The sequence below is a fragment of the Antechinus flavipes genome, chromosome 3 (assembly GCF_016432865.1).
Source record: "Antechinus flavipes isolate AdamAnt ecotype Samford, QLD, Australia chromosome 3, AdamAnt_v2, whole genome shotgun sequence".
Lineage (NCBI taxonomy): Eukaryota > Metazoa > Chordata > Mammalia > Dasyuromorphia > Dasyuridae > Antechinus > Antechinus flavipes.
The window spans coordinates 596,038,039-596,182,217 of record NC_067400.1 but is presented as its reverse complement, the minus strand read 5'-3'; the positions used below and the strand labels follow the sequence as shown (position 1 = coordinate 596,182,217).

Sequence of the window (144,179 nt, the reverse complement as noted above, 5' to 3'; positions counted from 1 at the left end):
GAGCTGGGACTTGAACCCAGACCCTTTGACTGAATCCAATGCTCTTCCTGCTGTATTCCATTCATAAAAATACTATGAAAATCACAGATGGAAACAAATAGAAAAGGGCTTCTAAGAGTATAAACCACTGTATCCACAAAGGGGATGGTGACATGGCCTGTCTCTGGAGCTCATCCATCCATTAATAAGCAATTATTAAACACCTATGGGTGCCAGTCACTGTGCTTGGAGCTGCATGTAAAAGAACTAAAAATAAAACAAAAGACCTTGCTGCTTTCTACCTACTGTGACAGCTCCTTCTGATCTTCAGCTTAGCCCGGAGCCCCACTTCCTCAACTATCAGGTAAGGGGCAGGCTCTCTGGCCTCTAAGGCCCTGGCCGCTGGGCACTGAGATCCAGGGCAGGCCCCACAGCCCAGCCAACCAGACCTTTCCCCGGTGCATAAACCCACTGTTCTCACAGCAGATTAATTCTCTCTGTCCCACATGTGCAGAACACAGCCAACACAGCCTCTTTCCTGCTTCAGGCAAGGCAGAAGCAGGCGAGAGGAAGCACCCGAAGTCAGCATGAGGAACTCACTTCCAAGCCCACTACCATGGCTGGGCCCTGGGCAGAGCTAGGAGACCTGTAATGATGGGAAATCTTCCCTTATACCAGATCTCAACGTGACCCCTGGCACCTTCCGCCTACTTCTCCTGGCTCTGCCCTCCGGGGCCAGCAAAGCAAGTGCAGCTTCTATTCCGTGTGACAGCCCTTCAACTAGCGGGCTTGGCAATGACAATCATGCTTCCCAGAAGCCCTGCTTCTCCAGGTTAAGCAGCCCCATTTCTTCACGTAGTCTCCACAAAACTCATCCGTCTCTCCCGACTACAAGACAAATCCCTCCCCTCGTGACCCAGCTTGAAGTCTCCATCTCTCCCTACACTCTGGGCTAAGTGTCCCTGCAATGCAGAGCTGCAGACTGATGTGCAGGCAGTCCGTGCTCCTGTGTTCTGCTGTCAAGCATCCTAGTCTTGGAATGAATCTGCCTAATGCTTTGTTCTCAGTCACATGGACTGGGAATGGCTTTCTTCCCTAAGCAATTTCAGGAAGGACCGGTTGGGAGGGGCTAGAGTTCTGGCTCTGGCTTGCTAGCTGTGAGACTCCAAAGAAGCCATTTGATGTCTCTGAGACCTCAGTTTCCTCATCCATACAATGAGGATCCTTGCCCTCTTTTAGGAGGTGAGGAAAGAGCTAGATAAACTGAAATGGGAGCCATTATCATGTGGGTGCCCCAAGACCTTTCAGCTGCTGATCCTCAGACCTAGACAAGAGCCTACATTACCAAAGCTAAGAAGGTCTGAGGCTCTTGCCCATTCCCATGAAGCCAGTCTCAGGGCCAGAACACTGACCTGGAACCACTTTGCCTTCTATACAGAACATTCTTTGCCCTTTCTTTAGATTGTTTTTCCCTCAAAAGACTGCTTGTGTGGGTGCCTCAAACCAAGCTTAGCTCAGCTAATGTCTCAGTTTGTGTGTGTGTGTGTGTGTGTGTGCGCGTGCTCGCGCGGGTGCATGCACACACATGTATGTACAAGTACATTAGGTTGCACAATTTTTATTATTGGGTTACCGGTAATTCTTGGGTAAGTGTTGATTAAAGTCAGAGAAGATTAATTTCCTTTCCCAGAGTCCCTGCAATCCTCCCTGGGCCTGTCCTCACTGATTTACCCAGGCAGAAATTCAAACCTCTGAGATATTTTTCTTGGGAATCACCTTCCTGTTTATGAGAGGGGACCTGAGCTCCCTCCTTCTCCAGCCCAGCCCCCAGAGTGCAGGCAATACAGCTGGGCTGTGCATGTTGCAAAGCCCTCTGGGAAGCAGCACTGGCTCCAGTGTGGCTACCTGAATGAGAGCCACCGCTATTTCAAATCTGGAGACCGCCACCTCCCTTTGCTCCTGCTGCCCCCAAACCCAGTGGCTCCCTCAGCTTTCTATGAAGGAAGGCAACATGGCCCCAGGAAACCATTTGTGAGCAATCAACCAAGTCCAGAGCTGGAGGCTTCACAAATCAGTCCTGGAAACCCTCTGGAGGACAGGGTGGGGAGCTGCAAGTTCCTTGTGCCCACAGTTCTGGCTCTGAGGGAGGACTGAGAGGGCCTGCATCAGAGGTACGGCAGGGATGTCTGTCAGACACGTCCCGGGCGGGGATCAGTCTGGGCTACAAGGAAGGCCCTTCCTCCGCGGCTCAAACAGAGCCTGTACCATTCACTGCCCACATCAGGGAAGGCACAGTGAGGCCTAAGGTTTGGCTGAGAGGCCTACAATTTACAGCCACTGACTTCCACCAGTGACCTTGATTCTGTCTTAAGTAGAGAGAACTTACGGAGGCAAAAGGAAGCCAGAAGGCCTTGTCAACCCATCAGCAAGCATTTAGTAAGGTCCTCCATGGGTACTGTGCCCAGGGCTGGTGACACAAAGGTAAAGAGCAGGCCCCCTCCGCAAGGAGTTCCCGGTCTAATGGGGAGGACAAGCCCCAAACATCGTCTGCCGTGTTTAGCAGTGACAATAAATGCAGCTTTAACCTTTGTAGGGAAGTCTGCGGAAAGGTGAGCCCAGAGAAGTTTTCCAACGCGGGCCTGGCCACACAAAGGAGAACCGCCCTGCCCCACAAGAAACAATCAGAGCGGCCACTGGCCCTGGCTTTGGACCTTCTGGGAAGCAACCCAAGCGTCCTGCTCAGCCCCTCTCTCCCAGCCTGCCAGCCAAAGGCAGCATGGCTCCGGCCAGTTCTGCAGTGACCAAGCCTCCTCTCTGCCCTAGCAAGCCCCCTGCAGGCGCCGGCAGCTGCTGCTGGGACTGCCTGAGCCTGGGGCCCTTCCTCCCTCTCAGACTTCCAGCCTTCCCCCCGACACACTTGACAAGAGCCCCATGGCGGCCTCCCTATGAGCCTCCAGTCTAAGGGATGGGTGGAGAGCAGCAGCCGAGCCTCTCTGCCCTGGCCTCCGGCCGGGAGACCCAGGCCCCCCCAAGGGAACCGGGGGGACGGGAGGGAGGGGAGAAGGAGCCCAATGGGGCTGGTTGGAGAGCAGGGCGAGGAAAGAACAGTCCTGGGAGGGGGCAGGCAGGAGGGGCAGGGAGGTGGTCAGGCGGGGGGGAGGCACCCCTGGCTGAGGCAGCCTGCCACCTAGTTGACAGCAAGCTTCCACACCTCTGCCTAAATCCATCTGTCTCTCCTCCCTGCGCCCTCCGCCAGCCCCCCAAGTTCCAGTGACTGTGCCAGTGGGGCAAGTCCCAGGTACCCCTGCACTCTTAGGGAAGCCCCAAAGTCCTTCTAAAATATGACCAAGGGGAGGGGGCAGAGGGGAGGACCTCCCCCGGGCCACGGCCCCAGAGCCGGTCCAGGAAGAGCAGCCAGTCTTTCTTTCTCCAGAGCAGGGAACAATGGGGCCTGTGTGACTTTCAGCTGGCCGGTGTGAGGTCTCCTGGGCTGCGAGCTCAGCTGCTTGGCGGGGCCTGCCCCCCACCTCCTGTGCCTGAGCCCCCGGGCTCCGGCTTGTCCGCCACCCCACACACTTTGGGGGCCACCCGGACGGAGCCAGCTCTAGGTGACCAAGGCCCGGGGCCCTCGGGCGGCTTGCTGAGTGGGCTCCTCGTGCCCGCCCAAGGCATGGCAAGGCTGGCGGCCTGTCCGCCCAAGGGCACCATGCAGAGGCCCCCGGGGCTCCCTTCTCCCTGTTCGGGCAGGGAAGCGGCGGCTTGAGGATGTTGCCACCCCTTCTCCCTCTGTCCCCGCCCTCCACCCAGCGGGGGAGGCGGAGCTCTGGCTTTTCCGGGCTCAGACACAGGCTCACCCAGAGTCCTAGCACATCTGCAGGGAAATGGCGGGGCTGGCAGGGAAAGAAATGCCTGCCTGTGACAGGGAACGAGGGCAAAGAATAGGCTGGAGCAACAAGTAAGCAGAGCCTGGGCAGGACCCCAGTTTTCCCCAGGATGGCTCGACCCCTTGGAAAGACAGCTGAGTGCCCTGCTGCCCACTCTGAGCTGAAGGGCCTGGCCACGGATGCCCGAGGGGAGCACATACCAGAGGAACCCTCCAGAGGGCACAAAAGAACGCCGAAGAGCGACCCCTCAGCTGTCCCCAGACCCAGCTGGCCCACTGAGAGCGATCTCTCTCCCCGGCCTCCAGCAGCGTGTATCAGGCTGCCCAGGCTAGTCTGCACAGTATGTAGGGGGTTGGGGTGGGCACGACAGGCAGCTGCCCGAGCCAATTCCACCGGGGGAGGGGGAGGGTTTCTGCTAAGCTGGGCCATATGGATCCTGTCACACCCCAGCTTCAATATTTATCCACCAGTCCATAAAAGAGGCAGAGTCCCGAAACAGGAGACTCCTACTTGGTTATGGATCTAGGTCAGACTTGCAGAGAAGTTGTGTCGCTCAAGCCCCTGGCGTTTACCAGCCCTGCCCACCTCGAGCTCAGATGACACAGATAAACTAATACAGGAATCAGCAGTCCTGGCTCAGGATCCTGGGAACCCTCTCCATACTTGCCCATGAGGCAGAAGAACCATCTTTGACCAGAACAAAAGCCTGAAAATCTCTCTATACTTTATTAATCCCACTAAGCCCTCCAAAGAGGAGAGAATCTGGAGGTTGGCCAAATCATGGGCTGCAGGCAAACTACGTACAGGGAGGGCAGGCCCTGAGGAGGGAGCGAGGAGGACAGGAGAGAATCAGACCCTGAAACAAGGAAGCCTGTCAGCACTTTACTTGCTTGCAAAGCTGAGCCCCAGCTCTCCCCAAACCATGAAGATGTGCAGGAACTAGAAGTCTGTCAGCCTCAGCATTAAACAGGCTGCTCCGTCAAGCCCTCTGAAAGCAGTCCCCCAGGCCAGGCCAGAAAGGCCACCTGGTCCCCGGCTCCACAGGACATTGCGTGGCCAAGCACCAAACTTGAAGGCCGAGGCCACAGAGACAAAGTCCAAAGCCTTGTCAGGTAAACAGGGCCGCAGCAGTCGCTGCACCGAGCGTCCCGAGTGATTGGGAGAGGGCTCAGGAACAGCCTGGTGCTACATGCAGCTCTCACCCAGGAAAGGGAACATTTGTCTACGTGCACGTCTCCTCATGGGCTGAGGCTCTCTGCTAAGTGCTGACAGGCCAGTCAGTGCTTGTTCTCAGTCTGGGGAGGGAGGGACGGGAAAAGTGGGGACCAGACACAACACAAAGTGTGAGCCCCTTTAGGGTAAGGACTGTTCAGGGTTTTGTTTTCTTATCTCCTGCCTTGAGGCACAGATTCTGGCACAGAGTTGGAGCTTAATATCCATTGGATGTGGCTCTTTTCAACAATCAGGTAATTCAGGCCAATTCCAATGGACTTGTGATGGAGGCCACCTGACCCCAGAGAAAGGATTATGGGAACTGAGTGTGGATCAAAGTATAGTATTTTCACCTTTTTTTTTGTTGTATGTTTGCTTTTTTATTTCTTTCTCATTTTTTTCCTTTTTGATCTGATTTTTCTTTTGTTAATATTATTATAGCTTTTTATTTAGAAGTTATATAAATGGGTAATTTTTCAGCATTGACAATTGCCAAACCTTTTGTTCCAATTTTCCCCTCCCCCTCCCCCCCTCTTCCAGATGGCAGGTAGACCAATACATGTTAAATATGTTAAAGTATATGTTAAATACAATATATGTATACATATTTGATCTGATTTTTCTTATGCAACAGGATAATTGTGGAAATATGTGTAGAACTACATATGTTTAAGATATATTGGATTGCTTGCTGTCTAGGGAAGGGGGTGGAGAAAAGGGAAGGAAAAAAATGGAACATAAGGTTTAACAAGAGTGAATGTTGGAAACTATCTTTGCACATATTTTGAAAATCAAAAATTTTAAGTTTAAGGATGCTGAATAATATAAGATACTAAGAAAAAAAAAGAAATAAACGTTTGTTGGTTGACTGAACAGCAGGAGTTGGAGGCACTAATTGACTTACTGATGTTTGAAACAGAAACACAAATGAAAATCACCCACTGCTAAAGTACAGGATTCCATGTTTGGTGGGCTGGAGGCAGAAGCAGGCAGAGGCAGGCTGGATTCCTGTCATCTTCTCTCCTCTATCTCCTTGTCAATCACTGGGGTCTCACACAAATGCCCAAATGTCTCCCCTTTCATTCCCAATTGTCATTTTCCAAAGCCCCCTTCATTATCACAAGAAAGGCCTTTAGAGGAGCCTGCAGAAACACTGCTGTCTCTGCAGCACCATCTTGCTTCCTGCATCTCTGCCCCAACTCACCCTGGTCGATGGAGTGTGATGGGAGCTGGCTCAGCTGGCTGCTTACTACCCCTGCATACGTCCGCAGGAATTCTTCCTCACTGGCTGTCAGCTGCAAGGGGAAGAGAGAGACAAGTGACTGGGTGAAGGACAGAAAGCATTCCTGCCTGCAAAAGCACAGGTCTTCTCTGTCACCCCCAAAACCAAGGTGCACTGCTCCTCTCAGCTCCTGTCTAGAGCTCCTGATGATGAGGAGCCTCCCCCCCGCACTGCCCCCACAAGGGGCATCCTCCATAGGGATGTAGGTTAGTTTGGCTCTTCCACTGAGCACCTCTCACCCCTAACCCAGGGTGACAATATTTTCTGCCCTGACCCAGGGCCCTTAGCATGACAGGAAACTTACATTTGATCCCATCTTCCTCAGCATGAGCAAGACCCGAACTTTCTGCTGAATGTACATCTCCTCCGGACTCTTCCCGGGAGCTCCCTCACGGTTCATTCCCCTCAGTCCAACTCCACAGATTCCTGTGGATCAAGGGACAAAGTCCAGGGGTGAAACTGAAAGGCACATCTAGAGGCAGAGCTGTGGAACTGGGCCCCACGGGGGAACTCAAACCACCTTTTCTCCCCCAGAGGCCGGGCTTTGTTAGGAGATTGACAGCTGGCCTGGGATGCCTGGGAATCTCATTACTGACAGCTTGGAGACATCATCAGGTCCTCTCTTTCTCCTTACTACCAGCTTTGGCCAGCCTGGATTTAGCAGCTATGTCCTGCAATAGATGCCAAGGACTGGAAAGGGATATGGAAAAGGGTGCCAAACACATGCCCGTTGCCCTTCTTAGCAATGCCAGGACTGCCTCCCCAGGGACACTCCCTGATCCACAGCCCTCCCCCAAGTCAACAGAGGCCCTCTCTTCTCTCTCCGGATCAGGGTGCTGTCTGGGACTAGGCTGCTTCGTTCCTTGGGGGTGGGCGTGCAGGAAATACGTACTTTAAGGGCCCTGGGTTTCCAACCCAAAAGTACCAGAACTAGAGAAAGTTATGCACATGTGGGCTTTGGGCTCCAGAAACTGGGAGGTTCATTATTGTGGAAAGAGGCAGCCCATTAAATGATCTCACACACATACATGGCCCTTCAAACCAAAACCAACTCAACACAACACACACTGTGTGCCACCATCATGTCCAAAGTCAGTTTTGCTTATTGATTTTTTTTATTACACAGGAGCCAAGGTGGGGGAGAAGTATGTTAGGATATGACTGAGGTGAGAAAGATAAAAAGCATAGTCCTTAAAAAAAACAAGCCTGAACAATACTCGGCTCTAAAAATTGAGGCCCATTCCCAGGCCAACCAAAATGGACTGACAAGCGAACCAATTGTTTTCAATAATCCCCAGGCTAGGATAGGCTGAGAAAATAGTCTGAAGAACAGATGACATGAGGGGTCAAGCAGCAGGAGGCCCTGTCCTCATTAGAAAAATGATTTGGGAACTAGGATAAGCCCTTGGGGGTCTGGTGGTCTTGATATCTGATGCCAGCAGCTAATCTGTCTGTGGCTAGCAATTGGGGAGGAACCCTCCCTCTCAATTTCAGTGCCTGGGCCATAGGATCGTAGATTCAGAGAGGAAGGGGTCTCGGAGGTCATTTAAGATCCAACCCCATCATTTAGAGATTGTCTCATCCTATTTCCACAATGGCGGATTGACAGTGATCTTTGAAGAAGTACTCCTAATGGGAGAAGACTTTTTAGGGCTGGAGAAGGACTAATGTCAACCTGATTTCCAATTGCAGGAAGAAAGTAAATAGCATGAACAAATTAGAGGTCTGTGGGCTTGATTTCAGTCCTGAAAAAATTCATATTATAAAAGGGATGGATGGTAAACATCTAGAAAAGGAAGCAGTGATCCCAAAGAGCAGATGGCAGGGCTTCACGTGATCATGCCAAACTGATGTCATTTCCTTTTTTGACAAGGTTATAGATTTTACCTATATTTTAGTAAAGCATTTGACAAATCTCATTTTTGTCAAAGAATGGTCAAATGACAAAATGGTCAGATACAGAGCTAGAGCATCATACAATTAATTGGATTCAGAAATGAGCAAGTAGCCAAATGCAAAGAGACGATCATTACCCACCACTATGCTGATGACCCCCAAATCTACCTTTTCTGCTCAAAGCTCCCCCAACGTCCAATCTCACATCTCCAAAAGCCTTTCACACATCTCAAACTGGATGTCTGGTAGACATTTTAAAGCAACATGTCCAAAACTCCTCCCCAACTTCTCTAAAGGACAACGACATCCTCCTAGTGCCTCGGGCCCATAGCCTAGCAGTCATCCCAGACATCTCTCTCATGCCCCCACGTCCACACTGTTGTCAAGGCCTACAAAAGTTCCTCTTTGCAACATCTCTTGCATGCTCTCCCTTCCCTCTCCTGGCACTGCCGTTACTCAGGTGCAGAACATTCATCACTGTCCACATTGATTTCTGCCATCCTTTGCTCAAGTCTCTCCCCACTCCAATCTACCTTCCCATCAGCCATAAATGCACCAGCCCAGCTATGTGACCTCGACTTTCTCCTCTCTCTCCTCCCCCACAGCAAGCTTCCCATCCTTGAGCCCTTTATAACTTGGCCCCTCCTACCTTTCCAGACTTCTTATACCTTATTCCCTGACACATAATTTTCCACCCAGTGACACTGGTATCCTGACTATTCCACAAACAAGGTTCCTCTCAGTTCCAGGCATTTTCTCTGGCTCTATATCAAATCTGGAACTATCTCCCTTCTCCACTCTGCCCACTGGCATCCCTGGCTTAAAGTCCCAACCTAAATTCCATTTTCCACAGCAATCCTTTTCTAAATCCTTTTCATTCCAGTGCCCTCATTCTGCTAGTTAGTGCCTATTTATCCTGTATATAGCTGGTTTTGTCTACATTTGTCTGCACTGTAAGATTATAAGCTCCTTGAGGGCCAAGACTTGCTTTTTCCTCTTATTTGTATCCCTAGCTTCAGGCATACAGTAAGTGCTTCATGTTTATTGATTGTTCTGATGTCAACTGGCACAAAGGTCTCTCGGAGGTAGAGTTCTAGGAGTCAGCCCCAGGCCATTTTAAGCAATGCCTTGGATGATGGCCCAGGGGTCCATTTATAAAATTTACAAATGACACGTAACTTGGGAGGGATGGCTGCTAACACATCAGCTAAGAGAGTCAAGGCCCCAAAAGATCTGGATAGACTGGAACATTGAGCTAAATCTAATAAACTGACATCTAATGGGGATAAAAGGATAGTCTTATGCTTGGGCTCCAAATAGCAAATTCATCATTTCAAGAGAGGGAGGCTGTGGCCGGTCTAAAAACGATCTGGCTCCACGTGATTCAATAGTATGACAAAAGGCTTCCCCACCCCCCGAAAAGCTAATGCCCTCTCACACTGCCTTACAAGGCAGCATATCTGAGGCTCGAGAAGAGGCAGCTCATCTGTATTCTGCCCTGGCCAGACCACCTGGGGAGTCAGACTAGGCTGAGTTCTCACAACCCCGCGTATTTGGAAAGACAATGATAACCTAGCACGTCCAATAGGAGGGTGAGGAGTTTGGGACCAGCCAGTCACATGCACCAAATGGAAAACTAGGCAGGTTTGACCTAGAAAAGAAATGGCTCAGTGCCAACCAGAGAACCCACCCCACTCCAATGTTGGAAGGGCTGTCCCATGGAACCTTCTGCTCAGCCCTGGGGGCAGAAGCAATAGTAATAGGTGAAGCTGCCAAAGAGGCAACTAAAACTGAAGCCGTCCCAGAATGGAGAGGCTGCCCCGCGAGCTGTGACGTTCCCTTCCCTCCAGGTCTGTTAGCAGAGGCCAGCTGGTCACGCAGCAGTGACCCTTTTTCAGGAACAGCTGGATTCAATGGTCCAGGAGGTCCTTTCTGAGATGATCCCATCAAGGGGTCAGGCTGCCCTGGGGCAGCCCTTTACAGAGAGGGGAGGCCCTGTTCACTCGCACATGGACTTCCTTGCAGCTTCTAGCCTGTCCAGCTTTGAAGCGCTTCATTTCTCTCTATTCTACCCTCGATCTTCCCTTCGCCTCGCATTTGGAAGAGAAAGGGGCCCTGGATAGCCTTCTCAATGAGTGGCAAACCAGAGCATTTCTCCTGCAGAGTCCTTCCTATGGGAGGAGACCACAATCACCAGGCAGGTTGGGGAAAGCAGCCCGTGAGAAAGCTGAAGGAAGCCTTTTAATGCAGCTCAGAGACAGGTAAAAAGATGACCCAGCCCCTACATGCTTTATTTCCTGATCTCCTAGGTCCCCTATTAAATATGCCAGTACATTAAAACCTATACTTCAAGGCAATTATAGTCTTGAGCCCCATTTAGTTCCTTCATGTGAAATCCGCAGTTCTTCAGCTTTATATTAAAACATTAAATTGTATGAGCTTTTAGGAGGCTTAAAATAGTCACATGTGGCTCTTTTGGTTACCAGTGCCTGCAAAGATGGCTCCAGGGCCTTTGAAGCTTAAAGCATCTTAAAGACCTGGGCTTCCATGTGCCTCTCCAATGGTAATAAGAAGGTGGATAACCAGAGCCCATTAAGCCCATACTAGACACATGGGCGCTATGCTAAGTATTGAGGATATAACAAGAAGCCTTTTAAGGCTTGTTATGAGAATGCTTGTTAGAAAGCACAGTTAGTCCATTCAAAATAACTGTTAATAGCATAAAATATTTGGGAATCTACCTACCAAAGGAAAGTCAGGAATTATATGAGCAAAATTACAAAAAAATTTCCACACAAATAAAGTCAGACTTAAATAATTGGAAAAATATTAAGTGCTCTTGGATAGGCCGGGCGAATATAATAAAGATGACAATATTCCCTAAACTAATCTATTTATTTAGTGCTATACCAATCAGACTTCCAAGAAAATATTTTAATGATCTAGAAAAAATAACAACAAAATTCATATGGAACAATAAAAAGTCAAGAATCTCAAGGGAATTAATGAAAAAAAAATCAAATGAAAGTGGTCTAGCTGTACCTGATCTAAAATTATATTATAAAGCAGCAGTCACCAAAACCATTTGGTATTGGCTAAGAAATAGATTAGTTGATAGATTAGTAGATTAGTTGAAAAGGTTAGGTTCACAAGACAGAATAGTCAACTATAGCAATCTAGTGTTTGACAAACCCAAAGATCCTAACTTTTGGGATAAGAATTCATTATTTGATAAAAACTGGGATAACTGGAAATTAGTATGGCAGAAATTAGGCAAGGACCCACACTTAACACCATATACCAAGATAAGATCAAAATAGGTCCATGACCCTAGGCATAAAAAACGAGATTATAAATAAATTAGAGGAACATAGGATAGTTTATCTCTCAGACTTGTGGAGGAGAAAGAAATTTGTGACCAAAGATGAACTAGAGATCATTACTGATCACAAAATAGAAAATTTGGATTATATCAAATTAAAAAGCCTTTGTACAAACAGAACTAATGCAAACAAGATTAGAAGGGAAGCAACAAACTGGGAAAACATCTTTATAGTTAAAAGTTCTGATAAAGGCCTCATTTCCAAAATATATAGAGAACTGACTCAAATTTATAAGAAATCAAGCCATTCTCCAATTGATAAATGGTCAAAGGATATGAACAGACAATTTTCTGATGATGAAATTGAAACTATTACCACTCATATGAAAGAGTGTTCCAATCACTACTGATCAGAGAAATGCAAATTAAGACAACTCTGAGATACCACTACACACCTGTCAGATTGGCTAAGATGACAGGAAAAAATAATGATGAATATTGGAAGGGATGTGGGAAAACTGGGACACTGATGCATTGTTGGTGGAGTTGTGAACGAATCCAACCATTCTGGAGAGCAATCTGGAATTATGCCCAAAAAGTTATCAAAATGTGCATATCCTTTGATCCAGCAGTGCTACTACTGGGCTTATACCCCAAAGAGATACTAAAGAAGGGAAAGGGACCTGTATGTGCCAAAATGTTTGTGGCAGCCCTGTTTGTAGTGGCTAGAAACTGGAAAATGAATGGATGCCCATCAATTGGAGAATGGCTGGGTAAATTGTGGTATATGAATGTTATGGAATATTATTGTTCTGTAAGGAATGACCAGCAGGATGAATACAGAGAGGACTGGCGAGACTTACATGAACTGATGCTAAGTGAAATGAGCAGAACCAGGAGATCATTATACACTTCGACAACGATATTGTATGAGGATGTATTCTGATGGAAGTGGATTTCTCTGACAAAGAGACCTAATTGAGTTTCAATGGATAAATGATGGACAGAAGCAGCTACACCCAAAGAAAGAACACTGGGAAACGAATATGAACTATTTGCATTTTTGATTTTCTTCCCGGGTTATTTTTACCTCCTGAATCCAATTCTCCCTGTGCAACAAGAGAACTGGTCGGTTCTGCAAACATATATTGTATCTAGGATATACTGCAACATATCTAACATATCTAGGACTGCTTGCCATCTAGGGGAGGGAGTGGAGGGAAGGAGGGGAAAAATCCAAACAGAAGCGAGTGCAAGGGATAATGTTGTAAAAAAAATTACCCTGGCATGGATTCTGTCAATATAAAGTTATTATTAAATAAAATAAAATTTAAAAAAAAAAAAGAAAGCACTGTTAGGTCTACTTTAAAAAAAGGATGAATGTTTGAGTGGGAATGTTAAGGTCATGTTAGTTTGTAGGACGCTTAAATTTACCCTTCTATCATTTCAGCCACTCTGATAGGTATAAGATGACATTTCAAGATGTTTTAATTTGCATTTCTTTGATCAAAAATAATTTAGAACATTTCCCCCCATGATTATATATAGCTTTAATTTCTTCACTGAAACAGTTCCTGTTCTTATAGTTTGACCATTTATCAATTAGGGAATGACTTCTATTCTAATCCGTTTGGCAAAGTTTTCCATATACTTGAGATATGAGACCTTTGTCTGAGATAATTTTGTAAACAGTTTCCTCAATCTTCTATTTTCCTTTTAACCTTTGTTCCACTGATTTTATTTGTACAAACCCTTCTTAACGTGATCCAAACTATCCATTTTACACCTCACAATACAATCTCATGTTTATTCCTCAACTCGTCTCCTTATCCTCAATCTGATAGATAAAAGGTTCCAAGTAGCTCACAATTTCAAACCAATCCAAAACCAAGTTTTGTTTTGGTTTCTTCAAACATAGAACAGCAATTGAGTGCTGGCCACTAGGTGTCAGCCCTGACCAGAGCACCAGAGGCTCAATGCCCAGATTTTGCTGGAAATGTGCCATAAGGCTACGTGGGGAATAGAACCCATGCAGGCCCACGTCTGACCCAAGATGAGCCGTTCCTTTCCCCAAATGTAAACCAGGAAAATTAACGTCATCGAGCAGCTCTCTCTTTGTTTTCTTTTATGCATTTCAGCTCTGCTTCCTTCATGGGGCTCAAAGTGAAAGGTAAACTTCCTAGAGGGCACCAAAAGACCATTCTAAGTGGGATCTTTTCACAGGAGCTGTGATGTCACTGCAGACTGATTAGACAGCTACTCAGTACCATATCTCCTGGAGGACTCTGGTCTTGGAATCAGGAAATCATGATTCAGCGGTGTGACTCTTCAAGATCCCATGGACCACAGAGCACACCAATATTGTCCAGGGATTTTCTTGACAAAGATTCTGGAGTAGTGTCCCATTTCCTTCTCCAAGTGATTAGGACAAATACAGGTTAAGTGACTTGTCCAGGGTCACAAACTCATACATGCCTAAGATAAGTGTACCTTCTATCTACTGACCTACCATGTTACCTCTCTAGTCAGGAGCCCAAAAGACCTGAGTGCAAATTCTGCCCCATTCAGCTCCTGGTTGGTCTATAAAATGAGGAGGGCTGTACCCAATCCTTTCTACAACTACTCTAACTCTACATCTGTGCTCCTACAATCTTTTTGTGTGTGTGTGTGTGTGGTTTTTTAAAGTTTATTTTTAATTCTTTAACTTACAAAAGGTAGTTGAGCATTGCTCAACAGGCTAATCTGGTAAGCTTTATTTTATTTTATTTTTAATAACTTTTTATTGACAGAACCCATGCCAGGGTAATTTTTTACATTATTCCTTTCACTTACTTCTATTCTGATTTTTCCCCTCCCTCCCTCCACCCTTCCCCAGATGGCAAGAAGTCCTATACATGTTAAGTAGGTTACAGTATATCCTAGATACACTATATGTGTGCAAAACCGAACAGTTCTCTTGTTGCACAGGGAGAATTGGATTCAGAAGGTATAAATAACCCGGGAAGAAAAACAAAAATGCAAGCAGTTTACATTCATTTCCCAGTGTTCTTTCTTTGGGTGTGTGCTCCTACAATCTTAAGGCCATCATGTGTCTTTCTTTCTACTTCCTATGGCCCTCAGCCATTTCACAGGATCCTCAGTTCTGTACAAGAAATTTTAGATCCAGACCTACCAAAAAGCTTCAGATATGGCTCCTGGCTTCATTAATTCCCATCAGTCCCAGCACCTGGATTTTTGATTTAACATGCATTTATCTGATGCTCTACCACATATGGAACTCTTTTGCTCTCTCCTAACTTGATCCTTATTTAGGAGGCAGGAACTATTCTTTTTTTTTTTTTTTGGGGGGGGGGGAGTAAAGTGACTTGCCCAGGGTCACATGACTAGGAAGTGTTAAGTGTCTGAACCCAGATTTGAACTCAGGTCCTCCTGACTTTAGGGCCGGTGCTCTATCTACTGTGCCACCTAGCTGCCCTGAGGCAGGCACTATTCTTAACTTTATTTTACAGATAAGGAAAGGAGGCAGATAGAGATGCAATAACTTGCCCTGAGTCACCCAGCCAAAGTCTGAAGCAAGATCAGCACTCTAACGACTGTGTTACATCTAAAGTCATATTATCACACAGTAAACTGTTTCTATTGGAAAAACTATTTAAACTGCTAATAATTTGCTTCTTATAAACAAACAAAAAACAAAAAACAAAAACCAACATTGTCCTCAGGATTTGGCCTCTGATCTAGCTTTCCTAAACTTCATTCTGCATTTCTGCTTTCTTCCCATACTTGGCTACAAAAAAGTTCATCTTCTCTCCCAGGGTATAAAGAGTTTAACTGACAGAGAGCAGAAAAGTATGAGGGGTAGAGTCCGGGACTTGAAGACAGAAGCGCTTGGGTCCTATTTGCATCATCTGCTTCTTCAAAAGGGTGACTATGGGCATTTAAGTTTCCCCATCTTTAAAATTGGGATAATAATAATAATTATTATTATAAGCATTTATCTAGTACTTTGCAAAATGCTTTATAAATATTACCCTAGAGGCTGTTTTGAGACTCTAATATATGTCAAGTTCTTTGCAAATTCACTGTTAAATGGATAGAGATCTGGTCTAAAGGTAATACATTTTTTTTTCTTTCATCCAAATACAAATAGCCTTTAAAAATGATGCCTCAGCTACCAGAAGAATGGGCAGAGCCATGAGTGTGACAGTAAGTCAAAAAAGAAAACATGAGGATGTGAAGATGAGTCTACAAAGGACATCCTTTCAGGATCACTGGCTATTTGGTCAGACAGCCTATGGAATTTTAGTCACATCACTCCAGGCCACATTGGCAACTTTTATTCTCCTAGGAATAGGTAACTATTTCATTAGTTTAAAGTTCTAGGACTGTCACTTACTTGCCCTGATTCATTCAGTCTTTTGCTTTCAACTGGATAGAGATGAGGAAAGGTTTCATCAAGAGGTAGTGCTGGGGCTGAATTTTGGAGGAGAGGAAGGGATAAACTGCAGACACGCAAAGGCATGGAGATGGGAAATGGGACAACAAGAAAGCCAGTTTGACTAGATCTGAGGGCACAGAAAAGGATGTGGTATGTGATAAGGCTGGAAAGCTGGTCCCTGGATGTAAACAACCTTAAAAGCCAAACAGAGGAGGTTCTATTTGATGCTAAGGGCAAAGCCATTGAATTTACTAAGCAGGGAGTGAAAGGAGAAGGTCTGTGGTTTGCTATAGTTTAGGACAATTACTCTGTCGGGAGTGAAAAGATCTTTTAAACAGGGACCAATTAGAAGGCCATTGTAACAGAACCATCAAGAAGGTGGACCTCACCCAGTGTTTGGGCTATGAAATTAGAGAGAAGGAGATGAATATGAAAGATGTTATAAAAGACACAAGACTTGAGTAAAAAGGATGAAAAAGTTGAGGAAGGAAAAAAAAAGAAATAGGCATTCATTGAGTACTTACTATTCACCAGGACCTGGGCTGTTTTATAGAAAGATTCTCACAACTCTGGAAGGCAAGGACTCTTTTACCCCCATTTTATAAATAAGAAAACCAAGGCAGTCAGAGATTAAATGAGTTGCCCAGATCACACAGCTAGGAATATCTGAGGCCGACGAACTTAGGCCTTCCTGACTTTAGGCCCAACCCTCTATCTATTGTCCACCTAGCTAACTAGGGAGGACATCCTCCAATCTACCCACTGAGGATATCCCTCATCCTGAATCAGGGTGGCTGGCATATAACAGGATGTTCAGAAGAGGGAAAGGCTTAGGAGGAAAGTCAATGAGACTCAGAGAAGTCGAGTACCTTGGCAAGGGTCTTAGAACTAGTTAGGTACAGAGCCAGGCCTGGAAGTCAGAGGTCTTATCTCCACTAATCCAGGCATCCTTCCACTATACCTTAGCCAGCATACAGTGAGCCTGATCTCAGATAAATAAGCTACTTACTGAGAGTTTTCTGTACTCTAGCCGGCTATTTGCCCTCTGGATCTCTACCCTAGAAATGTCACTCATTTGGGGGAAAAGACTACAAAGCTAACCTTTCTTCTGCAGCCACAACTAGCCATGAATACAAATGTACTGTTTTTACTAGTTTATCTTAATTTACTTACTGGAAGTTCATTCTCTCTCTCACTTTTTTTTTTAATGAAACATAATAGGCACACTGATGAATACATTAATGAAAGAGAATGCATTCTTGGGTTTGCTGAAAAATTATTTCAGGAAAAGTCCAACAACAGAGTGATTCCTTCAGAAAAAATATGCCACCAAAGCCTAAGAAAGTCTGTAGTTGTCTCACACATTATAGCTTTCACCTTGAAAACTTAATAAAATACAGATGATATCTTTAAAAAAATAAAAACTGAAAATCAGGGTAAGAAACAAAAATGTCATCACTTAACCTTGCTTGACTCACAGTACAACATCCTTGACATTCCCACCCTCCAGGTTCCCCTCTGTCACAACTCCCAAGCCCTCTTACCTGCTTTTGGAAATCAGCTTCGGCCAAATGGATGCTGAGTCGTGATCAGAAGAATCACAGGCTAGGAGCTGTGGAAGTGCTGCCCTGTGGGAAAATATAACACGATCAGAGTGGAAGAAGGGTGGGAAAAGAGGGTGGCACCCTCTGACAACTTCAAATCCTGAGAAAGCTCATCCCTCACAGTGCTCTCACAGAGCCAAGAACCACTGGCTCCCCATTGGTTCAGAAATACCTGTGTTTCTGGCAAGCCCAAAGGGACCAGCACCTGAGGGGAAGAGGACAGCAAAGGCAGTAATGCTTACTTGGCATTTCCGGCTGAATCAGGTCAGCCAGCCTGCTATCACACACCCAGCCCAGCGGAGGCCCAGGCCCAGGATGAATCACTCTACAGCAGCTGATTGACAGATTCCCAGGTTAAAGGAGATTTAGTCCCACCCCACACATGTTCAAGCCCAAACCAAAACGCCAGTGAACAAAGAAGCTAAGAATCAGTACACAATCTCTCTGTGTGCTCATGATATTTTATATCTATGTAATTTTATCTACATGTGCACCATGTGGTTTACATATTAAACACCCTTGCTGCAAGATGTGCAAAACCTATCAACCACACCAAACTTCTGCTAGCCCATCAAAATTTACTTTCTCATAAGCTTACCCAAACATAACCATAATAAAGTTTTCTAATGCATCTCCATTTCCCTTCTTTATCCAGATGGAGAATTATGGGTATGGAATACCCTGTACACTTTCAGACTTTCCATGTCTCTTAGGTTGATTTTGTTAAACTTCTTTTTCTCTTTTTTGATATTTTCTTACAAGAGAGAGCTCTTTGGAAGGGAAGGGTAAAGATCAAAAATTAAGGTGACATAAAGGCCCAAAACAATAAAGATTTTTTTTAAAGCAACATTTTCTGAGTGGATGCCCATCAATTGGGGTATGACTGAATAAGTTATGGTATATCAATGTAATGTAATACTATTGTTCTCTAAGAAATGATGAACAGGTTAATTTCAGAAAAGCCTGGAAAGATTTAACATAAACTGAAGCTGAGTAAGTGAATAGAACTAAGAGAATCCTGTACACAGTAACAGTGAGATTATGTGATGATCAACTGTGAGGGATTTGGCTCTTCTCAGCAATTCAGTAATTCAAGGCAATTCCAATAAACTTTGGATGGAAAATTTGATGACATCCAGAGAGAGAATGATGGATGGGGACCTAAGCATACTATTTTCACTTTTTTTCCTTCTGTTTATTTTTTTTCTTTCTTTTGGTTTTTCCCTTTTGTTCCGATTTTCTCTCCTAATATGACTCACAATGTATATATGTTACCTAAATTTTTTAAAATAACCTTTTCTGTCTGTTATGTATACTCTCAGTCTTCTCTCACCTTTCTAAAGCCATCACTGGATCACAGAACCATAGATTTGGAGCAAGAGTGGACCTTAGAAACCATCTAATTCAACCCTCTCATTTTACAGATGAGAAAGTCGAGGCTCAAAGCAGTGAAGTCACTTGGTCATGGCAATACAACTAGTAAAAGCCAGAGTCAAGATTTGAACCTGGTCTTCCTAATTCCCAGGCCAGCATCCCATCTATCCACTGTGCCTCCTCTCATACTAGTAATGATTAAAATAAACCCCCAAAACCCTATATTCTAGGAACCACACAGAGACATAGCTATACAGTGTCTATATTCTCTCCTGAGCAACTGGGGAGGTGAGGGAGGAGAGACAGACCACTAAAACACAAGTAGAAAGGGATAAAATTAAAGTTCTTGCTCCCCTACTATTCTTTCTTTTGTCCTACTATGAGCAAGGGAGTCATAATCAACCTACAATACATTCTAAATGGCAGTCACTGGAATAACAGGTGTTGAATGCTCCCCTTCACACCTGGCTACTATGGGCAAGGCATCCTGGCTGTGATCTATAGACTCCACCCAGCATTGCATCTATACAAAAGACTGGCTCTATTCAAGTCTACAATCAATGGCTAAGAAAGATGTTCTGTCCTGAGGAGAGGAAGTGACCTAGACCTTCACTAAGATAGATCCCATTCCCCCTTCTTGCTGCTCACTCTGTTTTAATGAATTCTCAAGCTATAGAACCCTGAAATGAGACCTGCCCCCATAACTGATTCTTCACCAGCAGCATCAAACATACCACTTTCAGGACAGCCCCACAGATAATAACAACTAATTGCTCTTTTTATTCCCTTCGATGTCAAAGCTCTAAAATCCCGAGGAACCCTTAGGAATCTGACCCCTACCCTCCACCAAAGACCTGGAATCCTTTTTGAGATTAAAAGAATTAGTCTTCTTCCACTTCTGAAGTGCTTTAATTTCTGCCAACATAACCAATTCTTCTCTCCTGTTTCTGTGGTGCAAAACCAATTCAAAAGAAACATTTGTATTTATGGCCAAAGGAACAAATGGATCTTTCCATGTTTTTCAAAGCCCCTGGCATCTTTTTTTCTTGTCTCAATCCATCAAGCCAATGTCTCCTGTCTACCTTTACCCAAATTTAAAGAAAAGGAAACTGACATCAGCCAGGAAAGTCTTCCAAAACTGGAAGTGGGTGAAAGGAAAAAACTAAGGAATAATCCCAGAATATTTCTGCCTCTGATTCCTGGTAGGTAATGTCTGAGTATACACAAACTAACCTATTTAAACCATTCTAACAAGTGGCCCACTTTGATACTTGATTCACGTTTACACATCCTGAAGTCATCCAGGTCTCCACCTAGCCATCTTACCACCAACTTGCTCAAGGCCTAGATCTCCATCCTGGGATTTTCCAGAATCCAGGTCTCAGTCATTTAAGAAACTAATTCATTTGTTGTTGGGGTGCCTACTCCAGGGCCCAGCCCAGAAGAATGGAGAATGAGTGTATACAAAACAGGCCAGTTAGCCTAGTACATCTTTTGACTGATTATACTTCCTCTCTTGGTCTCCTTTTCCCTATAAGTGTTTTCTTCTCTATGAAAATATAAAGTCCTTAATCATTCCCAATGCTTAGCATAGCACTTGGCACATTGGAAACATTTAATGCTATTTTCTTTCATTTATTCCACATAAGTTCATTAAAATAATATTTACTGAAAATCTTTTCTTAACATTTAACATGTCACTTGACACTGTGAGGGGTATAAGTAAAAGGTATAATTCCTGGCAATCAAAGAAATTACCATCTGGATGGAGAGACAAAACACACATGTGAAAGATATGTATACTTTTGATATTATTTATGTGCTAAATTGAGTGTCGCAGGCATTCTGAAGAGGGAAGAATAAATGCAGATGGAAATTTTAGGAGTAAACCTTCTAGAGAAAGTGGGTGTAAACCTGACCCTTGAAAGAAAAGAAGAAAAGTAATAGTTGGTAAAGAAAGGTCAAGGAAAAGATAGTTAACAGGTGTCAAATGCTCTAAAAGGAGAAAATGAAGGCTCAGGGGAAATTCTGGTATGTGATAAAGATGATGGTGATAATCTGAAGAACTGGGGGGGGGGTAAGAAGTGAGGCTGCAAAGGGTTGGGGTAGAATTGATGGTCCTTACACATACATCTGATCTGAGTAATGGGTGCATGCTCTGCACCAACTATCCTAAGTCCTAATGTCTCCTGTGTGAGATGCCCAGAAGGTTACCAGGATCATTCAGGGCTCTCAGCAGTTACCCCTTCCCTCATGATAATGACATCTGATGTCAATCACTCAGATTCAATGGACCTTAGAAAGAGTAGTTAAGTTGGTACAAAAAAATCCCCCTAAAAGCCTGTGGCAGGCATTCTATCCATTACTTAACAGGCCAGGGGAAAGTAGGATCTGGCAAATTGGGTAACTCACAGCTCTTGAAAAATCTTCCTACTAGGGGCAACTAATTGGTGTAGTGGATAGAGCACCAGCCCTGAAATCAGGAGGACCTGGGTTCAAATCTAGCCTCAGACCCTTAACACTTCCTGACCAAGTCCCTCTATCTACAGAGAATTTTTGGCACCTGAGGGGAGGTGTCCAAGCTAAGTTAGCACTCAGTACTTTCACTGGCTGATCACTGGATCAAGTTTGTAGCAGACGTTTTATTTCTTGCTTTAAGTGAACTAGGAGTGGACAATCTAGGCTGACTTCACCTTTACAGCTGAAGAAGAGAGCCAAAGTGCTAGTAAAGGCATGGGAGAGCTGAGAGAAGGGCTCTTAAAGTGGCTTCCATCTTGAGCTCTGTAGGGACATGTGTATAAACATTTTTTTTTCCTTTTATATTCAATTCCAAATTCTCTCCTCTCTACTCCCTCCTGGTGACTACTGAGAAGGAAAGAATACCATTATACATATAAAGTTATGCAAAACATATTTCATATTAGCCATGTTGGGGGGAAAGCAATCAAAATAAAAGTGGAAAAAAAAAACCAACATGCTTCAATCTGAACTCGGTCCAAAAATTTTCTCTAGAGGTGGAAATTTTTATCATGGGTCCTTTGGAATTGCCAGGGATCACTGTACTATTGATCTGTGTGTATTTGAAGGAAAGGAAGAAGCTAGAAGATAAGGATCAGAAAGAGGATAACTAGAGAAATGAGATCCTCAAGAATTCAGGAAAGGAAGACCTCTAAGACTCAAATCATAGAGAAATCTGAATGTTAGTCTTGAAAGGACATAAGACTGAAAGTACCTCCTCCTTTGGGAATGGGATGAGGAAAAGCTCAAAGTAAACAGAGCTATACTGAGGTGAAGGGAAGGTAAATGAGGTGGTTCTCATCAATATAGAACTGGGGTATGGGGGTGGTAGAAAGGCACCAATGGAAGCTTGATGACAACAGAAAACATTTGAAGAAGCTCCTGTGAGCAATGGTGCAAGGAATTCGATGGCGTGATAAAACCAGATGGCATGAATTTATAGGGAACTAGGACTTCTAACTGTCTATCTTTCCCCAAGTATACACGGTATAACCTAGGAGCTATATAGACTCCTTAACTTCTGGGGAAATATCCAGGGGGGCACACATGGGAGTATTCATCAAATCATAGCTCATCAAAAAACCACCAAGATATCTTCGGGTGCCCTTTCTTGGTATTACGGCCCCACAGGTCTGTGCTTTCTATAGGAGGCACTCTATCAATCAATAAGCATGTGCCATGCTCTGCACTAAGTGTGCTGGAGATATGAAGAAAGCCAAAAGGCAGTCTCTTGCCTTCAAGGAGCTTATAGTCTAACAAATGACACAACCTGCAAACGACTATGTCCAAACATGTTACATATGAGATAAACTGGCAATAATCAACAGAGGGAGATACTGGCATTAGGAGGAACTGAAAAAAGGCTTTTTATAGACTGTGGGACTAGTTGGGACTTAAAGGAAGCCAGAGAAACTAAAAGGTGGAGAAGAGGAGGAAGAGAATTCCAAGCATGAGGGAATGTCCGGAGCCAGGAGATGAAGTGTCTAGCACCAAATATCATTAACCATTGGTGTGAAGCAAGAATGGGAAAAGGCCGTGACTATGGGAGAAGAACACACGCTTTGATCAAGGACCCTCTTGCTGAGGAATTCACTGCTCCCACAGTGAACTCTCATTTACTCACTATCAGGAGGTAATCCAAGAGGCTCAGCTTCTGTTGTCTTCTAATCCTTCCTGGAAGAACACTTCCCAAGGAGTAGGCCACCATACTTAGAGCCACCACCACTCACTAAAATAAACCTCTTGAGCAGGAAGGATCAAGGGAGAAATTGATCCCCTTCCCACACAGATTTTTTTTTTGTCTTATCCCAGAGGATATTCAGGCTGAGTGACCAGGTTGTATAATAGTAAATGAAGCCACTTCAATTCACACACTTCCCTCCTGTTAACAGCACTCATGTACATATAGACCTTTGCCATATGATCCCTGACCACAGAACTGATGTGATTTCATTACACTCTTAAAGAAACAAGAGCTAAAGAGCATCATGGAACAAGGTGTCAGGAGGAACAAGGAGAGGGGAAATAAACCCAAAGGGGAAAGGGACTTGGTCAGGGAAGAAGTTCTTTACCTGGCTACCAGGGTTAGAGTGCCAAAGAAATAAGAATTAGAAAGCTGAAGAAAAGTTCAGTGGAAGTGCTCAAAATCCTGCTAATTCTTCCCTATCAGTGCCAAAGAGACCAGGTCAAAAGGGAGCAGACAAATGCTGGGCCCAAAAGAGAGACAAATTTTGAAAATTAAACAGGCTTAATTGGACCAAATGACTTTACATTCTCTTTCCCTTCCCCCACATCCTATAAAGACCTCAGATCAAGAATTCAAAGAACAAAAAAAATGAAACAGAAAATGGAAATGTGGCCTCCTGCTGGGATCTTACCCACTAGGTGGACAGCACCTTAAGACCTCCAAGGTGGCTCTGATACTGTCACATCAATCATCACAAGGCCTGAGAAGACTGATGATTGGAGTTTAATTACTGAAAGCAAGATAACTGGCCATTCTGACTGATTTTCTGGTTTTGATGTTGTGACAGTATCAGAGCCACCTCCCTCCAACTCTCCATGATAATTTCATATTTTTTATACATATTAATTTTGGCACACAAAAGTTGGGAATGAACTGCACTCAGCACCATGCAATATTTTTAGTGGGTTATTAATATTTCTTACAAAATAGTAGCACATACAAGCAGCAGTAGCCCAATCTGAGGGAATGGACTTGGGAGTATAAAATGCACTCTGTACCATTGGGAGTTGGGCAATGGCATGAGGTGACTTTTTTTCCCCCCAACAGTTGCATGGAGTAAGATCATAAAAGAGAGGGTGGGGTGATTTAAAACAATTATTTAGGATCACAGAATATATCCTAGACCTGTGAGTTCAATGGTATAAGGAGTTCCTGGTGACAAGCTTTGTCAACCAATACAGAACAACACCTTCTTTGCAATTTAAACTCTTACCTGCATAGAGCATTGAAAAATTAAATGACCTATCCAGAGTCTTAAAGCCAGTATGTGCCAGAGGTGAGTTTTGATCCCAGGTCTTCCCATCTTGAGGGTAACTCTATCCACTAGGACTTATCGCCACTCGTGTATAAAACAGATACGATCATTTGACAATAAACATGGACATGGACTAACCAAAAGGTTGGGAAAGGATTACAAAAGGCTTGATGTGTACAGAAGGGGGCACCTGGAAGGCAGAACCTCTTACCCGCAAAGGGGGGACAAGAAGCCCTCTGATGCCTCACTCACAGGGCCATAGTTGAGAAACTCCAATATGCATAAAGCACTTTGCCATCTTAAAGCAACCTCTAACTGTCAGCTGCTATTCTATCCAGTGCCTCTGCTCATGGCAAAGCACATGGTGCCATGGGCAGGGCAGAGTCTAAATCAAAGGGACTGAGGAGGCAGCCCTGACAAAAGGAGCTACAACAGAACATATACATTCATTCCACACAGGATACTGAACAGGAAGAAAAGCAATGAACAGCTGTCATTTCCCCACGTCCATGGAGATTAAGCTGTCCAACACACTTCCTCAAGGCTCCCTGGAAGGAAGACCAATCAGGGTCAATTTCACTTAAGAGTCACGAAGGACAGATCCCCACTATAGGACCATCTTGCTTTAGGTCAGTTTAAAATGTCAGAGGTTTTAAGGGTCTGTGTGTGTATCTATGCATGAAGACATGCATGTATATGAATAAATCTACATGAGATCTCTGTGAAGGGCTGAAGATGAGTCATAGTCCTAATACTGTGGTCCTGTTCACATGCTATGAATCTCTGCCTCCAAAGCTTGGTTGCCATAACCTTGGCTGAAATTACAATGAAAACATTGTTTACAAAGAAATTAAAGCCATTTCTAGTCATATGAAAAATGCTCTAAATCACTATTGAGCAGAGAAATGCACATTAAGACAACTCTGAGGTTCCACTATAAACCTCTTAGACTGGCTAAATTGACAGGAAAAAATAATGATGAATGTTGGAGGGGATGTGGGAAAACTGAGACAACAATTGTTGGTGGAGTTGTGAACAGATCCAGCCATTCTGGAGAGCAGTTTGGAACTATGCCCAAAGGGCTATGAAACGGTGCATACTCTTTGATCCAGCAGTGTCTCTACTAGGTCTGTATCCCAAAGAGACCATCAAAAAGGGAGAAGAATTCACTTGTGCAAAAAAAAAAAAAAAATGCTTGTAGCAGCTCTTTTTATAATAGCCTAAAACTGGAAAATGAGTGGATGGTTGAATCCATCTTGGTTGGGGAATGGTTGAATAAGTTATGGTAGATGAATGTTATGGAATATTATTGTTCTATAAGAAATGATCAGCAGAATGATTTCAAAAAAGTCTGGAAAGATTTACATGAACTGATGCTAAATGAAGTGAGCAGAACCAAGATTACATTGAACACAAGATTATGCAACAAGATTAGGTGATGATCAACTGTGATGGACGTGGCTCTTTTCAACAATGAGCTGATTCAGGCCAATTCTAATAGACTTGGGTTGGAGAGAACCATCTGTACCCAGAGACAACTATGAGGAATGAATATTCACAACATAGTATTTCCACCTTTTTTGTTGTTAGCTTGCTTATTTTTTTCTCATTTTTCCTCTTTTGATTTGATTTTTCTTGTGCAGCATGCTAAATGTGGAACTATGTTTAGAAGAATTACACAAGTTTAACCTATATTGGTTTACTTGCTACCTATAGGAAGGGGGAAGAGAGGGAGGCAGAAAAATTTGAAACACAAGGTTTTGCAAGGGGGAATGTTGAAAACTATCTTTGCATGTATTTGGAAAAATAAAAAGCAATTATTATAAACAAAAAAACCCCTCTGTTCGGAATCCATTCACCTTCTGACAGCTCAAAAGAAAACCTGGCAAGCCAACTGGGCGTAATGCAGCATCCCCAAGTAGAAGCCAACTGCCAGGGGCCAGCCTGCACTGCAGTCCCAGAAACATCATCACACCAAAGAGAGCTATTAGTATTGTTCAATCCAAAAGTTATTCTGTGATTCCAACCCTGCTCACAAGGGGGTGACCCAGAAGAAAAAGAGAATAAAGCAGCTTTCTACTTCACTGATTTAAAAGGATTCCCCACCCCCAACTCTGGAATAGCTGGAGCCCTAAAATCTTGCCAAGCTAATGCATGAAACCTGAAGTCAGAAACCGGTGTCTGCAGAACCTGGCCTCAAATTTCCTTCTAATTCAATTTGACTTGTAACCTTCAATCAGCCCCTGAAGTTCCCAGGGGGACAGATGTTGCTGAATCCATAGCACTTGTCTATTTTTAGGTGACTAGTAAGGGCTAGATTGCTCATCTCCCCAGAATGTCATTGATTAATGGCACAACTTTCCATCCTAAATCCTGTTGTCTCCTATTCCTGGGGTGACAGTTATCCAACAATTCACACCTGGGATCTTATTGCCTGAAAAGGCTGTGCAAGTTTACAAAAACCCTGTCCTCTCCCCATGGGATGGGCAACTGGAAAACCCTCTTGTTCCAGGTTATAGCTTACATTTATCTAGTACTTACAGGTTCACAATCACTTTATGAAGTAGGCAGATTCTAACCCTCATCTTATAAATGAGGAGGGAAGGATTAGAAAGATGAAGTGCCATATCCAGGATCACATAGGTCCAGAATTTTAATCCAGGACTGATCTGGATCCTGCTTTGAAGCTCAAAGCTCCTCCAGCCATACCACTTGGCTTTTCTGCTCCAGAACCTGGGGCTCATCCACAGTGTGCTGATAGCCTTTGAGTGAGATTGTGCTTCTATTTCTGGTTACTCTGTCTGGAGGCCAAGTCCACCAAAGTCCCAAGACTCAAATAAAGCTGAAATCAACACTGGGTTGGAAAGTCAGGCCCAGAACCACATTCGGGAAGAGGCCCACCATGGACTTACATGACTTATGTTGCCTGTAGGGAATTAATTTGAGAGAGAGATTTTCTGCATTAGAAATTCCAACCATCCAGCCTGCAAATCAGCCTGTATTCCCCTTCCTTCCCCTTGCCCCAATCACAATATTAAACCAAATATAAAAACAAAAACAGGAAAGGAAAAAGAAGATTTGATGCTATTTATTTATGGGGAGGAGACCATTCAAACTTCCCACATGCTGAATCAATGTGTTTACTTAGGATTGGTGACAGTCACACAGGAGCAAGCCTTGTTTTCTGCTGGGGGAAGATGCATAAGTTGGAGCCAGCCACAGCATGGCCTGCTGCCTGGCCATCCAACACTGCTGAGGAGCATCCAATTACAGGCTGTTCTGCATTAGGGTCCCCTCCCCACTTTCTGCTTCTCTGTACTCCCCCCATTGCTTTTCCTCCAGTAAAGTTTCCTATAATTAGTCCAAATAAACAAGCTTCCTGCACTGAGTTCATTGCATTCTCCTAAGAATCACAGCAACTGGGAAATCCTCCAGCTTCCTGTTGGGAGGATTAGGTCATTAAATCAATTGGGTCGCCTGTAGGATGAATGCCCAGTAGTGAACTCCCTGGCCAAAGACTCCGCTCCATGCATGCAGCAGGCCAAAGACCATCTTTCTCCCCCAAAGCCACCCCTTTCATTAAATCTGAAGAACCGAAGTCAGACTCCTACCCTCAGGATCCTTGCCTTGTAATCCTTCAGCAGATCTCCTTATCAGCAATAATAATGGGGCACTTATACAGCACAAGTTAACACAAGCATAGTTCTGAACAGAATAAAAGGCTCCTCAATAGCATACAACCAAAAGACAAAGCTGAAGAGCTTTTCTTTAAACTAGGGTCCTTTAGGTTGTTGGCATGAGCAGGATTTATCAGCCAAAATACTGGGAGACAGAGGGTGTTTGTTCTTCATTCTCAAAGAGAGCCACGATATCAAGGAGGTGGTGCCATGGCTTATAAGCAAATTGGATTTAAGTGAGGGAGGACTGGGCAAAATCACCACCTTCAATTTCTCTTTTGGAATCATCTGAGTCCAGTGGCCAGATAGAGGCCAGGACAATCAGAGATGGCCCTGGATGCAGTGTCTATATCACACAGACTCATGGGCCAATGATTCTGTTAATGTGGATATGGCTACCAAGAGCACAGATGACAATTCATCCTGTCCAAGCCTTGACTCTGTCCTCCCATAAAAGCACCCAGGAAGCACTTCTTTAGGTTCTCTTGACCTTTTTTACTAATGGAGCTTACCAGCTGTCCACTGGCTGGCTGTCCCTTATTCTCATAATATGAGCAGAATATATTTTTTCCTAATCATTCTATCTCTGACAATCTCCTCCAGCTCCTCACTAGTAATGAGCTTCAGTTTATTTCCACTTGCTGTATCCCTTTCTCCACTGCCCTTTGAGTGATTCTCAACTTAAATCCTTTATTTTATTTTTTCAATTTATAACTTAAACCATCAACAAGCTCAAACATTTCAATACACAGAGAACAAAAAAGGTGTACAAGAACCTGTGAACTTCTCTTATGTGGTTTAAGGTAGCTGTTACTATCTTACTAACTTTAACTTAAAACAGTCACCCTATTTGTATCCTTTTCTCAACTTTGCTACTATGAATTCTGAAAATGTTTTATTGTTACTCTGTTCCCTTTTTTTTTTTTGGGGGGGGGGAACAATTTCCTTTCACATCTCAGTTATTACCCTTCCTCTCCCAAACTCCTCATACCAAATACTGTTCAGGAAATCTGCATTAGAGATTCTAGTATTGTGTCCCTTGTGTCCACACAAAATCATGGAAAGACATTGGTACGAGAGAGAGGCTTTTGTTTCAGATGGGCTGGGGTGAGGAAGGGAGAAAGAGAGAGATTAAAAAAAAAACAAAAAACAGTGCAATTGGATCCTGAGGGCAATCTAGTCCACTGTCCCAGCCAGTTTTATCCCGGGGCAGCTCATGGTCTGTCTGTAGTTATCTGTGCAAGACAAAGAAGTGTCAAATGCTGGGCCAAACCAAATTAAAATGTAATTAGGAAATAATGAACAAAATAAATAAAAATACAATAACACATGGATAATATTACATTTTAAAACTCAGTCAATAGGAGGCCAGCAGGGATCCTGATGAGTTTGACACTGGTCTAATAAACTGTATGACAAATTTGGATTTTTCATTGTGAGTGGTTATGTTGACATCTTCTGAATGATTATGGAATGGTTCTAATTAAAAATTTATGATCTTTATTTAGGAACTAATAATAACGGTAGCTAACATTTATGTACCACTTTAAGATTTAAAGAATACTTTATAAATATTATCTTATTTGATTCTCATAACAGCCCTGGGAGGTAGGTGGTATTATTATTATTCCCATTATATAGAAGATGAAACAGAGGTAGGCAGAGGTGAAGCGATTTGCTCAGTATCACACAGCTAATAAGTGTCTGAAGCTGGATTTGAAGGCAAGTCTTCCTTACTTGAGGCTCTGAATGCCAAACACTGTGCTGCCTGAGTTTCAGGACTTGGCTCAGCCCAGCATTATCCTACAAATAGGATAGCTATATCCACTCTTGATAATGAAAGGCAAACACTTTTGGTTAGCACAGGACTCACTGTGGTTTGACTGGACAAAGACAGAATCAGAGAGTCAAATAAAGGAATTTCTGTTGTTACAACATCCAAGGAACGCCATATGAGTTTGAACTTTGCAGGGTAGACTCTATCTTCTGATAGCTTTAAGGAGACCTTCTGCTCTATCAAGACAATGTTGTTTCAGTTCTTATAGCAACAAACTCTTCATGGGGAAATCTTGTATTCTCTAAACCTTTCAGTAAATTGAGTGACTGTCAAGATGGGGTTGGCTATAGAATATCATTTGTGCCAAACTACCTGTTCTTATTCCTATATAGGGAACATTCCTACTACTCAAGACCTCCTCTTGGCAGGGAAGGAACCCTAGCTTCTTAATGGCAAGACATCAGAGTCCAAACTCTGGAAGATTTTACTAAGCCAGAAAAAGAGAGTGTAAACCCCAGTCAGATCATGTCTGTTGTCCAATGATCCACCTGGCTCCATTTGAAGATGCTCATTATAGAAAGTATGGCTATCAAGTGATGATGGGCTGCCAATTTTTTTTTTTTTTTTTGGCCAAAGCAGCTCTTGAAGATCATCAAACAACCAACAAGCATTTATAAAGCTCCTTCTATGGGCCAGGTATTATTCTAAGTGCTGGGGAGATAAAGACAAAAGTCAAACAGTCCTTGCCCACAAGGAACTCACTTTCTATCAGGGGAGAAACAATATGTGTATATATAGAAGTGTAGACAAAAAAATACAAGGTAGTTAAATGGGAGGATGCCATTTATTAAGAAGGAGATAGAGTGCAATGGATGTACATGGATGGGAGGAGTGTTTCCACAAAGGAAGTTACTGATTTTTGGAATTGCTGAAGTATAAACATAGACACAAATATATATTACACACATACTGTACATTTACAGAAAGAAAAATACACATACTGTGTGTGTACATAGATGTGTATATGTATACATCTTTTGTAGTCTGTCATTAGTTGTTCGAATAACTGCTTCTATTGTAATTACAAACATAAGCCCTTCCTTGTTCTCTCTTAACACCCCAAAATAAAATAATCCAAGGAGGAAGGAAATCTCAGCTCAAGACAACCTCATGGTTAGGACTCAGTTTCCTTCCTCCCCAAGCACTTAAACAATTTGATACACAAAGTAATCCAAACAGAAGAAAGTCAGAAACCCTTCTAAGTTTATATAATTAACTCTGTAGTTGAAGCAGAACACCACAATCATATGATTCAAAGCTCCCCACAGATCACAAAATCTTTGCTATACTTCTACTATGTTTGAGCAGAAGGCAAAGAGCCTGACAGCCTAAGATTGTGAGTACAGGAGAATGAAAACAAACACACAGACATCATCAAAAAGAAAATAAAAGGGAGCGTGTCAGACTAGAGCTTAATTCACACGGAAGCCCCCTGATAGATTTGGCCAACTCAAATATTATTCTAGCCAGAAAGAACTTTAGATTCAAAGAAGGTAACCTGCTTTGGAATCCAGGCTAAGGAACAAGACTACAGGTGATACAAGCTATGGACAATTCAGATGCTAACACCCAAATCAGGCACACCCTGATTAACCGGTTAAGAAGCCAAATCCCCATTATCCATCAGTAATTATGCTGCCCATTCCCAAAATCATGAAACCATTAGTCACCAAATTAATTGGGAGCTGGAATCCTGGGCAGGAATTAGCTTGCAGAAACTCCCAGGTCAAATGACTCCAGGTTTTACAGGCTGAAAAAGATTGTCCAAAACCTGGCAGCTTTTTACAAGTCTGTACCAAGAGAGCCCACTTTGGGTTTGTCATTCTTATACGCAAAATCTCAACTGAAAAGAAAAACAGGAAGTTACTTGGTGAAAAGTTAATGTAATTACAATCACAAAGTCACAGAATCTTAGAGTTTAAAGGAACCATGCATGGTCACTTAGTCTAACCCTAACCAGAAGCACAAAAGAAAAAAGTTAATTTCTCCCTAAGGTAATGTAATATAATGTTCCTCCTACTGAGGATGAAAGCCACTCAAAAACTTCTCTCTAGAACCATACTGCAAAACAAATTTTATTTAGGTATTTTTTTGGTCGTGCAAAAAATTTCCAGCCCAAAAGCATAAAAACGCATACTTAAAGTAGTATTACTTAAAGCAATTCACCATTGAAAATGTTCATCATTCAAATGTCACTGGTGAACAAAATAGTTCTCAACTAATTCTGAACAGCAAACTTCAGCTCCACAGTAAATGTACTATTCCTGTTTTAAGCCCTTTGGAACAGAAGCCAAAGAGCAAAAGGGAAACTTAAATAAAGCAATAAATCAGGAAGATTGTATAGGATTGGGAAGAAATAATAGGCCCGGTTGGTGGCTCTTTTTTCTGGCTAAAGCATCAGAGTTCAGGTAGAGAAAGTAATTATACCTACCATCTGCTTCAAGCTGGACTCCACTTCAGTGGACCCTGGAATGAAACTGTCACACAAGAAAGTGTTCAGGGACACAAATCCACCAAGGGATCATGAGACCACATGATCATAGATTTAGTGCCAGACCTTAGAGAGAGGAAACTGAGGCTCAGAGAGGTGAAGTGCATTGTCAAAAGTCACACAGGTAAGGAGGGAGGGAGGGAAAGAAGGAAGGAAGTAGGAAAGAAGAGAAAAAAGGGAGGGAGGGAGGGAAGGAAAGAGGAAGAAAGGGAGGAAAGGAGGGAGAGAAGAATGGAGAGGAGAGAGAAAAGGGGAAGGAAGGAAGCAAATGGCAGAGATGGGTTCTGAACTCAGGTCTTCCAACACCAAATCCAAAGTTCTCAGGATACCAGCTTAACTCCATTAGAATAGGAATTACTTGAAGAGGTGACTCTGTTTGTGTCTTTCTTTGTATCTCTAGCACTTAGCACGATGCCTGGCACACAGATGTAGAGGGCCACAGATAGTGGGGGAGCTTTGGGTAGGGTATAAGACCCTTCAGCCCAGAGAGAACCTGCTGACAATGTCTGGTTTGGCTCCCCACCTCCCTTTGCTGTTCTCACTCTTCCTGAGAAGTCAATTAACTAACTTCTATTTCTCTTAATCCATCAAAGAAGAAAATGTCAAATCACTCCAGCATTTTTGCCAATAGAACCCTATAGATAATATGTTCCATGAATCAAGAAGATTTAGAAACTATTAGTCAGCAACAGAGTGTGTATTAGGAATCTAATTATAAGTTCTATTCAAATGGTCCTCCTTTGGAAGTAAATTGTTCTCTACTCCTCAAGTATCTACTGTTTTCTGATAATATGCAAGTGATCAGTATGGCCCTAAAGTAGAAGAGATTCTGATCTAGTCATCAGAAATCACTAAGCCTGATTTTAATAATGGTTATTAACTTGGATTGTCAAAAACTCAATGTACTTTGACCTCCCAGAAATCTTAATTGAATCAGGTCTTGGAAATCGTCTTCCTTGCTCAGGAACATACTGATTTTAAACTAGGTCACACTTTCTCTTGCTCCAAATGCTCATATAGACAAAAAGTAATCAGCTCTCCTTTGCACTCCTCAGGACTCTGTTCTGTGATTTCCCTGCAATCATATTCTGAAGTTCTTTCTGGGCTCCTGCTTGAAGATGGAAGCTTAATTTCATGAGGAGCCCTTCATGAAACAATCCACTGGATGGGGTGTGGGGTGGACGCACCCACAGACCATGCCATCCTGATCTGTGTGTACCTCTTGGGCAGAATGTGGGTGGAAGGCTCATCCAGTCCTTTGCCTTGTACACCTGAACCCTGGCTGGAAGGCGAGAGGAAGAACATTGTGTGCTCTCTCACTGAACTGCCCTGCCTCCTTCCAGAGACTTGGAGATCTGGTGCTAGGTAAGCCTAGGAAAAAATTTCCTTCTGATCCCATTTTGCCTTTCCACTCACAGCCTTCTCCTCCACTGTGTGATGCCATGCACACATCTGATCACACCTGAGGGCATAGGAACAGCTTCCCAAATTGTCAATTACACAGGAAACTAATAAATCCCACCAGAGAACACAAGGATCCTCAGCCCTCCCCCTATCTGCTTCCATGTGACTTCTGCCCTCAATTGGCAAACAGAGAATTGACCCACCAGGACTTGGCAGTGTTAAAGATAATTCTGGAGGAAAAAGGTCTATTACATAATAAACGTACAAGACAAGATCAACAGCCCTTAAGATCTTGGGGGGGAAAGACCAAATGAGAAAATATTTAAAAAGAGGGAGAGACTGTATGTAATCCTTTGTACAAATTTAAATTCCAGATTCCTAAACAAAAACTTTAGGAAAAGGGGGCCCTATTCCACCAACAATTTCCCAACATCTATTTAATACTCAACAGAAGGGCACTACTTAGCTAAAACAAGTGAGCTCTCTTTTAAGTGACTAATGGCTGCCCGAGGTGCTGATTGTTTCTAATGTTCTTTAAACAAAGCATATCATATAACTGAATTCAGCTATAGCACAGTGGAAAAAGCACAGGCCTTGGAATCTGGAAGATTTGACACTTACCATCTGTGTGACCCTGGTCATTTAACCCCAAAATACACACACACACACACACACACACACACACACACACACACACACGTATTCATGTGTTCACAACACTCAGGTAGGCTGACAGAAATACCAGTTGGGATGAATTCGGTCTTGGCCATGCTAGCTCATTGTTATCACCAACACTAAACATCTGGGGTTGAATAAAATAAAGATCTGGGAGTTAGGCCATAAAAATTCAAATCCTGGTCCTGTCCCACCTTGACCTTGGGCAAATCAGTGGGGTTCTGTAAGCCTCAATTTTCCCTTCTGTAAATAAGGAGGTTGCGCTAGATGGCCTCTTGCCCTAACTGAATGATCACAGGATCCTGGCCAAACACTGGCTACTCAGTTTTTCCTTCACAACCTGTTCCATTTTACAGATGAAGAAATGTGGACATGAAGATCTGAGAGAGGCTGGCCTGACTGGACTGTGAGTGCTTCCACCAGGAGCTCATCTCTTCTGTGCCCTAGTATCTGGGTAGGTAGCTCCCTCAATCACTGCAGGTTACTGCCGGAATGCACATTAAGAAACCATCTGGTCCAGCCCTCTCACTTTACAGATGAGGAAACCAACATCAAAGAGACAAAGCAATTCGTCAAGGAAGAGAGTTAGTGACAGAACTAGGTGTCCTGACTCCCAGGCCACTATTTAACAAGGCCACAAGGTTTGATGCTGCTGCTGAGGCCAGGGGGACATAGGCCAGGGTTAGAACCCAGATGCTCGAGGCCCTGGGAACAGCTCCTGGCTCTCTCAACCAGCCTCCTAGTGAGTCCTGCTAGGCTGCAAAACTGTGGCAAGCTGTACCCAGGGATGGTCCTTCTGGGAGCATAAGGAAAAACAGGTGCACAAGGAAGGAATAAAGCCAGGCCAGAGGAAAACTTGTGTGAATTCACTCAGGGCAAGGAAAGAGAATAATAAAGATGATGAATCATGGGGTGGACTCCCACAGAGTATGGGCTTATTTCATTGCCACTAGAAGAGAAGCTTCTAAAGGAGGGCCAGTGGTGCAAAGATCACAAAAAGGCAAGGACTGCACCTAGGACTTGCTCCTAGAAACTCTTTAGAAGGTGAAAACAAATTAGGGCCAGCCACTCCTTCCAGCTCCACCCAGGGCCAGACTCCTAAGGACTCTTGGGGATCGTGCTTCTCCCTCAGTGATGATTACCCCATCGGAGCACAGTAAAGTATTAATGACAATATCTCACACCACTTGCTCCTCACCCTCCCCTTTCACAAGCAGAACTCAAAAGCAATGGGAGCTGGCACACCACAATGCCCCTGGGAGTTAGGAAAGTAAAAAGCATCACTGTCTTCACATCCAGATGGGGCAAGGTGAGGCCGAGAAGGGCGATGGACCAATGAAAAGAGAAGCCCACTGAGGCAGGGGAAGTAATCCACCATCCCAGTTACACCATCCAGCTCTGTCAAGCCCTCATCTCACTTCAGCCTAATGCTTTCCACCGGCACAGTTGGCTTCTGGCATTTCAGATCCTGTCAACAAAACATCTGGGATGCAGAAAGTGATTTTCACCCTAAGTCTCTGGAATCAAAGGAACTGGGTTCAAATCTTCATTCCTCATCTCACACAACCTCGAAGACCTTTCCAGAATCCTCTAGAAAAGTCACTCACTGGCCTCACCTCTCCAACTTCCCAGCTCTCCAAAGGTTAAAGAGCAATTAATTGCTTGGAGGTCACTCATGAGCAATTCAAAGCCTAAAAAGCTGGTCCCATTTAAGGGGTGCTCTGTCAGATGCCTAGGGAGTGGAGCTTCAGGACCTGAAATGGCACCTAGTCAGTGCTGGCCTAATTCTCCAAATCTATTCCCCTTTGACCAAGGAAGGGAAATGTTTCTTCATGGCAGCTTTGCTCCTGCCGAGGGGATCAAACCCAAAACCCTCAGGATGACAGAATCACCTGACTCTCTTTAGAAGACTCTAGACAATGACAGAGTTCCTCTTCCTCTCCCACTTGCACCCTCCCCTCCAAAGTGTACAAATCAAGATCAGCAGCAAAATTGTGAGAGTAATAGTGTCAGAGAAGTGCATAGAAGGGAAGTCTCTGTATCATCATTCAGGGACAAGCAAAGAGCTGGGCCTCAGTGTTTCCCGTCACTTCAGGGACCTGCCAAGAAGCTAAAAGCTTAGTAGTTTTGAGAAGAGCAAACCACAGCGATTCCTGTAGACCCCAATTGCATCTTTTCATTGATCCATCTCCAGCTAAGAGCCCCCGTGGATATGGGCCCCAGGACCTGAGAGAGAGATGGACTGACAGTCAAAAGGGATAAAAAAAAAAACCTTGGTCACCTAGTGGTCTTGAATGGCTTTCTTGGGACAAAGGTGGCCCATTCTACCTACTCTTTTAAGACCTCCTAACTGTGTCTTCTTCATCTCCTGGTGAAAAAGGTGGTGAGGAGGTAGTTTTATTTTTATATTCTTCCAGCTTCATCCCAGGTAATAGTTCATTCCCACTCAAAGACCTCCACCCACAATCTCATGACCTGACCTCGAGAGCCCTGTCCACTCTACTTGTGCCCCTACCAGAGGAGCCCTCCCAGAGAAGCACTTGCCTTTTATCATCTCTAAGGGAAGAGTATCAGGCAAGGACACCCCACAAGATACAAGCTTTGATCTCACTAGAAATGTGAGGAATTGGTGCCAAATGGGAGTCTCATAGACCTGACTGGTTGTGTGATCCTGAGCACATCCGACCCCAAGCCATTTCAGCTCGAAATCATCCATCCCATGACTCTCTGGTCACAAATCCTACCCAAAATACTTAAAACTTCTCTTGTCTCAGAGACAGAACTGAGGTTACAATGGCTAGTCCCTCAAAGCCTCCTCCGTTCCTCTGTACTGCCCTTCTTCCCACTCTAATATAGCCTGGTAACCCTTCTTCCCAAAGAAGAATCATGACCACAGTCCCAGGACACTTGGGCATGAATTCTGGCCCTGTGTGAACAGCCATATGAGGCTGGGCATGACTGAGCTGAGCTCTGAGGTCTCTTCCCATTCTAGAGCCTCTGAGCTAGACACACAAAGAACAATCTGTACCATTCATGATCCAGGAACCTCAGAGCTAGAAAAGACTCTGGAGGTCATTCACTCCAATCCATACCTAAGCAGGAATCCCATCTGCAACATCCCTGAAAAAGGGGTCATTCATCTTCTGCTGGGAGATTTCCAGTGAGGGGGTGCCCTGCTACTTGAGGCAATAGTTCCACTCAGGGATATCTCGAATTGCTGACATCATGGTGAAACCTGCCCCTCTGACTTGTCAGGGACCCCACCCCACTCACCGCTGCCACTGAGCTCAAGCTTTGGCACTTCAAATTCAGGGTGACAGGCAGAGCTGAAAAGGGGAGAGGTCAACAGTCCAAATGGGGCCCAGCAAGACTAGAGTAATTTGTGCAAGGTCACAGGGGCAGTATCTGAAGGCAGGCCCTCTGACTCCAGAGCCAGGATTCTTTCCTGAGCCCTCTGTCCTGGGTCCGACATGGCTGACTTCACTGACTATTTTACAGTCCAGGAGGTCATATGAATGAAGCTTTAAATGCCAGCACTGAAGCCCAGGGGCTGTTAAAGAAAAAGACAACAGAGCTGGGCCTGAGAGGCGGGCGGGTCCCAGGCCCCTGACTAGGAGCGCTCCTTGTACTTCTCTAGTGGCAGACTCCAGGCACACGCCCCATCCATGCCTCAGGAAGGATACCAGCTCAAGTAATAAACTCTCACGAGGCCCTGGGAACTTCAGATGGGAGGTGCTGCCTCCCAGCTCAGGGCTAATCAAGCTTCTCCTTTGCTGCCAAGCAGGGGAGTCCCCGGACTGCCTGCCTGACAGCCAAGTTGGCAGTTCTGCAGCAGGCACTGCTCAGACAAGTTGGGTCTAACTAGAGAGGGAGAACCCGAGGAAAGGAAGCAGGCCCAGCTCCCAGGCCTCCAAGGCCTCTGGGCTCGCCTAGCTCCAAAAAGAGAGTAAGAAACCAAGGGAAAACTAGCTGTCATCTCTCAGCAGGCAGGTGAGAAACTTGCCTTAAATGGACTCCCTAGGACACCCAAGTTGCAATGACAGAAGAGATCCAGGAAAGACTTTTCAAAAACCAACAGGACTCTCTGTCCAACTAGGAAGACAGGGGCCTGAGAAGGCAGTGAGCCAAGGTTATTTTGGGGAGTTACAAAGAGTTAGGGAAGGGGAGAAAGGATAGCAGAGGGACCAAGTGCAAGTGAGCAGAGAAGGGTTCAAGAGAGCAGCGAGCCTAGACACTGGGTTGTGGGGGATGAGGTCAGGGAGCATGGTGGGAGAGAAGAGTGCGGGCGGAAACGGCCACTCTGAGAATCTGGGTGACCTCTCTGGACCGCCGAGGTGGCCACTGCCAGAATGGTCATTGTGGGGGTAACCACTGGAGGGGGCCATGCTGGGGCTCAGGGGCAGAGAACTCTATAGGCATGAGAGGGAGGGGGAATTATGAGAACAAGGGGGTCCTGGCCAGGTCCGGGGTCAGAAGTGTGGAGAGAATTAAGCAGGGAGAGGAGTCGGGGAGGCAAGGGATAGGTCAGAGGAAGACTCAGTGGCAGTCACCCAGAGGAAAGGGAGCAGAGCTGGGGCACAAATCCAGGTGTGTGTTCGGACTAGTGACGGAGGAGCACTCAGGGAGCTGGTGTGTCCAGGACAGACCCAAGAGGAGTCTAGGTTGTAAGGGGAGGGAAGGGCTCCTGATAGGGGATGGGGTTGGAAGAAGGGAAATGGAGGGGACAGGTCTCTCTGGAAACCTATGGGTAGTATGAGGGTGCTGAGGACCTTGGGAGAAGGGAGGTCGATGAGGGGGCAGGACTAGTCTGTTCTTCTAAGTAGGAGAGCTGGAGGAACAGATTCAGGTGATTTAGGGCAGACATGAGAATGATTGTAGACACAGGGATCACAAGGGAAGAAAGGGAGGCAGGGGGAACACACAAGTGTGCCCAAGCTAGGCCAGGGTGGGGGAGGAGCAGGGAGAAAGGCAGAGGGGCTAAGGGGAAAGTGACCAGGGCCCCTGAGCAAGGGCAGATGAGGGGGGCACTAGTTGCTAGCTGATGGTTTATGGGGCAGTCGGTGAAAAAGTGAGTCTCTCTGTCAGCAGGTCGGAGGACGGGGGAGCACTAGAAACTCAGGCGGGGAGAAGAGGACCTGCCTGCCCCAGCATGGTCAGAATGGGGGTGTTCATGGGGTTAGGGGACTTAGGGTGTGGGAGGAGGGAACTTGTTTGCCCCAGACATTCAAAATCGGGGTGTAAAAGGGGGAGGAGACAAAAGGAATGGGGGGGGCTGGTCATATTGGGGGTTAAGTACACGGGGTGGGAGAAGGGGACAGAAGCTGGAGGAGTGAGGGGCCTGGTCAGACTGGAGGAGTGCACACGGGGCTGGGGGAAGGGACAGAGGGTGGAGAAGGAGGGGGGGCTGGTCAGATTGGGAGAGTGCACACGGGGCCAAGGGAGGTGAGATTGGGGATGTGCACACGGAGTGGGGGAAGGAAGCCCGGTCGGTGTAGGGGAATGCTCGCGAGGCCGGGGAGAGTGGGGCAAAGCGCCCGCCAGTTCCATCGGGTCTCGTCGGGCTCCGGCCAGGGGCTGTGTGCTGGGGGTCGCTGCCTCACCGCCCCTCCCTGGGAGACAAAGAGCCGGCGGCTCCCCGCCAGGCCCGGCCGCCCGCCCCGCGCGTGCCTCTTACCTGGGCCAGCCCCGGGAGCCGGAGCGCGGGGCTGCGGGCCCAGCCTGCTCCGGGGCGCGCTCGCGGGTCGGCTTCGCTCGGCGTCGGCAGCAGGAGCAGCAGGAGCAACAGCAGCCGGGCCGCCTCCGCCTCAGCGCAGCCTCCGCCTCCCGCTCCGTGAGTCACCGCGGCGGGGAGGGAGCGAGGGAGGCGCCAGGCCGCCGGGGGAGGGACCGGACCTAGGGCGGCCTCGGCCCCGCACAGGCCGCGGCGCGGGTGGCGGCGGCGGCGGCGGCGGCGGCGGCGGCGGCGGCAACGCCCGCCTGTGGAGAGGGAGGGCGCGCCGGACGAAGGGAGGGACAAGGAGGCTTCAGGGGAGGGGATTGGATGGCCTCAGGGGGTGGGGCCAAGAAGGAGCCGGAGCTTGCACCGGAGGGGGCGGGACCTAAATGGGAAAGAGGCGGGGCCTCCGAGAGAGTGCAGGGAGAAAGGGAGACGTCTGAGGCTGAGAGGGCGGGGCTTGGACGGAGAAAGGGGTGGGACCTAGGAGGGAGCAGGAGCTTTCTCCCAAAGGAGGCGTGATCTGGCGCTCGGGGGCAAGGTCTGAATAGGGAAAAGGGCGGGGTAGAGCGGACCCCTAGGTGAAGGTTGGGGAAGTGTCTGGGAGCACCCAGGGGAGGCACCAAATGGGCGGGGTGGGGGCGTGTCAGGGGCGGGTCCGGAGAGGAGTTTCTGGAGATGGAGCCTATCGATCACCACTGGTTCTGGGGCCACTGTGATCCCGTAAAAATAATGTCGTCTCCTACGCACAGAATTATATTTCAAAGCAGGAGAAAGCCAAACCAGGAAGGGCCCAGAAAGCCAGTTGAAGCTTGTTTGACTAGCCTAGTCGTGGAGCTGGGGAGTGGGGGGAGGGAGGGGGGGAGGAAGGGATAGCTCCAGCAAGTCAACGTGCATTTATTAAGCACTTACTGTATACCAAGGCGAGAGCTAGGGATTCAAAGGAAGGAGAAAGACAATGCTTTCCCTGAAAGATTTCACAAAAGAATGAGGAGGACAACGTGCAAACAATTAGATACAAAGAAGCCAGAGGCTGGATAAATTGAGGGTAATAGTTGTGGATGAAATGGATGTGGAATTGGTAGCTCGAGAAACAGGCTCTAAAGCTGGAGTGAATTTAGTAGGGTGGAGTTTTACCAGGATTAAATGGAAAACCTAAACTTGTGTCCAAAGATTCCGCTGCAGAAGTATTGTAGGAGGTGGGGTGGAACTACGTCATTAGATAACAGTTTATGTGAAAAAGACATGATGGCCAAAAGATCCAAGGCCAACAGAGCCAGCATTGACAAGCAGAGGTGATTGTTCTCCTTGACAGGCAGCTTTCCTGCTTGTCTCCGGAGATCCCGATTTTACATGCATTCCACATCTGGAGTGCATTTTAGAAAGAACATTTACAAACTAGAGAGAAAACAAAAAATGAACTAGATGGGAAGGAAGGTGACAGGAAGCCACGCCACACTAGGATTAGGACCTAGGGTGGCCATAATAACTATTAACTCATAGCAATTACTGGTTTACCAAAAAAAAAAAAAAATGCTGGTCTTAGAATTAGAAAGATCTGGATTCAAATCCCAGACATGCTAAGTATGTGACCTCTGGCAAATCACAACCTCTCAGTGCCATCAGAAAATTCTCTTACCATAAATTTCAAAGACGGTATTAACTGGCATTGATAGAAAGGGAACTTACAAGTTCACTAAAAACAAAATGCTGACATTAATCTATCACAGTAGTTCTTAATTTATTTTCAGTTGTTCATGACTCCTTATGACCCCATTTGGGGTTTTCCTGCCAGAGATCTTGGAGTAGTTTGCCAAATAAAATGCTGACATTTATCTATTACAGGGATTTTAAATTTATTTCCAGTTGTGTATGACTCCCTATGACCCCATTTGGGATTTTCTTGGCAGAGATCTTGGAGTGGTTTGCCATTTCCTTCTCCATTTTACAGGTGAGGAAACTGAAGCAAACAGGATCAAGTGAGTTGCCCAGGTCACATAGCCACTAAGTATCTGAGGCCAAATTTGAACTCAGGAAGACTTGTCTTCCTGACTCCAGGCCTAGTGCTCTATCTAATGTATCACCTATCTATCCCATAATAACACAACAATAACCTATCACTGAAAGGTAGCATTTCCTTCAATTGTAAATTTAAAAAATATTAACCCGAGAAGGGGTCCATATTCATCAGATACCCAAAGTTCATCACACACACACACACACATACATACACACACACACACACACACACACACACACACACAAAATATTAAACATTTCTTATTGGTTGACTGAAAGAGTGTATCTCATATGAACCTCATAATAATCCAGTGAAGAAACTGCTACAATAAAAAATGGGAGTATATGGGTGAGGACTAGCACTTCTGGTGTGCCTTTTCAATGGCGGTTGGGAGTGGGGAGGAGAGGGGATCTGGAATTCAATATTTTTTAAACAAATGTAAAAAAAAATTTTTTTTACATGTAAATAAAAAATTTTAATTAAAAAACAGTGGGAATAAATGGTGAGGTAATGGAAAAACAAACATCAATAAAATTGAAAGTAAAGAAAAGAGAGACTGTCAATTTTGGGCAATTCCATATCTTCTAAATCCAATTCACACAGAAATCAAGACATCATGGTGATATAATTGTCAAACAGCAACAAGAGGAAACAGGTATTTTGAGAACTTTGTCTCTGGTCTCTCAAAAATTATGTTGTCACAGAAAGATTTGGAATCTGACAATTGCAGTTCCTGTCCATACCCATATATTGCTAAGGAAATATACACATTTTCTTGACATATATTATAGGGAGGCATATGAAAGTGAGATAGAGTTGTTCTATTTGGGTGCATAGGGCAGAAATAGGACCAATAGAGAGGGAGGGAAGAGTTAATGAAATATAAACTTTGCTTCTTTTTAACAATGAGATCTGAATAGTCAATGACTATAGTAATCTGGTGTTTGACAAATCCAAAGACCCCAGCTTTTGGGATAAGAACTCACTATTTGACAAAAACTACTGGGATAATTAGAAACTAGAATGGCAGAAACTAGGAATTGACCCACCCCTAACACTCTATACTAAGATAAGGTCCAAATGGGCTCATGATTTAGACATAAATTATAAACAAATTAGAAAAACAAAGGATAGTTTACCTCTCAGATCTGTGGAGAAGGAAGGAATTTGTGGCCAAAGAAGAACTAGAGATCATTATTGAACACAAAATGGATAATTTTGATTATATTAAGTTAAAAAGTTTTTGTACAAACAAAACCAATGCAGACAAAATTAGAAGGGATCACAACATAACTTTTTCATTCTTTTTGTTGTTGTTTGCTAGCATTTTGTTTTCTTTCTCATTTTTTTTCTTTTTGATCTGATTTTTATTGTGCCGCAAAATAATTGTATAAACATGTATGCATATGTTGGATTTATCACATATTTTTGCCATGTTTAACTTATATTGGATTACTTGCTGTCTGAGGGATGGAGTGGGGGAAGGAGATGAAAAATTAGAACACAAAGTTTTGCAATGGTCAATATTGAAAAATTATCCATTTGTATTCTGATGGAAGTGGATCTCTTCGATAAAGAGAGCCTTAATTGATCAAAGATGGACAGAAGCAGCTACACCCAGAGAAAGAACACTGGGAAATGAATATAAACTGCTTGCATTTTTGTTTTTCTTCCCGGGTTATTTATACCTTCTGAATTCAATTCTCCCTGTGCAACAAGAAAACTGTTCGGTTCTGCACACATATATTGTATCTAGGATATACTGCAACCCATTCAACATGTAAAGGACTGCTTGCCATCTGGGGAAAGGGGTGGAGGATGGGAGGGGAAAAATCGGAACAGAAGTGAATGCAAGGGATAATGCTGTAAAAAATTACCCTGGCATGCGTTCTATCAATAAAAAGTTATTTAAAAAAAGACCTAAATTATTTTTTTGAGTGAAAAACTTTTGGAAAAAATGTTTACTATTTGAAAAATAACCTGCAAAGCTTTGTATTTAATTGCTTTTCACATTTCTGCTAGTAGTAAACTGTTTTGTCAATAAAAGAATCAAAACAAAAAAAAAAAGAAAAAAGAAAAATTATCCATGCATATCTTTTGAAAATAAAAAGTTTTAATTTAAAAAAATGAGATCTGTCCAACAGTGAAATAGATTGCCGTAGTTTGCCAACACAAGAGGTGTTCAAGGATAGGGTTAATGATCACCTTTTGGATATGTTTTAGGAAGGATTTCTACTTTAGGACCTAGAATAGGAAAATTCAAAGACCTTAGCTCTAGCATTCACTGACCTATAAATCTGGACTGGGCAATCACAAAGCATTCAGAGATGTGACCTACTTCTCATCAGAACTGTCAGTCTTCCAAAGTATTTGTGTTAATATCATTGTTCATGTCTTTGAGTTCATAACTGTTTCCTGTGGAGCAATTAGACTGTCAAATGTGCAGAGGGGTCTCATCCTGGGTTCTGTGAAATAGTTCCTTATAAAAATTTTTTAAAAATAATTTCAATATTATTGTTTCCCTTTGCAATCCTATATTTTATTTTATGCATTTAAAATCACAATCCAGAAAAAAGATCCATAGGCTTTGCCAGATTGCCAAAGGCCTACATGACACCATGAATCCATTTACTATGGAGGATATAAGGAAATTGTTTCAAATAAAATCCTCAATTCTAACCTGGGTGAATATGTACTGAACTTTTTACTTCTCAGTCTAATGGATGGAAAGGCAATCCTATCCCTAATGGATTAGAGTGTCTGGAGGAATCTATTTCCAAATGTGTATTTTAGAAACAAAGAGTAAGGGGATGGCTAGGTGGTGCAGTGTTTGGAACAAATGGCCCTGGTGTCAGAAGGACCTGAATTCAAATATGACCTCACATAATTACTAACTGTATAAGTAAGTCACTTAACTCTGTCTAAAAAAAGAACTCAACAAGTATAATCTTGCTGGAACCAGAGATAATAGAATAAAATAGAATTTGGTTTGAATACTAGCTCTCCTGCTTATTATACGTGTAACTATAGGCAAGTCACTTAAGTCTGGGTCCCAGTTTCCTTATTTGCAAAATGAGAAACCTGGTTTTCATGCAATCTGTAAAACCTATTTTCAACTCTAAACTCTCTGACCAATGAAAGGAAGCAAAAAGAGTTGCTTTGTAGTAAAAAGTTTAATCCTAGTGTTTCTCCAGTGGCTAAAGATAAGTAGAAAAGAAGGGGTTTTTCAATATGTAATAACTGAAGAGCAGAGGAAAATGCTGAATATCCCAGAACATCAATAGGCCCAGAAATCTGTGCACCAGAGGCAAGAATTGAACATCCTGATCACCAAAAGCTTTGAATCTTCACTGTAATCTTCTCTACACACGGGACTAATCACTGACTAAATATAGACCATTCATTGAGAGTAGAATTTCTCAGCAATATGAGTTTGTGTTTATAAGAATTATATTTTTAAATGCTCCTTGATCCTTTCCCTTTGGGCTTCAACATTGCCCTGTAGCTCCAGAAAGGTCAGGCCTGAGTGTGGTAACTTGAATATTCCCTGGGTTTATAGATTTTGGACTTTATGATTTTTCCACAATGAACTCTGGAAACTCAGCTGGAAATAGTGGCTGTTTGCCACTTTCAAGGAAGTAACTTCTTAAAAAGAATCTAGTTATTTTTGCTGTGAAAGTCTGACAGTTGGGGTAGGGAAGATAATGAAGTAAGTCTCAGCTTTCTCATATTTAAAAACAAGAGTGAGATAATTGTTTTTATTTGATAGATGTTCAAGCTCTTAACAGTGTGTGACTTTTTCTTTTTCTTTTTGAAGAGTCAAGCTGGGTTAAGTGACTTGCCCAAGGTCACACAGCTAATGGTATTAAGTATCTGAAGTCAAATTTGAACTCAGGTCCTCCTGACTTCAGGTTTGGTGCTTTATCAACCATACCATTTAGCTGCCTATAGTGTGTGACTCTTGAGGGTCTTTCAGCCCTTCTAGACTTTTCATGCCTACTCATTGTCTTTCCTCATCCCTCCCAGTAGTAAAGGAGAAAGGGATGGGTCTAGGTATAGTCAGAAGATCATAGCATCCTAGTTCTAAAGTTAAAGGGATTTCAGGGTCATTTAGTTTAAACCCTCTCATTTTATAGATGTGTGAGAGCAACCTAAAAAATTGTATTTCCATATAGGGATATTAAGCACCTCCTAGATGTCAGATACTGTAGTAAACTTTGGAAATACAAAAAAGAGGCAAAAGATAGACCCTGCCTTCAATGGGGAAGACAACATGCAAACAACGCTCATTTCCTTTCCTTTTACAAGCTTTTCCCTACCTTTCTCTGTCTTCTATTACTTTCATTTTTCTCCCCTGAAATGGGGAAAATGGGAGAAGTCACTTGATGCCATAGCTCCATTAACATCCATATTTTAATACCCATCTCATGGAGGGGAGGAAGTTTGTCACTCACTTTAATAATTACATTTGTAATTAAGAGTTTCCTTATTCAGGATTAGAATGACATTTTGTTCTTCAGAAGTTCTAGGGACTAAAAAGTGAACAAACCCACAGAAACAAATTTAGAATGCAGATTATCGTTTTAATACATTCTATTTATACAAATCAATGAAGAAAGTTAGATGGGGGTTTGATTGCTTAACAAAATGCTGGTGACCTTCAGCCACTCAGCGGGATGTTCCAAGCAAGGCCACCACATATTACAGGCAAAAAGTTTTTCAGTTTCTATCTGCTGGTGTCTCTCCTGCATTAAACCTCAGATTTATTTTTCACTGGCTCTGTATATAAAATGTAAATTCTTCAAGGGTAGAGGCTGTTTCTTTATGTCTTTGTAGGCTGGGTACCATAGCCTGGCACTCAGTAGGTGCTTAATAAATGCTTGTTGAATTGACTCTGTTTCATTCCCCCAAAATGAGGCTCACCAGCTTCCCAAGAGTTCCTTATTAAAGGCACCATCCCAGGTATGGCAAGCCCAGCACACTTTATCAATGCTTCCTTGGGGCAATGTCCCTTTGTTACCCAAAACAGAGGAGTGGACAGCTGTACTTAGCAGAATCTCAGGCCAAATAAGACAGGAGGGTGCAGGCTGGTGTGAGAGCTATTTTGGAGGCAGGGAGGGTCCTGTATGTAGGCAGAGTGACCTTTAGCTCTTACTATATAAAGAGTCCCCTTCTCTGGCCTGAAAGGGCAGATAGATACAGAGCAGGGAAAGGACCCAGTTTGGGAATGGGGAGAAGGTAAAAGATTCATGCTATAGCATTTTCACTCTTTGTTGTTATTTGCTCGCATTTTATTTTCTTTCTCATTGTTTTTCCTTTTTGACTTGATTTTTCTTGTGCAACAAGATAATTGTATAAATATGTATGCATCTATTGGTTTTTAATATATTTTTTCCATGTTTAACATATATTGGATTACTTGCCATCTAGGAAAGAGCGTGGGGGAAGGGGGAGAATTTGGAACGCAAGGTTTTGCAAGGGTTAATATCCATGCACATATTTTGAAAATAAAAAGCTTTAATAATAACAAAAAAAAGAATTCATACTAGCTATAGGACTTGAACTATACTAATTAACATGTAACAAGCATTTAATTTAAAATATTAAAGGAGACTAGCCAACAAGCTAGAAAATTTTTTGTGGGTTGATTTTTTTTTGAGACAATATTCACATTTGAAATCTTGTTTCTCTTTTGCACAAATCTGGCCACCTTGCTTCCTCTAAGGATCCTCACTGATGAGGAGACTAAAGTAGCTAACAAATTAATAAGTCCTTGGTAGTACATCATCCTCCTGAGCTTTGCCTTGGCAAATAATTTTCACCTGATTTTACTTTGGAGATAACAAGGAATTATTAAACACAACGATGAAAGCATTTTGTAGATCAGTGAATCTACATATTTTGTGTCATGAATGGAATATATGCAGCTGTGAACATCTGGCTATCTGCCCACAAGGCCCCCGATGACTGGTACCTACCTACATCACAGAACCCTTCTTATTCTGCACTGGGGCCTGGGAACAAGATCAAGAAATATTTATTCATTATTTGGCGGAATGTTTTGATAGAATAAAATTTCTCATGGATGTGTTTAGTCTGCACTGCTTCAAACATTACAAATGCCCAATAAAAGCAAGTCATACCTGAAACCTCATATTTTACTCAAATACTCACAATATCAGCTATCAAAGGCACTGAGAACCCTGAATTCCTCCTTCCCTGAGAGTTTTCCATTGAACTGAGAACATAGCATTTAATTTGTTTGAGTAGCTGAGTGGTGCAATAGATAGAGTGCCAAATGTAGGGTTAGGAAGATCTGAGTTTAAATTCAACCTCAGACACTTACTATGTGACCCTGGGCATAGTACTTAACCTTGAATGCCTCAGTTTCCCCATTTGTGATGTGATATAATAGCAGCCCTTCCCTCCTAAGGTTGTATTGAAGATTTGAGATGAGAGAATATTTTAAAACACTTGATGCAATACCTACTACTTAGTGGGCATTATACAAATGTTCACTATTATTGTATTATTATTAAAGATTGCTTTATAAATGCTGGTCGAATTGAATTGCAGACAAACAGCTCTCTTCTTGCTGCTCTCAGGTAGACTGTCCTGTATAGATACAAGTGACATTTACCTAAAGGGCAGGTGTGTTCATGTGACCTCCCCCACCAAATCAACAAACTCTAGGGGCTATTTATTATCTCCAAGTTCCAATATTTAAAAAAAAATTCCATTTGGTTTTTAAAGCTCTCCACAACCTTGGTCCTTCCTTTTCATTCTTTATTTCCTACCACATGGCCTCTTTGCTATTCCTTACAATAGAGAAGGGTTATCCTCTCCAGACTCAGTGGCCTTCACTGGCCATACAATCCGGTGCCCGGAATGCTCTTCCACCCACCTCCCCTTCCTCTTGGCTTTTTTGGCCTCCTTTGAGACTTCACTCAAAATCGCATCTCTTCCAAAAACCTTTTTTCTCCATTTTGTTTCCTCCCACTTGGCCCCCTCCCCATTCCCATCCCCACCATTACTACCTTCCTTCTTGTACATATACAACTGTTAGCATGTTGTCTCCTCCATTAACTGATTTTCACCTTTATCTCTAGTTCTCAACAGTGTGTTGGCCACATAATAAGTGCTTAACAAATGCTTGTTGACTGACTCATAATTTGAGCATGGATAGCTGGAGCAGCAGCTATATGCAAGACTCTATCAGGGCACAGCAAGAGGTCCTTGGTAGGCTGCCATCCACCTTACAAACAAGGAGTTATGATGAAGAAGGACTTGTGTGCCGAGAATGCTCTCAAAGAGATAGAAATCCAGAAAAGATGATGGACTAGTTATACAGACGGAACAAAAGACAGCCAGGGGACAGCCTCACCTGAGTACTCTATCTGTTCTCTCACACTATCAGACCTCTAGCCTGAGTGAGGACATGGAGGAGAGTGGCACATGATGGGCATTGACATGCCCACCACAGTGAGATCACAGATCCACTGGCATTGTTGCATTTTTCAGTAGCATCCAACTCTTCGCGCCTCCCTTCCCCCATTCAGTTTTCTTGTCAAATGGTTTACCATTTCCTTTTCAGCTCATTCTACAGATGATAAAACTGAGGCAAGTAGGGTAAACTGATTTGCTTAGGATCACACAACTGTTAAGTGTCTGAGGCTGGATTTAACTCAGAAAAATGAGTCTTACTGACTCTAAGCATGGCACTCAAGCCGCCATACCACTAGCAGGCATGTGCAGTCCTCCCTCACTTCAATCCAATTCTCTTGCACATTACGGCAGCACTTCTCCAATGTCATGTTCCTCTTCAAGAATGAAAGACAAACAACAAAAACAGCTAGTGTTGTTATAGTATTATTGAAGTAACAGAGCATGAGCTACCTGTCTCACCTAGGACCCTAGGAAGTGGGAAGATTTGATTGTCACCTTGTGATATTAAGACTTCATTTTTCATATCTATTCTCACCAGCACAATGATCCAAGACAACTGAGGGACTTGTGAAAAATGCTATCTATATACAGAGAAAGAAGTGATGCTGTCTGAATACAGATTGAACGATACTTTTTAAAACGTTCATTTTTCTTGAAGGGTTTTTGTTTTGTTTTTTTTTGGTTTTGGGTCTGTTTTCTTTCACAACAAAACCTATTAAAGAAATGTTTTACATGACTACACATGTATAACTTATATCAGATTGCTTGTATTCGCAATAAGGGTGGGGTGAGGAGGAAGGAGGGGAGAGAATCTGGAACTTAAAGTTTTAAAAGCAAATGTTAAAAATTGTTTTTACATATTACTAAGGAAAAACTAACATAATACACTTTTAAAAAGGCTTTTAATTTTTGTTCAATAAAGACCATTCAGTGCAAATAAAATTCCTGGCTTTATAGTCCTGCACCATCCCCCTACAGTTCTGCCCAGAAATCCCTTCCCTCCATAGTATTCATCCCCCAATTGGTAAAGCAAGGTAGAGAGGGTCCTTGCTTTATAATTAATAAACACCAAAGGGTAACACTGGGTCAAATCTACACCCTGGTGCCCACTAATGAAGACTTTTTACATGAAAGGGATGCAAAAAAGGACAGGTATAGGGCAAATAACCTGGGATCTGAGGTGGATACCAGCTTTCCTTCTGCACTAGGCATAGCAGCCTGTAATAATGATTAATTATTGAAATGAGAATACATGAGAGCTAACAGAGGCCATGAGAGGAGAGGAGGAAGTGTCGCTCTGGGATCTTCCTGTTGGAATCCTGTTAATTAGCACAAGATATGGCTCTAAGGGAAAGAGCCAAAGATACTCATAGTCAAAGAATTAGAACTTCATTACATTTAAATAAAAAAAAAAAAGCCCAGGTGAGTAAATTACTGACAAAATGCTATTTGAAAATAAAACTGCCTCCCTTCCCCCCTTCATATGGTTGATTTTTGAGATGCCATAATGATGGAAGGAAAGAAGAAAAGAAGGAAGGAAGGAAGGAAAGAGAGAGAGAGAAAAAGAAAGAGAGAGAGAGAGAGAGAGAAGGAGAAGGAAGGAAGAGAAAAAGGGAGGGAGGGAGGAAGGAAAGAAGGAAAATGTAAAAGGAAAAAAAAAAAAAAAGAATGGAGGCTCAGAGATGAAATGACTTGTCCATGTAAATGCCAGAAGCTGGATTTGAACAGATTCCAAGTCTAGAACTCCATCCCCTGGGTCTCTGAGGTGCTCTCCAATCCTAGATCGATGATCCCAATGCATGCTACTGCTTCTCAAAGCTATCTCATTCATGGACCATTTCTTTTATCCGACTGCCTCTGCATTTATGCTAGTTTCTTTATACTAAGACATTTTGTGTTTGTGGCAGCCCTCTTTGTAGTGGCCAGAAACTGGAAACTGAATAGATGCCTATCAATTGGAAAATGGCTGAATAAATTGTGGTATATGAATATTATGGAATATTATTGTTCGGTAAGAAATGACCAACAGGATGATTTCAGAAAGGCCTGGAGAGACTTACACGAACTGATGCTGAGTGAAATGAGCAGGACCAGGAGATCATTATATACTTCCACAACAATACTATATAATGACCAATTCTGATGGACCTGGCCATCCTCAGCAATGAGATGAACCAAATCAGTTCCAATGGAGCAGTAATGAACTGAGCCAATTATGCCCAGCAAAAGGACTCTGGGAGATGACTAAGAACCATTACATTGAATTCCCAATCCCTATATTTTTGCCCACCTGCATTTTTGATTTCCTTCACAGGCTAATTGTACAATATTTCAGAGTCCAACTCTTTTTGTACCAAAATAACAGTTTGGTCATGTATACTTATTGTGTATCTAATTTATACTTTAATATATTTAATATCTACTGGTCATCCTGCCATCTGGGGGAGGGGGTAGGGGGAAGGAGGGGAAAAATTGGAACAAGAGGTTTGGCAATTGTCAATGCTGTAAAGTTACCCATACATATAACCTGTAAATAAAAGGCTATTAAAATAAAAAATAAAAAAAAGGGGGGAGAGAGAAATTTGGAACACAGTCTTATAAAAATGTATCTTTGAAAACTATCTTTACATATATTTGTAATAATAAAATGCTATTGAGGAAAAAAAAGACATTTCGGCCAACAATTCTAAAATATGATAATCCTGGTGCCTTCCCTCTCTTGATTATTTGCAATTTATACTCTAAGTAGCTTGTTGGTATCTAATTGTTTACATGTTGATTCCATCATTAGACTTAGGAGCTCCTTGAAGGCAAAAGATATTATACTATCTTTACTGTTACAATGCCTGGAAAGTAGTAAGTGCTTAATAAATGTGTATTTACTGATTAATTGATAATAACTCTAAAGATGAGTCTAACGTTTGTTCATTTCAGAATTCTGGGAGTATCTTAAAAACAGGGTAGTATCCTGAAAAAAACTATCATAAACCTAGGTTCAAATACTGCCTCAGACTCTGTGTGTGTGTTTGTAGGTAATTAGGGTTAAGTAACTTGCCCAGGATCATAAAGTTAGTAAGTATTAAGTGTCTAAGACTAGAGTTGAATTCAGGTTCTCCAGGTCACTATAAAATGGGGGTGATGTTTGAAACTACCTACTTCCCAAGCTTTTTGTGAGGAGAGTGGTTTTGATACTGCAAACATTATGCAAAAGTGAACTAGTATTTATTTATTCTCACAATTTTTGGTTGTCTCACCACAGTCCAACTCTTTCTTCAGGATAACCCAAATTTTTCTGACAGAATTCCCACTTTAATAACATCTGTGAAATTAGAAATCCACTTTCCCTATAACTTCCCAGCTGGCTGTACAGTGAACAAGCAGCCATGCTCTTTTTGCAGAACTTTAAATCTTGGGGTGTGTCTGTCTCTCTGTCTCTGTCTCTGTCTCTGTCTCTCTCTCTCTGTCTCTCTCTGTCTCTCTCTCTCTCTCTCTCTCTCTCTCTCTCTCTCTCTCTCTCTCTTTCTCTCTCTCTCCCTCTGTCTCTCTCTCTCTCTTTTCCTTACTTAATAGTATTTTATTTTTTCCAAATACATATAAAGATAGTTTGAGTTCCAATTTTTTTCTCTCTCTCTCTCTTCCCTTCTCCCTTCCCAAGATAGCAAGAAATCAGATATAGGTTATACATGTACATTTTAAATTATATTTCCGCATTGTAAAAGAAAAATCAGAACAGAAAGGAAAAACAAACAAATAAACAAAAGAGGTGAAAATACATGCTTCTATCTGTATTTAGTCTCCATAGTTCTCTCTCTGGCTACAGATGGCATTTTCCATAGGATGCCTTTTTCTCACTCTCTTCCACACAAGATATTATCTGTTGTTGTATAACTGTTCAGACATGCCTGACTCTTAGTGATCCAATTTGGGATTTTCTTGGCAAAGATATTGGACGAGTTTGCCATTTACTTCTCCATCTCATTTTATAGAGGAGAAAACTGAGGCAAATAAGGTGAAGTGACTTGCCCAGGGTCCCACAGCTAGGAAGTGTTTGAGGCTGGATTTGAATTCACATCTTCCTAATTTTCAGCCTACTGCTTTATCTTCTCTGTCAATTAGCTGACCTTGCCTCAGTTTCCTCATCTGTAAGATAAGGGGGCTTTTAATAGCTCTTACCTCACATGATTGTTGTTAGACTGTATAAAACCTTAACATGTCATATAAATGGAGATGTTAATATTACTGTCATCGATTGGTAGAAGTCCCTCCTACACACTCAAGAAATGCTGTTTTCTGTTCCCTAGAGAACTGAAATTCTATAACAGGTACCCAAATATAAATTATATTTTAAGGGGAAAAGAAAGACAAACCCTAAATTCCCTCTGTCCCAGATTCTGGGTCCCACTTTCATTTGGGTGGTAATTTTGCATCTGATTTTGATGGTTGGGGAAATGCTACCAGCAGGAACCCCAGGGCCTTTAATAGAAATGGGGCTTTGTAGAGCCCATCAATATGTGGTATGCAAGAAAGGGGAGACAGGGGGAGGCAAGAGGAGACACGGGGAGGAGAAAATATAAACTTCTTTAGCTGAATTCAAGGCATTCACTCGAATATCCCTAAAATCCTTGCAATACCCTCAGATTCACTTTAATGAGTGGTTTGACTGAAATAGCTACAGACTCCAGGGGGTAGACTGAACCTATTGAGGGCCTCTCCTATGACAGAAAGGAGCGTATATAGCTTGTACCAAGGAGAAATGTCAGCTTCCTCCACACTGCTAGCAGAGTGCTCAGCATGGGAGCATTTCTGCTCATCTCACTAATTGGAGGCTAAGTACAGACAGAACAGAGAGGGGCACTTATGTTGCTAATAAGCAGAAAAGCTTCCTTAGGAAAATGAGCAGGACAGAGGGGACATAGAGAGCCCTCAGACAGGCAGGCAGGTGACACTTGTGACTTAATTTTTTTAAAAAAGAACTTTAAGCAGACAATTTCCATTGAGTCTTTCTTTAGAAAAGGAGGCTTACAGAAACAGCATGCTAAAGGGGCTGCAGTGTCTGAAAAAGATAAAGGAACCAATTTTAATTTGCCTACCATCGCTGATGCTAATGACACCCTGCTGAGACTGTCTGTAATATTAACATACAAATCCCCACCAAGCTAAATTACATTTTCTCGGCTGACATGTCTAAGGCCATTGGGGAAACTCTGCAATTGTCTTAGATGGTTATAAGGAAATAAAAAAATGCTTCTCCTATCCTGTGGTACCACCAAGGTAGGAAGAACTGAGCTGGAGGGTCCTTCTAACATAACAGGACTTAACCTTTTTTGAGTCTTAACCTTTGGCAGGGGAGTGAAGTCTATGGACACCTTCTCAGAAGGATGTTGTTAAAATGCATATTGATATGGTTTAGGAGAGCACCAAATATTGAGCTAGATGTAGGTACCAAACACTGGGGTACAGTCATGTGAAGAATTCACAATGGCCATTCTCTTTGATAAAAAAAAAAAGGTTTATTTAGGAGAAGAACTTACAGATAAAATGAAGAGATACAATAAACACCAGGAATGGCAAATGTGAAATAGTTAGAAGAGCATATAGTTAGGAAGGAAAGGGGTTTTTAATAATCAATGATGGAAAATACAAGTTCCCTAGTGGAACTCACAATTTACCAGGAGAAAGGGAACACCCCATGAGGTTGGAATATACCCTTAGCTGGGCAGGCTAACTGGCAAAAGAGATTTAGCATCTTAAAAGAGTTGGATAGCAATAAGGAGAAAGACACCATAAATATGGCGGGGGATTTATAGGAAAGACACCATGTGGCATGGGAAAGGGTGGAGGGAAAGACATCATAAGGAAGAGTGTCATGGCAGACTGATCCAAAAGTGGTTCCACAAAGATGGTGTGAGCCATGGATAGATTTATTGGGGAAATTTAACCTCAGGGGTTTAGATTTCTTGACTGGGGACAGCAAGATGGGGCCATAAGGTTAAATAAATCCCCATCAGCACCCTTCCTGCTTGCCTCAAGGAGCAATTCCATCAATATTTCATTTTTTCTCTTCCAGCCACACCCAGTTATTCAAGACCTCATCTCATATGAGAAAATACATAAGATTACAAAGATTACAAAATACAAAGATTATAATTATAATGAAATAAAGGTGTCTTCTTTTTTTAAAGGTCACAGATAGAGTTCCACATATGCAAAGATGTTTACAGCAACCCTTTCTGTAGTGACAATGAACTAGAAATTGAGAAGGCCCATCTGTTGGGGAATAGTTAAATAAGTTATGGTCTATATATATATATATGAAATATGTATATATTTACATATTTATATAATTTCCAAATATGGAAATGTTTAAAAGGATAGCATATGTTTAATCTAAAAAAAGAACACCTGCTCTAATATTAGACAGATACATATATATATATATATAATGAAATATTATTGTTCTATGAGAAATGATGATGGTACCTAGATAGTACAGTGGATAGAGCACCAGCCCTGGAGTTCAAATCTGTTCTCAGACACTTAACACTTCCTATCTGTACGAGCCTGGGCAAATCACTTAACCCCAATTGCCTTGCCAGAAAAATAAAAGACCCTTTAAGAAATGATAAACTGGCTGATTTCAGAAAACCTGGAAAGACTTACATGAACTGATATTGAGTGAAATGAGCAAAACCAGGAGAACATTGTACATAGTAACAGCAAGAGTCTTCTCAGCAATGTGGTGATTCAAGACTATTCCAATAAACTTGGGATGGAAAATGCCATCTGCATCCAGAGAGAGAACTGTGGAGACTGAATATGGATCAAAGTATAGTATTTTTACCTTTTCATTATTTGTTTATTTGTTTTCTTTCTTGTAATTTTTTTCCTCTTTTGATCTGATTTTTCTTGCACAACATGACAAATAAGGAAATGTTTAAAAGGATTGCACATATTTAACCTAAAAAAAGAACTCCTTCTCTAATATTAGACAGATCAATTTTTATTTTGTTTCCTTGTTCACTTTTATTATGAGATTTTCATTTCTCACAATTACTAAATGAAGCCTCCAAATAATTGAACAATGGATACAAAGCCATGCAGTCAAAAAGAACATAATGTCTTTCTTATTTATTGTTAGTCAGTCAATAGGCATTTATTAGAGAGTTTTTTATGTGCTTGTACTGAGCTCAGTGGATAAATCTATCCATCTTTGCTGAACCACTTTTGGGTCAGTCTGCCATGATATTCTGCCTATATTTCATGAACTGCTCTGGCCAAAGACTCTGCCACCAGGGACCCTGTTATGGGTGACCCACTGCTCAATAGCGTAACTATTCTGGTCCTCAGGAAACAGACTCAATCTATTACCAGGGTCACATTCAAAGCCTTTCCAGCATGGAAAAAGCTGCCAAGACCTAGGCTCCATTGGCAGAGAACCCAGGGTTCCTTCCAAGCCACAAAAAGGCAGGACTCTGTGGCAGGAGAGGTCTCTGTAAAGCACCAAAAGCCTTATTAAAGCACTGTGCATGCAAATACTATAAGGAAATTCAGTGCAGAAGGAAGGACCCCAGATATACTAAAATATTTATAGTGCCACTTTTCACGGTAGCAAAAAACTAGACACACAGGTGCTGACCACGGATTGCTACATGGCTATCCAAATGGGTGCATGAATATACTGAAAAACTTGTGATATCTAGTTAAGTCATTTTCAGTTGTATCTGACTTTGTGATCTCATGTGAATTTTTTTTGGTCAAAGATCTTGCAATGGTTTGCCATTTCCTGCTCCAGTTTTCATTTCCTTCTCATATTACAGAAGAGGAAATTGAGGCAAACAGGATGAAATGACTTTTTTCCTAGCAAATCCTAGCAAAGGAGCTAGGATTATAACCATACAGTGCAATCAGTTCACAAACATTGTTACATGTTTTCCTTAAATATATTTATAGTTCAGGGACTGCCCTGGCCAAAGACTGTCATTAGGGACCAGCCTGTGGGTCACGCAGTATCAGACAGAAATGTCTGAGGCCAGATTTGAATTCAGAAAGATGAATCTTCTTGACTCCAAGCTTGGTGTTTTATGCACTATAGTGCCATCTAGTTCCCCTATTATAGTGATATAAAAAGTGACCAATATGAAGAATTTAGGGAAACTTGGGAAGATTTGCATGAATGGATATAGAACAATGGAAGCAGAACCTGGAAAACAATTTCCATGATGACTAGAATAGAAAGCAGGGGTTCTGAAACTTTTCTATGTCATGGCCCCCTTTAGCAGACTGGGGAAGTACATCGACCCCTTTCTTAGAATAATTTTAAGTGCACAAAATAAAATACAGAGGATGACAAAGAAAACTAATTATAATGAAATGATTGCTTTCTTTCTCTGTGTGTCTGTGTGTAGTTGTCTGTCTACCTACCTCTCTATCCATTTATCCATATCTCCATTTCTGTCTCTCTTCCTATCTATCGTTGTGTGTCTGACTATCTAAACTCAAGAGTCCCACAAGTTAAGAATTCCTGATGTTAAGGAAAATAACATTGAAAGACATCAGGATTCTTGTCAAGATAATGACTGATGGTAATCTCAGGAAGTGAGTCACTGCCTTTTTCTTGGAAGAGGGGTGATGGACTATTTGACTTAAAGGATATGCTGTCACATGCAATCAATATATCCATTTTTCTTGCTTAATTATACTTTTGTAGGAAAGGAGAGTTCTATTTTTTACTGGAGAGAGGGCACTGGGAACTGATGGAGTGGTAGACAGCCCAATGCCACAGTATCAATAAGCTGTTAAGTAACAACCCCACAAGCCTAGGAAAGGATCAATGATTTGACCAAGCTCAAGGGGGATATATTGGTGAGAAAACATGCATTAGAACAGAAGGCTGCCACGCCTTCCAAAATAACTTTAAGAAATACAAAATACTCTTAATAGTGTTTTCTTAGCAGGTTGATTAAAGAAAGAGTGACAGGGATAAGAGGTGAAAGAGTAATTTTGGATCAAGGGTTATGTGGCCATTAATCAATAATCATAATTGCTAGCATTTATAATGTGCTTTGAGTTTTTCATAGTACTTCACAAATATCTCATTTGATCCTTACAACTCCATGAGGTAGTTGCTATCATTATTCCAGTTTTATAAAAAGGAAGCATAGGCAAACAGAGACAATGTAACTTGTCCAGGAAGTGTCTTTGCCAGGATTTGAACTCAGGCTTTCTCACTATTTAGATCTAGCATTCTATCTGCTGTCACCTAACTTACTCTCGTTTCCAAGATACCATCGGCTACTGATAAGAGGTTTGAATAACTTCAGCAATAATGGGTTTTTTTTTTTGCCAGTTTCTGCAAATTCTGTCATAGCCACAGATCCCTTTTTTAATATGAGGTCTATTTATAAACTCAATCCCATCATTGTTCTCAGGCTTTTGCTATATTTTATTGTTTTTGTCTTATTTTTCAGTCGTGTCCCTCTTCATGATCCCATTTAGGGTTTTCTTGACAGAGACACTGCAGTGGTTGATTATTTCCTTCTCTGATTTTACAGATGAGGAAACTGAGATAAACAGGATCACATAACTATGACAGGGTAGATTTGAACTCAGAAAGATAAGTCTTCCTTACTTCAAGCCAGATACCACCAAGCTGCCTAGTGCTCCTAAAGCTGGCAAAGAGTGTTGTGAGGTCAGAAATTACCTCATGGGGAGCAGCTATGCCATGGAGTCAGTCAGACTCCCAGAACAGGCCCTGGCACATCAGGCAGGGCACACTCAGGTTCGTCATTCACTTCTGTCTTACCTCTCCCATTACTCAACAAGGAACATATGGAAAGCTGTTTGAAACCTCATTTTTTTCTTAGGGAATGGATGGTAACAATGGTCTTTGCCCATGGTTGCTATAAATGATGCCAGTAGGTACCTATTTATATAGAGTGAAAGCTGAAGAGGAAAGAATCCAGGAGTCTGTGGTAAACAGTTATTTCCTTTTTTAAAGTATTTTATTTTTTTCCAAATACATGTAAAGATAAGTTTCCAACATTTATTTTTGTAAAACTTTCTACCCCCAATTTTTTTCCCTTCTTCCCTTACCTCTCCCCTCTCCAATTCAGTTGCTATAGATTAAATATGTGCAATCCTTTTAAAGATATTTCCATGTTTGTCATATCGTGCAAGAAAAATCAGATCAAAAGGGAAAAAAACTAGAAAGGAAAAAAACCCAAGCAAATAAACAATAAAAAAATGAAAATACTATGCTTCAATCTATATTGTCTCCATAGTTCTCTCTCTGGATGAGGATGGCACTTTCCATTGCAAGTCTATTGAAATTGCCTTGTATTATCACATTAGAAGAACCAAGTCCATCACAGTTGATCATCACATAATGTTCTATAACTATATACAATGTTCTCCTACTTCTGCTCACTTCACTCAGTGTCAGTTTACGAAAGTCTTTCCAGGCTTTTCCGAAATCGGCCTTAAGCAGCTAATTCCTAACCATGGTATACTCCTGCTCAGGGACAAACTGCTTAAATTGTTGGAAATGTGTGGCAGTTAGGGCCTACCAGGCCCAGGCTAAGAAAAGCTGGGATGGATCCTCCTAAAGGATAATTGTTCTTTCCCTGAGTCTAAAAGATAAATCGATTCACTGAATTAGTCCAAGTTTATAGATGACTTCATCAGACATAAGGAACAACTTTGGAAAGCTTAGTGAACACTGAGATGCTCTGGAGGAAGATCCATTCTGCATTTAAGGTTTTTCCAGGTTGTTTTAGCTATAACAGATGTTATTTCATTTGAGCCTCCCAAAAACTGTGATATTATTCCTGTTTTACAGAGGAATAAAACAGGTTGATAGGTGACCTGCCCCAAGTTACACTGTGAATTCAAGCATCAAAAATAGAATTTGAACACAGACCTTCCTGAATTCAAGGCCACAATATCATGGCAAATTGCCTCTCCCACAGAAGCTCCTTGAGAGAAGGGACTATTTACATTTTTTCTTGTTTGCATCTCCAGTGCCCACCCATGGCACCTTATAAACAGCAGGCATTTAATAAATGTTGATTGGTTAAGAAATAGTAGGAGAAACAAACCTTTTAAGATGTACTTGATTATTGTAATTGAAATCATGATTCATGGCAAAGCTTCTGTACTCACAAGGGCTTCTGGGGGAGGCCTCCAAATTTGGGGTTGTATGTGCCTGTTAATCTCACAAGACTTATCGGAAGCTACAGGTCTCCCTCTAACTCCTCATTCAGTTGGCTGGGGACCCTCCTCTCCTCTCCCCAGTTTTTTGACCTGCCATTTTTACTTTCAAAGGAAAACAGCTGTCTGATAAAAGATCAGAAAAACCAATAGCGGGTAAGGAAGTCGGGTTGGACAACCTTACAGTTCTCCACCCTCCCCTGGGTCAGCAGCCTCTATATTCTTTTCGGGGATGCATTTCTCCTCAGGTCCGTGTTGGTTGCCCTTTAAAGAGTGCACTTACTCAATTTGCTGTGAGTTTGAATGGGACAAATTTCTTACTGGTGATGAAATAAGGCAGGTCTCATTTTAGGAACTGTTAGGACAACTGGGATTTTTAAAAAAGTTTATTTCCAAATCAAGAGAAATGTGAAATCCTAGTTGTTGAGTTATTTATTTTTCTTCAATGCCCCAAGCCCGCCTGTTTCCAGGGCTCCAGAGACTGGAAGCAATTATATTGTACAGCTCGCTTGGTTTGGGAGGTCTGTGGGAATACTGATAGTTTACATTTACATATTAATGTTGGAAAATGAGAATTCTTAGGCTTTAATAATAATAACAATAATAATGAGAGTGACAAGGAGGTTGTTATTGATGTTTCAGGCAGAATGACTGGAGGGTTTGGAATTTTCTCTATAATAATTTCAGACCCAGCATCAGGCACCCTAAAATCCTCTTTCAGAACTGGGGCTGCTCAATGTTTTGTCTCGGGGATGACTTCCCTGGCGGCATATCCTCAGCTAAAGGTCTCACAATAATAGCAAGGAGCTTGAATTTTGGTGGACTTGTTCCCCACCCTCTGACCCTATTCTTACCATGACCTCTGACTCACTGCCCAAATGCTTCCCTGGCCCTGCTTACCTCTCTAGGATAAAATGTTTTTTATGCCATTTTTTTTTTTTAAATGGCAAAACACAAAAGGCCGAGATTTGTTCATCTTAAAGTTTTTTGGATTTTGTTTAAAATCCAGCTCATTTGGGAAATAATATGGGCAAGCCTTTCTTCAGCTGAGATACCTAGAAGTGCACCACTGAGGGTCCTGATTCAATGTTGGAGGGCACGCCCAAGCTCTAGGCACACTTAAGACTTTCAAAGGGAGTTAGTTGTTTTTTTTTTTTAACAAGAAATAGGACCCTCTCCTCCCCAGAAATGACTAAAACTCACACATGGATAGACACATACAAGTAACCAGAAAATTGCCAACGTCTGATTTGCATAGGATATTATTTACTTTTCAAGTATTATTTACTTATTTAATGAATACCAGATCCTCAGCAGAGCTCATGGCACAGAACCATTAAGTAATATACTATCTCTGAAACAATTTCCTGGGCAAATATTGGGGAGCACTCATCCCCAAAGGATAGAACTACTAAGCAACACACCATCTCTCAAATTTCCTACTCCATTCCACCCTGGGCAGACATTGAGGAGTGCTCACTACCAATCCTGTGTAGGAAGTTTGCCAGTGGTAAAGATTTCACCTCATGTAAGAGGTGGGCAGGTCAGGCCTCAGGGCCAATTGCTCCTCTGGACATCACAAACTTGGCCACTTCAATCAGCTGTCTAACTAAAGTCATTTTAAAGGAAAATCAGCTTCAAATTACATGTGTTCAAACCTGAGATCAAAATAATTAAAGCCAAGTTATGTCTTAGAAGGTCATGACTTGGTTTGAAAACAAAACAAAACAAAAAACCCAAGAGGGTTGGACAGAATCTGTTCTTCATTTTCTTGCAAGGATAATAGCTAAAAAAGCAGCCTGTTGAGGAAGACCCCGGGACAGGACAAAAGCAGATGGTGAAGAGCAGGTGCTTCTGCACACTAGCCACAAGTTCATCAGGGCTGGGGAGTGGGGTGTCTGTGTGGGTAAATGGGACTGGAAGCCACAAACCAGGAGCCCCAAAAAGCAGTAATTTGTACTACTGGTTCTGAAGAAGGCATAACTTCTCCTATCCATCAACAAAGGAGCAGGTTAAAGAATATAAGAAGCTTCACAGACAAGTTGGTGTTTTGTATGATGTGCAAAGAAAATGAAGTCGGGGAAACAGAGAGTTGAGAATGGCACCAGACAAGGGGATGAAAAAGGTGAGCACATGTGCACACACTTCAACACCAACACAGCCAGACGGGCTTGGTGTGTTGTGCCCAAGGGCTCAGGCTGGTCCTGGAAAACCAGGGAAGGAGGGGCAGCTCCCAGTTGACTGGCGCAGGATTAAGCCACAGGTCACCGAGGGCAGTCCTTGTGATGCCATTGCCTATTGATTCCCTGGTGAGACAATGCAGGAGGTTCTCGGTGACTCCAGGAGGCTCCCACCAACAGAGCCCCCATTGTTCCCTGCTCAAAATTCAGAACTACAATGGCTTCCATTCATATGGAGAGCACACAGGCTGCTGGGATGCTCTGTTCTTTGCCGGGAGAGTTTTCAAAAAAGTCAGGTTTCCAAAACACTTTCCTTAAATTGTACAGAGTAAAACTCTATAACTATAGATATCACTTCCAGAGGGCACTGAAGGCAGCATGGTGTAGTAGGAAGAGACAAGCTGAGAGTCTGGAGATCTGGATTCTAATCGTGACTGCCACTAACTTTGAATAAATCATTTCTCTCCTTTAGATCTCCATTTTCTTCCTCTGGAATAGGAAAAGTTGGCAAGCTCACTGAGGTCCCTTGAACCGGGAAGTCCTAAGGATATGGAAAAAGCAGTAAGCCAATACAGCATGGAGAGGGGACAGCTGGAAGAGGGAAGAAAGCTGTTGTTACTGGGAGTCTCCACTCACTGTCAGTCTAAGCCAACAAGGAACCTGAGCAGAGACGTACAGAGAAATTCAGACTAATGGCGAACACGTGCCTTCCTCCCTCATCTCTGCTTCCTTCCACAGACCCTTCTAGCATAAGGTGTGTGTGTGTTTTTTAATGAGACTGATCATCTATCCACCCGTCCATGTGGCCTCTCTCCCCCAGGCCCAAACAGAGTGAAGCACAGGGTGCCCATTACATTTTTCCCATGCCGGTAATGTGGTTCCAGGTTCTCTTAAGAGTTCTCAGAGATGACTTTAGATCCGCAGTAGAAAACAGAAATGTGCCATTTGTACCGTGACCAATGCCCAGGGATTCTACATGGCTCCTCCTCATTTTTTGTTTTTTTCTACTTCAAAACTTGCCAAAGCAAGGACTTTGTCCCCAGAACCTAAGGAAGGAAGAAGGTAGATAATTAACAATTCGGGGCCTTCTTAAAGAACGTACAGCTTGAGAGCTATTACATCAACATGGCACCAGGAGATAGAATCGGTCTGCTTCAGGACAGTGCTTTTCTATACCTCCTCTCACTGACCCTAAACCCATCCCTCTAGTCACAAATAATATAACTATGACAAGAGAACAATTCTCACTGTTATAAATACAAGAAAACAGTCTTCCCAGTATCTAGACATGGGGCACAGAACGAGGAAAACGGAATTAAATCCTCTGGACACTTTACTTTCATAGTGACCTGCTCATGAATGTTGAGAATATGTGGTGGTACAAAGATCTAATTTCCAGAAGGAGAACAGCAGCATCTGCAGTGAGGCTCTGAGAGTGAAGGGAAATGAGAGCGATTTGGAAAAGACAACAATTGAGGTTTGCTGCTGCTCTGGGGGAAAGGGCCTCTGGTCTGCCTCGCTGTACCTGGAGAGATAAGTGGTCTACCCTGGAGCCTGGACAGAGGTAGAGACTCACCAAGATCGGTGGAGACTTTCTCAAACTGGCTGAGAGCAGCACCTGCATTGGTGGACAGGAAGGCCTCATCGTCGGCAGTCAGCTAACCCCAAAAGGGAAAAAACAGCCTGTGAGAGATGGGTGAGATAATCCCAGGTTTCTAAGAGGGGTATGTGGGTATGACTCTGCTTTGGTTCAATGTGACAGATCCTCGGGAGGCTTCTCCCAAGAGAACAGCAGGGAGTTGGGTTCAATGACTTTATTGCCTGAATCTAGACTCAGCAATGTGCTTACTATTCCATTTCTATGAAATAAGGCGGGCAGCAGAGGATAATTGCACCATATTGTACTGAAAGAGACAGTGGCCACAGGGAGAGACCTGGAAACTGGCATTCATTTAGGGCCTTATTTAGGGCTGCTCAGATCTCTGCACTCCCAGCATCTTCGTTAGTCTTTTTAATAATAACTCCAGGAGGTAAGAGTTTGGGCATATGGGAGAGCTCAGAGAGCTGGGGTTGAGCTCTCCCAACATCTAAGGGCCTAAGGCTAGACTCCACTCCAAATCTTTCCTGACTCAGGCTCACTTCTTAGGAAGGAACTGAGGGAGGGAATCATTCACTCAGAATGTTCTCATAGAATTTAGAGCCTTTCCCTCCCTTCCTGTTCCCCGACCCCCATCTATAACTATATATTTTTAGAGTAATGATTATGGTAGATAGTTATTCCTTAACCATCTATTCCACAGAAGTAACATCATTCGAAGGAAAACTCTGACCCCAAATCTAGTCCTGTGGGACAAAGAGCTGACGTTTCCCTTCGGCTTAAAACACTGAACCCTGGTATGGTGCTACCTTTTCTCCAAGTTTCCGCAGGGCGGTCAGGATCTCTAGCTTCTGTTGGGTGTACACATCTCTTTCCAGTTTTCCAACCATTAGGTCTCTGTCCATCTAAAAGAAATAAACACAAGGAGGAAGTCCTCAAGTAGCTTCTTTAAAAACATATAAAAAACACATTTAGAGCACAAAAGCCAAATTTTAAGTTTGTATATTTAAAAAAAGCTGTGCATGAGAATCAAATTAAGATTAATTATTCCTGGGCCAGGGTCTGCACGTGGTAGTGACTGATAAAGGATCCACCCTGTCAGTCTCCATGAAATATGCCGAGTTTCTACAGAGTAGAGAATTGATAGACAAATTGTCTGGAGAGGAGAATGACAACCATCCACTGAATACTTGTTTCATTTGGCTGAAGTGTGCTCTCCAGGCCTGAAAAGGGCAATTTGGAACCTGATCTCTTGGAACTTATTTCAAACTAATGACTGAATTTTCCCCAGGTGCCAAAAACCTAACTGACTTTAGCACTTCAGCTATATTCAAGTCTATAAAACAAAAGGAAAACTTCTTGGGGTGTCATTAATTGTACTTGTAAAGTTCTTTGAGATTCTTGGACAACAGATATTGTGGAAATATAAAGTAACACTGCTAGTGCTTTACCACTGAAATTTCAATAGGGGCTCAATGAGTGAAAAACTTGTGAACTCTAACCTTAGGAGTAGATTAGAGATAGAAGCCATCTTATTATATCTGAGCTATGCTGGGTGAGCATCTAGGGTTTCTTTTCTTTTTGTGGGGTATGGAACATTATTTTTATTTCTTTGAGGCAATTGAAGGTAAGTGGCTTGCACAGGATCATATAGTAAGTGTCCAAGACCAAAGGTGAACTTAGATCCTCCTAATTCCAGGGCTGGTGCTCTATCCAGTGTGCTACCTAGCTGCCCCAAGGGATATTATTTTTGAGAGTGAATTTTTTGAAAATTTATTAAGTTTTGTGCTTACATCGCCTTTATTTTCAAACCTTTCCCATCTATTCCACCTCTTCCCTTTTCAGATTTTCTTTTCAACAGTTACTACTCAACAAAGTTAATTACTGGATGGTTTTGGGGAAGAGGAAACATCATAAGATAAAGGGCTTAATATGAAGAAAGTCTGGTGTTAGATTGCTAAGGGAAAGAGAAAGTTTGGCTAAGATATGGCCTCAGTTCTCACAGAACTTGAGAGATTAGTAAAGAAATAAGACAATAAAAGATAGATAACTCCACCATCAACAGCTCTTACTGTAGAGATTGAAATATCCTCAATACATAAAATCACATGATTAAGGGCATTAGAGTTAGCAAACAAAGGACAAAAGAAGAAAGTAGTTAATGATTGGGGGAAATGAAGATTAGGTTTTTTTGGAGGAGATAGTATCTGAGGAAAGCATTGGAAAAGCAATAGGGGGAACATGGTACTAGAAAAGCATTGGTATCAGCTATAGAGACCTGCTTCTACAGCTCAGAACAGTAAACTAGAGAAAATGTGGGAGCTGGAGTAGAAATGAAAAAACAATGATTTATACCAATAAAGAGCAAACTTTACCTCTGCTAATCTTGTCCGCAGTTGCCCAGGTTGTTTCTTTGCAAACAATCTGATAACTTCTGGTGTTTTAAAGGCCTGGCTGATGGCTGCTTGAATGGCCTGGAACCACAAAGAGGCAAAAAGTCATGACAACATCTACGTTAGAAATGCCTCAGAGACTACAAGAGCCTAGCAACTCTTGGTTGTGAGGGGGCTTGTCTTTCCTAGGGATCTTCTGCTGGTTTACTAGATATTACAGAACTTTTCTGTCAGAGACAGGATGGAAACCTTAGGAAACACAGGATATCTTGCTTGTACACAGAAAGAAACCAGTTGTTATATGCCAGAATTTGTACTAATAAAAGCCCATATGCACAATTTTATTTTAAAACATATTTCCAAACACTGAGAGAACTTACCAGTTGCATCCCACTAAGTTCATCTACCAAAGTCATGTTTCCAGACATAATTTTCTTCAACGAATCATTGAATTCACCCAGCTGTTCCAAAGTTTCTTTTTTGGTTTCTTCATATTCATCTGCTTCAAGCTCTTCTCTGAAAGAGACATAATGAAGCAAATCAACTTGAAGGATGAACTGGAGTAATTATTCATTTAAGCATTCTTAGCAGACGAGGAGACAACTTAATGCCAAAGAGGGTCTGTTTTGCAGGCTGGAGTGGGGGGGGCTTGGGACATTCAGTTTCCTTCTCTGAACATTGATTTCCTAATATGAAAAAAGGATCACAGATTAGAAAGCATAGGAATAAGTGGAGTCTTTCTTAAAAATAATACTTAGTAACTACTTAAAAAACAAGAACAAACATTATCTGTAATGTGGTTAAGCTAGGAGCTTTTCTGATAAGCAAGAATATCCATTATCAATATTATTCAATATTGTACTAGAAATGCCAGATATAGCAATGAGATAAGAAAAAGAAATTGAAGAATTAAGAATAGGCAATGAGGCACAAAATTATCACTTTGCAGATGATATGATGATATACTTAAAGAACCCTAAAGAGTCAACTGAAAAACTAGTTGGAACAATTAACAACTTTGGCAAAGTTGCAAGATATAAAACAAATCTACATAAATAAATAATACCAACTAAGTCCAGCAAGAAGAAGTATAAAATATTATCTGAATAAATAACAATGATAAAAACATTTTTCACAAGACAGATAAACTGGAAAATATTAATTGCTCATAGGCAGACTGAGCCACTATAATAAGAATGATAATTCTGCCTAATTTAACTTACTTATTCAGTGCCATACCAATCAAATTATCAAAAGATTATTTTATAGGGCTAAGAAAAAAACACTCAGAATTCATCTGGAAGAACAAAATGTTAAGAAGATTAAGGGAATCAATGAAAAAAAATGTGAAAGTTGGAGACCTAGGAATAGCAGATTTCAAATTACATTACAAAATTATAGGATAAGACAGTATTTTATAAAGAGGTAATAGAAGTAAAAGGAATACTTTTGATTACATGAAATTAAAAAGGTTTTGTATGAACAAAACCAACGCAGCTAAAATTAGAGAAAAGCAAGAAATTGGGGAAAAATTATGCTAATTTCTTTGATAAAGGCCTCATTTGTCAAATATATAGGGCAAATGTAAAAACTAAGAGCCATCCCTCAATTGATAAATGGTCAAAGATTATGAACAGGCAGTTTCCAGAGGAAGAAATCAAAGCTATCAATAATCACATAAAAAAGTGCTTTAAATAATTATTAGAAAATTGCAAATTAAAACAACACAGAGATACATACACCTCATCAGATTAGCTAACATGATGGAAAAGGAAAATGATAAATGTTGGAAGAGATACAGAAAAATTGACACACTAATGCACTGTTGGTGGAGCTGTGAACTGTTCCAACCATTCTGAAGAACAATTTAGAACTATGCTCAAAGGGCTATGAAACTGTGCATACTCTTTGACCTAACAATACCAGTACTAGGTCATACACCAAAAAGAGCAAAGAAAAAAGAAAAGGATCTATATGTACAAAAATATAGCTGCCCTTTTTGTAGTGGTAAAGAGTTAGAAATTGAGAGGCAGCCCATCAATTGAAGAATGGGTTAGTGAATTATAACATATGATTATGATGGCATACAATTGTGCTTCAAAATATGATGAGCAGAGTGCTTTCAGAAAAACCTGGAAAGATTGATATGAACTAATGCAAAGTGAAATGAGCAAAACCAGAAGATCACTGTACATGGCAACAGCAATATTATAATGACCAACTGTGAACAGCCACTCTGATCAATACAATGATCCAAAACAATTCCAAAGGATTTATGATAAAAATGCCATCCACCCCCAGAGAGAGACTTGATAAACTCTGGGTGAAAACTGAAGCAAAATTTTCCCCATTTCTTTGGCAAACATGGTTAATACCAGAAATGTGTTTTGCCTTACTTCACATGTGTATTGGTATCTCACATTGTCGTCTCAAATGAGTGGGGCAGAGGATAGCAGGAGAGAGAGAATCTGAAACTCAAAGTAAAAGAAATTAATATATATGTGTATATATATATATATATATATATATATATATATATATATATATATATATATTTTTTTTTTAAGAAAAAGGGACCACATTTTTAGAACTGGAAGGTCACCTAATCTTTCATAGACAAGAAATGGGACCAAGGATAGATAGGGGATAAGTGGCAGAACCAAGTTCTGAACTGAGGCTCCAAATCCAGCTATCTCTACAGGGTTGCTGTGAAGATAATACATGTGAAAATGCTTTCTAAGTACTGTGCAAATGGAAGTTTTTATTATTAGTATAAGAATCTCGAATAACCAGGGACTGGCTCTGACATGATTACTTGTATAACTTATCATTCGATTAAAATACTGTGTGGCAAGAAGTGATGAAAGGAAGGTTTTCAGAGAAAGCTGGGATGACTTATATGAACTAATATAGGGGTGGAATGAGCAGAATCAAGAATACGTTTTATATGATAACAGCAATATTATAGAGATAATCAACTCTGACAGATTCAGAAACTCTGGTCAAAGTAATGACTGACCACAATTACAGATGCACATGGCGCCTACTTCTTAACAGAGAATGGATGGGTTCAGAGGGCAAATCAAGAAATGTTTTTGGACATGGCATTTTTTTTTCCTTTTTAATTTTCCCCAGTTACATATAAAACAATTTTTACATATGTTTTTATAACTTTTGAGTTCTAGATTTTCTTCCTTCCTACCTCCACCTTCCATTAAGGCGGCACATGTGAAGTTATGCAAAATATCTCCATAAAAGTCATGTTGTGAAATGAGATGACCATCCTCTCACCCCCAATATAGGCCCTCAAGAAAAATAAACTTAAAAAAAAAAAAAGAGCATGTTTCAATCTGTATCCAGACACAATTAGTTCTTTCTCTGGGTATGGACAGCATTTTTCATCATAAGTCCTTCAGAGCTGTCGTGTACAGCTGATCATCCCACAACTTTGCTATTACTTTGTGCATTGTACATTTCACTTTGCTTGAGTTCATGGAGGACTTTCCAGGTTTTTTTGAGGACATACTATTCCTAGAACATACCATTTAATGCAACCATTCCCCAATTGATGGGTATGCCCTCAACTTCCAATTCTTGCCTTGAGAAGAGAACTGCTATAAATATTTTTGTACATAAAGGTCCTTTTCCTTCTTTTTTTAAAATCATTTTTGGGATTCATGCTTAATAGTGGTACTAATAGGTCAAAGGATATGCATTATTTTATAGCTCTTTGCAGACAGTTCATATCTTTTGATCACTTATCAATCAGGGAATGGCTTTTTTTTTTTTTTTAATAAATTTGAATCAGTCTTCATCAGAGAAACTTGCTTCAAAAATCTTTTCCCAATTACTATTGCTAATTGTATTCCTCCTGTTTATTCTATTCTCTCTTTCCTTTCACTCTCATGTGTTTTGCTACTGACCAACCTCCCTTCCCCCAGCATGCCCTCTCTTCTATCACCCTACCACTTCCTGAATCCCTTTCTCCTCCTAATTTTCTGCAGGGTAAAATTTCTCTATCCCTACTGAGTGTATATGTTATTTCTTCTTTGAGTCAGTTCTGATGAAAGTAAGGTTTATTCACTTCCCCTTTCTTTCCCTCCACTGTAAATGCTTTTTCTTGCTTCTTTTATGACAGACAATTTATGCCATTCCACCTCTCCCTTTCCCATTCTCTTAGGACGTTCCTCTCTCACTCCTTAATTTTATTTTTAGATATTGCCCCTTATTATTCAACTCACACCTGTGACCTGACTATATATACTCTAATTGCCATAATAATGAGAAAGTTCTTTTGACTTACAAGCCTCATCCTCCCATGTAGAAATATAAACAGATAAACCTTATTAAATTCCATATGATTTCCCTTTCCTGATTACCTCCTTATGTTTTTCCAGAGTATTGTATAGGAAAATCAAGTTTTCTATTCAGCCCTGGTCTTTTCATCATAAATGCTTGAAAGTTCTCAATTTCACTGAATAACATGGCCCGTTTTGCTTGATTCTACATGTCTGAAACATTTTCCCCTTCCTCTCCTCCACCTCCCCCCATCTTTCTCAATTGGGAGTAGGAGAGAGAGAACGAGGGTCTAAAAATAAAATAAAATTTAATCTTAAAAAAAGATTGCTCAACTCAGCAATTATTTTTTTAAGTACCTACTGAATGTGTTGGGCCAGAGGGAACTAGAACATGCAGATAAAAAGCAGTCACTGCTGTAATGTTGATGACCATCTAGTAGAAAGATATAACACACATGCAGGTAACTAGAACACAATGTAGCGGCAAGGGACAAAGTGTCCTCATGAGAGACCTCAGGGAAAGGTTAGAGCCACAGAAGAGCACAGAAAAAGCACACAAAAGCTTCCTGAAGGAGCTGGTGTTGAAAGTTGGCTTTGTAGGAGGTGTAGAACTTCAGGAAGATGAAAAAAGGAAGTATTGTAAGCGTAGAGAAAAGCAGGAAAGGAATGAAGCTTTAAAGTATGTTAAGCTTTAAAGGGAAACACAATTTCTGGGAGTTGGAGATGAGGAGATATAGCTTGGAAAAGAATGCATAGAGGCAGCAGGTAAATGCTCAGCATTTACAGAGCAGTTATTGGTCAGTGTAGCTAGAATGTAGAGTATTATGAAATAAGGCTGGAAAATTTGTTGGGAGCCAGGCTGTAGAAAGCCTTCAATGCCATGTGAAGGAGCATATAGTGCATCCTCTGGGCAATGGGGAGACACTGAACATTTGTGAGCAGTATGTGAAAATTGGATTGCCCAGAAATAATGGAAGCAGAGAAACCAATGAGAAAGCTACTATGGTATTTCAGGTAAAAAATGAGAAGGGTCTGAACTAGAGGGATAGGTCTATAGAAGAAGAGAAAGGGATGTAAGAGATATTATGAGGGCAGAATCAGTAAGAATCAGCAAATGATTAGATGGGGTTAGAGGAAGGGAAAGGAAAGAATCAAGGATGATTCCAATATTAGCCATCTGAGTGACTGGAAGGATCCTCAAAAGGGACAGGGAAGTTGGAGGAGGGCGAGTTTAAGGGTGAAAATGACTTTTCTTCTGGCCCTACTGAGATGAAATTTTTACAGGATATCTAGGAGAAAGCACACCCAGAAGCATCTCATTTTATCTGGGAAACAGAGTTCAGGAATGAGATTAGGAGTGGCTCTTTGGAGAAGTGATGATTCAAAGCACAAGAATAATGAGATGACAAAGATTATCTATAACATTTAGATTTCTGAATGGTATCAATATTGAAGGAGGAACTTTTCTAACACAGGGACAAATATCTGAGATTTCTTCACTCTGGACATTCACTTCATTCTTGCACTTCTCATACTCATGCCTCTTCTTATTCTTCCCCAAAAAGAATCTCTGATTCCTCCCGGAACCTCCATTATAAGGAAGATACCTGAGCCAGTTAAATTTTCTTTCTTGATTTTCTGGACTTCTACTATACCCCTGCTCAGGTATCAAATTTTTGTCTTCAAGTAGCTTATATTCCAGTTTGGGGAGCTAAGACTCCCCCCTCCCCCATTGCAGTAATGCAAAATCTTGTTAATACTACCTGCATTCTTCCAGATCTTGTAACTGTTGCATTAGTCTGTCCAATTGTTCTTCTAAGTTCTGTTTTAATTTACTTGTTTCTGTCTTTCCTCTAGAAGCCATTTTAGCTTTTTCATAGAAAGATGGATAAATGTACCTAAAAAATGAGAACAAAGTCGATTAGAGCAATCTTACATATGAATTAAATTTAAAATTAGCTGTTGTTATTCACAGGAAATAAAGTTTTAATGAGTTAGCCAATCAAGGAAGAGCATAAGTTAGGATGCTAGGTTGAATTCCAGAAACAAAAATAAACTCCATCTCTAAGAGAAAAAAATATTTGCGATATCAAGCGTATAAAATAATGAGATATGTCATAAAAGTCAGTCTTTAAAATGAAACTGATAAAATGGCTTGACTTAAGTTTATAAAAACTGAATTTATATATATTCAAGGTATTATTATATAAAACAAGGTTCACAAAATACCAATTCATAAACAATTTATTGAAGAACTATATATTTTCTGATCACAAAGACATGGATCTGGAATGGGTCCTTCTATTCCGAAGCATTCATTTTATATGTGGAGAATCTCAGAGACATGTTAAGCAACGTAACCAAAGTCATTGCGGAAATGACAGAGTTCAGCATAGTAATCTTTTGTTAGGTGGCTTAGTAATGGGAGTCAATAGACCTGATTCAGGATTATTCTCAAGTTCCTAATTAAAAATCCATTTTTTCTACTTGAGTTTTAAAAAATTTATATTAGAGCAATTAGCATTTGTACCAATATATAAGGACAACCTCAATCAAATCTATACAGAAATGTTATAGCTACATATGGTACTTAATTTTCTATGTCTAGAAATGTATATTTTCTATTCCATTTATTGATATTAATAAATTACTGAATGAAAAGGAAAAATCTGCCAAATTTGAAGTACAATGGATAAAAAGGAATAAAGAATCAATACTTGAATTTCCTGAATCAATTCCAGCAAAAACTTTCTTTGAAATCTCCTCAACAATTATTTACCAAATAATAGCTATTATTGAATTAAATGATGAAATATTTCTCTGTTTTCAACTTAATGTTTTTCCAATTGTATGTAAAGATAGTTTACAACATTCATTTTTGCATGATTTTGAGTTCCAAAGTTTTCCCTTTCCTCCCTTCTCAAGACAGCAACTTGATATAGGCTATACATGTACCATCATGTTAAACATATTTCCACATTAGTCATGTTGTGAAAGAAGAATAAGAACAAAAGGGAAAAGTCACGAGAAAGAAAAAACAACTCCATAGTTCTTCCAATGTGGATTGCATTTTCTATCTCAAATCTTTTGGAATTGTCTTGGATCATTGTATTGTTAAGAGCCAAGTCCAATTGATGAAATATTTCTGACTTGGACTGACTGAAGAAAGCAATTCAAGGGCACCCTCTAGTACTCAGTGAAAGCATTACAACTTTCATCAGAAGTCCAAGAAGGATTTCCTAAAGTAACCTAAAGTAACACTGGGTTAGAGCATCACAACTGCCTGAATCTCAGGTCTCAGACTCTCATCTGAGATCCCTTGTCTGCTCACTGGCCTAATTTGAAACTCAAGACCTGAAAAATTGTTCTTTAGGAGGGGGGACTGACCATTCACTTCCAAGCCTGCGAGTTTCTTAGCTTCCAGTCAGGCTCCCTCTAGAGTCAACAAATGGAAGCTTTTCATTCAAAGACTTTAGTGGTTACTCTTGCAGGTTGTACTGAATCAAGCTGAAATTGGGCTCTACAGTCCCTAAGGGCTTTTCACACTAAGGATGGTAAAGAGTAAACCTGGGCATAAGTAATCTGGATAAAAAGCTGCCACCATTGAGATGGGCCTACTTCAGCACACAGAACACTGTACTAGGCAGCCACTGAAGGCTTTAGAAAGTATGGATGACCAAAGTCAAAATATCCAAAAAAATCTTATTTTCTTTCATTCTAAATCCACCCCTCCTCTTGACTTCCTTATTCCCATTGTTGGGACTTCCAGTCATTGTGATTTGCAGCAGGAGCTAAATCCACATTCCCTAATTCTAATCATTTGCCAGGACTTCCAGATTCTTACAGACTGATCTAGACTTGATGGCAGTAACAGTGTTCAATAAATTGGAGTGATAAAACAAAGTTTGATGTATGTATTTATGCATAAATGATCAGGAAAGGCTTCTGGAAGAAGGCAGCATTTAAACTGGCCTTGAAAAAATAGATCTTTGAGACAATTCCTGCTCCCAAGTGCTATTAAAATCTAAGTTTACATCAAAAAGCCATAAACAGGGCAAATCAGGAAGGGCCTAAAGCACTGAAGGTGAAGAAGTGAAAAAGGAGAGCGCCTGTGTCACAAGGTGAAGGCACAAAGAAAGGAGAGATGTCAGGTGCCTACAATCAGCAGCAAAGTGACAAGTTTGGATGGAGGGTCAAGTGTCTGTAATCAGCTTGGAAAGATTGGGGGAGGGGAGACAATAGGGAATCTGTAAAGATTTTAGAACCCAGGAAGTGGGATGATCAGACCTGAATTTTAGGAATATCAATTTGGGAGGGTGGAGGAGGATGGATTACAGAGTAGAGAAATTGATTAATCCAGAGGCTACTGAATGGCTCAGGAGAAGAGTGATAAAGGGAAACCTGGTTGTGCTGAACATAAAGAAAAAAGGGCCAGGGGCAGCGAGGTGTAGCAGTAGATAGAGCACCAGCCCTGAAGTCAGGAGGACCTGAGTTCAAATCTGGTCTCAGACACTTAACACTCCCTGGGCAAGTTACTTAACCCCAAATGCCTCAGCCAAAAAAAAAAAAGAAAGAAAAAGAAAAAAGGCCAAATGAAGGTGGAATTTCTAAGACCCGGCAACTGATTAGATCTGGGTAATTTGGATTCAGGGATAAAGCTTAGACTGCAAACCACAGTGACTGCAAGCCCTGTGGTCCCAACAATGGAAATAAGTAAGTTATGCAGAGAGGTGGGTTTAGGGAAAAGAAAATATTATGTTTTGGACATTCTGACTATAAAAAATCAGGGATGGGAGGTGCAGATGAACAAATCCAGTAGGCAGCCAGTGATGAAGAACTGGAGCTCAGGAGAGAGAAGGGAGCCAGAGGCACAGAGGTGGCAGCTGGCTTCACGGAGAAATACACAGAAGAGGGTCCAGGACAACTAGCGCACAGCCACAAAGGGAGACAGGATTTCAAAAATTAAAAATAGGTTAGGAAAGGAGTCAGAGAACTCAAACAGAGCCATCACAAAAACCCAGGGAAAAATGTTCAGGAGTCAAAATCATCAGCTTCAAACGTCCCAGAGAAGATTAGAAGGAAGAGGATTGAGAAAAGGTCATTGGGGAAAGAGAAAAGAGGGGATTTTTCTCCCTTCCCCCAAGATAACAAGCAATCCAATATACATTAAATGTGTGCAATTCTTCTAAATATATTTCCTTCTTCATCATGCTGTATAAGAAAAATCAGATCAAAAGGGGGAAAAAGACAAGAAAGAAAAAAACAAATAAGCAAATGAACAATAACAGTAAGAAAAAAAAAGTGAAAATACTATTTTCATAATCAGCCTCCATAGTTTTCTCTTTGGATGCAGATGGTTCTTCCATCACAAGCCTATTGGAATTGCTTTGAATCATTTCATTGTTGAAGAGCCACTTATATCACAGTTGTTCATCACAGAATCTTGTTGTTACTATGTACAATGTTCTCTTCCTTCCACTCAATTCACTCAGTATCAGTTCATAATAGTCTTTCTATGCTTTTTTGAAATCATCCTGCTCATTTCTTCTTATTTTTCCCCCTTTTAAAAAAATTATTTAAATTTATTTCTTTTTAGTTATGTGTGTATGTTCTTTTTTGTATATATTTCCTTATGAATCATGTTGGGAGAGAAAAATTAGAACAAAAGGTAAAAATTGCAAGAGAAAAATAAAACAAAAGAAAAAAAGTGAACATAACATGTATTGATTTATATTCAGTCTCCATAATTCTCTCTTTAAATACGATGGTGTTTTCCATCCAAAGGTTGTTGGTATTGTCCTGGATTGTTTGTCACTTCTTAAAGAACAATAATATTCCATTACTTTCATATGTCATAACTTATACAGTCACTCCCCAATTGATGGGCATTCACTCAATTTCTACTTCCTTGCCACTACAAAAAAGCTGATACATTTTTGCACATGTGGGTCCTTTTCCCTTTTTTATGATCTCTTTGGGATATAAATCCAGTAGAGACATTGTTGGATCAAAGGGTGTGCAGTTTTATAGCCCTTTGGGCATAGGAACACAAAGTTTAATAAAAACGGATGTTGAAAACTGTTTTTATATGTATTTGGAAAAATAAAATACTATTAAAAAACCAAAATATTTGCCTAAACTTTATTCTTTATATAAAAATAAACAATATTAGTATCCAAGTTTGCTTCTTTAATAAATGGTAAAATTATAGGCAAACCAAAGAACTGTTTTAAAAGAAATTTCTTTATGATTTATTATTAGTAAATGTTTGATTTATACGCCTATATACCCAGGGTCTTGTGAAAATTTCTCAGGCAAAAAGGGGTCATGAGTAGAAAAACTTTAAGAAATCCTGTCATACAACTTTATGGGTATACAGAGACAAAAGGAAAACAATCTTTGCCCTCAGGGAACTTTGGCAAGATATCATGAATACATCCAGATAGGTACAAAATAGCTACAAGATAACTTTGAAGGAAAGCCACTGGGAACTGAGGGACATAAAAAAGTCTCCAGCAAAAAGTGGCCCCTGATTTTAGACTTGAATAAAGCAATGTATTCTAAGAGGCAGAAGGGAAGAGGGAGGAAAAACCAAGCGGATGTCTAGGCATGGGAGGGACAGCTAGTATGAAGGTCTGGAAAAAGGGAAATGGAATGCTCTTTTGAGGCCAGACTGACCACAGAGTATGTAAAACATCTGGAATGGTTGGAATGCCTTTAAATGCTAAAGGAGTTTATATTTGCTCCCAGAGGTCAAAGGGAGTCAATGCTATCTATCAAGAAGGGAAGCAAAACGATCAAATCTGTGCTTCAGAAAAATATTCATTCTTGTACAATTTGGGATCTCTTTCAGGAGGTGATCAGTAGATTATTTCAATTTCTATTTTACCTCTGGTTCTAGAATATGAGGAAAGTTTTCCTTGATAATTTCTTGAAAGATGAAATCCAGGCTCTTTTTTTGATCATGACTTTCAGGTAGACCAATAATTTTTAAAGTATCAATTCTGGATCTATTTTCCAGTCAGTTGTTTTTCCAATGAGATATTTTACTTTTTTCTTTCTATTTTTTGGTTTTACTTTATAGAATCTTGATTTTTCATAAAGTCATTAGTTTCCATTTACCCAGTTCTATTTTTAAAGGAATTTTCTTCAGTGAGATTTTGTACCTCCTTTTGCAATTGGAAATTGCTTTTTAAGGCATTCTTCTCCTCATTAGTATTTCCTTTTGCACCTCTCTCAATTCTTTCCCTAATTTTTCCACTTGATTTTCAAAGTGCCTTTTGATCACTTCTAATGAGGTCTAGAAAAGGGGTACCTAAATGAAATTAGAGTTTAATTGAGGTCTAGTGACAGGTTTGGGGTATAGGGAGTTAAATAGAGCTCCCCTGCAACCCCTTTGGATTCGGCACAAGGACACGGAGTTAAATGAGATCTAGAAGCCGCGCAAAGAAATTTACAGACCCGAAAAGCTAGATTGATAAAAGAGGTTTATTATGGGGTTTGGAAGTAAGGTTAAAGTCTAGTTAAGGAAATAGGTGAGAATCAAGAGATAAGGAAACAAGATTCCAGCGGACAGAGATCCCTGGCATGCCAGGCATAAGGCTGGCATGTTTGGAACCTCTGCAAAGAAAGGATTTTAATTTGGCTCTTTTATAATGATATATTAGCTAAAGGGGCCTGTGGGTGGAGTCCCAAGTTGGCTCAGATCCAGGTGGGGGCTGGGACAGGTCTGGATTTTCTATTGGAATTCAAAGGAACCAGGACTTGTGGATCAAAAGATCCTAGCTTCCTGGATTGATAATACATAAACTAGGAGGGGTTGGGAATCAAAAAGAAAGGAATAAATCAATTCTTAAAGGGACCACACCCATATCACTTCCATGGCCTGAGCCCAATTCTTAATTTTCTTGGAGGCTTTGGATGTAGAAGCTTCGACTTTGTTATCATCTTCTGAGTGTGGGTTTCATTCTCTCTGTCACCATAATAATTTTCAGTGGTCAGAAACTTTTTTGTTTTCTGCTCATTTTCCTAGCCTATTACTCTGCTTTAACTTTATTAAAGTAGGGCTCTGTTTCCAGGGTGGAAGATGTACTGTCCTAAGCTTCAGGGGGTTTGTGTAGCTATTTTCAGAAATCCTTCCAGGAATCTGAGCATAAGCCCTCTTTTCTCCCCTGGAGCTGTTAGGTATGTCCCCATTCCACTGCAGCTGTAAGATCTAGTGTGCTGGCCAGGGCTTTGATGACTAGACTATGCTAGCACTGCACACTAGACTCCCATCCTGTTGTCACAGACCCTCTCCACTGACCTTCTGAGTCCTCCCTAGTGTCTCTGAGCTGAGAGGTCCAGACGCCTCCAGCACTGCTACTGATTCAGAAGGCCTGCTTCACTGACTCTGGGATCTGATCAGAGCTGGGGCCAGAGCCAGACCGGCACTGGGATTGTGTGCTGAGTTTCCATTCTGGTTCCACAGACTTTTTCTGCTGACCTTCCAGTTCCTGTTTGGTTTCTCTGAGATGAGTATTGCTGCTAATTTAGAGGCTGGGCCTGGGTCTAGTGCTGCATGCTGGACTCCCACATTTTCTGATGAGCTTCTAAGTTGCCTTGGGCTGAAAATTGCTTTTTTGGGGGGAGTTCTGATGCTCTAAAATTTGTTTAGTCATTATTTAAAGGAATTTGGAGCATTGGGGTGTGTGTGTGAGAGAGAGATTGGGCAAGTTCCTGCCTTTACTCCACCATTCTGGCTCTGCCTCCCAACCTTTCTTGTGCAATTTGTACAAAAGCAAGGCGTTATCTCAGAATTGGAGGGGGAGATCCTGAGGAGTGACATTACTGATGTCTGACTCAGGCTGAGTGAAGTCTCAAGAAAGGGGCAATCTAGGGCAATCTAATGGAGAAGCTAGGTGTTGAGTAGATGGAGCAGTGGGCCTGAAGTCAGGAGGACCTGAGTTCAAATTCAACCTCAGAGACTTGACACTTATTAGCTATGTAACCCTGAGCAAATCATTTAACTGCCTGGGTGGGGGAATGCAGTTTTTTCCCCAACTTACCCTGCCCTCCAACTCTCTTGTGATTGTCTATCCAAAGATAGTTAGCTATTTAGTTACCCAACTGTTTCCAGTAAACTGAATTTTGCCTCAATTAGACAAAGAGCTCAAAACACCATGAAGCTGCTGGGCATTTTCCTAATTAGGCACTCAGACTGTGACAACTCAAAAGTTTTCAAAAACAAATTGAAGTTAAATAGGAGAAAATCAAGTGGGCGTTAGAGAACCACTCTATTGATTTCTCAGCTTAAAAAGAACTAATTGTTGCAAGAGTTCTGCTAGGAAGAGTGAGTTTGTGTTTTCCTCTCAAATGTTACCTACTATCTGCTTTGTACCCATCTCCATACTAGTCATGTCCTTCATTAAAATGCTCATTCCTTAAAGGTAGGACCCATCTTTGCCAATGTGGCTAGACCCTTTGACTTCCACTACCAGGACAAGAGGACAAAGGAATAATGGATCTAAGGGTGTGAGGTAAAACTGGAACTAATTAATCAAAGGAAGGTTCTAAAGAGAGGAAAGGGAGACTACAGCAAGAGTCTGGGAAATACAGTTTAGAAAGAATGAGACACAGGACCAAACGCCAGGGGCCAACTGCTCTGCAAATTCTTGGGATTCCTCCCAGCTCTAAGACCCAGCTTTGACCTAATACAGAGGGGTCTAAGGTCAGCAGGTGAGGAAAGGGCTGAACCTCATCCCTCCTTTTAACAGCACACCTTGGGCCTTCTCAGGACTGAGGTACAGCCTTTCTTCTGCCTTAGCTCACATGCCATAATATAATATGATAAACAGAACATAATAATAATAATACCTAACATTTATTTAACTTACTCAGCGCCAGGCACCGGGTTTACAAATGTTATTTCTTTTGATCCTCACAACTGCCGTGGGAGGCAGGTGCTATTATTCCTACTTCAGAATTAACCTTAACAGCTAACATTCACACAGCTCTTATATGCCAGGACAACTGGGTAGGGCAATGGATAGAATACCAGACCTAGGGGCAGGAAGACCCAAGTTCAAATCCAGACTCACTGTGTGACCTTGAGCCAGTCATTTCACTCTGCCTCAATTTCCTCTTCTGTAAAATGGACTGGAGAAGGAAATGGCAAACCCCTCCAGTGTCTCTGCCATGAAAATCCCCGTTGGAGTCATGAAGAGTCGGCCTTAACTACGGCATTATTCGCGGAATTATTCTCAGTTGTTCCTCACCACAATCCTGGGAGGTGGCTGCTGCTATTACCCCCATTTTACAGACGAGGAAACAGAGGCAGGCAGAGGTGAGGCAACTTGTCAGAGGTCGCCCTGGCACTAAAGCAGAGGCGGGATTCCGGGGCAGGTTCTGGGATTCGAGTCAAAAACGAGTATTGTGTAGGCTGGGTCACAACTACGAGAAGGGGACATCCCTGACCTCGGGTCGCTAACATTCCGCGGGGATGTCCAACACCACCCCCGCAGTGCTATGAAGAACAGGGAGGGGAGAGCAGGACAGCGGGGAAGATGCTCCCGTGTAGAGGCGCCGGCCCGGGCAAAGGCGCGAAGGTAGGAGAAGGGGCCCTGCCTAAGTAAGGGGGTTGATGCTAGGCCAGGGACCCTGAGGGGATGGAATACCCGGGACTCTGGCCCTTTAGCCCACCCCGGCCCCGCCTACCTGAAGCCTCTTGCAGGATGGCAAACCGAGCGGGCAGGCAGGCCTGGGCAGGGCTCCGCTTCTTCCGGCGCATAGGCGCTGACGCACTTCCGGAGGGGCAGCCAATGAGGAAGCGAGCCGCTCCTCGCCCTACTGCGGCTGTGATAAAACCGCCTGGGGAATCTCGGAGTCTTAGTAAGACGCGACCTGGAGCCGCCTTCGCGACTTTCGCCGTCTTCGCCTCCTCTGCCTTCGCCGCCGCCTCCAGCGCGTCCGCCGAGGTGAGATAGGATTTTTAAGGAAGTGCCTCCCCCTTGGCCCGGATGTGAGGCACTATCCAATCAGCGGCGGGGTTCCTGGGGCTGCGCGCGCACCCCAGTCCAGCCCACCCTTGTCACGCTGCCCGGGTAGAGTTTAAACGCCTTGAGGGCAGCTGCTTCAGTGATCTGATAGTTTGAGGCTCAAATCGCCCTCATCCTTGTAGCGCTTGAGACTTAGTTCACATATTGTAGGCTCTTCGAACGTTTTGGGGACTAGAGACTGGTTATTTCATTAGCCCTCCGCCAGGGCGAAGGCCTGAGACCAAAAGGGAACACAGTTTCAGAGTGATCGTTTTAAAGAGAACACAGTTTCCCTTCCCCTTCAAAAGCACCAGAACTTGGGGAAGATCGGAAAAGGTTATATGATTATGTTGTCATTTTGAGCAAAGCTTGAACTGGGTTGCCATGGGGTCTTGAAATTGAAGTTGCGAAATTGTGATTTCTTATAAGTAAATGTTTGGTTAATATACCTACCTATTCAACGTCCTTATATTCTCACGGTTGCATTAAAGTTTTTCGGTTGAAAAGGGGTTGCAAGTGGAAAAAGTTGAAGAAGCCCTGGTTTAGAGCATCCTACAGTACTCTCAATAAGTAAGCAGACTAACTGTTGCATGTATTCTTCAAGTTATGGTGGTCCATTCTCTAAAAGGACCAGAATCGCATCACGTGTCTGATTATGGCTGATCAGACAAATTCAATGTCAGTAAAGTCCATATGAACATTTGAGGTCTTTTCTAATTTTGCTCATCTACCATTTCTTTTGAGGATTCAATTTTGTTTTGGTCATAGAACATGAAACTTTTTTTGATAAGATATGCCATGCTGGGCTGTCCTGTGCCAATGTCTGCCATGTTGTGCAATCAATCCTGTAGTTCTTAAAAGAGACCTTGAGAGTACGTTTGTATCATTTGATTTTTTTTTTTTCTGACCACTATGTGTGAATTCTCCCTAAAATAGTCTTTTTAGCAATTTGGCATTTCAGTGTGGTCAGCCTAATGGAGTTGCATTCTCTGGGTCCTCCCTTGTGGTCAGGGCTTCCTTTTCATACAAATCTAATTACATCTGTTAATGATTAGAGAGTCATTAGAGAAGCAGCTTGGCATCCAGAAATTCTGATTTCAGTCCTATCTCTACCTTTTCTACTGATTGATTAGCCCTGTGATGTTGCGCAACCGCCTTTATCTCTCTCAGTAGGCCTCAGACAGTTTCCTAGGATTTGTTGGAGTGCTTAGATTCTCTGAGCACCAACTGCCTGCTGAATAAAATGAGAGTAATGATACTTGTCATGCTCAACTCGGGGTTGTCTTGAGGCTCAGATGAAAATATAATGTAGATCAGAGATGGAGAGAGAAGAAGGAGACAGGAGACAAGAATGGAAACAGAACAGAGGAGAAATAGGATGACTGAAAAACACTAGAGACCAAAAAAAGTTGAACAAAACAGATAGGAAAGGTTAAGGCAGAAACTGAGGGGAGTAGAGAAAAATGTAAAAGGGAAAAAAAGAGAATGTATAAATAACACTGTAGACCTTGAAGCACTTTCTAAATGTCAGTAATTATTATTATTATTTCTAATTAGCTAAATATGCATTGGATCTGCATCATGCTGAGAAAATGAGGGATCCTTTAGAAATTTACATGATGTTAAAATTATGAAACATTAAGAAAAAAATTAAAGGATGTGACCTACTATTTGCTAGGAGAGATTGAATTGTATGAATCCCAATTCAAGCAATGAATCAGAAGTGAAAAGCAGGCCTCCAGGAAGGAAACAGAAAATAGGTAAGTGACTTACTTACAATGGTAGATGCAGAGAGAACAAGGAAAATGTGCTGTTTAGAGGGTCAGGAGAGTTAGATCATGGAGAATTGGTGAGGAAATCTGATGAGGTTCAGATTCCATTAGAAATGAAACCAGAGGCAAGTCACTTAACTCCTTAATCTATTTTCTTATCTGTACATAGAATAAAAATAATACCTTTCATATTCATCTCACAAGAATGTTGTAAAGTTCAAATAAGATTATATATAAAGTTATTTGCTTTAAAGAGCTCTCTACAGGTTAATTATTGGACAAGTGCTGCTATTCTTTTGTGACTAAGGTAGCCCAGAGAAAGCTTTGGATCAGCAGTAAAAGTAGATTGAAACTAGAATGATAGTCACAGTTTTAGATGATTAGGGAAAGACGAGGTAAGAAACAGGGTGTGAATGGATGGCCATAAATATTCAGGACTGAGGACTCTGTGGGTAGAAGTTCTTAGACTGAGTAAAACAAACCAGCTCTTGGGGCACTGTCTAGTCTACAGAACACAGCACAGTACTTTCTTCCCAGCAGGGATCCTGACTTCCTTGATCTGAATACTTCTTTCACTGATACAGCTCAATCTTCCTCAGTGTTTCAGCAAGAGGTATCTTCATGAGCAGCTGTGGCCAACAAATTCATCCCCCTACAGCCAGCCTGGTAATGGTCCTCTGCATCTTTAGCTGGCTGTTCTTTAGATGAAAGAGATATGGAGGGCCTAATAGGAAGTTTTTGTAGCGTCTGCCAGAGTAAGCATAAATTATATGATCCCAGATTACTACCCTCCCATGACGGATATTGAAGTGGAGACTTTGAGCATCTACTATGGAGCACCTACCAAAAGCATGCCGCTGCTGTGAGCTCAAGTGCTGTCTACAGAATACTAACCTTATGAGTTTCAATTCCTGGGCTAAAGAAATTTTTGTAGTAGCTCAACAAGTGCTCCAAGTATGTTTCTCTCAGTAGTTTGTTTTTTTTTTCCCCAAAAGGGGCTATAGGAGATAAAGAGGAGAAAGAGGGGATAACTATTAAGTACCTACAATGTGCCAGACAGTGTGCTAAATGTTTTATAGATATTTCATTTGATCCTCACTACAATCCTAGAAGGTGGGAGCTGTTGTCGTCCTCATTTTCTATATAAGGAAACTGAGGCAGATGGAGGTTAAGTGATTTTCCTAGGATTATACAGCTAGTAAGTGTCTGAGATAAAATTTGGATTCAGATCTAAGTGAATCCAGACCCAGAGCTCTATCCACTGAGCCTTTAAAAGCGATGGGAGTGAAATCAGGAGCTCTGTTTTATCCTCACAGAAGCATAGCCCAGAATACTTAGAACTTTTTGAAACAATGTAAAGGGATCTTCTTTTGAGGCTCATGTTTAAAATTTCATTTTGGGCTAAGAAAAAGCAATAGAACCATATTAAGAATCTAATATTTGTGGGGTAGATCTACGTTGACTGCAGTATTTTAAAAGACCAGCTGTGTTGAATCAAAATGAATTGTACTGTTAGTTCCAATAGCTACATTTGCATATATATGTATGTATGTGTATGTATATACATATGTGTACATATATATATGCTACTTTTCAGACTGTTTAATTTTTTATTTTAATTTTTCATTAAAAACTAGAAAAAAAAGTTACCATAATGAAAGAAGTATTGATATCATAAGCCATCAAATCAGGCTTTTGTGACCAAAGTTTGTTTTCATTTGTTTTACATTGTGTTATAAAATAGGATTCATGCCTCTTGCAACACATTAAAGTATAAAAACTAATCGTTCAAAAGTACATTTGTAATTTGTTACTTTGAAGAGATGTGTGTCAAGAGTTAGTCTTGGAAAAGAGTATGTAACTGGAATCCATGTGGATGACTTTAATGTTTATGTTCTGAATGAATCACTATTTTCTGAAAGTTTTTTGGCTGCTTCCTGGTTGAAGTAGAGAATCCTCTGGTATTTCAAGCCCCTTACTATCTAGCCCTGGCCTATTTTTTCTAGTTTTACTCTTTGTATACCTGTGATATTCTTTATTCTTTAAATGTTTGGTAGAATTCACTTGTAAAGTCATCTGGCCCTGGTGATTTTTTTCTTAGGGAATTCATTGATAACTTGTTTGAGTTCTTTTTTCTAAAATGAGGTTTTAAGTATTTTATTTCTTTTTCTGTTAAACTGGGCAATCTATATTTTGTTAAATTGGGCAATCTGTATCTATATATATTCATCCATTTCATTTAGATTGTCCTTATTTGGATATGAGTACCATTTTTGTGTCCTAAAAGAAATGTGGTAGGACTCCATCATTAATTTCATCTTTTCCTATTTTATTCACGTAAGCATCTAGAATATAAAATTTCTCATAAGAAGTTTTTTGGCTGCATCCCATAAGTATTGGTATGTTTTTTTTTTCATTATTGCCATACTCTTGGATGAAATTATTGATTTTTTTCTTTCCTGTTTACCCTTTTGCTTCTCTTGAATCTTGTGTTTGAACATATTTTTTGTTCACTCTCTGGTCTTTTCATCAGAAATGATTGACAATCCTCTTATTTCTTTGAGAAATTTGGTAGGACTCCATCTATTTTCCCAGTTGGTTTATATAGTATTGGAATTCTTTATTCTTTAAATGTTTGGTAGAATTCACTTGTAAAGTCATCTATCCAGGCTCCTTTTAGATCGTGGCTTTCAGGTAGTCTAATAATTCTTAGATTCCCTGCCCTGGATCTATTTTCCAGGTCTGTTGTTTTTCTAATGAGGTATTTTATATTTTCTTTTATTTTTTCATTTTTTAAATTTTTTGTTTGATTGAGGTCTCGTTGAGTTATTCAGTTCCCTATGTCCAATTCTAATTTTTAGCTTTTTAACCTCCTTTTCCATTTGGCCAATTGTACTTTTAAAAGAGTTGTTTTCCATTATGCCAGTTCTATTTTTAAGCAGTTTTTTTTTTCATTTTGCCAATTCTGTTTCTTTAAGGAGTTGTTTTCTTCACTATATTTTTTCCTATTTCTCCAAATCTATTTTTTATTTTTATTATTCTTTTTCTCTATTAAATACTTTTTATTAGTTATCTTGTGGACACAACATTGTGCCCATATACAGCAAGGTTACTGAGGGAAGAAGGAAGGTATCATTGTTCCCTCCTCTTAACTAATCTTCCTTTGCTTGCCATGCCCTATAGTTATCTTCATAATTAGCCCCCAAATATTCAAGTTCCCTGGCAGTCTGCATGGCATGGCACTCATTGCTGCCAGTCTGGCAGAAGACTAGGTTCTCTTCTAATGGTTTTGGCTTCTCTGCAAAGTATGTAGCCTGGGAATCAGCTGGCTCCATGCGAAGGACATTCTCCAGTTATGAAATCAGGATGTTGAGTGCCCCGGGGATGGTCCCTGCTGCGGACTCCTCCCGAGAGCGCACATCAATGAACTGGACCCAATCCCAGTCGGTGGCCAGGATGGAGTGGAGCTCTGGGAGCTATATGGCCGGGGCTCAGCTCATGTTGCGGACTTCCATGGCCTAGCGGCCCCTTTTGGGGAGAGTGAAGGGCCCGGCCTCCCTGCCCACACCACTACTATTTGGCAGCAATGCTGCTGGCTTTCCCTTGCCCTAAGTTGGCCTGGTCTAGTTCTGCTTGTTACACCAGATTTCAGTGGTTTGCATTTTGCCTTTTGTACTTGGGTTGGAGGTTTCACAGCTAGTCTGATGAGCCACTGGACCTCTGAACCAGGACAGAGTGGCTAATGCTATTGTACTCTGGCTAAGAGTCTCTCGTTAGATTCCCTGTGCCATACCTATATTGGGCTAAGTTCCCCCTTGCCCAGGTGAGACAGATCTTTGCTGAAGTCCTTTCAGGATCATAAATTGGAAAATTGTTTCACTCCAAATGTTGGTGTGTTCTGTCACTCCAGAATCTGTTTAGAGGCTTGACCTAGCGTTGATTCTGGGAGATTCTGGGAACTAGGGAGAGTCCTGGCATGTTCTGGCTTTGCTCCATTTTCTTAGCTCGCCCCCTGTAACGGTCTTTTAAGCAAATGTACTTGGTATTTGAACAATGTGGCCAGCCCATCAGAATTTCACCTTCTGCTTTAGAGTTTAAATGCTTGGCAGTTTAACTTCCAAAAGGACCTCAGTGTGAGGTATCTTATCTTGCCTATTGATGTTCAGAATCTTCTCAAGACATTTCAAATGGAATCAATTCAGTTTTCTGGTATAGCTCTGATAGACTATCCTGGTTTCACATGCATATAACAATGAGGTTATATGCCACAGGTTGAGCAATGGCAAAGCATTCCAAGCTTGTATTGGTCTGATCAGCCACAGTGGGACTTGACTCTAACATAGTGATGTCATTTTAGTCCTCTTCAAGAATGAAGGACAACCAACCAACCAACTCACTGAGCTACCTCTGGCAATGCGGACATCAACTTTATTTTCAGTGTTTACATCTCTGGAATTGCCAAGTTAAATGAACTTATCCAAAGTAGTAACAATTTCTCCTTTTGCTGTAACTAATGGATGTTGTGGTGCTGGCTGGTGGAGAACCCATGTTTTCTTACTGTTAATTAGCAGAGAATTACTCCATATTTTGTTATGTCTCAGCTTCAGAGGCTGCATTTAGTTCACAGTGATCTGCAAATAAAAAATCATGTATCAGATCTCCTTCTACTTTAGTCTTGGCTTGTACCTTCTCCAAATTAAATAATTTACCGTCAGTGCAGTACTTCATCTTGATGCTTTGTTCACCTTCATTTAAGTCATTTGACAACATTGCTGAAAACATCATGCTAAAAAACATTGGGAAAGAACATAGAATTCCTTCATTTCATTGATTGGGGAAATGTGAAAGCACCATCTATTATCCAGAGTCCAGGCAAGCTTGCTTTAATGAAACTGACATCGCATATTGATGAACTTATCTGAGCAACCAGATTTTGACATCATTTTTCACAAGTCCTCATGACTGACAGTGTCAAAAGCCTTAGTCAAATTGACAGACATTGCGTATAGATATCTGTTCTGCTCCTGGCATTTCTTCTAGAATTGTTAAGCAGCCAATACCATACTGGTCATTTCTTGGCCCCTTCTGAAGCCACATTCACTCTCAGGTGGATGATCATTTTCCACGTGAAGGATCAGATTATTAAGGAGGACTCTGCCTGCATTGACTAAGAGGGAGGAAAACTCCATCAACCCCCACCTCCGCCGCATGATTTGCCACAGGTCAAGATATTTCCTTTGTCTTTATAGAGATGGACATTAGCAGCATCCTTGAATTACTGGTAGATAACCTCAATCTTTCCATACAACCCAGAAAATTTTAACTCTTGTATGAACAGTAGACCCTTTGCTTTGTAAATCTCAGCTGGAATAGAATTGAGATCAGGTGTTTTGCCACATGAGAGGATCCTAATGGCATTTGAAACCTCTTCAGTTAGAAATTCGGCTAGAAAGGAATGAACTTCGATCTGAGCTATAAGGTCAGTGGCTTTAGCATTAATGATTGATGGTCTGTTGAGAACGTTATGGAAATATTTTAAGCCATCTCTCTAGGATCATGTCCTTATCACTAATCAATGTGGCTCTATCAGCACTGAGCAGTTAAAATGCATTATAAATCTTTGGCCCATAAATTGCCACCACAGTGCTTTCCTGCAAGTGGCAGTCACATTGTCATGAGCTTGTTATTCCCCCCTTTTGGGAGGAATAAAAGTTTTCTGACTAGCTTAGTTCTGATGGCAAACCCTATACCAGTTTCATAGGTCTCATTCTTTTTCAGTCCATCACTTCTTGTCAGGAGGTGGACAGCATTCTTCCTCACTGGTCTTCTAAATCATAATTGGTAACTGGCATTGATCAAAGTTCTTTAGTCTTTCAAAGTTATTTGTTTCTCTAGTGTTGTCAAAATATACATTTTTTTTTGGTTCTGCTAACTTTAATTTGCATCAGTTTCTTTGAAATCATCCCTTTTCTCATTTCTTATGGCCCATTACATTCACATGCTGTACTTTGCTTCACCAGTCCTCTAGAAAGAGAGGCACTCTTATAGTTTCCAGTTATTTTCTATTATAAAAAAGGCTCTATAAATATTTTACACATATAGATCCTTTTTGGATCTCTTTGAAGTATAGGCATAGTAGTGATTTTAAGTCAATGTTTATGCATAGTTTAATGACTTTTTTGTGCATAGTTCCAAATTGTTGTACCAAACATCTGGATCAGTTCTTGCTTCTACCAATACTCCATGATTATGCCTATTTTTTTGCAGTTCTTCTAACATTTGACATTTCTACTTTTGTCATCTTTGTCATTCAGATAATAGTGAAGTAGAACCTCAGTGTTTTTCTAATAGTGCTATGGGATATATTTTCATATGGTTGTAGATAGATTGGAGTGCTTTCTTTGAAAACTTTCCATTCGTTTCTTTTAATTTTTTATCAATTAGGAAATGGCTCTTACAAATTTGAATTGATCTTAGAAATGAGACTTTTATTAAAGAAATTTACTATAAACATTTTTTCCTTACTTATCAGCTTCTCTTCTAATTGTAGCTACATTGGTTTTGTTTCTGTAAAAGCTCTAAAATATTATATAATCAGAACTGTCCATTTTATCAGTGGATCCTTTCTGCTGCTGTTTTTATCATTAATTCTTTCCCCTCCATAGATCTAAAAGGTAATTTCTTCTTTGCTCTTTTTATATGCTTGTCATGTTGCCTTTTATGCCTAAGTTGTATCTATTTGGACCATATCTTGGTATATCATATGAAATGTTTATATATATCTAATTTCTGCTAATCTACTTTGCCATTTTATAAATGTTTTTGTTAACTAGTGAGTTCTGATCCTAGTAACTAAGATCAAATACTACCCTGCTGGATTTATTTGCTTCTGCATTTTGATTATCTAATCTGTTCCATTAACTGACCTATTTTTGAATAATACTATGTAGTTTAGTTTGAGATCTGGCCCTGCCAAGTTCTGTTTATTCCTCCTCTTTTTCATTATCCTCTTGAGATTTTGACTTTTTACTCCTCCATATGAGTTATGTAATGCTTTGGAAGTTTATTAGAATAACAGTAAATAAATAAATTGATTTAATTAGTATCATTTTTATTATATTGTCTCTGTCTACCTAAGAACAGTGAAAATTTCTCCAATTATTTAGGTATTTCTATTTCTGTAAAGAATGTTTTGTACTTGTATTCATTATTATAATGTTTTGCAATATTATTAAATCAGGACTCAGATAACATACTAAAGATGTCATTTTATAATGACATGAAAGTCATTCATAAAAAATATAATGATGTTAAGGGCATCATTTAGGGCTATTTCTCTTGCCTGTTTATCTGACAGCTACTTAGAATGACATGTTACATTTATGCTATTCCTTTTAAATAAATTAAGCAATTATATAACTTCCTTTTTTCTCTTTTTTTTCTTCTTTATTCTCCCCTATCACTCTCGAGATGGCTACCATTAGACAGACCAGACAGACATGCATGTGTAGACATATACACATGAAGAATAATTCTGTACATATTTCCATTTGTCCATTCTTTTTCTGGATACAGATAGTATTTTCCTTCAGAAGTCCTTTGTATTTAATTTGAGTCTTTATAGTAATCAAAATAATTTAATCACTTAAGAGTTGGGTTTTTTTTTTTAGTTTTGCTTTATTGTATCTTGATTCCTCATGAACTTATTAGTTTTCATTTGCTCAATTCTATTTTTTTAAATTTACAAAACATATGCATGGGTAATTTTTCAACATTGACCCTTGGAAAGCTTTTAGTTCTAAATTTTCCCCTTCTTTCCCCCACTCCCTCCCCTAGCTGGCAGGTAGTTCAATACATGTTAAATATATATTAAATTCAATATGCGTATACATATTTATAGTTATCTTGCTGCACAAGAAAAATCAGATTAAGAAGGAAGAAAAAAAAAACTGAGAAAACAAAATGCAAACAAACAACAACAGAGTGAGAGAGAATGCTATTTTATGGTCTACACTCAGTTCTCACTGTCCTCTCTCTGGGTTTAGATGGTTCTCTTTATCACTGAACAAGTGGCACTGGTTTGAATCATTTCAATGTTGAAGAGAGCCACATCCATCAGAATTGATCACCATATAGTCTTGTTGCTGTGTATAATGATCTCCTGGTTCTATTCATTTCACTTGGCATCAGTTCATGTAAGTCTCTCCAGGCCTCTCTAAAATCATCCTGCTGATCATTTCTTAATGTTCCTTACAGAACCATAATATTCCATGACATTCAGATACCATAACTTATTCAGCCATTCAACAGTTGGTGGGCATCCATTCAGTTTCCAGTTTTTTGCCAACCAAAAAAAGGCTGTCACAAACATTTTTGCACATGTGGGTCCTTTTCCCTTCTTAAAGATCTCTTTGGGATATAAGTCCATAGAAACATTGCTGAATCAAAGGATATACACAGTTTGATAACTTTTTGGGCATAGTTCCAAATTGCTTTCCAGAATGATTGGATCTATTCACTGTTCTACCAACAATGTATTAGTGTCCCAGTTTTCCCATATCCCCTCCAGCATTGGTCATTATCATTTCCTGTCATCTTAGCCAATCAAACAGGTGTGTAGTGGTATCTGAGTTGTCTTAATTTGCATTTCTCTGATAATGACTTGGAGCATCTTTTCATGTGATTACAAATAGTTTCAATTTCTTCATCAGAAAATTGTCTGTTCATATCCTTTGAGCATTTATTGATTGGAGAATGACTTGAACTATTATAAATTTAAGTCAATTTTCTATGTATTTTAGAAATGAGGCTTTTATCAGATCACTTGAATGTAAAAATGTTTTCTCAGTTTATTGCTTCCCTTCTAATCTTGTCTGCATTAGTTTGTACAAAAACTATTTAAACTTTTTTTAACTTAATATAATCAAAATTATCAATTTTGTGATCAATGATGATCTCTAATTCTTCTTTGGTCGTTAATTCCTTCCTTCATTTAGAGTTGTTCTTAAATCAATCTTGCTTTTACTATGTACAATATTCTCTTGATTATGCTCACTTCTTTCTTCATTATTTCGTGCAAATCTATCCATTTCCTATTATCATCAAACTTATAATTTCTTATAGCACAGTCACAATCATATTCATCCCAGTCATATACCATCATGGTTATGGCTAATTTCTTTCATTCTTGAAAAGGACCAAAATGACAGCAGTGTGCTAGAGTCGAGTTACCGTGTGTCCAGCTATGGCTGATCAGACTAATATGAGCTTGGAATGCTCTGATACTGGTTGGATATGAATAGTTCCTATTAACATTTCAAGTGGCTTCTTTTAATTTTGCTCATTTTTTCTGAGCTAATCCAATTCTGGTTTGCTCATGGGGCATAGTACCTTGCTGGGTAGTCCTGTACCAGTGTTTCCCATGTTAGACATCAATTCTAAAGTTTTTGAGACCTGGAGAGTGTCCTCATATTGCTTTTTCTGACCATCTTGTGAGCACTTGCCCCATGTGAGTTCTCCATAAAATAATATTTTTGGAAAGTGTATATTTGGTATGCTAACAATGTGGCCAGCCCAACGGAGTTGTGCTCCTTGCAGTAGAGTTGGAATGCTTAGCAATTTAGGTGGAAAAAAGACCTCAGTGTCTGGTATTTTATCCTGCCATGTAAACTTCAGAATCTTCCTAAGACAATTCAAATGAAGTGATTCAGTTTTCCTGGCATGGGCTGGTATGCTGTCCATGTTTCACAGGCATACAACAATAATGTCAGCACAATGGCTCTGGCTCTGTAGACTCTCAGTTTGGTAGTCAGTCTAATAGTTCTCCTCACCCCTACTTTCCTTTGGAACTTCTCAAACAATGAGCTAGCTCTGGCAATGCATGTGTTAATCTCATTATCAATGTGGACATCCGTAGAAAGTATATTGCCCAAGTAAGGGAAATATTTTCTGTAACTTATGGTTTCACATATGGATGATGTGGTGCTGGCTAATGGAGGGCCTGTGTTTTTTTTTTTAATTTTATGTTAATTGTTAAGCCAAGATTAACACAAGGAGCAGAAAATAGTTTCATACTTTGTTGGATCTCAGCTTCAAAGGTTGCATTGAGTGCATAATCATCTGCAAACAAAAAATCATGCCCTACAGCAAAATAACTATATGACTATGTATACATATATTATATTTAACATATACTTTAACATATTTAACATATATTGGTCTACCTGCCATCTGGGGGAGAGGGTGGGAGAAAGGAGGGGAAAAGTTGGAACAGAAGGTTTTGCAAGGTTCAATGCTGAAAAATTACCCATGCATATATCTTGTAAATAAAAAGCTATAATAAAAAAAAAAATCATGCACTAACACTCTCTCTAAATTTGGCTTGTAGTCTTTTCAAGTTGAAGAATTTACTATCAGTAAATTTACCATCAGTATTATCAGTGCGACAGCAGACTTTGATTCCATGTTTGTCTTCATTGAAATAGTATGACAGCAAGGCTGACAGCATCATGCTAAAAAGCATGGGAGCAAGCATATAGCCTTGTTTTACTCTACTGATGATTGGGAAAGTTTGAGAGCATTGCCCATTGTCCAGAATCAAGCAGGCCATCATGAAATTGATGTGCTATACTGATGAACTTCTCTGGACAAATTTTGGCATAAATATCCATAAGGCCTCATGGCTGACAGTCTTAGAGGCTTTGGTCAGATCTACAGATGTTGCATACAGACATCTGTTTCACCTGGAGTTGTCAGTCAACACCTTATTGATTGTTCCTTGGCTCCTTCTAAAACCACATTGGTTCTCAGGTGGATGACTTTTTTCCAGGTGTAGAATCAGCTTATAAGGAGGTCTTTGGTAAGAATCTTGCCAGCAATAATTAAGAGAGGGACCCTCCTGTGAATGTCACAGGACAATTTACTCCCTTTACCTTTATAAAGATGGACAGTGGATCATAACTTTCTCTTGCCATATAATGTGGAAAATTTCATTCAGCTTTTGTATGAGCAATAGACGCCTCCCCCATCCCCAACCCCCATCTTATAAATCTCAACTGGAATAGAATCAGTACCCAGTGCTTTACTACATGAAAGTAGTATAAAGGCATTTAAAACCACTTCTTCATAACTTCAGGTAGGGGGTGATTGATTTCAAGTTGACATAAATGGTTGTAATGTTCTTGTTTGGTTTTCTGGAGGTCTTGGACCTCCAGCAGATTTAATCACCACAAGAATAGCCAGGTGTTAAAGTACAAAAGACTTTATTGTCTCCTTCACTTGGTGCTCAGCTAGCTTTCTTGTGGCCTTCAGAGGGTACGTGGTTTCAGTGGAGAAAATGCAGGAGGATAGGCTGATGAAGATGAAAATGAATCTCTCTCTCCTTGGCTTAGAGAGCTTGAATTCCCACCTCCAGTTCGCTTGTCTTCTCTGGCTCTGTCTCAGAGTCTCTTGGTCACCCAGGAGAGCCATCAGGAGCCTGATGGAAGATGGAATGAATCTGTTTTTCCTTGGCTCCGAGAGCTTGAGCTCTTGCCTTCACTCTTCTTTCTTCTCTGGCTCTGACTCTGGCTGAGTTTGTCTGAGCTTATATGCTCTCATAATTACATTATCATAGGTGTGAATCTTGTAGAATTATATTAAGTACTAAGTACATGTAATGAACTAGAGAATTATTAATCACCATGCTAAATTAGATAACCATTGTCTTTATCAATTCCATTGACTTAACACCTTGTAAGAATCCTTGTTTCAAGTTCAGAGTTCTGGCCCATAACAAATGGTCAATAGTTTCAGCATTGATTAATGACAATCTGTTGAGAACATTATGGAAGTGTTCATCTCTCTAGGATTACGTCCTCATTACTAATTAGGGTGGCACCATCAACACCAATTGAGTTGGTCCATAAATAGACTTCAGTGCATCATAAAAATGCTTGAATGGTTACTCTCAGCATAAAATTGAATTTCATCTGACTTCTTACTGAGCCAAAAATCCTGCATCTCTCTAAGTTTCTATCAAACTTTACTTTTAATGGAATTGAATGCTATCTTAGAGATTCATGAATTATCCTGCTGGTACACCCTTTGGAGTTCATTTAATAGCTTCTGATTTTCCTCATTATTTTCATCAAGCCAGTCTTGATGTTTGTGAGTGTTCTGATTCAGATGAGCAAATGCATTGCTAGACATCAAATCTCTGGAAACTGTCCATTCCTTTTCTGCTCCATTGTTGCCAACTGTGTGTTGACTTAACTTACTCTACAAGTTGGTCACAGAGTGTTCCCTCTCAGAAAGCATTCTAATCGTTGACATTAATTCTTCTAGTGTTTTTTTTTTGCCTTGGGGCATATTTGCTGAATATGAATATTCTGCTTGGAAAGGCTAAGTCTGTGATCAGTCCAGCAGTCTGCACCACACATTGCCTTGGTCCTTCTCATATCCTGTCTGTCTCTTCTCCTTACAGTCACAGTCTCTTGAATGTCATTGTTTGCTGTGAAGTTTTATTATCTGTAGGTAATCAGAATAGTGTTGGTGATGAGAATATCATGAGACACCCAAGTTTTCAGTAGCAATGGCCATTTACTGCTGTTTCTAATTCCATCCTTCCCAAGGACTCCCCGCTTTGTCTGTAGTGTGAGCCTACTCTAACCTTAAAGTCATGGTGCGAGCATAGACACTGACAATGGTGGCATGGCGTTTCTCTGCAGGTGGCAGTCGCATTGTCATGAACCTGTCATTTACTGCTGTTGGAAGGCATGTGAGCTTGTTTATTACTACATTAGTTTTGATCGCAAAAGCTCCACCAGCTTCCCAGCGCTGCCTTTCCCTGTGGCCGCTCCAGAAAACCCCAAATCCAGCTCCTGCTTCAGTAAGCTGGCCTTCATTTGCCAGCCTTGTTTCACACAGGGTGGCTATTTGGATGTGATACCTGTTGAGTTCTTTTGCAACAGGAGCTTTCTTTCAAGTCTACTGGATTTTGTATCATCTATAAGTGTGAGCACATTCCATGTACTGATGGTGAGTGGAATCAACTTTTCAGAAGTTTATTTTGTATTTTTTATTGTTTTGACTGCAGAGTGAGATCCCCTGCCACAGTAATCAGGCCAGGGTTGGGTAAGCAGACAACTCTTAGAGCACCTTTTCTAGCTCCTTTCTCACACATGGAGGTGAGCAGTATGATCCTTAAAAAGCTGCTCAGACACCAAAGGGCTGCCGACTCCCACTGCTGCGAGAAGACGACCCTGTGGCCTGGGCTACCTATGTGTAGGATTGTTCCTATAGCTCCCACAGGTACACTGGGAGCTATAGGAACACTCCTACACACAGGTAGCCCAGCTGTATCTGTTGATGTGGTTTGTGATGTGGGGTTTGGCAGCAAATGGTGGCAGGCACCAAAAGTTGTGGTTTGAACATGTGAAGAATTCACAATGGCCATTCTCTTTGACAAAAGGTAGATTTATTTGGGGGAATAGGTTACAGACAAAATGAAGGGATACAATAGACACCAGGAATGGTAAATATGAAATAGAGTGGGAAAGCATACGGACATACCACTCTAAAAGAGTTAGCTGTAAGGAAGAGAAGTGGGGTTGGGAAACAAAGTGGAGTTAGGAGAGGTACCACATGGCATTGGGGAAGGGGAAAGACACCATGGGGCAGAGTGCCGTGATGGACTGACCCAAAGGAGGGCAGCAGCCATGGGATGGCCCATAAGTAGGTTTATAGGGAAAATTTTGTCTCAGAGACATGACTTGGATTTCTGACAGGGGATGGCAAGGTGACACTGCTCAAAATCTCTACAGAGAATGGGACTAAAGCTAAATCTTAGTTTCTGTCTGTCCAAAACACCATTTAGAACCTCATGCCTGCTGCTTCCTCACATACCCATCCATTACCAGAGGGCTTAAGATAGGTAGAAATGGAAAAATGGTATGGTGATGTCTTTTGATTCATGGGTAAATTGGATTTAAGTTTTCCAGAGCCATCACTGTCTAGTGGCAGGACAGAGTAAGATGTCTGGTGATGACTTAAGATGCAATGAATGACCTTGGTGTCTGTGTGTTGTCCAACCCAGCGTTCCACAACACCTGCTTCACCTGCCTTGATGACTATTGGAACGAATTGTTCTTTTTTTCCCATTTATTCAAGGAAAGTCTCCATGATACTCCCCTAACTCATTGTAGGGTTTGAGACCCTTTGGGTTACCCTCAATCTGGTTTAGCCCATCTGCTGAAACAGTTTACTGGCCACTGTGCGTACTACAGCTTCTTGGAGCCACAGGTGAGTTAGGTGGATCAAGTGGATACCAAAGCTGGAAAGCAGCCCTGTAAAGAGTTCAGCAACCCTCACCCCAGTGATATTAGTTTTCCCTGAACACACCCTACCGTGCTACACTATCATAATCATATACCATATCAATTTGTTCAGCCATTCTCCAGTTAATGGGCATTCCCATATTTCCTGGGATTGAAAAATTACTCACTGTGACCTCTTCTTAAATTTCCCTATCAAGATTTATTCCAATGAATTTTCTACGTGTGGTTGGAGGAATTTTGAAGTAGGGAGGGAGCTCCCTCTCCTGCTTCCCACTACTCTTCCTTTTTTGCTCCACTTCCTCTATGTCCTCCCATTTACCTACAATGTATATTTTCATTTATAGCATGATGTCAGGATGAGTACAATTCATTTTGTCCAATAGTGTTTGTCATTAGATAAAAGATTTTACATTTAAAGTACCAACACCACCCAAGTATTTTTTTTTTAATGAAAAAAGTACTAACTTCTCTGCAGCATCTCTATGTGGGCAGATCCCAGAGTTGTCAACAAGTATGTACAAAGGGAAATGTTCTAGAATTGTGTCATGTGCAAATTAGGAGTAATAGAGGTCAGATGTGTCAAGGATCCTTTGCTTTGAGCCTAAGTCAGAACTGCAGGCTGCTAGTGCCCATTATAATGGAGGCAAGAAGGTGTGTGTGTGTGTGTGTGTGTGTGTGTGTGTGTGTGTGTATGACAGAAGCATTTATATAGCACCTACTATGTATCGAGCAGTGTACTAAGCACTTTACTAATAATATGTCATTTGATCATGACAATAACCCTGGGAAGTAGGTACTGTTATTATCTCTGTTTTACAGTTGGGGAAACCAAGTAAAATAGTTTTTGAGGTTCAAAGGAGACACCAAAAGGTTGGGATTTCAGACTGATGTTGTGAAGTGTCTCAAAAGAATTTACAGGCTTAAACCCATCTCCAAGTCAAGGGACAAAGTTTATTATAATTGTAGTGCCAATTGAAGCAGGCTAAGTTCCAAAAGAATTTAGCAAAGAACTAGAAGCAAGAAGATAAACTTATAGGAAAAAGAGAGATCAGGTGCTTGATGTCACTGACATGCTAATTTTATGGCTTAGATGTAGAACTGAGGAGTGGTTTGGTATATACCTCATTATTGAATTTTATGGTTAGTTTGGTATATACCTCATTATTGTCTCAGAAATTTTGTTATTACTGATCAACAGATTTTACTTGACAGCCAGCATTGTTTGTGGAACCACAGCCTGAGGCCAGGTGGCCTTAGAGTTTAGACCAGGTAGTTTTAGGATTACTGCCACATCTCCGCTAGAAGCTGCACTTCATCACAGTGGTGAAGTGACCTGACTGATAATTCTCTGGTGCCAGATTTGAACTCAAATTTTTTACTCCATTGCCAGTGCTCTGCCCACTGTACCACCTAAGCAAATATAAAAATAAGAGATATCCATAAAAATAAGATTTATTAAAAATATTTAAAGAGGGCAGGTAGGTGGCGCAGTGAGTAGAGAGCATCAGCTCTGAAGTCAGGAGAACCTGAATTCAAATCTAGGCTCAAACATTTCCTAGCTGTGTGACCCTGGCCAAGTCACTTAACCCAATTGCCTCAGCAAAAATAAATAAATAGAAGATTCAGTACAGAAACTCATTATGCATTTTGTATTAAAAAAACTTTATGTTTCTTTATTTGCTTTAACATTCTTACTTGTATCAGAAAACAGCATGGTTTATAAACTATCAATAAAATAAAATGAAAACAGTTCTTAATGAATCTGACATCAGCTAAAATAAATTTCTGATTTTGGTACAGAAATGATGATATTGTATATAAGATAACACAGAGTCTTCCAAAAGAGAAACAATCCGATTAAAAACAGCTCTCCCACTCTTGCTATTTAATTATCAAGTAGCAGGTCTTTTTTAGTAAATCTGGGATGTTTTAGTTTTCTGTTAAATCTCTGAAGTTTGTAGTTTAAAATGAAATCTCAAGTTGAATTTGTTAGCGTCATATAATCTAATTTTAAAGGTACATTTTAAGTTAGAAATATTGAGCAGATCTTTCTGCCAAGGAAATGAATACTTTTTGTAGTGAGGAAAAATTCCTGATTTTCATTTTATCAAGATAATATGTGTAATGAATATACTAACAGTTTAGATTTCTCAAAGCTGCCTTTTCTTATCTGAGAGTCAGAGTTTTACAATGCAGCTTGAAATGATCAATCAAGGGGCAGTCAAGAGGAATTGAGTTCAAATGTGGCCTTCTTAGGCCACACTTCTTAGTGTGATCCTGGGCAAGTCACTTAGTCCCAATTGCCTCTCACCCCTCCCACTCCTCCAAAAAGAAGAATCAATTCTTGACAATGATCTCCTGGGTGTGTTAGGTGACATGATTCAAAGATTGGAGAACCTGTTCCCCTTCTCTAGTACTGTCACCTCACCAAGTAACAATCCCTGTGATTTGAAACAGTCACTTAGAAACTGTTCCCACAGAACTGAAGCACACCCATCTTGCCCTGCATTTGTGGGCTTGTCATGGGAAACCACTGGAAACCTGAAAATGATTGAACAGTAATCCACCTTCCTCCTCCCTTCCCACTTATGATTTGTATATAAAAGCTCTACCTTTCTGCAATAGGGAGAGATCCCAGAACTCCCTGTATGCAAATTGTATTCTCACTCTGAAAGTGATTAATTAAACCATTCTAGGCCTTTGTGCTTTGTGCAGCTCCAACTAGCCACAGTTTAGAAATCAAGACAGTAAAAAGACAGTCAGTATGTCAAGGACTTATGATTTCATCAGTCTGGAAGGTCTGGCTGTGACTAACCTGTCAATAATGAGTAAACTTGGAAAGATGCTTGTGTAGCAGTATCTCCTCTGGCCCTCACTGCCTGCAAATGTGGTACATTTCTTCCCCCCACGGTTCTCCAGCACTGTTAAGGGGAGTTAGGGTGATTAGGTTTTCTGCCATTGACACCAGCCTCCTTGATGGTGTCCCCTCAATTGCAGGAGAATCCCTACTCCCCAGTTCCATTTAACCATCTAACAGTCACATTGGCTTTTCCAAAGTATTTCTGACTTTCCAGGTATGTGGGGATTAATCCTGTCTTTTACCACCTCATACTCTAGTGAGGGAAAGTAGATTAAGTTCACCAGTTTAGCTCAGTTCCTATATTCCACAGCCTCAAGTTTCAAGTCCAGAATCCTCTTTGGGCTTGAGTCCCAGGTATCCTGGCTTCTCAGGGTTTCCCTGCCAGGCCTTAAACTAAAACCAGTCTTATGGAACTGACCACTGATCTGTCCTAGGCCAAGCCCCATTTGATCATTGTTTGGATCCTGATTGACTCAGATTGAATGTAAATAGTCATTTCTGCTTTGGCAAGAAACTCTGAAAGTCTTCACCTCCCAGTTTCATTCATTTATTAAGGTTTTTTTTTTTTGGGGGGGGGGGGTTTAGGGGGAAGGATAGGAAAGCTAGATGAAAAAGGCGATTCTCCACCTCAATTGCTACTTACCCTTAATCATTGAATAGGTTCAACTTCAGGGAAACTGAGACCTGCAAAAGACCTTAGCTTAAAAAGGCCAGGATCTCCCATTTGGGGGTCATCTCCAGTACTCCAGATCCCTGTCTGGACACTGGACCCAGCTGGCTTTGGAGGGGAAAGTGAAGCGGGTGATCTTGCCCAGCCCTTCCTCCCTTAAATCCAGTTTACTTGCATGTCATGTCATCACCTCCCTGATGTCTTGGTCCTCTTTGAGAACGAAGGACAAACAACAACAGTTAGCCTAGAGAGCTGTATATCTGGCTTGGAATCCTGGCTCCACAGTCTCCATGGTGATTCCAGGATTCCATTGCCTAGAACCGTCTAGAACTGAAAAGACAAAAGGAATAGACCAGAACAAAACCCCAGACACATTTCTTGGAAGACCACAGAGTCTAAAAGATAGCCCTTCCCCCTATCTCCTATAAGCTCACTTCATGGCATCCATGTTGTGGGTGAACTTGGATCTTCACCCAGAAGAGGATGCAGGTAGGATCACCAGACTGTCCCAGTCCTATATTTTTAAAGACATAACCTGTTCTAGCCATTCCATCAACTGAAGGAGGCTACTCCCTCTGTATTGGAGGGTGGAGGGTTTGCTGAGTATCTTCTCTCTGTGTGTTAGCTGGTTCAGAAGTTTGCTACAAACCCATTAAGCTTGACCCTCAGAGAAGTTTTAATGACTTTCCTATGGCTATTTCAGACTAGATTAAAACTCCAAGACTTGCACTTTTTTCATTGTGTTGGGCTGCCTCTTTTGAGTGTCCTGGTAAGGTGTTTTTTGTTTGTTTGTTTGCTTGCTTGTTTTCCTGTGTTGTTATTCTCTTTCTGAGAAATAAATGCTAACAGCTAACTTCCCCTGTAGTTTCTGACTCCAACATGAAAGAAAATTGATTGGATGGTCTGAGGTGCTGTTATAGTCACAAATGTGACCAAGTTTAATGGTATTTTTCTCTTGCAGCTTGGACTTCCTTCTCCTAGCACATGTGCCCTGCTGCATTTCCAGAAGAAAAGGGAGCAAGCTAGCCAATGTTAACAGTAAAGACAGGGTGGTGTAACCAGGGCTTTGCCATTAATAACCTCAATTTTGTAAACAGACGCAGAGGGAATGAGAGTCTAGCCATGATGCAATTTAATGACCTGCTTTCTCTAGAAGATCACAATTAGATGTTGAGATGCAGAAAAGCTGTTTTAACCTGAAGGGGAGAGAGAGTACTTGAAATGGTGCCAGGGATTATTATCAGCCCCAAAGTCTCCACTAAAATTTTTTTTAGATCAATAACTTGACCCTGTTCAAACATCCAGTCTGAATCATTTTGTTTTTTGAAACTAAAGCTTTATGCATTTTTTAAAAAAGATAGTTACCAATTCCTTTCTACCTCTTTTTTTATTAGCTGTTACCATAGCAATACTTCTAGCAGATGCTAGAGTGAGATCTGTGCTCCAAGTAGTCCCCAAGCCCTTACCGCCAATTATTTGAACTGAAAACAGATTCAGAATGTCATCTGGATGTTTAGAGAGTATTTGGGGAAAAGATCTTAGTGAGGGCGAAGTTGATGCTTCAGAAATCCCCCTGGTTTGAATTCAATTGTTTATCAGCCTCTCTGATCAGTGCATATGAGTAATTAAAGCTAACTCAGCTCTGTGTTCTAAATGCCCAGTTTGGACATTGTGCCTATTGTGACTGCTACAAGGATTTGCTTGTCTCTAACTAATAGAAATAGGATGGGAGACACGGGTGGGAATGCTGCCAGCAAAAACCTGTGGTCATAATAAATTGCCCAACCTGCCAAAGCCAGCTATCTGAGATGAGATGGCACCCTGACCCTGATACCCATGTCTGGCTGCTTATTCAGCTCCAGGCCTGGAGAAACCTTGATGGCCAGCCTGATCAGCCCCATTATGGAGAAGAACACTAAAGAGAGAGAAAAAATACAGATCTTTAAAAGTGAAATTGGAATGAATGTGAGAAGGCGTCTTTCTCCCATAATTCTTTGTTCAGCTTGGTTCCATGTTAAAAAATTAGGATTTCCTCTGACTGACTTGTTCCCAGTTTGGCAGGTGCTTCTCCCAAAGTATCCATAACCCATAGTTAGTCCGCTCCTCCCTGATGAGAATGGGGCCCTCCACAAATATTTATACCTACCTATAGAAACCACACTGCCAACTGACAAGAGCAGAGATAGGTAGTAAAGTTCGGGGGTGGTTTTCTCCTGTGTAAGAAAGTGTTTGTGAGGAATGATTCTTTTCCTCGATCTAGCATTGAAAATCTATATCAGTGGAGACTTTTATGGGAAGATTAATTGATATTTCTTTGGTTGGTAAGACAAGAAACAGGAAATTTACTCCCAAGTCAGACTAACTCAACAATTTAATTTCTTGCCATTACCATAAGTGATTTTTAAAGTTATTCTAGGAATATGAAACTTGAAACCACTAATATAAAAGTCTCTTGATTATTCCTTGATATAACAGTGCAATATAGTAGATAGAAAGCTACCCTGGGACTCAGGAAGATGAGGTTCAAGTCCCACCCCTGACATCCATTCACTGAGCCTCTTAGGGCCTCATCTAAGGCAATAGATGAACAGTATAGGTGGAGGGAATTCTCATACCAGGAATTTTCTGTACTAATGAAATTATAGATCTAGACTAAAAATAAAAATCTCTTAATGATGTATTATGATCTCAACTCTCCCCCCACCTCCATCACCATTAAGTTTGTTTAAATAAAGACATAAGTCTGAGTAGTCACCCCGTGTCTCCACAGATAAGCATTTGCTCTTTGTATGTGCTGAATTCCCTAGTGATGTGATTTCCTTTTTTCAGTCAACAAACATCAACCAAGTATCATCTATCAGATGGGCAGGAAGGGAGGGAATGCCCTTCAGGCAGAGATGGGAAAGGGAGGCTACATATGAACAACAGAAAGGACAGTTGGACTGTGTGATTTCTCACACACCTGAGGTTAAGATGATCCTTTAGAGCACACACCTTCAGAAACTTACACAGTTGGAGGCCCGGGAAGTTAAGACCATAGTATAGATTCCCTCAGCTAAGGAGGCAACAGCAAACACTGCAAAGAGCCCCCCTTGGGTCTTGGGGCCTGGTTCCACCTGAGTGAGGACCAAAGCCAGGCCTGAAAGGAAAAGCAGCAAACAGGGCTGTGATGAGGCTGACTTGGCTTATTACAAACGGTTTCTTCAATGCAAAGGCATGTTATATTTCTGTTTCTGGGTCTGTATATATCTGCACATGCACACATATACACACATGCACACTCACACACACACATACACACACACACCCCCACAATATTTAGAAGTTAAAGTAACCCAGGAGATAGAATCAGCCTGTTTTGTTTCTTAATGTTAGTTCTGGGAAGAGAGAGAGCAGGACCTAAGAAATGACCTATTTGTTCCCTCTAGTTCAATATTCAATTAGAATGGTTGGGAACTTACCAGTGCTGAAAAAAGCAAAGATGATGTTAATCACCAAGTTGCAGAGGAGGGGCTGACTGCAGTAATGGGCAGATCTGGGCCTGGAAATCAACACCCCATATGACAATTTAATCCTCAAACCTGCAGGCTCAGCAGGGACTCAAGAGCTGCCATAGTGTTGCTTCCATCTGGAACTCTGGGCAGCTGGTTTTTTGGTTGTCCTCCCCCCACCACCACCATTAGTAAGGATGGAAATAGCCCACAAGTCATATTCAGAGGGTTATTTTATAGAAGTGAATTGCTTTAAATATGAGACATTACATAAGGGAATGCTGCTCTGTATTTCTAATTCAAGTTAATGTTATATTCTGATAGAGATTAACTTTTAGAGATTTTATTTTCTTTGCAACAGTAGGTAAGTAATAAGTGATAATATAACATAGTGGAAAGAGTGCTAGATTTGGAGATGGGGACCCGGGTTCAAGTCCCAGCCCTTCACAGATGTGGGTGACTTCTGGCTTCATTCCCTCATCTACAAATGAAGGGGTTGTTAGGTAGTGACTTCTCAAGTCCGTTCCACTTCTACACGAAGTCCACGAAGCCATGATCCCATCTTCTACAACTACAGGATCATGGATTGAAGCTGGAAGGGACATGAGAGAGCATTTCATCCAACTTCCTCATCTTACGGTTGGGGAGATTGAGGCTCAGAAGGTAAAATGACATGGGAAATAAATGGCTGAATGAAGTCCACATGCTCTAATTCTGGATCCAGAGCACTTTCTATCCCAACACTGCCTCCATAATAAGCAACCCCTGAACTCAGACTGGCATCTAAATGAGATAAGCCTTTTCTTCTATCTCAGTTTGGTCCCAGATCCAGTCTTTTTGAGTTCCCCCATTTACAGCAGGCACTTTCTTGATACCAAACAAAGTGTCAAGTGCATCAAATTGTTCCCATCTTCATTGATGTAGGGCCTCGTTGGCCCCTTGTGGCCTCATTCTCGTTTTCCAGCAGAAGATCTGTAGAGGGAGCTTTGTTCTGTCTGAGTGATTTTAGTTGGGTTGCCTTCAGCCTTTAGAGACCTTATGTTGCACTGGTAAGAACTAATCCCTAGGGGATGTATAACAATGCACTGCTCTTGAGGTCTCATTTTTTATGGCTTTGGATGCTCTTAAGAAGCAGACCTTGATCAGAAGTTACACCAGAATCCACTCTCTTCTAGCCCACCTAAACTTACATTAGAAATTTTGTATGAATCATTTTCTCTCTTCAAAGAGGTGACTAGATCTGATTGGAGCCAGGAGAAGAAACTATGGGACAGTTTGCAGCTAAATTATTTTCAAAGAAAAGCAGCTCTTCTACAGGTAAGGCAAGCTTTAGGTCTCTGCCTCTAGGTGCCCTGACTCCCACACACGGTAGTGTCAGCTGCAGAGGCTGGGAAAACACTTACCTGAACAAGATCCAGAAGTGAAGGAGCAGAGTGGCCAGTCCAGAGAGGAGTATGGTTACCTGGCTGAATACAGTTTGTTCATTATTTATTCAAGGGTAAAATTTCCCAGAAACCAGCCCTGGATTTTGTTACAAAGTAATGAACACAACATGAGAAACAGTTGGGGTGGTTCTTTGCAGGTTTGCCTCAATTCCATACTCATCATCCCATTGGACAAGTGTGGTTAACTGCCTGGAGAACAAAGCTGGACCGCCAGGACCCCCGAGGCAGGTTTGGGGTTGCCCATTTCTGTCCTGTCTGGCTTCAGATGACATAGTCATGTCATCTAAATCCTTTTCAATTGGAATGGGTTTTTTAGGGGAGTTGAGTAATATAAACTTTCTGTGACCCCCAACTTTTTTTTTTGATAATTTTACAAATGAATTATTTTTGATACATATGCCATGACTTACATATCCACATGTGGAGTGTGGACAGCTTGGCCCCAATATTTTAATTCAGCAATACTGGCATTGCTTTAAATATTTTCAGACCACCTCATTGGGAATTGATTTCTGAGTAAGTATATGAACCTTGAAACCTTAGACCCAAAACTGGCATCACCTAACTGGCATGCCTCCCTATTTTCCAGTCTTGGCTCTGAGACTTGGGTATCTGCAGAAATTAAATACACTTTCAAAGGAGCCACCATGGATATTCTGAATTATGTGTTGGAAGCCCTTACGGCAGACTGCTTGGAACGGGATAACCTTCATTTGGATGTCTTAAGTATTGCTCTCTTTGGAAAAAAACAAAAACAAAAACAATGAGGTTCTGCTTGAGTGATGCCTCCTAAACACAGATGCCTGTTGGGAACGTGCTGTGTTGAGCTGGACAAGTAGAGATTCTGGGCCCTTCTCTCTCCTCACACTTTTTGGCCTGGTCTTTAAATCAAAGTAATTTTTAATTGAGCAACTTGACTTGGCTTGTGCCTGAGAAAGAAATGACAGCTCTTCCATGTTTCGGCATGTTCTCCACCCTCTAGGCAAAAAGATACTTACAGCCTGAGCTGGGTGGGTCTGGGAAGCCCATGACTGAAATGGTAGGCTGTGTGCACCAGAGCAAAGTGAATCATGGCCGGGATGATCCTTGAAAACCTGTAAGAGCAAGGAGAAACCAAAGCTTTGGCAGTAAACCTTCAGGGTCAGGGGTTCTTATAAAGCTGGTGACATCTTGGCCCTTTAAATAGTCTGGTGAAGCCTGGGATCTCTTTCTGTGATTCATATTTCTAAATAAATATATGGGATTATAAGGGAAACCCATTGTGTTGAAATATAGGTATCAAAACAGTTTTCTTCTTTAAAAAAATAAAGTCATGGACCCAGGTAACTGTCTCTCATGCCTTACCTGTGCCTCTCCCGAAATGGGTAGAAATCCTTGTCCCCTGAGCCCTTCCTGGTCTTCAGTTTTGGGGGCAGATGGAGGCTTCCCACTGTGTGGTTTCTGCTCTTCCAGGCCGGCTGTGCTTCTCAGTGGCTCCTGTTTGAGAATAGTGATGGAAGCTTGTGACAGGCAGGGCTGGAGTATTCCTGGCTCAGGTGACAGTAGTCAGCTCATCCCCCACTCCCAGGTTCCTTTAGGAGTACAGTCAGCTGTCAATAGGCAAATAAATGATGCAGTTCTTTTTGCCCAAAAATGTGTGGTCCATGACTTGATGTCTATTGGAGCCACAGGCAGACAATTGGCCGTAGTCTTCTCCAGTAAGCTTGATTTAATGGCATTCATTTCTTTTCCAGTGGAAATTGGACTAGCATTGTTTATATGAAGAGGTCTAGAAACAAAAATAAGTGTCCGTCAGTTGTAGATTGGGTAAAAAAGAAATTGGTGTGTAATTCCATATTGTTATGTAGAAATAAATGTTGATGGTGAATATTTCAGAGAAACTTGGGAAGATTTATGAATCTGTATAGAGTGAAGTAAGTAGAACAGTGTGGCCAATGATAAACAACAACAGACATGAAATAATCACAAAAGAGAAAAGGATTAATTCTAAGCGAGCAAAAACCAATCGTGGTGCCAGAGAAGAGATAAGGGAACACTTCTGTCCTCACATTAGAAATGGCAAGTGGGAACAGTGTGCTCCATATGTTGTCAGATGGGGTCACTGCATGGGGTGTTATTTTCTTTGTTTAAATTGGAGAATTTAGTCTAAAAGAGAGTAGGAGGGCAGGATATCTCCAGAAATGGCTACAATATAAAACAAAACAAAAAACATTTCAGGAAGGACGTTAGGAAAATGGTAATGAGACACACACAGCAGTGGGGTGGATTTTAGACATAGCTAAAGGAAGCAAAATAGTTAATATGCAAATCTTTGGGAAAAGGTTCAGTGTTGGGGCTTGTTTGGATAGAATATATCTTACTGATTTGGGAATTTGAAGCTAAATAAGATACTGATCAGATAGGGTAGATTTAAAGCTAAAGCATCTTGGAAGTCATCTCACCTAACCCTTCTATTTTACAAAGACTGAGACCTAGAGAAGTTGTGGCAAAGTAGCATGATTGACTAAACAATTGATAGATCGATAACATTAAATCCTTACTATGTACTAGGCTCTTTCTTAAACACTGGGAATGTTTGTCCCCAAAGAGGACACTTTTTTTTATTAAAGCTTTTTATTTTTAAAACATATGCATAGATAGTTTGCAACATTCATCCTTGCAAAACCTTGTGTTCCAAATTTTTTCCTTTCCTTCCCCAAACCTCTTCCCTAAATAACAAGTAATCCAATATATGTTAAATATGGACAATTCTTCTATCTATATTTTCACAATTATGATGCACAAGAACAATCAGATCAAAAAGGGAAAAAAAAAGAAAAGAAAAGAAAATGCAAACAACAAAAAGAATGGAAATACTATGTTGTGTTACATACTCCGTCCCCACAACTCTCTCTCTGGGTGTAGATGGCTCTTTTCATTATAAGATCATTGAAACTATTCTGAATCGCCTCATTGTAGAAAAGAGCCACATCCATCAGAATTGATCATTATATAATCTTGCTGTTGCCATGAATAATAATGATCTGATTTTGCTCACTTTACTCAGTATCAGTTCATGCAAGTCTCTCTAGCCTTCTCTGAAATCCTCCTGTTGTTTCTTACAGAACAATAATATTCCACAACATTCATATACCATAACTTATTCAGACATTCTCCAACTGATGAACATCCACACAGTTTCCATTTTCTTGCCACTACAAAAAGGGCTGCCACATACATTTTTACACATATACATTCTCTTTTTTTAAGAAAATGTATTGAGTACACATTCTAATGGCATATGTGGCAGGATATCTGGGAGGTGGTATGAAGACCTACCAGCATGATCAGGCAGGTGTCGATCTCCTGTAGAGAGCCACGATGGAGGAACAGGTCCAAGTTGAGGGAATGTGGCACAATGGGCTTAAAATTGGCCAGGCAAAATAAGGGACTGTATCTAATTCCAGCATTTTTCCTGATGTCACAGTTGTGAGAGTGTCTTCAGAGAACATTCTAGAAAACCTTGGTTTTTCTAGTTCTGATTGACATTTTATTAGGAAAACCCAAAAAAAGAATAGAGAAAAATCTGAAACCTTATTATATAGACTGTTCTTAGCAGTAATAATATTTTTTGGGGAAAAGCATAAAATGCTCCACAGTTAAAAGCTTCTGGGGGAAAAAAGACAGGAAAGCAGGATTGAAAAAGGTCTCATTGCACATGGCAACAGCATTATTATATGATGATCAGTTCTGATGGACATGGCTTTTAACAACAATGAGATGATTGAGGCCAGTTCCAATGATCTTGTGATAAAGAGAACCATCTACATCCAGAGAGAGGACTATGGGAAATGAGTCTGGATCACAACATAGCATTTTTACTCTTTTTGTTGTTTACTTGCATTTTGGTTTTTTCTCATTTTTTTCCCTTTTTGGTTTGACTTCTTATATAACAATATTATTGTATAAAGATATATATATATATAATTGGATTTAATATATATCTTAACATGTTTAACATATTGGCTCACTTGCCATCTAGGGGAGGAAATGGGAGGAAAGAGGAAAATTTGGAAAACAAGGTTTTGCAAGAATCAATGTTGAAAAATTATCCATGCATATGTTTTGAAAATAAAAAGCTTAAAAAAAAAATAACTTGCCCGTCACACAGCTAATAAATTTAAATAGTCATATAATTAAAAAAAAGAAAAAGAAAAGAAAGAGGTCTCATTGATTTCTGCCCACATCCCAGTATGTTTTAGACCACACCCTGTATGGCACAGGAAAATTCTTCAAGTAAAGGAAGACTTGGATTCAAATTTGGCCTCTGGAATTTATATTATTTGTGCCATTGTGTTATTAGCCTCTGTGCTTTAATGGTCAGTAAACACAATGATGTAAGTGAAATTCTTTGAAAACTTAAAAGTGCTGTGTAAATGACACCCATCGTTTTCGTGTACCTTGGTATCTTCAGAGCCCCATGAACTTTTCTTGGCATTGTAGGTAAAAAGCAAGACTGGTGGTCAGGAAGGCTCAGGCTCATAGTGTCATAGGTCTGATTCTGGGAGAGATCTTTGGGGCCTGTTAGCAAATTTCCCCATTTGACAGTTTAGGAGCTCAGAGCTCAAGGAGAGTTGGTAGATCAGTAAGAAAGCAAGTGTGTCTCATAGGTGGCATTGAAGATTGGTTCAGTCTTTATAAATACATTATACATATTACACAGAAAGTGAATGGTAGGCTTCAATGTGCATTCAGACTCCATCAGTTCTTTCTCTGGAGATGGATAGCATTTTATGTCAATCTCCTTTCGATTGTCTTATATCAATATATATCATTATACAGTTTTCCTGTTGCTGTATACAATGTTCTCCTGACTTTTTTTTTTTAACTTTACTTTTATATAAGTCTTTCCAGGTTTTTCTGAAATTAGGCTGTTAATTTTTTATACCACAAAAAAAATTCAATTACAATCATATACTACAACTTATTCAGCCATTTCCAGTTGGTGGTCATTCCCTCAATTTCCAGGGTTTTTTGCCACTACAAAAAGAGCTGCTGTAACTATAGATCCTTCCCTCCTCTCTCTCTCTCTCTCTCTCTCTCTCTCTCTCTTTTTTTTTTTTGGTTAATTATTTTTGGGATACAGACCTAAATAGTGGTATTGCAAATATTCAAATTGATCTCATTTTCAAAATGAGATATTCAAAAGATATGTACAATTCAAAGACCTTTGGACAGAGTTTCAAATTGCTCTCCAGAATGGTTGGATCAGTTCAAAACTCCACCAACAGTACATTAGTGTCCTAGTTTTCCCAATTGCTCATCAATAATATTTTCCTTTGTTTTGTTAACCAATCTGATATATAAGAGGTGGTACCCCATCATTTTAATTTGCACTTCTCTAATCAATAGTTTAGAGCATTTTTTATATGAGTGTAGGTAATTTTGAATTCTTCATCTGAAATATGCCTCTTCATATCCTTTGACCATTTATCAATTGGGGAATGACATGTAGTATTATAAGTTTGACTCAGTTCTCAGTCTATTTAAAAATGAGACTTTGACCAAGGGACCCACATATGCAAAAATGTTTGTGACAGCCCTTTTTGTAGGGGCAGAAAACTGGAAACTAGGTGGATGTCCATCAGTTGGAGAATGGCTGAATAAGTTATGGTATATGAATATTATGAAATATTATTGTTCTGTAAGAAATGACCATCAGGAGAATTTCAGAGAGGCCTGGAGAGGCTTATATGAACTGATGCTGAGTGAAGTGAGCAGAACCAGATCATCATACATGGCAATAGCAAGATTATATGATGGATCAATTCTCATCAACAATGAGGTGATTCAGACCAATTCCAAGAGTCTTGTGATGAAGAAAGCCATCTGCACTGAGAGAGGACAGTTGGGGACTGAATATGGACCATAACATAGTATTTTTACTCTTTTTGTTGTTGTTTACTTGCATTTTATTTTTTCTCCTTTTTTTTCCTTTTTTGATCTGATTTTTCTTGTGCAGCATGATATTTAGGGAAATACGCATAGAGGAATGTCACATTTTTGACATATATTGGATCACTTGCCCATTTGGGGGGAAAGTGAGGGGAAAATTTAGAACACAAGGTTGTAGAGGTGAATGTCAAAAATTATCCATGTATATATTTTGAAAATAAAAAGCTTTAATTTTTTTTTTAAAGCTAGTTAAGTTAATCTTAGAGAGAGAGAGAGAGAGAGAGAGAAATAAAGCCGTTATCAGGGATACTTTCTGTGAAAATTCTTTCCCAACTTTTTGCTTTCTTTCCAATTTTGGTTGCATTGCTTTTGATTACATAAAATCTTTTAGATTTTAATGTAATATAATCAAAATTGTCTATTTTATATCTAGTAATGTAGTAGTAAATCTCTTGTCTCCTGTTTAGTCAAAAATTCCTCCCTTCTCTGTAGATCTGACAAATTAATTTCTTGCTCTCCTCATTTGCTTATGTTATAATATGACCTTTATGTTCAGATCATGTACCCATTATGATTTTATCTTGGTACATAGTATAAGGTATTGACTATAACTGGTTTCTGCCATTCTCTCTTCTAATTTTCCTAGCAGTTTTTATCAAATAGTAGGTTTTTGTTCCAGGAACTGGGGTCTTTGGGTTTATCAAACACTAGATTATCATATATATTACTGTATATTATGTACCTATTTCACTGATCCACCAGTCTGTTTCTTAGCTTGTACCAGAAAATTTTGATAATTGCTGTTTTATTATATAGTTTGAGATGTGGTGTGGCAAGATCTCTTTCCTTCACATTTGTTTTTATTAATTCCCTTGTTGTCTTTGACTTTTTATTCTTCCCTATGAATTTTGTTATGATTTCTTCTCACACCATAAGATAATTTCCTAGTAGTTTGGTATGTCACTGAATAAATTAATTTAGGTAGAATTGTTATCTTTATTATAGTGAGTTAACTTATTCATGAGCAATTAATAGTTTCTCATTTGTTTAGGTCTGACTTTATTTGTATGAAAAGTATTGGTAATTGTTTTCATATTATTTCTGGTTTTGTCTTGGAAAGTATTTTAAATTGTCTACAGTTATTTTATAAGGAATTTCTCTTTCTCTTTTTTGCTGTTGGACTTTGTTGATAATATAAAGAAATGCTGATGATTTAATTTATCCTGTATCTTTCCTAAAGATGTCAATTATTTCAACTAATTTTTTTTTAGTTCATTCTCTAGGATTTTCTAAGTATATCATCTGCAAAGAGTGATAAGTTTTGTTTGTTCACTGCTTTCTTTAATTCCTTCAATTTCTTTTTCATCTCTTACTGCTATAGCTAACATCTCTTGTATAATATTGAGTGATAGTGGGCATCCTTGCTTTAACTATGATCTTAAAGGGAAGGTTTTTAGCTTTAGCTGATGGTTTTAGATGGATAATATTTATCATTTTAAGAAAAGCTTCATTTATTCCTGTGTTCTTTAGGATTTCTAATAGAAATGGTTGTTATGTTTTGTCAAAAGCTTTTTCTGTAATTGGTGAGATACTCATTATTCTGTTGGTTTTGTAATTAATATGATCATTATGCTAATAGTTTACTTAAGCTGGTATAAATTCCACGTGGTCATAGTATATAGTCCTTGTAATAAATTGCTGTAATCTCTTTGTTAGTATTTTATTTAAAACTTTTGCATCAATATTCAGTAGAGAAATTGGTTTATAGTTTTCCTTATCTGTTTTGGCTCTTCCTGGTTTAGGTATCAGCACTATATTTGTGTTGTAAAAGGAATTTGGTAGACTCCTTCTTTGCCTATTTCCCCATATAATTTATATAATATTAGAATTATTATTTTTTTTAATGTTTGGTAGAATTTACTTGTGAATCCATCTGACTCAGGAAAATTTTTTTTTTAGCGAGTTTGTTAATGGTTCAATTTCTTTTTCTAAAATAGGATTAAGCTTTTTTAGTTTAGAGTGGGCAGGAGAAGGAGTTCTTGAAGCCTCACCATGTTGCCCAAGGATGATAAGAAGAAAAAAAGATGCTGGCAAGTCTGCCAAGAAGGACAGGATCCTATGAACAAGTCTTGGAGCAAAGCTAAGAAGAGACAATCTCAACAATCTAGTTCTCATTGACAAATCAACAAATGGCAAACTCTGCAAGAATGTCCCCAACTATAAATTATTCCTGTAGCAGTCTCAGAGAGACTGAAAATCCATAGTTCTCTAGCCCAAGTAGCCCTCTAGGAGCTATTCAGTAAGGGTGTGATTAAGCTAGTTTCCAAACACAGAGCACAAGTGATAAGAACATTAAGGGTAGAGATGTTCCAGTTGCTGAAAATGCATGAAATGTTTCAACATTTTTATGTATATTTTCAAAAACTAAAAGAAAAATGGTATCAAGTATTCTATTTCCTCTTATCTTAATCTAGGCAGTTTATATTTTTTTAAGTATTCATCCTTTTCTCTTAGATTGTCCGATTTATTGGTATATAATTGGGCAAAATAGTTCCTGATTATTGTTTCAGTCACCTCTTCATTGGTGGTGAATTCATCCATCAGATTTTTGATGTTAGTAATTTAGTTTTCTTAATTCTTTTTTATTTTATTTTTTATTAAAGCTTTTTGTTTTTCAAAACATATGCATAGACAATTCTTCAACATTAGCCCTTTCAAAACCTTGTGTTCCAATTTTCCCTCCTTTTCCCTATGAAAGTAGTTAAATACATATTAAATATAGTAGAAATATATGTTAAATCTAATGTATGCATACATATTTACACAATTATTGTGCTTCATAAGAAAAATCAAATCAAACCAGTAAAAAAAAAAAAAAAGAAGAAGAAATATAAAACACAAGCAAGCAACAACAAAAAGAGTGAAAATGCTATATTGTGAACCACGTTCAGTTTCCATAGTCCTCTCTCTGGGTGTAAATGGCTCTCTTCATCATGGAACAATTGGAACAGGTTTGAATCATTTCATTGTTGAAGAGATCCATCAGAATTGATCATCGTATAATCTTGTTATTGCCATGTATAATGATCTCCTAGTTCATGTAAGTCTCTCCAGGCCTCTCTAAAATCATCCTGCTGATTATTTCTTAATGTTCCTTACAGAACCACAATATTCCATAATATTCATATATCATAATTTATTCAGCCATTCTCCGATTGATGGGCATCCATTCAGTTTCCAGTTTCTTGACACTACAAAAATGGCTGCCCCAAACATGTTTGCACATGTGGTTCTCTTTCTTTCCTTTAAGATCTCTTTGGAATAAAAACCCAATAGAAAAACTGCTGGATCAAAGGGTATGCACAATTTGATAACTTTTTGAGGATAGTTCTAAATTGCTCCACAATGATTGGATTCATTCACAGCTCCATCTACAATGTATTAGTGTCCCACTTTTCCCACATCCCCTCCAGTATTCATCATCATTTCTTCCTGTAATCTTAGCCACTCTGAGAGGTGTGTAGTGGTATCTCAGTTCTCTGATCAGTAGTGATTTAGAGCACCTTTTCATATATTAGAAATAGTTTCAATTTCATCATCTGAAAATTCTGTTCATATCCTTTGACCATTTATCAATTAGAGAATGGCTTGAATTCTTATAAATTTGAGTCAGTTCTCTATATATTTTAGAAATGAGGCCTTTATCAGAACCTTTCAGTGTAAAAATGTTTTCCCAGTTTATTGCTTCCCTTTTAATCTTGTCTGCATTAGTTTTGTTTGTACAAAAACCTTTTAACTTAATATAATCAAAATTATCTATTTTGGGATCAATAGTGATCTCTACTTCTTTGGTCACAAATTCTTTTCGCCTCCACAGATCTGACAGGTAAACTATCCTATGTTATTCTAATTTGTTTATAATATCATTATGTCTAGATCATGAACCCATTTTGACCTTATCTTGGTATATGGTGTTAGTTGTAGATTAGTACCTAGTTTCTCCCATACTAGTTTCCAATTTTCCCAGAAGTTTTTGTCAAATTGTGAATTCTTACCCCAAAAGCTGAGGTCTTTGGGTTTGTCAAACATTAGATTACTATAGTCATTGACGTATTTTATCCTGTGAACCTAACCTATTCCACTGATTAACTAGTCTTTTTCTTAGCCAGTACCAAATGGTTTTGGTGACTGCTGTATAATATAGTTTTAGATCTGGTACAGGTAGGCCACCTTCATTTGCTTTTTTTTTTTTTTTTAATTAATTCTCTTGAAATTCTCAACCTTTTATTCTTCCAGATGAATTTTGTTGTTATTTTTTCTAGGTCAATAAAATAATTTCTTGGAAGTTTGATTGGTATAGCTCTAAATAAGTATATTAGTTTAGATAGTGTTGTCATCTTTATTATGTTCCTTTGACCTAACCAAGAGCACTTGAGATTTTTCCAGTTGTATAGATCTGTGTGGAATTATTTATTTGTATGGAAAGTGTTTTGTAGTTTTGCTCATATAGTTCCTGGCTTTCCCTTGACAGATAGATTCCCAAATATTTTGTACCATTGACAGTTATTTTAAATGGAATTTCTCTTTGTATCGCTTGCTGCTGGATTTTGTTAGTGATGTATAAAACGCTGATGATTTATGTGGATTAATCTTGTATTCTTTGCTTTGTTAAAGTTGTGGATTATTTTAAATAGATTTTTAGTTGATTCTCTAAGTTCTGTAAGTATATCATCATATCATCTGCAAAGAGTGATAATTTGGTTTCCTCATTACCTACTCTAATTCCTTAATCTCTTTTTCTTCTTTTATTGCCAAAGCTAGCATTTCTAATTCAATATTGAATAGTAATGTGGATAGTAGGCAACCTTGTTTCACCCCTGATGTTATTGGGAGTGGCTCCAGTTTATCCCCATTACATATGATGTTTGCTGATGGTTTTAAATAGATGCTGTTGAGTATTTTAAGGAAAAGTCAATTTATTCCTATACTCTTTAGTGTTTTTAATAGTATTTGCCTCAAATGCTTTTTCTGCATTTCTTGAGATAATCATATGGTTTTTGTTAATTTGATTATTGATATAGTCAATTATGCAAATAGTTTTCCTAATATTGAACCAGCCCTGTATTCCTCGTATAAATCCTACTTGGTCGTGATATATTATCCTAGGGATGACTTTTTGTAATCTCTTTGCTAATATTTTGTTTAAGATTTTTGCATCAATATTCATTAGGGAAATTGGTCTTTAATTTCCTTTCTTTGTTTTCATCCTGCCTGTTTTAGGTATCAGTACCATGTTTGTGTCATAAAAGGAATTTGGTCGGAGTCCTTCTTTCTGTATTTTTTCAAATAGTTTATATAGTAATGAGTTAATTGTTCTTTAAATGTATGGTAGAATTCACATACAAATCCATCTGGCCCTGGAGATTTTTTCTCAGGGAGTTGATTAATAGCTTGTTCTACTTCTTTTTCTAAAATGGGACTATTTAAGTAATTTATTTCCTTCTTTGTTAATCTGGGAAATCTATATTTTTGTAGTTATTCCTCCATTTCACTTACATTATCAAATTTATTGGCATAAAGTTGGGCAAAATAACTCCTAATTATTGTTCTAAATTCCTCTTCATTGGTGGAAAGTTCTCCCTTTTTATTTTTGAAACTTGTTTCAAATTTGATTTTCCTCTTTCCTTTTTCTAATCAAATGAACTAAAGGTTTATCTATTTTGTTGGTTTTTTTCCATAAAGCCAACTCTTAGTTTTATTAATTAAATAGTTTTTTTACTTTAAATTTTATTAATCTCTCTTTTTATTTTTAGAATTTCAAGTTTGGCATTTGATTGGGGGGGGGGTTAATTTGTTCTTTTTCTAGCTTTTTTAGTTGCAAGCCCAATTCATTGATCTCTTCTTTCTCTTATTTTATCAAATAAGCATCTAGAGATATAAAATTTCCCCTTATTTGCTTTGGCTGCATCCCACAAATTTTGGTATGTTGACTCATTATTGTCATTCTCTTGGATGAAGTTATTGTGTCTTTGATTTGCTGTTTCACTTACTCATTCTTTAGGATGAGATTATTTAGTTTCCAATTACTTTTTAGTCTATTTTCCCCTGACCTTTTATTGAATGTAATTTTTATTGCTTCGTGATCTGAAAAAAATGCATTTACTATTTCTGCCTTTCTGCATTTGATTTTGAGGTCTTTACGTCCTAAAATATGGTCAGTTTTTGTATAGGTTCCAAGTAGAAAGTGTATTCCTTTCTGTCTCCATTCAATTTTCTCCACAGATTTATCATACCTCGCTTTTTTAGTGTTTTATTTACCTCCTTAACTTCTTTCTTATTTATTTTGTGGTTTGATTTATTTAGTTCTGAGAGAGCAAGGTTGAGATTTCTCACTATTATAGTTTTGCTATCTATTTCTTTTTGCAGCTCTCTTAACTTCTCCTTTAGGAATTTCCATGCTATATCACTTAGTGCATATATGTTTAGTATTATTATTGCTTCATTTTTTATGGCACTCTTTAGCAAGATATAGTTTCCTTCCTCATCTCTTTTAATTAGATCAATTTTTGCTTTTGCTTGATCTGAGATCAGGATACCCCTGCTTTCTTTACTTCATCTGAAGCATAACAGATTCTGTTCCAGCCTTTTACTCTGTATCATTGTGTTTTAAATGTGTTTCTTGTAAACAACATATTGTAGGATTCTGGCTTTTAATCCAGTCTTCTATCTGCTTCTGCTTAATGGGAGAGTTCGCCCCATTCACATTTATAGTTAAAATTGCCAATTATGTATTTCCTGCCATCTTTTTTACGCCAAATTATACTTTTCTCTTTCCTTTCCCCCTTTCCCTCCTCCCCAGTATTTTACTTATGAGCACCATTTGCCTCAAGCAGCCTTCCCTATTTATAGTTAGTCCCTCTCCCTTTTTTATACCTTTCCCCTACTATTACTTTTTTCTCTTCTATTTAACCTATCCCTTCCCTTTTCACCTTCCCCTCCCACTTTTCTATAAAGTGTGAGAAGTTTCTCTGTGAAATCAAATATGTCAAATATTCTTTCTTTAAGCCAAATCTGATGAGAGTAAGATTCACACAGTGTTCATCCCCCTCCCTTCTTTCCTTCAATTATAATAGGTTTTCTTTGCCTCTTCATGAGATGTAATATCCCTCATTTTACCTCCACTTTCTCCTTTTTCCAATACAATCCCCTTTCCACCTCTAGTTTCTTTTTTACATTATGACAGTAAAATCAAATTATACATGCACTCTCTATGTATACCCATAACAGAAATACAGTTCTCAAGAGTTCTTTTTACCTTTTTATGCTCCACTTGAGTTCTATATTTGGATATCACATTTTTTGTTTAGCTCTGATCTTTTCATCAGAAATGAATGGAATTTCGTTGAATGTTCATCTTCTTCCCTGAAAGAAAATGTTCAGTTTAGCTGGGTAGTTTATTCTTGACTGTATTTCAAGTTCCTTTGCCTTTCAGAATATCAGATTCAGGCCCTTTGATCCTTTAAGGTGGAAGCTGCTAGGTCTTAGATAATCCTTATTGTGTCTCCTTGGTATTTGAAGTGTTTTTTTTTTCTGGCTGCTTGTAATATTTTTTCCTTGGCCTGATAGTTCTGAAATTTAGCCATGATATTCCTTGGAGTTTTACTTTTGGGATCTCTTTCAGGAGGTATTTGATGAATTCTTTTAGTAGCTCTTTTACCTTCTAATTCTATGACTTCAGGGCAATTTTCTTTAATAATTTCCTGAAAAATAGTATCTAGGCTCCTTTTTTCATCATGGTTTTCAGGAAGTCCAAGAATCCTTAGATTGTCTCTCCTAGATCTATTTTCCAGGTCCATTGTTTTCCTAAGTAGAGAAATTTTACATTTTCTTCTATTTTTTATTTTTCTTTTTTGTTTTTTTGTTTTGCTTGACTGATTCTTGGATGTCTCATTGAGTCATTTGTTTCCATTTTGTTCAGTTCTGACTTTTAGTGAATTATTTTCTTCATTGACTTTTTTTACTTCTTTTTGTATTTGTCCAATTGAATTTTTAAATAAGTTGTTTTGTTCTATGGATTTTTTCCATTTCACAAATTCTGTTTTCCAGTGAGTTGTTTTCTTTTTCCATTTTGTCAAATCTATCTTTTAATGAGTTATATGCTTTTCCCATTTCACTAGATCTATTTTGTAGCGAACTTTTCTTCAGATAATTTCTGTATGGCCTTTTCCAAACTTCTTGCAAAGTTTTCATTTTCTTTCCCCATTTTTCTTCTAGCTCTCTTTTAAGACCTTTTTAATTTCTTCTATGAGAGCCTTGTATGATGCAGACCAATTTATATCCTGCTTTGGGTCTTCATCTGGAGACAATCTGGTTTTAGTCTCCTCAGAGTTTGAAATCTGTTCTTCTCTTTCACCATAAAAACTATCTATGGTCAGGGTTCTTTTTGCTTTTTTACTCATTTTTTTTTAAAGTTGAGATGTGCTTTTAGGGCAAGGGAGAACGGGACCTTGGAACAGGGTGAGCTAACTGAGCCACCCCAATGGGGTGAACATCTGTGTCCAAGCTTCCTTTACAAGCAGTTTTGTTGTGCTGGGTCATTGCTGGCTGGGGTGGGCGTGGCCAGGTCCTGTGAAATTCTGGCCTTTAGGGGTTCACTATTTACCTTTTGTGTTTGTATTGGATGTTTTATAACTTCTCTGCTGATCTACTAGTTTGCAACCAGGGCAGAGTAGCCAACTCTGCTGTAGATTCCTCTCTGTAAATTTTCCAGCCTGTGGAGTCCTCACTGCCCCAGGTCTATGCGCTCCTTGCATTGGTGTCTATGTTTAGACTGCTTGTGCTTAGCCTGAATCCCTCCATAAAACAGACCTTTTCTAGAGAGCTTCAAAATTATCTTCTGCTGGTAATTTGTTACATTGTGGATTCTGCCAGTCCAGAACTAATTCAGAGACTGGATTTGCTAATTAATTTGAGGGATGTGGGGCGAGGTCAGAAAAAACTGTCTGTCCTCTCCACCATCTTGGCTCCATCCCTCTTTCTTTTTAAAATCAAATTAACCAGCTGTTTATTTATTTTATTGTTTATTTCTAAATAAAATCAGCTTTTAGTTTTATGTATTGGTTCAGTGGTTTTCTTTTACTTTTACTCAAGTCTCCTTTGATTTCAAGATTTCCAATTTGGATTTTAATTTGGGATTTTTAATCTGTTCTTTTTCTAGTTTTTTTTAATTGTATACCCAATTTGTTGATCTGCTTTTCTCTCTTTAATCACCATAAGTGTTTAGAGATATGAAATTTCCCCAAAGTACTACTTTGGCTGCATCCCATAAATTTTGGTATGTCATTGCTTTGTTGTCATTCCCTTTAATGAAATTATTGTTTCTAATATTTGTTTTTTGGCCCATTCATTCTTTAGGACTAGATTATTTAGTTTCTAATTTATTTTTTAATCTATCTTCCATGACCCTTTATTAAATGTAGTTTTTATTTCATTATGATCTGAAAAGGATGCATTTAATATTTCTGCCTTTCTGCATTTGATTGTGAGGTTTTTATGCCCTAATACAAAGTTAATGTTTGTGTAGGTGCCATGCACCGCTGGAAAAAAAAAAAAAGCATATTTCTTTCTATTCCCATTTAGTTTTCTGCAGAAGTCTGTCAACTATAGCTTTTCTAAAATTTTGTTCTTAACTTTTTTCTTTTTTATTTTGTAGCTAAATTTAACTAGTTTTAAAAGGGGGAAATTAAGGTCCCACATTAGTATAATTTTATTGTTTGGTTCCTTCTAAAACTAATTTATTTTCTCCATTAAGAAATTTGGATGCTATTCCATTTAGTGCATATATGTTTAGTATTGCTGTTACTTTGCTGTCTATGGTACCTTTTAGTAAGACGTAGTTTTTCTTCCTTAGATCTTTTTGTTCCATTTTTGCTTTTGCTTTATCTGAAATCATGTTTATTTTATTTTATTTTACTTCAGCAGAAGCATAATATATTCTGCTCCAGCCTTTTACCTTTACTCCCTATGTGTCTTTCTGTTTTAAATGTGTTTTTGGTAAACAAAATTTTTTGAACCCCTTTCACATTCACAGATTACTAATTTATTGTTTATTTCCCCCCATTCTGTTTTGCTCTATTTATACTTTTCTATCTCTGTCTTTGTTTCTCTCTCTGTTTCTGCCTCTTTCTGAGTCTCTGTCTATCCTTCCTTCCTTCCCCACCCCTCTCCCTTTCCCGAAACTCTCTTTCTCTTTTCACCTCTTCTCTCTTTACCATTGTTATACCTCTGATCACCACCTTCCTCAATCTGCCCTCCCTTCTCTCAACTTCCTTGTCATGTCCCCTTCCTATCTTTCCTTCCACTATAATAGGATGGAAGCAGAGTATTTTCACCTTTTTGTTGTTGATGATGCTGTTTGTTGGTTCCTTTCTTTTTTCTTTTTTTTTTCTTTTTGATCTAAAAGATCTTGCACAGCCTGGTGAATATGGAAATATGTTTAGAAAAATTGCATATATTTAATCTATATCCAACTGCTTGCTGTTTAGAGGAGAGAAAAAAATTTGGAACACAAGGTTTTGCAAAGATGAATATTGAAAACTATCTTTAAATGTATTTGGAAAAATTAAAGGCTATTATAAAAATAAATAAATAAAGTTGAGTTCTGCCTTTGGGATACAGGGGCACTGTCCCAAGTTTCTTGTCCTGAGGGTCAGGGGCCTAACTGCTGACCTGCTGCATTGGTCTCTTGGCCTGAACATTTACTTGATATACTAGGGTCACTAGGCCTGATTATGCCTGCTGTACCAGGACCACAGGGTTTCAGATGTTAATCTGTGCTAGGGCTAGGATTGTCTTGGGCTGTACTTCCCTTTTACTCAAGTGAGACAGGCTTTTCTGCAGTATTTACAAATTATTTTAGGCTGGAAAGTTGTTTTATCCCATTCTTTTTTGTTATTTATTTTGCATTATCTTAATTTTTTTTTCTGATGAAACATGTACATTCATTTTTTTAAAAAAACACATTTCTTTATGGATCACATTAGAGAAAAATCAAAATAAATGGGAAAAATTATGAGAAAAGAAAGTGGATTCTGCCACTCCAGAATTCATTTTGAAATATGATTTAAAATTGTTCACAGGAGAACACCTCAATTGGGATCTTTGGGGATGAATCAGGGAATAAAGATGACACTTCCCCCCAACCTCCAGAACATGCCCATTATGATGATGGGTGCTAGAAGTCTTATATTCCTATTGGCAGGGCAATTTTTAACACTGAAACATTGGAATTGCTCCAAATGCTCAGTAAAAGGGGAATGGGTTAAAACAAACAACAATCTACTGTCAAGTTATCTAAGGTGAGAATGGGATCTGTGTTAATATCTGGAAATGTTTCTCTCTCTTTTTTTTTTAATAACTTTTTATTGACAGAACCCATGCCAGGGTAATTTTTTACAGCATTATTCTTTGCACTCAATTCTGTTCTGATTTTTTTCCTCCCTCCCCCAGATGGCAAGCAGTCCTTTACATGTTAAGTAGGTTACAGTATATCCTAGATACAGTATATGTGTGCAGAACCAAACAGTTTTCTTGTTGCACAGGGAGAATTGGATTCAGAAGATATAAATAATCCGGGAAGAAAAACAAAAATGCAATCAGTTTATATTCATTTCCCAGTGTTCTTTCTTTGGGTGTAGCTGCTTCTGTCCATCCTTGATCAATTGAAACTGAATTAGCTCTCTTTATCGAAGAGATCCACTTCCATCAGAATACATCCTCATACAGTATCATTGTTGAGGTATATAATGATCTCCTGGTTCTGTTCATTTCACTTAGCATCAGTTCATGTAAGTCTCGCCAGTCCTCTCTGTATTCATCCTGCTGGTCATTTCTTACAGAACAATAATATGGAAATGTTTCTATGAAATAATGTTAAATTTAAAAAAAAAAAGAAAAGCAGAATGCAAAATAGGGTGTACTCAAGTAATTGCAGTGGTGGTATATTTGGGTTTTTTTTTTCCAGTTAGGAATTTTTATAAAACATCATTCTGAAAAGAGAACCAAAAACTTTTTTTTTCCAGTTAGGGATTTTTATAAAACACCATTCTGAAAAGAGAACCAAAAACTTTTTTTTTTTTTAACTAGGCTTTTAAAGAGGTCCATGAGAGGACATGGATTAAGATACTCTGGCTTAATAAAAAAGACTTCTGAATTGATTGATTTCAAGTAAAGTTCATTGTTCAATGTTTTTTTTAAGTTCCTTAAAGTCAAAATAAAAAGAAATAAAATGAGGAAATTAAATTAACTGTTTGCTGAGGACACTCTTTCCTTTGAGAATCCTTTTGTACTTTGATAGGTGGATACAGCAGAAAAAGTCAAGGTCAAGCTGCTGGTGGAAAGTCCCTGAGCACATGTAGCCCTGAACAATGAGATCAGAAGGCAGGACTGGTTCTTTTCCTCTCAATGGAGTCAGTGTAGAAAGTCTTACAAGTTACAAAGCTGAACTCACACTTAGTGTTTTTTTTTTTCTCAATGTATTTTATTTTTTCCAATTGCATGAAAAGATAATTTTCAATATTCATTTTTGTAAGATTTTGAATTCCAGATTTTCTCTCTCTCTCTTCCTTACCTCCCCCCTCCCCAAGACAACAAGCAATCTGATAAAGGTTATACATGTATACAATATATTAAACATATATTTCCATATTAGTCATGTTGTGAAAGAAAAGTAAGAACAAAAGGGAAAAATCATGAGAAAGAAAAAATAAAAATAAAAAAATGGTGAAAATAATGGGTTTTGATCTGGATTCAGTCTCCATAGTTCTTTCTCTGGATGCTAATGGCACCAAGTTTTTGAAATTGTCTTGGATCACTGTATTGCTGAGAGGAGCCAAGTCTGTGTATAATGTTCTCTTGGTTCTGCTCACTTCTCTCAGTATCAGTTCATGTAAGTCTTTCCAGGACTTTCTGAAATGATCCTACTGATGATTTTTATAGAACAATAATATTCCATAGCTAAATATACCATAACTTATTGAGTCATTCCTCAGCTGATAGACATCCACTCAGTTTCCAGTTTCTTGTCATCACAAAGGGCTGCCACAAAAAGTTTTGCACATGGGGATCCCCTTCCCTTTTGTATTGTGTTTTTTAAAGAGATGCCCTAATCTGGAATTATGCCCAAAAAGTTATCAAATTGTGCATACCCTTTGATCCAGCAGTGTTTCTATTGGGCTTATATCCCAAAGAAATACTAAAGAAAGGAAAGGGACCTGTATGTGCCAAAATGTTTGTAGCAGCCCTGTTTGTAGTGGCTAGAAACTGGAAAATGAATAGATGCCCATCAATTGGAGAATGGCTGGGTAAATTGTGGTATATGAATGTTATGGAATATTATTGTTCTGTAAGAAATGACCAGCAGGATGACTACAGAGAGGACTGGCGAGACTTACATGAACTGATGCTGTGTGAAATGAGCAGAACCAGGAGATCATTATACACTTCGACAACGATATTGTATGAGGACATATTTTGATGGAAGTGGACTTCTTTGCCAAAGAGACCTAACTGAGTTTCAATTGATAAATGACGGACAGAAGCAGCTACACCCAAAGAAAGAACACTGGGAAACGAATGTGAACTATCTACATTTTTGTTTTTCTTCCCGGGTTATTTATACCTTCTGAATCCAATTCTCCCTGTGCAACAAGAGAACTGTTCGGTTCTGCAAACATATATTGTATCTAGGATATACTGCAACATATCTAACATATATAGGACTGTTTGCCATCTAGGGGAGAGGGTGGAGGGAGGGAGGGGAAAAATCGGAACAGAAACGAGTACAAGGGATAATGTTGTAAAAAATTTACCCTGGCATGGATTCTGTCAATATAAAGTAATTATTAAATAAAAATTAAAAAAAAAATCTACTATGGGCCAGATTGCTATAGACACTGGAAAAGAAAAAATAAATAAAATAATATAGTCTCATTAAAAAATAAATAAATAAAGAGATGCCCTATCCCTTGATGCTGCTGCTCACCATCCTCGTTTGTTCCTCTTTCTTTTAGTGGCTTGCATAGATTCGAGCATGGAAAATTTGGACAACAGAAAAGAGGTGGTTCTTCTGGCCTGTGGCTCTTTTAATCCCATCACCATCATGCACCTGCGACTATTTGAGCTGGCCAAGGACTACATGAATGAGACAGGTAAGGGAATGATCAACACCGCCAAGGCTGGAGTCAATCTTGCCTGTGTGATTGCTTGGCTTCCAGCCCGGGGGGAACTCTTGTTCCTTCCAAAGTCTTCTGTAGCCCTTCCTAAGTGCTGCTGGAGGAGGATCGGGCTTCTTTTCCTATTCGAGGCCCAAGGCAGCCCCCAGTCTTCCCCCCCCCATCTTGTAGTGGCCTCTGCATATTGTGTACTCAGGCCAAACGGAACACTTCTGCTCCCCAGACACACTTCTCCCACCTCTGAGCTTTGGCTCATGCTGTAGCCTGAGACCCAGAATGCCTCCCTAACTTTCTTTCCCCATCAAATTCCTACCCAACCTTCACATGCCATCAGCTCAGCATAGAAAACTCCTTTAGTGTATGAGTCTCCTCCAGGTGAACCAAGAGCCAGCAGGACATTCAGGAGATCTGGACAAGTCCTTCCCTTGTCTTTTCCTGCATGAGCTCTTGGAGTAGCAGGCACAGAATGTGAGAACTGAGGGGTACCTCAGAGGCCCCTCAGTCTTACCCTCTCCTTTTTCAGGAGCGGAAATTGTGAAGGGCAAAAGTCTAAGAAGTTAGATTTGGCCACAGGTCCTGTCACTCCAAAGCTGGCCCTTTTTACTCTGGTGCACAGCAGCCTCCCTCTCAGAGACTCTGAGTTGCAGAGGTGGCTACTCACATTATAAAGTGGATTTCCTCCCTGGGAGTTTGACACTACTGAAATCACAGATTCTGTCTATCCAATGGGCAAGGTATTGGGATTGGTGTTGAAAAGGATACAAAGGAAGGAAACATTTGTCCTTGAGGAATTTGTTTTCATGTGGTGTGGAAAGAAAACAAGTAGAATTTCAGATGGGCGATGAGTGCTGGCCAAACATTGACAGCACTCAGGGAACATGTAAGGGGGAGGCAACATTTTCAGTTGGTAGGAGAAAGAAGGGCCAGTGCCAGAGGCTGCCCTGAGGAGGTAATCTTGCAGAAAAGGATTTGGGGAATGAAACTGCAGGTGAAAGTGTGTCTCAGGTATGAGGTCCAGCTTGCACAGTGAACACAGGTGGGAGGAGGGCTTCTGGGATTCTGCATCTCTAATACATTTAATAACTACTGAGAAATAGTCTGTCTTAGATACCTGAGTTGGTGCTTTATTCTTTTAATAAGTGCCTAGGCTCCTTGAGATCAGGGATGTCTTAGATAATTCTAATTCTCCTTGTCCCCCATTCCCATCCCTTACTCCACTCCCCATCCCAACAATTAGCCCAATGCTGTAGTAAATACTTAAGTTTATTGTTCCATATTAGATCACATTCTATCTAATTCTAATTTTATACACTAAGGAGAGCATACTGTTGAAGAAGTAGGGTCCAGTTTATCAGGATTTATGACTAATTAATTTTTTATTACACTTTTAAAGAAGAGAAAATAGAAATCTTTAACAACATTCATCCCCTGAAAATTCACAGGCCCTGGCTTCAAGAGCCTTTGGCTGAACTGCTTGGCAGAATTAATTTCATTGATTTAAGGCACCAAGCCAGAGATTTTGCCCTTCACAGCCAACTTATGATGTACTTGGTGAACCAGGGGAAGAAGGTCCCGTGGTGTTGGGTTGAAATTGTTCATGGTGAACGTTAGGCAACTGTCCCATCAGAACTCGTCTGGGGATTCTGGCCTGCAGACTGAGCAGTCGTGGGAATTGCTGGTGAAACACTTCCCCAGCCTGCCCCCGGTGGGCATGAGGCAGTACCAGGACATGGCGTGGTTTCATTCATGTTTTTTTGTTATAGAAAAGGACATGTAGGCCAGGGGGAAAGTGGTCAGGTTAACGCGAGCATTAGAAGTAACAAAAGACAAGAATGTTATTGTAACTAAAAAAGAAAAGAACTCTTCCTCTGGAGTCTTCTTGGAGTAGGCAGTTTCCTGTCCTTGCAATTTGTTCAAGTAGAAAATAGAAAATAGGATCCTCTACTGAGCTCCATTTGTATGACCTGGAATATAAATCTCTTAGGTGGAAGCACTGAATTCTAAGCTGTGGTCTGGGCCGACTGAGCCCAACTGTTTCTAGAAGTTTGGGGATGGGGGAAAGAAAGAGAATGTGTGTGTGTGTGTGTGTGTGTGTGTGTGTGTGTGTGGGTGTGTGTGTGTGTCCTCAGAGCCAGGTCAGATCAAGTGATATGCTCCCCCACACAATTCTTGGCAAAGGACTTCCCCAAGGAGATTTCATGAGACAGATACTTGGCCATTCTTCAGACACAACAGAGTTAAGTCATCATTTAAGTGACAGCCACATTCAGAGGTTCCTGGGCTCCAGCAAGCAGTAAGATTCTGGTCCTTTAAAAGGAATCATTTGGTGAACTGTTTTACAAATAGAGGAGAACTGCTAGAAATCTCAGCAACTTTGCAGTCTCAGTAGTCAAGTCTGGCAGTATAAGGGAAGGTCCTGTGCTCTGATCATAGCAGTTGGCTCTTCTGTTAAATAATGGGGGTAGATGAATTAAGATAACTTCTGAGGTTCCTCTTAATCTGTCTTAAGCTGTCTACAGCTTATAACTCCTTTTATTCTTGGGTCTTTTGTGCTGGTCAAAAAGACTTCTGTCACTAAGGTTTGGGAGGTTTTATTGCTAAGTTAAAAGGTGAGTAAAGAGTTCTCCAGTTTAAAGAAAATTGTTTATGATTCTTGCTTCCTTGAAGGATTTCTTTATCAGTATGTATGGGTATTTCCTTCACCAATACAGATTGCAATTTCAACATACCTTAAAAGATAATTTTTGGCCTGTTCTGATCCAATCATGCTCTAGGGATGAGCCTCCGTGTTTTTAATTGGATTTTTTTGTGTGTGTCAGACACATGGTTTGTCACTGGGTCCCAACATGTAGTCTTTTTCTCTTGGTAAATTTTGCTATGCTTGAATCAAGCTGACATGGCAGAGCTTCGGTATCCAGGATCCCTTTATTCCATGATGCAGTATCAAAATATGGCAGAATTTTTGCCCATAAAAATGCGCGCACTGCATGAAAAATCTGAGTGATCTAACTACTGTTCATTTAAATTCTGTTATCCAGGACAATATAATGTTATTAAAGGCATCATTTCCCCTGTTGGTGATGCATATAAGAAGAAAGGCCTGATCAGTGCCCAACACAGAATCAAGATGGCAGAGCTTGCCACCCAATCCTCCAAATGGCTGGAGGTAGACACCTGGGAAAGTTGCAGTAAGGACTGGCTAGAGACAGCCAAAGTGCTGAGGTACGTACTGAGAGCCCGACTGTGCCTGGACAGACCAAGCTCCTGGGGCTCAGTAGCTGCCTCAGGGGCACCCCTGGATCTGCTCCAGGGACTTGAAGAAATTTCAGCCCTTTCTACAGGTGGACCCAAGGACCATGACTCAAGCAGTCAGGCAGAGTCCCCCTCTGAGGGTGTGGGGGTGCGGGGCTGCATGTTTCCTTCTACACCCACTCTATCTGTGTTCCCTAAGACTGTCTGCTAGAGACCTGTAGGATGCCCGATGCTCTCGCTACTTTCTCTTTTGTATGCCCAGAAAGGTTATCTTCATCTCATACCCTAAAGAAAGACGATTCTTTCCCATTTTATCTTCCTCTTCCTGTGACTTAGGAACTTCAGCAAGAAGCCACCTTCCTTCTGCCGCCCTGTCTTTGGATGAAAGTGTTCTGGATCTGTGCTTCTCCCTCTTGACTTGACTCAAGTCCTGCTCCTGAGCAGACAGAGCCCCCATTCTGCTTTCACTTGGGGGATACAGGGGAGGAGAGGAGACAGAGCTTCTGTCTGAACTCCTGCCTGAGTGTCCATGGGCTTCTCTTGTTCTTTTGCAGCTACCATCAGCAGAGACTGGAAGCTGAGAACTTTGACAGTAGCACCGTGAGCCCTCCTTCCCCAATACTTCCTGGAGGGAAGAGGAAGAGGATTGATGACACAGATGCAGGTGAACCGAAGCCCTCAGCACCACCAAAAAAGGGTCAGTATGTTGGATGGGGCCTTCCAGCGAGGCCTGTGATTGGAAGAGTTGCTTCTAAAGCCTAGGGCACCCAGTCACTGATTTCCTTTTCCTTATTAGGTTTAATATAGAGGGTGGAGAAGGGCATAGATAGGGGTATGTGAGGGATAAATCAAGTCCCAAGTTTGCAGCTGCTGTTTGACAAATTAAGAAAGATCTTTGTTGAGGTAGATGATGGAGAAATTCCTGTTAAAAACATTCTTTTGAACTGGAGGATTGTGGGAAGATGGTAGAATAGATCAGAAAATTCTACTCTCTCCAGATTTCCCCCACAAAGGAAACAACGTTGCACCACAGAGAGAATGTCGATTGGTGAAAAACAAAAATTGGGGCAGAACCTAGGTCCCTCCTAGGACAACTGGAGAAGCCCCTAAGAAAAAAATTCCATGACTGAGGATTAATCAGTATGAACCATAAACACCTCCAGGCTCTGTTGAAACAGAAGAGGGGAGCCCTCAGGCTAGCTGGATTCAGAGATAGCCTCAGCTAGACCCACAGAGTCCAGGGTCTGAGTCTGGGAATTTGAAGGAATCTGTACAGGTAAGGGATGCCAGACTCAGCTGTGCTGCTGAGATGAAGCCCTTGGCAGAAGGCACCAACACATGGTAAGTGTAGAAGCAGTAGGGCAGGGTAGCTGCTAACCATTGGCACTTACAGGAGGATAGAGTTCTTAGCTTGGGGTTTCATGTCAGAACGGAGAATTGAAGAAAGACTTGAAACCGGAGGCACCATCCTCCTTACCCCAGGACTACAGGTGATTACACCCTGAAATTCTTATTTAAAAGAAAAAAGAGCAAGAAAAGGAGAAAGAACTCAACCATAGAAAGTTACTATAGCAGTAGAGAAGATCAAGGTTCATCTTCAGATGAGAATACCAAAGTTAAAAACAAAAAACAAAAAACTCTGCTACCCCAAAGAATAATGTTTAAATGGCTACCTGCCCAAAAAGAATTTATAGGACTCAAGAAAAGACTTTAAAAATCAAATGAGAAAGATTGAAGAAAAGCCCAAAATAACAAAAACAAAATTAGGGGAGAAAGTCAACCAACTAGAAAAGGAAAGAAAGAAAAAGAAGAAAATAACTCTGAAAATTAGAATTAGGCAAGAGGAAGCCAGTGAAGTAGACCAAGAAAAAAAAAAAATATATATATATATATATATATATAAAGAAAAAATAGGAGAATGAAAAACATCTTCTAAGAAAAACAGTAGATCTGGAAAACAGATCAAAAAGAGAAAACATAAGAATAATTGGACTCCCTGAAAGCTATGACCACAAAAGAACCTTGATACAAGACATAAAGAAAACTGTCCTGAAGTCATAGAACAAGAGGGAGAAGTAGAAATAGAAAAAGAAAAAACTTAAGAATAATTGAACTCCCTAAAAGCTATGACCGAAAAAAGAACCTTGATACAATAATTCAAGAAGTAAAGAAAACTGTTCTGAAGAGCTAGAACAAGAAGGGAAAGTAGAAATAGAAAAAAAATCTACCAAAGAGATCCTATAAGAAAAACATAGAAATAGCATTGCTAAATTTCAAAATTTTCAGATCAAAGAGAAAATTTTTACAAGCAACAACAAAACTCAACAACAATTCAGGTGTGCTAGAGCTGCAATAAAAATTGATCAGGATTTATTAGCAAATATAATAAAAAAAAAAAACCTGCAGGTCTTAGAAATACTATATACTGACAATCAAAAGAACTAGGATTGTGGCTGAAAATATTATATCCAGCAAAATTAAATATAATATTGTACTGAAATTAAATATAATAATGTACTTCAAATATAATATTGAATGAGGAAAAAAATGGACATTCAACAAACTCTCAGATTTTCAGGATTTTGTCTCAAACAAATCTGAACTCAGTAAAAAATTTAACATATAAGAGCCAACATCAAAAACTAATTTCAAGGGATTTGATAAGTTCAAACTGTTTCATACATGAATATGTAAACCATATATCTAAGATTGACTTTAGCAATTGGATATTCCAAAAGAAAGATTGGGATAGAGCTGAGTATGATATGAGTCTAAATAATAAAACTGTCTAGGAAAAGGGTAAAAATAATAATTATGCTATACAAATGAGGTTGTGATAGCAAGAACCAACACAGAGGAGTTAAATGGGGAAGGAGGACTGGTAGTTTTGAAAACCTACTGGCATGAGGAATGGGTTAAAGAGGGAACAATACGTACATATTTATATATACCAAAAAGGGTATAGTGCCCTCCAAAATCTATAAAGAAATTAGGGGAGACGGAATAGGATGAGATGGCATAGAGAAGGGTATGTAGATTAATGGGAGAGGAATAAGTTGTTCGTCCTTTGTTCTCAAAGAGAGGATCATGACATTCTGACAGGAGGTGATGCCATGTTACACAAGTGAATTGGATTTAAGCAAGGGAAAGCTGTGCAAGGTCACCTGCCTCACTTTTCCCTCCAGGATGATCTGGGTCCAGCGGCCAGTTATAGAACAGGATGACTGGACTTGGCCCTGGGTGCACTGGGAGAACTTTAGAAGCCTTTAGAAGCTAAGGTCTTCACTAGATCTTAGTTTGGCTAAGGCCACTTGCATTCATTGATTAAGGCTAAGTAGCACTGAGACAAAGAATCTCCTCTTTGAAGGTATGTGGATTAATGGGAATGGGATAAAGAGGGAAGGAAACTTGGGGAGAGAAGATAAGGGAGGGATTCATGGGTAGAGCAGTGGGAAGGTTAAGTAATAGCAAGGCAAGTTTACAGAACTAAAGTAGAAGAATTAACAGGGATAGGAAATAAGAGATATGCACAAACGTAATAATAATGATCATCAGCAGAATTTATTAGAAAAAAATTAAGAGTAATAATCATTGATCTCAGACAAAATCAGACTTAAAAAAGATCCTCAAGAGAGAAATCTACATTACATGTCAGCCATATTAATGTTGTTTTAGATGTATGTGTATATATATGTATGTATATAGGTACATGTGTGTATTATGCATATGTAGATGTGTAGATATGTATATATGATTTATATGTATACATAAATCTATGTTTAACTGCAGGCTTCTTGAGGGATGTGGTGGGAAGGAAAGGGGGAGAAAGAATAAAGTAAAAAGTACACAGCAGAGAACACAAGAGGACCTACAAGGAAGCAGAGGAAAGATGGACAGTCATGAATATGTCTTCTATAATATATGCTTTCTTGAAATCCTTGATGTTCTGCTAGACATGACAGTGTTTGTTTTTTCTTGTTTTGCATTTAAGTTTTCAATTAAAAAAAAAACAAAATATTCTTTTGTTCTTCTCCCCAGGTCCACCAGAGTTAAAGTTGCTATGTGGGGCAGATTTTCTGGAGTCTTTTGCTGTTCCCAACTTGTGGAAACCGGAGGACATTGCCACCATTGTGGCAAAGTACGGGCTTGTGTGCATCACCCGGTCTGGAAATAACACCAAGAAGTTTATCTACGAGTCAGATGTTCTTTGGAAGCACAGGAGCAACATTCACCTGGTGAACGAGTGGATCACCAATGACGTCTCGTCCACAAAGATTCGGCGCGCTCTGAGGAGAGGCCAGAGTGTCCGCTACCTGGTGCCCGAGGCGGTCCAGCAGTACATCGAGAAGTACAATCTGTACAGTACAGAGAGTGAGGACAATAATGCAGGCTCTATTCTTGCTCCGTTTCTGAAAAACAAGTAGCATGCAAGCAACCAGCCATGGCTGTCCTTCAGGATTGCCGTCTCTGGAGGGCAAGTAACTCAGGTTTTAGCAGATAGGATCTTGTTTCATAAACAAGAGTTAAAAGTTAAAATATAATAAAAATCACAAGTTTTGCTTTTTTTACCTTGGCTATGATGAATGACATAGTTTTAGATAATTTTTAAACTTTAGATTACTTTGCCCGAACCATGACTTTTAGCTCCTTCACGGATCCAGCTAGCAGTTCCAAGACATTTCATCTTGTGTGAATCTTAGTATGGCTTTCCACAAGCCTGCCATGGAGGATCTTCTCAGTCACAGAAGTCTCTCTTCTTCATTTTTAGCCTTGGGAGAATTCCTGGCCTAAATCTGTGTCCTAGTCATCAGGACGAAGCTCTCCGGCTTCAAGATGAGATTCTGAAATCCAGTAAATAAGGCATGTAGCATGTTTGCTGTAAATAAAAAGACAAACTCGGGTCCTAGTTTGACTATTCCAGCCAAGCAAAACCAAACCATAGCTCTGTCTAAAACCTTTGCAGTGTAATAGCCTGAATTGATCTAGAGTGACTCCAGAACAGGATTCTTAAAACAGTACTTTAAAGAAAAACTCCATTGAGCATCCCCAACTGTGCCAAAAATTAACTAGAAGATCACTGAATGGGCATACCTGTGCTATCTGCTGTGGTACGGGAGGAAGCTGGCCTCCGGGTGATCTCTGCTGACCACGGGGATCGATCCTGGACAGAGCCCCATCTTCCTCCAGCCCCAGGCTTGACGCCTGGGTGAGCAGTGTCCCATGAGCATAAAACTCAAATCTGAATGGGGGAAAAGAACTGCATTATCAGCTGGCATCTATATAGTACTTTAAGGTTCTCAAAGATTTACAAATATTACCTCGCTTAATCCTCACATCATCCCTGTAAGGTAACTGTTAACTTCATTTTATAGAGGAAGAACCTGAGACATATTAATTGTTTAAACAGGGTTATACAGCTAGTATATACGTCTAAGACAGGATTTGAACTCGGGTCTCCCTAACTCTAGGCCCAGCACTATATCAGTAAGCTATCAAGAAAGCTTTTAATTTAATTAAGATTGATGTTCCTAATTTATCTTAGGGATAATATTTATGATATAATATTTATGAAATTGGGTGGTGTGTCTTGAATATCCCTGATTTCCTGTTGATAATCCAGGAATTTGTTTGAATCACATTTAAGTCTTTTTTAATTGGTTGATAGCTTTTAATCACATCACCTACATTTTCTGCAGTATCCCTGTAACACTCTGTTTTCTTATGTTTCATTTTTTTCATAGGAATTTGAATAGAATCAAAGTATTGTCATTAATGCTATTGTTTATAAAATAATGCACTCAAAGGTCATTCTAGATCTGAGCTTATACTTGGTTCAAAAAACACTAGCTTATTTTAGGGGTCCTTAGAGATGCAAGTTCGTTAAGTCTTAGAAAGTCATTGAAGGAAGAAAGGAAGCAGCTTTTTATGGCACAGCATTGGTATTTCCTAATGGTGGTTTCCAGTTCTGATAGAACTAAAAGGAATAAAGTTCAAGTTTCCTAAAAAACATCCTGGGATCAGGAGCATATTTCACCCTTCCAGCCTGGTCAGAACTTGAAATAAATTTGGGGAACAAGAGGCTTAAACTTAGACCCTTTAGCACTTCTCAAAAACTACCCCAAATGTGTGGCCATGGGAAACCCCTTCTCGGGACCCCGAGTCACTACAATCATGTTCTTGCCTTCACTTGTGAAGAATGAATTGTGGCTGCAAGTAGCATTGGGAAGCCTTGACTAAGAAGAGGCAAGAACTATTCAGTCATAACCTCTGCTGTTCTGTCCAGAGAAGAAATGGACTTCCATCATTTGGGGGTTAGCTGAGATGCAGAAACAGCCCCCCGATACAACTTTTTCTCCTCACCCTTCACCCCTCCACCTCCATCTCTTCTCAAATCCAAGGCCACAATGGAGCAAAAATTCTGTTACTCAGATCTCAGGGAAAAACTCTGCCATCTCACACAGTACCCAATGGAAAGTCCTAAATGTGTCCATTTAGGGACTCTGTGTAAAGCTTGCAAAACCCTTTCAAGTCTTAACCCAGCTGGAATGAACCTCTTATTGTGATGTTTCTAGAACATCAGCACACACTATGTACCAGGCACATTAGCCAAGCTCATTATCTCAGGATGTTGCTAACTGTATAGCAGAACCGTGGGTGTCCTCAAGGACTGAGCTTCCTGTTTGAATGATGGAAATAATAACAGTTATATCCATAGGGCAATGAGTATTAATGAATGTCACACGTCCATTTAGGGAGGGGGGGAAAGAAGCCTTTTTTCCCCCTTTTTTAAACAAAACTTTACTGAAAGATGGAGTGGGAATAATGTGACTATATGTGGGGATCTGTTTGTCATATTGCTGGATTAGTGCTTTGGTTTTTTTCATGATTGTATAATTCAGATATGGATACACTGAGAAGAGTTTTCATATGTACGTTGTTCACTAATGGTAATTTTGAATACAGACTTAATAAATTGAATTCTATTTTATCAAAACTTTGAGTAAATTAGAAAAATGATTTGGACTTTAGTGCCTCCCATGTTCTTCTATCCCCCATTGGGTAAGATTGATTACTTTCCCAAACCCTGCTTCTTTTTCCCACAAAAACAGATAAGACTCCACAAACTTTCTGAATCATACTTCTCAAAGCACTGGGAAGCCTTTTATGTCACAAAGTTTTTTGAAAATATTTCTCAGATTCAAAGCAACCCCAATAGCCTTCGAACAGAAAATACCATCCTGCATCCAGAAAAAGAACTATGGAGACTGAATGTAAATCAATACATACTATATTCCCTTTTTTATGTCTCTCATAGTTTTTCCCTTTTGCTCTGATTTTTCTCTCCCAACATGATTCATAAAGCGACGTTTTAAGTCCAAAATAGGCCCCAATTCTTGTGGTGGTATTCTTCTTTTTCTAATATATATGATGGTTCTCTGGGAGCAGGTTTCTCAGAGAAGTTTCTGGAAGCAGCCTTAGTTTCAGTTCTTAGTAAGAATCACTTCAAGTGCAGCTAGCTGATTAAAGTTCAGATCGTTTATTGTCTCTTCCAGAATAGCCCAGTTAGCTTTCTTTGGTTCCGAGAGCTCTTGTTGCTAGCTTCAGCCTCCAGCTTTCTCTGAATCTTGGTTCTGCCCGACTGCAGATTAGCTTCTCAATCTCCTTAACTGACCCACTGACTGACTGAAGCTCTAAGAGCTTCTTATATATGATCTCTTAAAGGTTGACTCCTCCTCCGAGAGAGTGGGATTATGGGAGGTGTGAATCTCCGGACTTGTGAACTCTAATGTATGAGCTCTTATCTAAACTCTCTTAAAGATATGAGCTCCAAAGGTATGAACTATAAGCATTGTTTCTATCAACTCTAATGACTTAACAGCTTGTAAGGATTCTAACACATTCTCATGCTCTTTCCGGAAATTTGTGGCCTATAGCATTCAATTCCTCCACTTGCTTCTAAGATGCCACTCAATGCAAAGGTGTGGATAATTAATTTTTATTCCTGAAAAAGTAAATTTTTTCTAATAACTTTTTATTTTTCCAAATACAAAGATAGTTTTCAATATCCACCCTTGCAAAACCTTGCGTTCCAAATTTTTCTCTCTTCTTTCCTCATCTCCTCCCTCTCCTAGGCAGCAAGTAATCCAACATAGGTTACATATGTGCAGTTCTAAACATTTTTGCACAAAAATCAGATCAAAAGGGAAAAAATAAGTTTAAGGAAAAAAAAAAACAAGCAAATAACTGTTGGAATACACAGGAGTCACCTAACAGTGGCTGCTGGATATCCAACCCAGAATGGATCTCCTCTTGTGAGAGGATGAGACAAGGAGACTGAGAGACAGTTGCTGTTCTCTCACTTCCCCACTGAGAGGCCATTGAGTTGTCTGACCTCTCTCCTCTTCCCTCTGCCTCCAATTTATCTCGTTCCCAGTCTGCAACGCCTGTGTCAGCAAAGTCTGCCCTGCAACTCCTTCAGATGTTATGATCCACAGCTGTGGAGGCTCTCAGAGAATTGACCCATCCCTTAACAATTCCCCTTTTTTGTTTTTTTGCTGTTATTTTCCCCACCACCGCATGGTCTGCACTAATGCAAACAGCATTTTCACTTCTGGATGATTGTAGCAGGTATTGATTGAGGCAAACTTTTAAATAGAGAAGAGGATTGTAGTCAGAATAGGCATTTAAGTCACCAGTCTCCTGGCTCGGCCCTTTGATGTGTTGGCCCATTTGATAACTCCAATTAAAAAAAGTCTTACTGGGGCTCTTCCTCCTTAACTCTGGAAGGATCATTCTCATGAACAGCTCTGGTTCTTCTTGTAATTCTTATCTTCTACCCCATGATCAGGCGTCATATATTAAGGGGCAAGTCAAAGAGGTCAGTCAGAGAGGTCAGAGAACAGCAACTGCCTCTCAGTCTCCTTGTCTCATCCTCTCACAAGAGGAGATCCATTCTGGGTTGGATCTCCAGCAGCCACTGCCAGGTGGCTCCCGTGTATTCCAATAAACAACAGAAGTGAAAATATCTGATCCACATTTAGTCTCCATAGCCCTCATTCTGAATGAAAATGTCTCTTTCCATCTCAAGTCTATTGGAATTGCCTTGAATCACCTTGTTAAAAAGAGCCAAGTCCATCACATTTGATCATCACATAATCTTGTTGCCACTGTGTACAATGTTCTCTTGATTCTACTCACTTCACTTAGCATCAGTTCATGTAAGTCTCTCCAGGCCTCTCTGTATTCATCCTGCTGGTCATTCCTTATAGAACAATAATATTCCATAACGTTCATATACCACAATTTACCCAACCATTCTCCAGTTGATGGGCATCCATTCAATTTCCAATTTCTAGCCACTGCAAAGAAGGCTGCCAAACATTCTTGCACACGTGGGTCCCTTTCCCTCCTTTAAGATCTCCTTGGGTATAAACCCAGTAGAAATACAGCTGGGTCAAAGGGTAGGCACAGTTTGACAGCCTTTTGAGCATAGTTCCAAATCAAAGAGCAATTTATGTTGTTGCCCATAGAAGGGAAGTTACCCCAAAAGTGGCTTCCCAAATTTGAAAAATGTCACCACCTCTCCTATGAGCGCCCAAAACCCTTTAACATTTAAATGACTCATTTGGATTTCACCTTGGGATTAGAAGCAGCCTGATAGATTAGTGGGAGCACTGGGCCCCAGCTGGGTGCCTCTGAGTCTACGTTTCCTCCAGAGCACAGCAGATGAGGACTGGACACTGTCAGGAACTTCAACCACTTCTGATACTCAGTGTTTCAGAGACTCAAACCACACCACATGAGAGTAAACCCCGCCTTGTGATTACCACTTATTGCTTCAAAGGACAGCAAGATGCTAACCATTAAGTTGAAGGATTAAATGGACATATTCACATCCGGGATAGTGAATGGATATCATTTCAAACTAGTTAGCACGTAGGTCGAACTAGACCAGGCAGATGCCCATAGAGACAGTCTCATGCTTTGCTGCTGTGCTGACATCAGGCCAGAGTGGCAAGCCTTATGAGTCCAGGAAGAGTTAAGGGTTCTTTGGGGTCCAAGATCCCTCTCTGGACTAGGAAGGGTATCCCTGGCTCATTCCCATCCCCTCTTGCTTTCCCTTGCTATGTAAGAGCTCTGATGGGGATGTGGCCAGGATGCCTTTTCTACTCCAGAAAGGGGCTTTGAACCCCAAAAAATGAACACCTAAATTACAGAAAAGCAAAAGGCTCCTTCCCTCACTGAACCTTTCCAAGCCTCAGTTTCCTTATTTGTAAAATAGGTTTGTGAAACACTATGAGCAAATCTGACTTTGTTTCAGGTAATGGGTACAATTCAGAGGGTGAAGAAATGTGCCAGGAAAGTGCCCCGGATTAGGAGTCTGAGGCCCCGGGTTTGAAAATTCCAGTTCTACTAGTTATTACCTCTGTGATAGGGAGCAAATCACTTGGCCTCTTTGGGTCTCTGAGGTCCCTTCTGGCTCCACATCTGAGAGCTATTATTTCTTCAGCGATGACCTACTCAAGTTGGCCCTAAGCCCCTTAATTGAAACTATTATATCTGTAGCTCATACGTGTTCTGGTAAAGTTTTGGAACAATAGGGAAAGCAAAGGAAGTATGTGCAATATCTCAACATCCTCTTACCATGGTCATGAGGAATCAAAATAAACCAGTGTCCCAGAAATCTGGTCAGAGTTCATGGTTCTTTCTAACTTAAACAAAAGAGTAACATCCAATTCTAGATCAACCCATTAAAGTCTACATTCAAGGAATGAATTTCTAGTTAACTAGTTAAATAATCACTCTAATGATTATATGATGCTACCTGAGACTCTTCAAAATGTAAACCCTATCTCTCATTAGGAAAATGTTCACTTATTCCCCACCCTCCTTTCTAAAAGTAATAAAATTCAACATTTAGGCACTACATACTTAGACTCAGTAAGACATGAATTCAGATCTTACTTTAGACTTCTTGGCAGTGTGATCCTGTACAAATCATTTAATCTCTACCTCAGTTTTCTCAGGGTTGTGTGAATTAAAGGAAATAAATGTTTCTGAAGCATTTTGCAAATCTTAAAGGCCTATGTAAATATTAGCTCCTCTTTTTCTTATCATCATCATCTCCCCATATTCCTCCTCTTTTTGCCTTTTTCTTCTCCCTCTTTTTCTCCTCTTGCCTCTTCTCTCTCTATTCTTCTTCCTCCTCCTTCTCCTCCTTCCTGTTACTCCTAAAATGATAGTATATTGATTATACTTCATACATTTTTCATCCCCAATTATCCATTCATTCAAACATTATTGAAATAGTTGCTTAAAAGATAAAAAGAATGTGCTTCGAATTATATTCAGTCTCCACAGTTTTCTTTTTAGGTGCAAATGGCATTTTCCATCCCAAGTCTATTGGAATTATCCTGGAGTATTTCTGAGAAGAGCCACGTCCATCAAAGTTGATCATCACATAATCTTGTTGTTGCCATGTACAATGATCTGGTTCTGCTCATTTCACTCAGTATCAATTCATAGAAGTTTACCCAGGCTTTTCTGAAATCATCCTGCTGAGTGTTTCTACTGGGCTTATACCCCAAAGAGATACTAAAGAAGGGAAAGGGACCTGTAGGTGCCAAAATGTTTGTGGCAGCCCTGTTTGTAGTGGCTAGAAGCTGGAAAATGAACGGATGCCCATCAATTGGAGAATGGCTGGGTAAATTGTGGTATATGAATGTTATGGAATATTATTGTTCTGTAAGGAATGACCAGCGGGATGAATACAGAGAGGACTGGCGAGACTTACATGAACTGATGCTAAGTGAAATGAGCAGAACCAGGAGATCATTATATATACCTCAACAACGATACTGTTTGAGGATGTATTTTGATGGAAGTGGATCTCTTTGATAAAGAGAGCTAATTCAATTTCAGTTGATCAAGGATGGACAGAAGCAGCTACACCCAAAGAAAGAACACTGGGAAATGAATGTAAACTGCTTGCATTTTTGTTTTTCTTCCCAGATTATTTATACCTTCTGAATCCAATTCTCCCTGTGCAACAAGAAAACTGTTCGGTTCTGCACACATATATTGTATCTAGGATATACTGTAACCTATTCAACATGTAAAGGACTGCTTGCCATCTGGGGGAGGGGGTGGAGGGAGGGAGGGGAAAAATCAGAACAGAAGTGAATACAAGGGATAATGCTGTAAATAATTACTCTGGCATGGGTCTATCAATAAAGTTATTTTAAAAATTAATTATTTTTTTAAAAGAAGAAACTAAAAAAAAAAAAAAAAGAAATCATCCTGCTGATCATTTCTTACAAAACAATAATATTCCATCACATTCACATACCACAATTTATTCAGCCATTCTCCAACTGATGGGCATCCACTCATTTTCCAGTTCCTTGCCACTACAAAGAGGGCTGCCACAAACATTTTTGCACAGGTGGGCCCTTTTCCCTCTTTTATGATCTCTTTGGGATACATAGTCAGTAGTGACACTGCTGGATCAAAGGGCATATGTAGTTTTATATCTCTTTGGGCATAGTTCCAAATTGCTCTCCAGAATGGATCATTTCACATCTCCCCCTATGTTTGTCTTTCACTAGTCAGAGAAAACAATTAGCTCAAAGAAAAGACATTTTCAAAAATAACATTATAAGAAAAATAGTAACAAAATATCTCTCCCAAAAATGTAGGTTAAATTTTTCTACAAATATACTCAGAGTGAGAAATGAGAACAAACATACAGATGCATATGTTACAAATGAAGAAGCACACATTTTAGCAACATATGTGACAAGCAAGGGGTGGGGTGCACATTTTAGAGAACATATGTGATAGAAAAATGGAAAAGGATAACCCATGTGTCTGATGCTTTAGGGTGCCTTACAGACTTTGTTTTCTAATCTCCACCATATACTGCCTCACTGATAACTGCTAGATGCTGCTTAACTTATCGTGTCCCTTGTTGGGTTCTAGTTCAGCTGAAATCTGGGTCATTTTTTTTCAGTGTGAGCATTTATATCTCAGAAATAAGCAAACACTTGATGTCAGGGCTTGATATGTTTTATTAATTTTCCAGACATCAGAAAGTGATGGAAAATGTATTAATATTGCAAATTAAACTTAAAAGTGAATTATAAAAACAACCTTCCCCCAGATCTGATTGATGAATATTTAGAATAGGTACCTGCCTGAAATCCTTAGCCTAGAGTATTGCTACATTTTTAAAGAAAGATCAGGAATCCTTCTTTGACCTTGTCACGATGACAGCTGCTTTTTAGGAACTATGTAGATTGTCGTCTAACTCTTCAATGAGCAAAATAAATCAGGAAATCTTTCTGTAGAATTAGTGTCTAAACTCAAACTCAGCAACTCTTGAATTTGGCGTTATCCATTAGGCAACTAAAAATTCTTTTATCCCTTCCAGCTCAAGATTTATGATTCCTCATGTTTAACATGTATGAGACTGCCTGCCATCTAGGGGAAGGGTGGAGGGGAGGAGGGGAGAAGTTGGAACAGAAACTTTTGCAATTGTCAATGCTGAAAAATTACCCATGAGTATGTTTTGTCAATAAAAAGCTACAATAATAATAAAAAGAGATTTATGATTCTTTGACCCCAGCTCTCAAAGAGCTCACAGTCTTACGGGAAAGACAACATGCAATCACCTATGTTGAAACAAGTGATATGCAGAATAAATTGAATAATCTCTGAGGGAAGGCACAAGAATCAAAGGAGAT

General features: G+C 40.3%; 3 protein-coding genes across 4 annotated transcripts in view; 1 reads left to right on the top strand and 2 right to left on the bottom strand.

Annotated features, from left to right (window-relative positions):
- The window catches only part of CTNNBIP1 (catenin beta interacting protein 1), a 53,089-nt gene extending 12,590 nt beyond the window's left edge, over window positions 1-40,499 (bottom strand). The window contains exons 1-4 of the mRNA XM_051988615.1: window positions 40,269-40,499; window positions 17,558-17,641; window positions 6,662-6,783; window positions 6,280-6,370 (exon numbers count right to left, since the gene is read on the bottom strand). Of these exons, the coding sequence (XP_051844575.1) occupies window positions 6,280-6,370; window positions 6,662-6,757 (187 nt within the window). The 5' untranslated portion in view covers window positions 6,758-6,783; window positions 17,558-17,641; window positions 40,269-40,499. The remainder of the gene's footprint in view (window positions 1-6,279; window positions 6,371-6,661; window positions 6,784-17,557; window positions 17,642-40,268) is intronic.
- Window positions 40,500-61,349: 20,850 nt separating this feature from the next.
- Window positions 61,350-82,221, bottom strand: LZIC (leucine zipper and CTNNBIP1 domain containing). The gene is made up of 7 exons (XM_051988614.1): window positions 82,145-82,221; window positions 73,213-73,347; window positions 67,532-67,667; window positions 67,134-67,232; window positions 65,568-65,663; window positions 64,738-64,819; window positions 61,350-64,207 (listed from the first exon to the last, which is right to left on the bottom strand). Exons 2-7 carry the CDS (start codon window positions 73,311-73,313, stop codon window positions 64,149-64,151), a joined length of 573 nt encoding a protein of 190 aa, XP_051844574.1. The 5' UTR covers window positions 73,314-73,347; window positions 82,145-82,221; the 3' UTR covers window positions 61,350-64,148.
- Window positions 82,222-82,308: 87 nt separating this feature from the next.
- Window positions 82,309-137,428, top strand: NMNAT1 (nicotinamide nucleotide adenylyltransferase 1). Of its 2 annotated transcripts, XM_051988612.1 has the most exons (6): window positions 101,992-102,570; window positions 106,801-106,889; window positions 127,021-127,158; window positions 130,221-130,404; window positions 130,989-131,131; window positions 134,473-137,428. In XM_051988612.1, the coding sequence occupies exons 2-6, from the start codon at window positions 106,838-106,840 to the stop codon at window positions 134,856-134,858; spliced, it is 903 nt and encodes a 300-aa protein (XP_051844572.1). In that variant the 5' UTR covers window positions 101,992-102,570; window positions 106,801-106,837; the 3' UTR covers window positions 134,859-137,428. The 2 variants fall into 2 exon arrangements, with proteins under 2 accessions (XP_051844573.1, XP_051844572.1); XM_051988613.1 differs by lacking the exons at window positions 101,992-102,570; window positions 106,801-106,889 and adding an exon at window positions 82,309-82,404.
- Window positions 137,429-144,179: the final 6,751 nt, after the last annotated feature.

What these genes read in the sequence shown, in the direction of transcription:
- NMNAT1 (XM_051988612.1), top strand. Translation starts at nt 106,838, where the DNA reads ATGGGACAGTTTGCAGCTAAATTATTTTCAAAGAAAAGCAGCTCTTCT. An exon ending in GGACTACATGAATGAGACAG is followed by an intron (nt 127,159 to 130,220) that starts GTAAGGGAATGA and finishes TCTGTTATCCAG; the next exon opens with GACAATATAATGTTATTAAA. An exon ending in GAGACAGCCAAAGTGCTGAG is followed by an intron (nt 130,405 to 130,988) that starts GTACGTACTGAG and finishes GTTCTTTTGCAG; the next exon opens with CTACCATCAGCAGAGACTGG.
- LZIC (XM_051988614.1), bottom strand. Translation starts at nt 73,313, where the DNA reads ATGGCTTCTAGAGGAAAGACAGAAACAAGTAAATTAAAACAGAACTTA. An exon ending in TGCGGACAAGATTAGCAGAG is followed by an intron (nt 65,664 to 67,133) that starts GTAAAGTTTGCT and finishes TATTTCTTTTAG; the next exon opens with ATGGACAGAGACCTAATGGT. An exon ending in GAAAGTCTCCACCGATCTTG is followed by an intron (nt 64,208 to 64,737) that starts GTGAGTCTCTAC and finishes TTCCTTCCTTAG; the next exon opens with GTTCTGGGGACAAAGTCCTT.